This window comes from Peromyscus eremicus, chromosome 18, assembly GCF_949786415.1.
Source record: "Peromyscus eremicus chromosome 18, PerEre_H2_v1, whole genome shotgun sequence".
NCBI lineage: Eukaryota > Metazoa > Chordata > Mammalia > Rodentia > Cricetidae > Peromyscus > Peromyscus eremicus.
The window spans coordinates 22,536,226-22,672,253 of NC_081434.1; the positions used below are offsets into that span (position 1 = coordinate 22,536,226).

At 38.9% G+C, this 136,028-nt stretch overlaps 2 protein-coding genes across 3 annotated transcripts; one reads left to right on the forward strand and one right to left on the reverse strand.

The window, feature by feature from the left end:
• Positions 1-30,460: 30,460 nt before the first annotated feature.
• On the reverse strand, positions 30,461-37,817 carry Ccdc59 (coiled-coil domain containing 59). The gene is made up of 4 exons (XM_059245239.1): positions 37,597-37,817; positions 35,826-36,132; positions 33,013-33,112; positions 30,461-30,845 (listed from the first exon to the last, which is right to left on the reverse strand). Exons 1-4 carry the CDS (start codon positions 37,751-37,753, stop codon positions 30,684-30,686), a joined length of 726 nt encoding a protein of 241 aa, XP_059101222.1. The 5' UTR covers positions 37,754-37,817; the 3' UTR covers positions 30,461-30,683.
• Positions 37,818-37,912: 95 nt separating this feature from the next.
• Mettl25 (methyltransferase like 25) lies at positions 37,913-120,464 on the forward strand. 2 transcript variants are annotated; one of them, XM_059245352.1, is made up of 12 exons: positions 37,913-38,188; positions 46,317-46,481; positions 49,309-49,415; positions 56,346-56,915; positions 59,740-59,887; positions 84,297-84,391; positions 87,073-87,102; positions 90,342-90,415; positions 104,852-104,945; positions 117,969-118,043; positions 118,698-118,769; positions 120,221-120,464. In XM_059245352.1, exons 1-12 carry the CDS (start codon positions 37,951-37,953, stop codon positions 120,311-120,313), a joined length of 1,761 nt encoding a protein of 586 aa, XP_059101335.1. In that variant the 5' UTR covers positions 37,913-37,950; the 3' UTR covers positions 120,314-120,464. The 2 variants fall into 2 exon arrangements, with proteins under 2 accessions (XP_059101335.1, XP_059101334.1); XM_059245351.1 differs by lacking the exons at positions 37,913-38,188; positions 46,317-46,481 and adding an exon at positions 46,954-47,041.
• The last annotated feature ends 15,564 nt before the right edge of the window (positions 120,465-136,028 follow it).

Below are 136,028 nucleotides of genomic sequence, written 5' to 3' on the forward strand. Positions count from 1 at the left end.
GTTTTAGCCTCATCTTACACAGTGATCTGGCAAGTGGTTAGAGTTCTCTTTCTAGAAGATAAGTTCTCATTTTGGCCAGGGCCTTTTCCGCCTCCTACCATGAGATTCTTGTGGGAAATTTCCATTTCTCTGCACTTTATTGTTTCAGTGTCTGATAGAATGAGAATGATGTCTCTGGAAGATCTTCCTTTCTGCAGGACCAGCTCCAAGCCCTGGGAAAAGTAACTAACATACTATGCAAGGTGAACACCTGGACTCAACAATGAGGTCAAGAGAGGAAATTTATAGAGGCTTCCTTGTTTCACTCATGTATGACCTACATAGCCATATTTGAGAGCTCAAAAGTAGGACTAGATTTCCCACAATTCCTGTTGTCATCAACAGTTGTACCGAGCATCCAGTGCAAGATAGGGAAGGGACTTATTTCACCAGCTTAAGTGGGATCTCATAAAAGTAGATTCTTGAGATCACTGGAGTGCTGCTAAAAGGCTTTCTGAGAATTGAACTCAAGTAATTGAAAGACAACCCAACAGATTTCCCTAGAGGTACACCAGATAGACTTGAAACATAAAGGGTTGCTGAATTCCTAGAGGTATCGTCTTTTGAATGAACTTCAAAATGGAAGTGTTCACATTAGTGCTAAAAGGCCTAATACTGGCTAATGTCCACAGCAGGACAGAACAATTAGGAAACTGCTTTCATGTATAGTTCTAAGACTAATAGGAATATTTGGATAGCAAGTTATTTATTAAGTGAATTGATGATTATTAATAAATATAATTTTTAAAAAATATTGTATTGTATGTTATGCTGCAGGGAGATCTCTTGCATGTGTAGCACTCATGTTATGAATTGCTTATAACAATATTCAATCATCACACATAAAATATTAAAAGGGAAACCATTCACTAATTTTTTATTTCTAATCTCTAGCTCTATCATCTTGCCAGAAATATGTAACAGATATAGCCAACAGCCTTGGACAATATATTGAATATTCTTCTATGGTTTTCTTTGCATATAGTAATGTGGTCAACAAAGGTTAAGAAAATGGAGTCAAAAGCCCAGAATTTCTGTGACATATATATTCCCAGTTGTCTCCAATGCTTCACTGAATTAAGTGCCAGTGCAGGGCAGATCCCATCTGGAGGCCACTGTGCTCAGAGGAAGCAGCCAAGATCCTCGGTTAAGCCAAGCCAGAGGGTATTGGTGAAATTATTAAGGCCACTCCACGTAGTTAAAAGGAGATTTATTTGCCGGGCGGTGGTGGCGCACGCCTTTAATCCCAGCACTCGGGAGGCAGAGCCAGGCGGATCTCTGTGAGTTCGAGGCCAGCCTGGGCTACCAAGTGAGTTCCAGGAGAGGCACCAAAGCTACACAGAGAAACCCTGTCTCAAAAAACCAAAAAAAAAAAAAAAAAAAAAAAAAAAAAGGAGATTTATTTAATGGTGTAACTTACAAATTAAAGGATAGGTAGGTCGCGGGGTCTGGGGAAGGTGTATCACAGTCCAGCGGTGTTCTCTGGAGCTCTGCTTGGTCCACCTCCACCGTCCAGGGTCCCGGCACGGAGAGAGCCCCGGCCTATCCAGATCTCGGGTCCCCCAGGCGCATCCCTTGGCCCCGCCTTGTAGGCGTGACAGTTGCTGAAGTCTCAATGGGGGTTGGAACTTCCAGATCAAAGCTGGAATGGCTACCCACTACAAGAGGGGACTCTCTTCAGAGTCACTACAAATCCCCCACCACAACCTTGTCCCTATGCTCACAACTACATACAGGCCCAAGGCTTAAATACGAGCTTTCTAGTTAAGACAAGAAAAGAAACCATAAAGAGGAGAGGGAAAGAGAGAGACAGAGAACACTAAGTGGTGTTAATTGTTAAATTAATGAGGAGAAAAGAAAGTGGAAGAATAAGAAAATGGATGATAGTGGGGACAAGGTTAAGCAGCAGGGAAAAGAGTCCAGTCAAGCGATAATGGTAAGAACTTCCAATGCAATTAATCTGCCTTTGATGAATCACAAAATGCGAAGCACTCCCAAAGTGACAGTCGGAAGACTTCCAGGAGTGCCAGAGTATCTTTGCAAGTTTCTATGTTCTCAGAAAGTTAATTTCCAAACTACCCAAACAAATGGTTATCTCATCTTCTCCAGAAAATTCTTAGAGACAAATAATTCCATGTCTTCATGGTGAACAGATTGGCATAAAAATTGCATGAGAATAAATCTGACATTGTTAGAGATGATTAATCACTGTGTCATTTTCAAGCATATTTTCCAATAAGCCATGTATAAGGGATATTTCTCCTTAATTTTTATCTCTCTTGTTGTAATTAATCTATAGAATATAACATAAAATTAAAATCTATTGCCTTTGTAGAAATTTTGGGAGATAATGGAAATCATATAAAGGAAAACAACTACTTATCCTTCTACAAATATCAATTCTATTATTAGACTTTTAATATTTTGGTGTATTATCCCTATGGAGTAGTGTTCTCCTAAGATATTATTAATTCAAAGTTCTGATAAGAAACAAAATTATCCTGAGTCGGGTAACACTGACCCCCAAAAAACAAATATGGTATGCATTTTCTTAGTATGGATATCAGCTTTTAAGTCTTCAATAAGCATGCTACAATCCATATAACCAACAGAAGTTAGGTATAAAGTAAAGGACTAGAGATGAGAGAAGGAACTTCAAAGATAGAGAACTAGAAATAGAATATAATTATGTAGAGACGGGGGAGACTGGACTGGGAGGATTAAACATAGAGGAGGAGAATTAAAAAGGAAATATATGTAGAGAGACAGCTAACCTTTCAGAGGTCATATGAAAACCTACTGCAGTAGAAGCTACTTAAACTATGTACATATATGAGAGAAATCTAAATAGAATCACTAAAGAACAGGGGAGACAAATATCTAAATAGACCTCTCTTGCCACCAAGTGAAACCTCCAATGCCTGAAATGGCTTACATTTAGTTAAGTTGTTGCCGAAGAGGCCCCATGGAAACTCCCTAACAACCCAGGCTATTGCCAAGGCTATTGATTATGTTCCACAAACTGACAGCAAGGCCCTATTGCTGAAGACAACACTTACATATCTCATTGGACACAAAGAAGTTGAGCTGGTGCCTAACTAAAGACTTCATCCCTATGAACTAGTGTCCATGATACTAGAAGGTACTCTGCAATGCTACCCTCAAAAATAAACACCAACCCAACTATAAACCCTTTGATCTACAATGGTGACTTGTCTGCATGATTGGCTGATGTAATAGTGGCACAAAAGTTGTGGGAGTAACCAACTACTATCTGATTGGATTTAAATCCCACTCCATGATATGGAACCCACTCTTGACACTGCTCAAGTGACCAAGAACCTAAAACTAGATAGGCCATGGAACTGGGGGGAACACCAAATAGTATTGTTCTGCTAAGGAATATAACAATAAAATGACTATAAATGACATTCTGCGATATCCATAGATCAGTGTCTCACTTAGCCAGCACCCAAGAAGCTTCTTCTTGCAGGAGATGGGAAATAATACAGAAACTCACAATAGGACAAAGTGTAAAGAATGAGAGACCTTGGAACACTCAGTCCTAAATGGGATGTCTTCATCAAAACCCTCATATTAAAGTTCAGGGAACATTTACAAAATGAGAGGTAGAAGATTTGTAAGAGTCAGTGGGGGTTGAAGACACCAAAGAAACAAGGCCTTCTGGAGTCATAAGGACTGAAGCACATATGAACTCAATAGAGACCGTGGTAGCAGACATGGGGCCAGCACAGATTCAAGTCAGATGGGGTCCTAGTTCTGAGAGGGGAACTGGACACAAATCTCCATTCCTAACCCAAAAGCTATCTTCAACTGACATCTGCTCACAAAGGAAAAATCAGTTTTCTCCAATGGAATCTCATTGGGTATACAAACCACACCTAAGGGCAGGCCCCAGGCCCAGCAGTAGACAGCCAACACAAAATGAACCCAATGATGCTTTTTGAGATGTTTGGCCTCATAATGCTTTGGTTTGGCATTTTTTAACCTTACTTGTCTTTTGTTTATCTGTTATAGTTTCTGATTTTGTGTTTTTATGGGTTTCATGTGTGCATTTATGCACATCTCTCTGTGTATGCATTTCTCATGCTTTTTCTTTGTGTTTTTTTTCTTTTTCTGTTTGTTTTGTTTTATTTTTGTTTGTTTTTTATTTAACTGTTTGTTTTCTTTTTTCTTTTGTTCTTTTTTTTAATTTTATAATTTAATTTAATTTTACATATCAACCACAGATTCCCCTGTCCTCCCTCCTCCCGCCCCCCTCCCCGCAACCCACCCCCTATTCCCATCTCCTCCAGGGCAAGGACTCCCCTGGGGATTCAAAGAGAGAGGAAGAAGGCATAGAGTTGGATGGATGGGGTGGTGAGGAAGATCTGGGAGGAGATGAGGGAGGAGAAAACACGATAAGAATACACTCTATGAAAAAAATATTTTCAAAAAAAAATTGTTCTATCTGTGTGAATAGATACATATCTATATATACATCCACAAACAAATAAATGTAACTAGAATTGCCTTTTCTTAATTAAGCATCACATCATAAACATTATCTATAAATTTAAATAGTAATAGCATTTTTGTGGATTGAGTGCTCACCCTCTCCCCAACCCCTTTTAAGTTTCTGTATAAAATGTGAATGTAAACTTATTTTGATAAAAAGTCTTTGCATGTGCAATTAAATTTATGATTGCCAAAGGAGATCACAATGAATGATTAAAGTGGCCCCAGATAAATTATGCATCCTTATGCAAGTAAAGAAGGGGATAAGACACAGAAATTTTATCTGAAGATTTTGGGGCTGCACCCAAGACTTCAACTGACTCCTGCTGAGCTTCTGAATGAAAGGACTCTGTCAACCTCCTGCCTTCAGACGGCTGAACTTCAAACCTGTGGGAGAATAAATTTCTGCTAAACCACTCACATTTGAGCAATTACAACAGCCCTAGAAAAGCATATGCAGGTGTTATGGTTTATTTAACCATTTTCAATTGCAATGGAAGAATTCCTTTTGTCCTTTTGCCACTGTGAACAACTGTAGAATGCGGACCCTTAGTATTTAGTGATTCAATATGATTTTGATATAAACAAATAGGCAGTGATTCTTCTGGGTATTTGGGATGATGGAACAAGACAAAGGTTTCAAAACTGTCTTTCTTGAGTTTGCATTCCACTGAAAAGAGACAGAAAATCACTGTCACATGACAAATACATAACTTATAATTATGCTAGAAGATGTGGCATGCTACAAAATAAAGAAAAGAAACAGAATAATAATGAAGGAATTCGGTTTAGAAGGACAGGACTTCGAATTTAAGTGACTTGCTTGGGGATACTATATTGAACAGTTGATGTTTGTTTGAGTGAAGATAGATGACAAAGTGTAGTCAGGCTTTTCTTTCCTGCTGCCAGTTCCCAAATAACCACTCAAAGGCTTAGTATTACTTATAAATGCTGGGTCCAGCTGATAGCTCAGGCTTGTTACTGGCTAACTCTTTTTTTTTCTTTAAAAGGTTTTTCTCCAGTTTAGATAATAACCAAAGTTTCCCCTCCTTCCCTCTTCCCACTTACCTCCACCTTCCCCCACCCCATCTCCATCCACTCCTCAGAGAGGGTAAGGCCTCCCATTGGGAGTCAACAAAGTCTGGCATATCAAGTTGAAGCAGGACCAAGCCCCTCTCCAACTTAACTGTATTCTCAACCATAGGTAGAAATTTGCAAGTACTGCAGGTAAATTTGTTTTCATTAGCAAAGTGAAAAACTAAAATGTTCATATTATGTAAAATATTTTTGAATGGAAGCTTGAAAATCTCATCAATGGTAATAATTTAAGTATATAATCTGGGTGTTTATTTTAAACTTTAAAGTTTTTCAATACCATAAAAATGTATTTGTGTGTGACATTTTAGATTCAGAGTAAATTTTTAAATCGCTCTACATACATTATTGTCCCCTAATTAATTTTATTTATATCATCATTTGTAAAGTATATTCACACATCACAATACTACATATTAAAATATGTATACACAATTATACAGCAGATACTATATCTTGACAAAAAAAAGAGAACTAAATCTAAGACAAAAAATGAAACAGACACAGCAAATTCAGTGGAGTTGGCCCGATAGGACATTAATTTAACACTAGGCCTCCTGACTTAAAGAACACTGATATAACAAAACCAGGTCTATCCGTGTTGTCACATAACAAATAAATGCCCTCTGGGGCTTCTGTAACCTTTGCTTGATTGAATGACTGTCCCTGAGAGGTTCAGTGGAGCATCTCCAACTTCATAGCGGTCTCCATCATTCTAATATTTATAAATAGCAAAAAGCAGCAGGCCACACACAAAAACAACCTGAGAATAACAACGGTTTTCAAAATACCCAGCAGCCCATTTGTAAATTCTCATTAAGTTAACCCCATTTTAGCTTGTCATGTTCACGGTGTTTTCCAGTTTCCTACAGTGTATGTAAATGGACAAATACTTTTAAATTATCCATAGTTGTTATTCACAAAAGACTGTTTATATATCTATTCTCATATTAGAGCACGGTTCATCTTATGAAATGTATGGTAAAAATAATATGTGTTTATTATTCTACAATCATTTGCAATTTTCCCTAGCTTTGATCTTTTAAAAAAATAAGTAGGAGTCACATCTAATATACTCCATGTTATTTTGATTTCATGTTACTTGTGTTGTATGCATAAACTGTTTATGCCCCAAATTGTTCCCTTTCAAAAGATCTTGATCCATCCTTAAATTCAGTAATGTATGGCAGTCATAAAATATTTAGGTAAGTTTTGGTTGTGTAGGAGTAACTTTGATAAACAAAAATACCCAAATGAGTAAATATTTTGAATTCTTTAAATTTATTCCATAAATCAGTTAGATGATACATTTAAAAATTATTTTCAATTCCTCACTATCAAAACAGTTACTTGTCCGCCCTCTGCTGGCTTTATAAGAGTAGTTCAACTTTACAAAGTGTGTATTTGTAGAGTAGTTTAGCATGGAAAAATTAGAAACACTTGCAAACACTTTAAACATCACACAATTACTTAAGCTATAATTAAAATTCAAGTAAAATTAGCCACTCATATATTTTTCAGTTTTAAAGCACAGCTTAGAGTCATGAGATCTGGAAACTGAAAGGGTATCCTTATGAAATCAAATGAATTTGAAGTCTTTAAGCAGGCAGAGGGGAAGAATAAAAGATCCCAAAGAACAGAGCATCCTTTAGTAATTACAAATAATACGAACTGAACAAAAGAGTTGAGCATTTGTTAATAATTTATGATGAGATAATTGTGTATATTTGTAGACGAAACCAGAGACCTCACCTACACACCCTATTCAAAACTAAATTTTAGATGTAAGTTTAAAACTTTAAATATAAAAATCTAAATCAATATAAAGACTAGTAACTGAAGAATTGTGTATCTTTAAATAGGGACTGTCATAAGTGAGAAACTGAGAAAGTCACAGAAGAGACGACAGTCACATTTAATGACAAATATGTTCTTTTTTTTTAAAGAGGAACACTCAGTAAAGGCAGAGGCAATGATTGGAGTCGAAAACTGCAAGAGTTATAGTTCATAAAGGCACAAAATCTCTAGTATGCACTGAGCATCTATAAATTGGTGAGAAAATAAAAATAACTTGTAGCAGGAATCTTAAAAGTTCTTATTAATAAAATCAAACCTGAGGCCAGTTATTGGGGTGAAAGCTGGAAGATCAGAGAAGCAGAACAAGCCACAGTTACCTCACCTTGCCAATTCCTCAGCTGATCCTGTTTCCTCAGACTGGATGCCTCTGAGTCTTCATCCAGAATCTCAGCTGAACTGCTGCTCGAAAGCCTGAAAGCTTAACCAGCCAAATGCTTCTAGTTTCTGGTCTTTACACCTTATATATCTTTCCTTTCTACCATCACTTCCTGGGATTAAAGGCTTACTTTCTGGGATTAAAGGTTTGTGTCACATGCCTGGCTGTTTCCAATGTGGCCTTGAACTCACAGAGATCCAGAGGGATTTCTGCCTCTGGAATGCTAGGATTAAAGATGTGAGTGCCACTATTTTCTAGCCTTTGTATCTAGTGGCTGTTCTGTCTCTGACCCCAGATAAGTTTATTAGGGTACACAATATTTTGGGGAACACAATACCACCACAATAACTCAATGGAAAAAAATAAAGATTTATTTTAAAGAAAATCTTAAAAGATTTCTAAGCTTAGCATGGTGATGTCCATCAGTAGTAACACCAGCACTCAGGAGGCTGAGGTAGAAGCATCACAAGTCCAAGGCTAGCCTGAGCTATTCAGGCTGGCCTTCCTCAAGAGAAATCAGGAATATGGCAAAGGAAGAGAAGAGGCAGAAAGAAAATTCTGAAGTGTCAGTAGGCATGTAAAAGTTTTCTCAGCTTCATTAGTAGTCAAGAAAAAATGAAAATAAAATGTAGTGTATAGTGAAGGCTATAAATCACTGACTGATAGGCCAGTTAGCTCAAGTCCGTGCTGACCAAAAATTGAAACCAGCCGGGCGGTGGTGGCGCACGCCTTTAATCCCAGCACTTGGGAGGCAGAGCCAGGTGGATCTCTGTGAGTTCGAGGCCAGCCTGGGCTACCAAGTGAGTTCCAGGAAAGGCGCAAAGCTACACAGAGAAACCCTGTCTCTGGAAAAAAAAAAAAAAAAAGAAAAATTGAAACCATAACAACAACGTGCCAGCTGCTGCAAGAGTTATATTTTGGCACTAACTATAAATCAAATACACACACACAACTTTTGGTGAAGTCATTCTACTTAGAAGTTATCCAACAAAAATTTCAAAGGGTCAATACCCAAGAATATGCATCTAGCAACATATGATGTGGTATGTTTGGAGTTAACAAAAATTAGAGAAAGTCAAATATCAAAGAAAAAATATGTAATTGAATTTTGATAGAGTCATCCTTTTAGGCAATTATTTAGAAGAAAGCTCTAATTAGATACATGCACACAGATTATAAAGAAGTATATTTTGATCATGATGAATCATTCAGATGATTCATATAGATCGCTAAGGAAGGCATAAGTAATGTGCCATTCATCTATGATTTCTGGTGTGTGTGTGTGTGTAAGAAAAGTGGCAGGAAATGACTAGGACCTCTATATCAACTAACAAGGAGGTATGAATGGGTAGTATAGAAGTAGTTTTCAACTATATTATTTATAAATCTTTCATTCTTTGCCACATTTTAATTTTTTCCAGTTAAAAAGTACTAGTATGTGAGTATCGTAATAGCCTAATAAAGGAAATGAAGCATGCTGAGTCAATAGGAAATACTCATATATTACATCTATCTTAGTTAGGATTTCTGTTGTTGCAACAAAACACCATGACCAAAACGCAAGTTGGGGAGGAAAGGGTTTATCTGGCTCACATTTTCACATTGCTGTTCATCACCAAAGGAATTCAGGACAGGAACTCAACAGGGCAGGAACCTAAACCTAGAGGCAGGAGCTGATGCAGAGGCCATGGAGGTATGCTGCTTACTGGCTTGCTTTCCATGGCTTGCTCAGCCCACTTTCTTAGAGAACCCAGGACCACCAGCCCAAGGATGGCACCACATACCATGGGCTGGGCCTTCCCCCATTGCTCACTAATTAGGAAAATGCCTTACAGCTGGATCTCATGGAGGCCTTTCCTCAATGGAGGCTCCTTTCTCTCTGATGACTAGCTTATATCAAGTTGACATACAAAACCAGCCAATACAACATCTTTGAAGGTGTATGGTACGTTTGTTTGGACTGTTTCTTAATTCCTCTTCTTACCTCCAAGGGAAATAAAATTAATCACCCAGCAACATGAATCCCTAAACTCCAGGTAGGGAAGCATGACAACAGAACTCCTGCACACACCCCTTTGTGAGAGAACTCCCTAGTGGCTTTTGGATTCTACCTTCCAGCCTAGCACATGCTTAGAGCTGTAGGCTTACAAATGGACCAGAATAAGCTCGCTCTCTCTCTCTCTCTCTCTCTCTCTCTCTCTCTCTCTCTCTCTCTCTCTCTCTCTCTCTCTCTCTCCACAGCAATTGACATGAATCCTTACGATTGGTTGTGATCACAGGTGTGGCCAATACTGATGGACTCCCAAAATAGCTTCAAAATTTATTCCAGAAAAAAAAAAAACAGTGCTGTCTTGCTGGGTTTTGTTTGTTTCTTTTTCTCTTCTTTTTTTTTTTCCTTCAGCCTTGGCTCCACACTAGACTCAACTAGGGAACAAACAAAACACCCTGCTTTGGCTGTATGTACTGTTCTATCTTGAAGCTAGAGGTAGGTTCTTCTATGCTACTGTTTTGAGACAGCTCTCCAGGTGATTCCAAAACATCGTGAGGACTGAGAACCATTAACATGCCTTAAACTTGTGCTGGCAAAGTGCCTGGAATCTACTTGGTGCCTCAGCCAGGCAACCTGAGGAGGAAGACCATAATAATACAAGGGAGGAAAGAGAGGGTTTCATGCTGGCGCCGTGTGCTCATGGCTGAATCCCCCCCCCCATTTCACACTATTTTAAAATGATTTTATTGAGTTAGATGTATATGGATCTTCCCATTTAAATATTTAGACCCATGAGTTTCAATAACTTTATATTATTGTGTAAATACTACTATGATCAAGCATGATGGCTAATCATGCTTGTCCACTTGAGTGTATCTGGCATTAACTAAAACACAACTTGATGGACACGCTTTTGAAGGATTTCTTTTTTAAAATCAGATTATCTGAAGCAGGTAGACCCTCCCTGAACCTGGGCAGCCCAGATAAAAATGGCATGGAAGAAGGCAACGTTGCTTTTTGCCTGCTTGCCCTCACTCTCTCTGGTAAGGATGTCTAGCCTGCTGCAGTGGCCTTCCATCACCAATATCAGAACCGATGTCTCCCAGATTCTGAAGTATACTGAAAACCAGTGGCTCTCCAGGATTCCTCTAGGACTTCAACACCAGGTTAGGAAGGCTAAGACAGCTAGCCTCGTGGACTGAACAAGTACTGGATTTTTGTCCTCTTTAGTGTGAGACAACCATTGTTGAACTACCAAGATCATATTCCGTAGCCATCCTAATAAATCCCTTTATGTACAAACATACGTACATTCTGTCAGTTCTTATCCTTTTAGAGAGCCCTGTCAAGGTTCAGAATAATTCATTCACTACCATAACCATTCTCATTGGTGGTGTGGGTGGGTGCTCGGAGTCAATTCTAATGTGTCTATATAGTTCCCACACTTTTTGCAAGCAGTAGAATCAACTGCTCTTTTGTTTCAGACTTTTGTTGTTGTTTATGTGCAATAAACAGCTTTGGAAAAAAGCAGGTTTGTTTACTGTATAGCATAGTGACATCTCTCTGTCTGTGTCTCTCTCTGTCTCTCTATCTCTGAGGTAAGGGAAGGCATATTTACTTAGAGTCCATTAGGATTCAGATTCAGGATGGAAATGTAGCTCAGTAGTAGAGATAATGCCTGGCGTGAGGAAGAAGGACCTGGGTTCAATGCCGCTGCACCAGAACACAAAATTCTAGGACTCTCCAGCCTGGAAGATCTGCTTCATGCACAGCACCAGTGGACCCTTGGTGCAGCCATCACCCCTGGGAATCAGAGGTCAGAGAAGTGGTGCAAAAAAAAAAAAAATGTTAATACTCTGACCACTGCCAACATTTGAAGGAATACCCTTTGTGTCACATTAAATCACATGTCTTCTATCAACATCCATAAGAGTAAAAAAGTGAAATCGCCATCAACAAGTAAAATACAGACTTTTTACAGTCCTTAACAGATGATTCTAATTTCTTCACATCTTTGGCAACCGTTGTTGGTAAGGTACAGTTTGGATTTTCATCATTCTAGGAAGTGTGAGCATTAATTTGTATTTTCATAATGATGAGTGATAATGAACAACTCCTTGTTACCAATCTGGGGGCCTTTGCATCTACCCAGATAGCATTCCTGGGTAGGCAAGGAGGAGCTCCCCCAAGTTCTGACTAGAAGCTAGATTTACAGACCAGAGGTTTACCATTCCAGATCTGGAGAGCTGGGAATCTATCACACCAGACTATAGAAGGCAGAGTTATAGCTGTAGACTCTCAAGTTGGAGACTTACTGCTCTGTACTTTAAACATAGCAGCCACATCCTTGGCTTCTTTTAAAAACCTGTGCTGCAGACAGCAGTAGCAGTAGCAGCCACAATGTGTGGCTGCTAACGTTGCTATTCTCAAACACTGACCTCAAGAGCTTACAGTTTCCTGCTCAAAGTCATGGGGCATAAGGGAAGAGCCTGTCAAAGGATCCACTCTGTGGAGACCTGCACAGCTTTAGGATTTACCTGACTGGGGCAATGGGGAGTGAAGAAACAACCAATAGACATACAGAAAAGCTGGGATTGGGCAGGCTATTGGCTCTGATGGAGACTCACCAAATTAGCCAGGAAAATCAGTGTGTTTATATATAAGACCTAATCTCATTAAGGGGTCTCTGTAGCTGAGCAGTCTCAGACTGCTTTCACCCTAAATAAGGAATACACTTGCCAACCTCCACACTCAGTCCAGGGAAAGGCTTTACCATTCCTCTGAGTCTGACTTGATGGAGGGTCTTTTGAGCTCAGGACAAGAGTGGCAGCATAGCAAAATAAGATAGAAGAATAGGAATGGAAAGTCCCTACCCAATACAGCATCAGGGTTTCATGCTGAAAGTCAACTTTTAGTATACTACAGATTATTAATTTAAAAAAGGCAACAAGAGATAAAGTTGGAGTAACAGACAAGTCGTGAAGGGGCTCTTCTGTTGTAATAACAGGTTAATTTCCCTTTGCTGTACAGAAAAAAGATGAAACAGGGATGTCATAGCCACTTATGTCTCTGTTAGTCTTGTTTTTGCAATGGATACTCAGCTTGAGAAGATGCATTAATACAATATAAGCCAAGAGTTGTGAATTTTAATATGTAGCAAACCAGTGAGAGTACCACAAAGAAAATTAGGAGAAAGTGGCTATAAACATCCAACTGCAATTTAAGCAACCTCATGCTGTGACTTGAGAGAATGCAAATTTTATATTTCCATCTCATTTTAGAAACCAAAAGTGTGTTATGTTAAATCTCAGTTTATATTGTGACCTAGGAATTATACATTTCAACCCAATTTAGGGACTGCATATATTGTTGGATTCTTTTTAAATATGTATACATATTTAATTTGTCTATTTAAAAATTATTAGTTAGGATTTTTGCACATTTTGATTATTATCATCCCTCTCCCAACTCTTACAGCCCCTCTGCCCTTCTCTACACACCCAAATTTGTGTCCTTGTTTTTCTTTTTTTTAACCTGTCAAAAACAATTTGTGCTACCCCAATGTTCTTTTAATAGATGGTCTTCTACTGACGTTTGGTTGACTTACCCAGTGTTACATTCTAAGAGAGAACTGTCCTTCCGGCAGCTAAAAACAGCCAACAGCTCCAAGGTTAGGATTGGGATTTCATGTGTATCTCCCGTCTCGGTGCTGGGATTGGATCAGCTTGGTTTTCCTGGGTCTTGTGAATGCTGTCACAACTGCTGTAAATTCCTATGTCCAGAAGACAGTGTTTCCTTCTAGTCATCCATCACCACTGGCTCTTACGCTGTTTCTGTCCCCTCCACAGTGATCAACAATGACCACTGAGCCTTAGGAAGATGGGGTGCCTTCTATATGTTCTAGCTAGTGCTCAGCATTATGTAACCTCTTATTGTCTGCACCTTAGCTAATGGTGGGTCCCTGTATTGATCATCATCTACTGCAAACAGAAGCTTCTTTGATGAGAGCTGAAAGATGCATTGATGTATGGGTATAACGATAAGTCACTGGGAGTCAGTTCAGTACTATGTCCATTTAACAGAGAGTAGTAGTGTACGTTCACCTCCAGGGCCTATAACCTGACTGGACATTGATTATTGGGCCAAGAATGGTGTCAGGTATAGATTTTATCTTGTGGGTGAGACTTAGCCAATCAGAAGATGGTTGGTTACTTTTAGAAGGAATCTGAGGCCAACAAAGTACAGATGAAACTGTTTTTTAAAAATGTGGAAGGAAACAAAGGAAGAGAAAATATTACCTCTCAGGTACCTTCCAGAATTTCCTTGCAGCTTCCTTTTTCTTCTCCTTCCCTTTCTTCTTTCTTTTATTCTGTGCTGGGAACGGGACACAGGGATAGATGCTGGTAATCTTTGATTTAAAAAAAATATCAAATGTTATATTAGGAAGATTGTAGTGATGTAGTAAGACTTCATACCTACCCCCAAATCATTTTTGTACTTCATGGAAAGGGACAGAACTGGAGATCATCCCATTAAGCAAAATAATCCAGACACATAATTCAACTCACAACATCCATGCTCTCTTTCTTTCCTTCTTCCTTCCTTCCTTCCTTTCTTTCTTTCTTCCCTCTTTTCTTTCTTTCTTTCATGCCTTCACTGTTTTTGATGTTTAGTTTCCCCCAACCCCCACAGGACACAAATTGTCAGTAAACCATGCAAATTCACCCAAGGCACATCTGTCATATAATAGCTAATGTATGCTATGTCCTTGTAAACAAAATGGTTAAAACAAAGAATAACATTTCACAAGGTACGATAAGATGTGTAATGTTATAATAATAACGGATAACATATCAAACACGGTTACTCTTCTAGGAACCTTGTGCAATCCATTTTCTCATTTAAGTTGCTCTGGGGTGTTCATGTTATCCAAGTTCTAGGGTCTCCATCTAAAAAATGTGAAAGCCCCTCTTGCTTTCATTATTTCCCACATGAGCGGAAATCTAACCTGAACTGATTGACACTCTCATCTCTCTCCAACTACTGTAATAACTTACTATAAAACAAGAAGAATTTACAGTCCTTTCCTAAAATCCCAAATGTTCTGGATTCCGAACACCCCACACTTACCCAAAAGATTTAGAAGTAAGTTATGAACCATTTTCTTCTTCATGCCATCAGCAAACAGATGGGGCAGAGATAAAGTAGAAAATTATACAAAATCACACAGCTTGTAAGCAGTTGAAATGTGAACCATTTTCATTAACTCCAGTAAATATTTACTGGAGCTCTAAATGCTTCTCCCATCCTCTGTCCTTTTCCATGACTCTAATATCTTGAGTGTGGGATGATAGATACACTCATTGACTGTCATTAAACTTGTAAAACTGGAGAAAGTTAACCATTCCTAATGTTGCCAGGTAAGAAATAAAAGCTCATCTTCTAGAAAAGAGATCATACTGGTTATCCAGACGGCTCAATGCAGAAATACGAACTTATTCAAGTGTGTGTCTTGTTTGTTCTATTAGGGTGACAAATGCTGCGCCAGCATGGACAGTCCAAAAACCTGCTGTGAATGACTATATAATAATCAGCCTGAGATACAGAATTACAGTGCAAGCAAAGCTTTGCAAGGGCTTAAATATATCTGTCTTGATTGTAATTTCACAGATGCAATTTCTAGAGATATCATCCAGCAGTTTGGGATGGATGGCTGTTAGGAAACTGAGTTTCTGTTTCTAACTCAGAAATGTTGTGTGACCTTGAGTCAGTAACTAAGGATTTTTCCATCATGTATTTTCACTCTTAAAAATCTAAATCATATTTAAAATTCTGTTTTCGTGAATCACAAATGGAGTAAATGGACATGAGTGCAGTTAATTGGGCCATTTGAAGGAAGGCCTACAAGCAGCATTGATTTTTTTTTCAGTGTTTCATCCTGAAAATGGTATGTCCTAGTTTCTCGGGAGCGAATATTTGTCATCTGCAGTATGCCCCCAAGATAGAACACTTAAATTCCTTTTCGGAGACCTTAATAGCTGTTAAAGTGGTAAGTGAGTAATTCCATAATCACACTCCCAAATCGGATGCCATAAGTAGTCAAACTGTAAATCTGCAAGATAATAATCACTCAAGTGCTTATATCCCCATCACACTCCATATAAATCATCAATGATGCCTCAGAACTTCAGTAATTGTTGGGACAGCAAAATACTGCAAACAGATAAATAATTTCAATCAAGAACAATGATCAAATGTCACCTCTTATACTGGATTAATGGTTCCCGATTCATAGAACAGACTATATTCCATGCTGCTAAAAGTTCTGTGTGCACAGAAGGATTTTTGCATGTGACTCATGTGGATGCTCCACTTATTTAGCCACTAATGTAAAATCATTCTTATGAAAGCAAAGAATTTAGATAAGTCTTTTTAGTTATGGGAATAATATATTCCCTGTAAAGAATATACTAATGTCAATCATAATTATTTTTATCACACAATATTTTTAAATTTTTAAAAGAGTCAAGATATTGATTTCTAAATTTATTGTTATATTATGATATTAATAAAGCATGAAAAAAATTTCCTATAACATACTTTAGGGGTAAAATTTAATAGATTCACAGTAGTTTATCCTTTTCTACTTCAAACAGCTTTTGTAAATGTTTGTAACTTAAGATGCCACATTAAGCTGGGTGGTGGTGGCACACGCCTTTAATCCCAGCACTGGGAGGCAGAGCCAGGCGGATCTCTGTGATTTCGAGGCCACCTTGGGCTACAGAGTGAGTTCCAGGACAGGCTCCAAAGCTACACAGAGAAACCCTGTCTCAAAAAAACAAAAAAACAAAACAAAAAAAAAAAAAAAAAAAAAAAAAAAAGATGCCACATTAACACAGACACTAAATTGTAAACTTGTAAACTGATCTGCACTAAAGAAATTCAAACCACATTTGTCAACACACAGGTGTAAAATATAAGGCACATTAAATGCTAATGTTTTAAAAGTGAAATGATATTTCAGTCTGCAAATTGAGAGCATGAAAATGAACCCTCAAAACCTAGCCACAGTAGTAATTAATTTGCACAGAATTTCTGAGCCACTTTTCTAAGAGCGCTAAGAGGGAATGGATCGCATCAAAGACATACACTTGACTTTCCTTCACTGCTTCGAAGCCTACTTAGATGTAAACACCTAAGAAACTCAAGATTTTTAACTGAAGCAGGTCTTCTATTAGTTTCTCTACATCTGATATTGTAATCGTGAACATACTATGTTTCTATAATAAAAGCATCAATACTGGAGGCTCACATGAAAAGGAGTCAGAGGAGAAGTAATGCAATGTGTCACTGTGAGATTATGAAGCATCTACTTCCCACTAGGCAAGCACGACCTGTCCTGTTATTCACTAGCTCTATCTAGATTTATGGGTTACATAACGTAAAGCCGGCTGAAATACTTATGTGGTTCCCATTTTTAGGGTCAGAACATCTATATTCCTTGGTTTGCAGATTATAGTTCTGCAACTTTAATCATGACTTTAGGCTAACTGCTTTGAAGGTGATGCACCCAAGAGGGCAAAACTTTACTAGTTTCTCGCTGCAACTTTTCTTTTACCGTAACAGAGCAGGTTCATCCCTTAGGAATCTCATCAACTCTAGCACAAAGTCACCACTTAAATGTTCAGTCATAAAACTAGATACCAGTTTTCTAATTCTCTAATTACATCATGTTATTGTAAACACAATCATGATTAGAAGTTTTTCTTTAACAAAATAATCCTCTGGCCAAAGGTGATATCTTTTGATATGTGGACTATTGTTTTGCCTTTTATATTGGGTCCTATCCAGTCTTCAAGGTTGATATAAAGTAGGTTTAAAACAATTATAACAACAACAAAACCTAGGACAAATCGTTCATTAGGTGACTTCAGTAAGTTCTAGTTCTACAAACCCAGTACAGAAAGAAGAAAGTATTACAAAAATCAATCCTTAAGAAACTTGCACTACAACCCTTTTGTGTGATTTATATCATTTTAATATTACTGTCCCTGTTGGTGTCTGAGAGCCATGCTGCCAGTGGGGCCAGGCTAAGTGGCCTGTGCTGCCACCTGGGGCCATGGTGACAGGCAAGGGCCATGTCTGAGTCCGTGGCCCTACTGAAGCCAGGGTCTGTGATGATCTCAATGGCTTCAGTTTCCACTGAAGGCTGTGCAGATGCCCGGGGTCTGGGCTGCCACCTGAGACCAGCTTGGTGTCTGAGGGTCAGGCTGCAGCCAGGGCCATACAGATCTGAGTGATTTACTCTGCCACCCAGGGCCATGATGATGTCAGGCCGTGAGCTGCAGCCAAGGGTGATGTCTGGGTCCATGGTCCTTGTTGTGGAATATTTGTTTATACTGCAAAGATGTGTCTCTGCCTAAGGTGCCTTCTGATTGCCTTAATAAAGAGCTAAATGTCCAATAACTAGGCAGGAGGTGTAGGCGGGACTTCTAGGCAGAGAGAGAACTCTGGGAAGAAGAACAGTGGATATCACTTGGAGATTAGGAGCAAGTCAGATACGCAGTACTAAGAAGAGGTAACTGAGCCACATGACAGAACAGAGATTAGAAAAATATGAGTTGATTAAGTTATAGGAGCTAGCTGGGGAAAAGCCTAAGCTAAGGTCACACTTTCATAACTAATAGTAAGTCTCTGGGTCATTATTTTCGAGTTGGTGGTCCAAAGATAGTCCAAAAAGAAAGCTTGCTACAGGCCCTACTGCAGCTAGGGACTGCACTGCTGTCTGTGACTCCAGTTACCAAAGAGGGCCATTTGGATACCTGGGGTCTGATCAGCCACCTGAGACCATATTGGTTGGTTTCTGAGGGCTGTGCTGCCACAGGGGCCATGGTGATGATGAGGCCTGAGCTGCTGCCGAGTGTCATTTCTGGGTCAATGGTCTCTCTGCAGCTGGGATCCGTGTTGATCTCCATGGCCCATGTTACCAGAGAGGACCATAGGAACCATGTCTGTTGAAATCCGAGGGCAATGCTGAGCCAGCACCATCCTTTACTGGCCCTAGGAGAGCAGGTCATGCCTTTTGCTGGCCACTGCAGCAGAAGAGCTGGCCCAACATTTGGGAGAGATGGCCCCACCCCTCACCACTGGTGTGGGAGAGCTGGCCCCCATAGCCTGGACATAGAAGAGCTGTCTCTTAAGGTTGGTCTCAGCAGCTAGATTGACCAAATCAGCTACCACTCAGACCCACATCCAGGGTTTGGAGTTGGCCCACCCCAATATCTACCCCATCTATGACCTGCTGCAGTACATGAAGGAACGTGCCCTGTGGAACCATAACTGTAGGATCTCCACACTCGGGGCAACTTCAGGGTATCTGAGACAAGTCTCAGTAAGAGTCCAGCATTGATGATGTACCAGAAGCCAGAGGCCTTGAACCTGACCAACAGCTTATTACACAATCAGCATTTGCAAGTAAAGTTAAGTAGACAAAACGGTATACCACACAACACACCACAGCTCCCAATGCCACTAAGATGAATAAAGAGCTGTTGGAGAGGCAGGAAGGATTAAGAAGCGAAATGTTTTTTGTTTGTTTGCTTTGTTTTGTTATTAATAATTTTTAAATTTTCTTTTGTTGGGAGACACTCCAGGAGTGAGGGGCAGGAATATGAGCAGGATTGGAGCACATGATGTGAAATTCCCAAAGAATCTATTAAAATAATTAAGGTAAAAAAAGAAAGAAACTTGCACTAGAGACCCTTTGTGTGATTTATATCATTTTAATATTATTGTTATTTCTCAAATGTTGCTGAAATGACACAATTGTGATGACTATTCTTGGTTAATACTTGTACCCATAAAATAAAAAAAAATATTAAAAGCTGTCCATATTCAGAACCAATGACCAGAGTAGTTTTTAGTCACATAAATTTGCTTTCTGCAGAGAACCAATGGAAAGTATCAAACCTGGAGAATTTGGTCATTGGAGAATGAGAGCCACCCTAATGATTGTGTATAAGAGCTGTAATTACAGCCAACTCACAGTATGGAGACAGTCTGTGAAGAGAAGAGGAAGTATGTGGGAGTTCAGCTCCCACCTTTCAAAGGGTCCTTGATAGGAGGAGAGAGGAATGAGGAAATATTAGATAGAAATATAGACACAGATAGAGAGAAAGACAGAGACACAGGATAGCTTCAGGAGAGCCCTGGGTCAATACCCAGTCACCTCGAGGTTTATTCCAAAGGGCTTTTTATACAATGCCAAGGAGCAAGGCAAAATACCTCCCCCTTTCAAGATCAAAGCACAACATACAGCCAAATGTAGATCCTTCAAAATACCTGGTAACCACGTTCATGGCCAAATCATCCCATTATGTAGCCCTGCTGGGTAAAGTGGGTAAAGCAAGCTCAGACTCTCTAACCTTGAGTAAGGTCTCACTAGGGTGCCCCTGTGGGCCTCCACAGAAGTTCCCATATTCCTAGCCATTCTCTCTCTCTCTCTCTCTCTCTCTCTCTCTCTCTCTCTCTCTCTCTCTCTCTCCTTTTCTTTCTCTTCCATTTTTTTTCCATTAGAAAGACACAGGCCAACTGGAACTATGCACTTTGAATATTCCAAGAAGTGAATATGGCCAGATTCCAGTATGCTGAGGGAAAATAATACTCTCATATTCAGACAACATCCCAAAGAATTCATTGTGCTGAATTTTATTAGCTGTATCAGGAACTGGGGATGTCATCAACATCATTGATTGGTTCATTGTTCTTGGGCAGGGTAGGTGCAGGTGGTATTTTATGTAGCCTCAGTTTAAGACTTCATGTGAGTGGAAATCTGCTGGGCTTGGTCCATAATTATATTGTATGGTGATATTTTATTTGTGCTGAAATGTGATTTTATTTGTATGTTAATAAATAAAGTTGCCTGGGGATCAGAGCTAAAAGCAAGCCATTTAGCAGAAGTCTGGCGGTGGTGGCACACACCCTTAATCTGATCACATGGCAAACAGAATCTCTGTGTGGTCAAGGACACAGCCAAACAGTGACCCGAACCTTTAATCCCAGTACCAACCATAGAGACCTGGAGGTCTGTATAGACAGGCAGTGACCTGGAAATCATGTGGTTGGGTTTAGAGCAAATGAGAAGGTAGAACAGAAAGGCAATAAAAAGACAGGTCACACAGGAGAAGGTCTCTTTCTCAGGGGAAGGACGGCAGTGAGTGGGTAAGCTAAAGGCTCTTCACTAGTGCTCTGATCTCTTGGGCTTTTAACTCTGCATTTGGCTCTGTTTCTTATTTAATAAGACCATTTAGAATTTCATCTACAATATTTTATGATGACATGAGTTATATTGTATGATGATGACATGAGTTATATTATATGATGACATGAGTTATATTGTATGATGATATGAATTATATTGTATGATGCTACATGAGTTATATTATATGATGACATGAGTTATATTGTATGATGACATGAGAAGGAACAGAAATGGACTTCTAGCTATGCATGAGATACTTTGAAGTTTATATGTATAGTGAATTGAATTGTGTGTCCCCCAAACATATATTTCATTTCTAACACTAGGGATTTTTAAATAAATTAAAATAAGGTAGTAGTAAACACACATGGTACATAGACATACATGTAGGCAAAATACCCATACACATAAAATAAATCAATCTGAAAGACTTTAAAGGAGATATTAGGATGGACAGTAATACAAAAATTGATGCTTTTAGGAAAGAGGAGATCTGAACTCAGAAATTTGCCAACAGGAAGAAAATCCCATGAAAATTGGAATTATGCTGCCATGAAGCAAGAAACTACCAGAACCTCACAGGACCCTTTGGAAATATTGATATTAGACTTCAGACTTTTGGACTCCACATCTGTGAAACAATATATTTTTCCTGTTCTAAGCCACCTAGTGTATTAGAAAACTAATACAATATGTCTTCTAGAAGACCTTGGGATGAAGATCATGACTAGTTTTAATTTTTTTTTCTTCAGATCTGACTCATGGCTCCTAGGCTTAAAACTGAGTACAGCAAGCACATTGGTCCCTGATGCCATTTAGGCAGGTCTGTTTGTACAAGGAAAATTTATTCCCAGTGCTAGGGAATGGAAGTCTGAGAGTTCTCAATAGGGGACTGTGTGGCTACTAATGTTAATAGAAAAAATTAAACCAGGTAAAAAGTTGTGTTCATGAAAAGTTGGACAGTGTCGTTTCTGGTGTCTCATTTACTCTTTCTTTTGCTCATGACTAGAGTGACATAAAATGTGAGGGGGTGTCTTAGGATTTCTATTGCTGTGAAGAGACACCATGACCACAACTTTTTTTTTTTTTTTTTTTTTTTTAGATTTATTGATTATGTATACAGTGTTCTGTCTGCAGGCCAGAAGAGGGCACCAGATCTCATTACAGATGGTTGTGAGCCACCATGTGGTTGCTAGGAATTGAACTCAGAACCTCAGGAAGAGCAGCCAGTGCTCTTAACTGTTGAGCCATCTCTCCAGCCGATCACAACTCTTATAAGGAAAACATTTAATTGGGGTGGCTCACTTACAGTTTCAGAGGTTCAGTCCATTGTCATCATGGTGGGGAGCATATGGTAGTTTGCAGGCAGATATGGTGCTGGCTACATCTTGATCAGAAGGCAACAGGAAATGAACTGAGACACTGGGTAGTATCCTGAGCATAGGAAGCCTCAAAACCCACCCCCACAGTGACACACTTCCTCCAACAAGGCCATCCTCCTAATAGTGCCACTCCCTATGAGATATGGGGACCAATTACATTAAAACTATCATGGGAGGGGTATTTGCTAACTGGAAAGCTCTAATAGATTCTCTTTAACCGTGTCCATAAAATGATTTCTCTTATCAGGAACATAAAATGATTTCTCTTATCAGGAACATGGCATCTCATAGCATTATAACAACTGTGAGAGGATTAAAATGGAAAGTCATCCATGCAGTCACATGTTTTATCAATGGAAACTACTGTGTACATATAAAGTTCTGGGCAGCATTGTTATCAGTAGTCAAGGGCTAGCCTGGGTGTTTCCAGCTTTCTGACAACTTACAGAAGGACCTGAAACAAGTTGATATGGGTTTGCAAAGTGCAAAGATATTTTGTTCACAACAAAGCAATAGTAAGAAAACACTATCAAGAGCAACAGCAGTTCACCTGAATGAAAATTCTCAAGGGCCCCAAAACTGGGCTTCCTTTTATGGGGCTTGTCTTAGTTAGGGTTACTCTTGCTGTGAGGAAACATCATGACCAAAGAAACTAGGTGAGGAAAGGTTTTAATTCAGCTTATGCTTACATACCACTGTTCACCACTGAAGGAAGTCAGGACAGGAACTCAAACCTGCCAGGAACCTGGAGGCAGGAGCTGATGCAGAGGCCATGGAGGAATACTGCCTACTGGTTTTCTCCTTATGGCTTACTCAGCCGCCTTTCTTGTAGAACCCAGGACCATCAGCCCAGGGATGACACCGCCCACAATGGGCTGGACCCTCCCCTGTCAGTCACTAACTAAGAAAATGCCCTACAGGCTTACCTGCAGCCTGATCTTATGGAGGCATTTTCTCAATTGAGGCTGCTCCTTTGATGACCGTGTAGGGTCAAGAGAAGGAAAAAAAATTATTACAAGTAGTGGCTCTCAAATTTGATGGATTTAAGTTATGTACCACGAAAATACCACCGAGTTTAATCATACACATGCTCAACTGTGTACAGGCTTAAGATGGTAAGAGGGATTATCCCTAAAAGTTCACATGGAGGACACAAGTCCGTCTTATGGCATTTGTACCCACACCAGTTCAGGCCAAATTGGCCTATTCACCTTGGTTTTTAATGTGTTCCCTAACAGGTTTAGTGGTGGTTTGAATAAGAATGCTCCCCATAGGCTTATACATTTGCATGCTTATCCCCCAGCTGATGAGTTTTTAGGGAAAGATTAAGAGGTGTGGCCTTGTTGGAACAGATTCAGTCCTATGTTTCCATAAAGTTGATAGCTGTATGGTTTGCCAAGGAGTATAAGTGCATAGTACATGCAAATGAGATTCTCAGGCTTTCAAGTATATTAGTCAAAGAGGGTGTGTGCATAGCCTTAAGCCAGTAGAGCCCCAGGTTGCTAAGCTATATTTCCTGTGCTATATTTGTGCAAAGCCCGACTGAGATCTTGCAGAAGATGGAACCATGGCACACCCTTACACATTTACCTGGCTTACATTAGTTTTTCACCACCACTAATACAGAACAATTCCTCAGTTCCATACTTTGAAAAATCAAAATAATTTGATCTGACTCAAAATCCTGGCACCCAAAGCCTATCTGTATGGAAGACAGATCCCTGTAGTGGCCAATTGTGTATTCAGAAGTTGAACTTGTCAGTGTTAGTCAAAGAGCCTATTTAAACTGGATGTATTTCCCTTCCGAAGGTTTGGTAGTTTTATATATTGATTTGGAAACAACTCATTAATTTTTAAATGGCAGTGGTAATCACCTTAAAAATAATAACACAAGGGCATTGACTTTGGATTTGGCTCTCCACATGTTCTTTTTAAATTTTCACTTTTAAATTACCTTACAAGTAACAGGTTTCCATGTGACTTCCTAGTTCTCATCTCCAGTCCCACCACCCCCTCCATCTCTCTGTTCCTGCTTTCCATTTCCTCCGTCACCTCAAGTATTATTTCTATCTTCATGAACTTTGAGTTTTTAATAGCTTCTACTAACTATTGATCTTTTCTACTGGTAGTCAAAAAGTATGAAGGAGTCTTAAATCCTTTCAGTTTTCATAATATATCAAAATCACGAGCAGTTCTTACAGCAGATCTATTCTTTCATCTCCTATCTTTTGTTCCAATACAAGTATAAGTCGGCTATTAATTCTGCCACCTGGGAGGATTGGACACAGCAGAACGGAGCTGTCTGGACAACTGCATTTCCAATGAATACAACAAAAGATGATGTTTCCTTTAAGAGTAAAATTCATCTAATCCATACTTGTGAGATCTTACTTGGAAGTCCTAAACTTTTGAGTTATTGCTATACTCATGTGTTTTCATTATAAAGAGGAAATCCAGTTTTGGGAGTGAAATGTGAACAATGTTAAAGAATGATATTTAACAAATAATACAACTCACTCCACATTATAGACAGGCTTTTGGTTTGCAATCCTGCTGCCTCAGCTACTTAAGTAGCTGGGATTGAAGGCCTGGGTCACTAAGTCCTGCTACAAATACCGTATTAACAGAAGCTTCAAACAGCTTAGCTGTAGCCACCATTTGCAAACATGATATTTAAGACTTTTTTACTGAAAGAATATACTGTAAGAGGTGATAGAAAGCTTCTGCTGGGTTATTATGCATAATGTGCCTTCTTCTTTTTCTTAAACAAAAGAAAGAGACACTTGAGTTGGAATTTTCTGTAGAGGAAAATGAAAAAGGAAAAGGCTTCTTCCAAATTTGGGTCTATGGGGAGGCATAGGAAATGCCATCTTAGAAAGTTCTTGAGGGCAGTGACTATTTTTTAAATGGGTGTTATTTATTTTTTGCTTTCATTACCAGTCAGTATTTCTAATATTTTCATCATCTTTTAGAAGTGTAGTGTGTTCTTTACAGGGCAGAAAACATCTACATGTTTACAGTGATCCAAATGATTTCTTCAGCTTTGGACAACATAAAGACATTTTTTATAGATTTTTTTTTTATATCCCTTTTTTAGATCCCTGTTCAGCTAATTTTGAAGAGGTATGTAGAGCTTCTTGTGTCTTAGATTAAGTAAGCATAGCAATGTATCAGCTACACATGATAGGAGCCAGCTCCTCACCTAACGCTCAAATGAAAAAATATTGAAAAAAACAATTTGAATTCTTTTGTTTAAATCATTTGTAATTGAAAGAAACACAAAGGGATTCCTTAAAACTCACTCTTGATATAACCATCTACGCATGCTACTAATTTTCACTTAAAAAAAATGCCAACTACTTTTGTGTACATATTACTGAAGAAAAATTTATTATCTAGTTCTTCACGAAACTGACAGAACACCTCGCCATTGGGAGCTACCACACTGGAGGAATCACAGTTTCATTGCTTACTCCGAGTTCTTAAATATGAGTATCCTTCTTTGATAGGCTACTTACCTGAACATTCAAAAGTATTGCAAACTCTAAGATATGGCCATCATTCTCATAAATATTTACTACTGGGTTTTATTCTGGCTTAAGTGGATATAAGAATGGTGTCAGTGTGATTTTACAGGGCTTATGTAATCAAATACATGTATTCTAGTTATATCAGTAGAATTTGGAAGCCCCATAATAGAATTAACTTGATGTAACAGTCCATCAAGAGAGGGCAGTCTATGCAAGAGAAGCGTTGTAGTTCAGGTTCTAATGTGCTAACATCTGATAAGCACTTACTTTGATAATGCTATTACAAAGTAAGTCACAGTAAGTTAGCTGGAGTTGACATATTGAAACTGGCAAATTTTCAGGACTTTTGGGTTTTTAAGTTGTCAACGTTTATTTAAGGAACACATTGCAGTTGTTATATTGGTCCTGTAAGGGACATGTAGGAATAAAGTAGAGTTAGTTAAGGTACAATAGTGCTGTGGGATGTTCTGTATGTCAAGTGTGTTGCTGATTGGTCAATAAATAAATCACTGATTGGCCAGTGGCCAGGCAGGAAGTATAGGCGGGACAAGGAGGAGAATAAAGCTGGGAAGTGGAAGGCTGAGTCAGAGAGACACTGCCAGCCGCCAAGATGACAAACAGCATGTGAAGATGCCCGTAAGCCACGAGCCATGTGGCAAGGTATAGATTTATAGAAATGGATTAATTTAAGCTGTAAGAACAGTTAGCAAGAAGCCTGCCACGACCATACAGTTTGTAACCAATATAAGTCTCTGTGTTTACTTGGTCGGGTCTGAGCGGCTGTGGGACTGGCAGGTGAGAGAGATTTGTCCTGACTGTGGGCCAGGCAGGAAAACTCTAGCTACACAATAGATACTAAATACATCCACTAAGAACGAGAGGGTCTGCTCTGAAAGCAGAATAACATTCAGGATACGGCCGGGACGCAACTGAATTTCTTGGAAAGGCATTATTGTTCTTCTAATTTGACTTTATAGGCTCCTTTGCCATCTTAGCAGGAAGACATTCTTACAGTGTCTAATAATTTCACAGATATCGAAGCTCCCAAAACATTAAATATTCTTCTAACATGCAATTCAACCATTTTACACCTTCCTATTCACCAATGGAAAATTAAAACACCAACTCATACAAGACTTAGATACAAATGTTTAAAAAGCTTTCTTGTTGTGGCCCAAGACTGAGGGTATCACACATGACAGTTGACAGATGAATGAATGGATAAAGGATATCCATCCAATGAAGTATTCCTGTTTCAGTAGAAACAAACTATTTACAAATGCTGCACTAACACATATGAATTGCCAAGTAATTATTAATTATGCTGACTATAAAAACTACAAAAATAGAGCACAGTATAGTACCCTCATTATAATTTTTTTTTTTTTAATGCAGACTGTTTTGTAGCAAAAAGCTAATCAGGTGCTGCTTTGAATCAGTGTAGGGGCTACCAGGAGGACCCATTACAGAGGGCCAGGAAGACATTTTTGAAGGGGATGCTTATTACTGGGGACAGCAGTGAGGCTTCATGTCATATGTATGTCAAACTCACCAAGTTTTACATTTACATATTTAATAACGCGCCTCAGTGAGACTGGCAGCCCTATGCGTGATTCAATGTTGTTCTTAACAGAAGTTATAGAAATATAACAAAAGTCCCACAAAAAAACGAAAGGAAAATATTTAGGCTTTTCATTTCATCATGGTTTCTCTAATCAGGCTCCCGGAATAAAGTGAGGTCTTCCTATGAAACCATCATGTAGGTTGAAGTTCAAAGACAAGAAAAAAAAAAAAAATTCTAACCTTCTTACTGTTAAAAATTTTAAAAAATCAAAAAATGTGACGTTCTCCCCAGTTGCTCGCTCACATTACACACAGCGAACCGTGTGCCTAATCCTGGGGCAGAGTTCTCAGCAGGTGTAGCCTGGTTGTCTGTTTTAAGAATGAACATGAGTCACGGAGCTCTTCCAAAGTTAAATTAATTCAACACTAAGTCTAGAGTGCTTCTTCATTTTTCAAAATGCCCGACAAATGAATAAAACACCAAAGACAATCACACTTGTCTCCTGCTCACATTTAAAAGGCAGCTATTCTGCACATAACTTAACTCCTACAACCCCATAGTTGCTGTTGCTAAATATAATAATATGTACCAGAACCTCTGAGGAAGAAAGTCATGGATCTACAGAGACAGGCAAGATAGCTGTTGAAGGCTCTAGGCTCTTCACCAGCATGCTGTTCACTGGAAGGCATCTGTCGACAAGGAGTTCAATTTATCTTCGTGCATTCAGCATGGCAGACCGCTTCTCTTCTCTTCTCCAGTGTGTATTTGAGATACTGGTACAACCTTGGAAAGCAAAGCATTTGCGTTGGTACAGCGCCAACGGCTGGGTTTTGATCTTTCCTACTTACAGTGGTCAAATTCTTGCAATGGCCACACAATTCAGTGCCTGGTATGAACAGGTTAAACCTGGAACCTAGAAGAGCTCTGCATTGCATGTAGGCATTTGTCTTGGAAGTTGTAAAAGCAGCAAACACTGATTAATTGATAGTATCCAGCAGATCCAATTATCATCTTTTTCTATCATTAAATCCTTGTTGTAAATAAGATTGTTGTATAGTTTTGGAAGCCTCTGATGAGCCCCTGCTGCTCACGCATGCATATCTAATGTAGGTCAAGGACAAGCCACAGCAGCCTACATCTGAGGCCAAGTACCTCAGCCAGCACCTTTGCTGATATTAGCATACTCGGGAGAGCTTGCCAAGCCTTACCTTGGCCACCATCTGCTGCGGCCATCCAGGACACCAGCTTGGAATGAGCCACACTCTCAAGCATAATTCTACACAGGATAATTTGCCTTTTAAGTTTGGCATAACAACGGAAGTGAGATGCTGTGCTTTAGTTAAAAGCTCTGTGTCAAGCACATTCATGCCACATCTCACTTCTTTTCTGAGGCTCCCCAACCCTCTTTGGAAGACCCAGTATTACACTCCATCTCTGCAGAATTACTTCCGGTAGACTGGGCTACCCCAAATTCGGGTCAGACCCTCATCATCGTACTTTAAGGATTAATGCACAAAGCTGGGGGTGGTGATACACGTCTTTAATCCCAGCACTTGGGAGGCAGAGGCAGGCGGATCTCTGTGAGTTCAAGGACAGGCTGGTCTACACAGTGAGTTCCAAGACATCCAAGGCTATGTAGAAACCTTATCTCAAAAAGACTAAGGTACAAAATGGAGCAATTAAAAGCCTACTGCACTTTTACAAATTAAAACTACGGCCCAATATAAACTTGTATCAACTGCCCAGATCAAACTTCCTTTTAAAAGTTTAAAGTCTGAAGCCAGTCTCTGGTCACCTAAAACTTCGTGTGTACATAGTTATCCCTTTGTGTATACATGGTTATTATATATATATGTTATCATTTCATGTGTACATTGTTATCCTCTTTCATCTTTGTCTTGACAAACTGAACATATATGGCATACTTTTTAATTACTTTGTTTTGCAGCATTGGGACTTTAACCCAGGACCTTGTACATTCTAGGCAAGCAATCTACCCACCACTAAGCTGTAAGCTCAGCCTATAGAACAAATTCTCAACATCCCTTGCTGTGTCTATCCCCCTTATCCTTTCTTACAATTCATGGGAATGGCAGTCAAGAATATGTATGTTCTGGTCTACTATGCTGACATGTGCCTGTAGTACTAGCTCCTTGGGATGCTGAAGACCAAGAATCCAGGAACTGAGGCTGGCTCAGGCAAAATAGCATGAGAACCCATCTCGAGAGAAGATGGTTCAGTTATTAAAATGACTGCTGTGTTGTCCAAGGATATGGACCTGAGTTGGGATTCCCCAAAGGCTAGAATGCTGTTCCTGTAACCCCAGTGCTGGGGAGGCCGGGACAGAAAGACTCCAGGTTAGTGAGAAACTCTATCCCAAACGATGAGGTTGTGAGTGATTGAAGACCTCAACTGCTGGCCTCCACACACACGCCCACACATATGTACATGTGCATATAAACACATATACAAGTGGGGTGGGATGATAGGGAGATTATATGTACTCTAAACCAGCATGTATGTTTTCAAACATAAAAGTTACAACACTGTCCCAAGGCAAAACAAGTCAGCCAATAAGAAGACAATGACATTTTCTCTGTATGGGAGGAACCGTTAGGAATAGAAGGAAAACATTATTCCACTACCAGTAACTATTTTTATATACTTGACTACATTGCAAACTTTTTCCTTGTAATTGCTCCTGCTCCATCTGCCTCTAGCTTTTGCAACCTTGAAGACTTCTTAATGTTCCACCCACAAAATTCTTCTTGTCTCCCTACATAGCCTAGCTGAGGCAGCTAATCCCTTTGGTTCACACGTCACTGAAATGCTTCATGGGAGCTCAGGCCTCCTATTTCAAAACAGTTTATTTCATAAAAATTCCATTGAAGGTTTTTAAAGTTCAGGATAAAGTCATTCTTTGTGGAGAATATATATATAGAATTTTTTCTATTACAAAATTTATCAATCCATTGATGTCAACAAATTTAGTTCACTGTTGGGAGCTCCCCACACATACAAAAGGATGCAACAGTCAGTCAAAATTTAACCTTTAAAGACAAAATGTCTATTTTAACTGTTCTCTTGTATTTTCTGAAGAAGATACTCCATTTGTAAATTCAGGTTTGGCTGGCCCTTTTTAGTCTTTTTGCTCAGTATTTTGAAAGCTTCCATTTTTTTCTTCTTGTAGAGCCTTTGGGCTTCTTCTCTTTCTTGCTTTCTCATTTCAAATTCCTGCAATTATACATATACATAATGTTCATTAGTCACAAACAGAAAACACAGGTCAGAATTGTTTTGAAATTGCTATCACAAAGCAAACCCATTGATATTTGTCTTTTATATTATGTAAAATGTGAATAGTTTCCCAAGATGAAGTAGTATGTCCTCTTTGCTTTCATACCATAACGATAGAAGGAATATCAAAGAATAACAGTCATGGCAGCACTTTATGCATTTGTATGTAAGTAAAAGAAAAGTTTAACAATTTCACTGTTTAAGTCCACTAAAGAATTAGAGGGACCTTCATAGAGGTTAACTAGTTTAATATTCTGTATAACACTAAAAAGTTCATTTTCACAAAACTGTATCGTGTGTGTGTGTGTGTGTGTGTGTGTGTGTGTGTGTGTGTGATTGTGTGTGTGATTTAGCTAAGTTACAGATTTGATCTAGAAAGTGGTGGCCACCTACTTACTATACTAGTGCAGAACACTGTTAGACATCTTGAGTGTCACCACTTCAGGACTATCATGCTCATTTGACTTGCTATGATAGGAACGCAAATCTAAGTACAGAGGACGATAACTCAAAATGATCAATGGCTCTGAAGATCCGTTATCAAACAAGCCCTACAACATTCTCACTAACTTAAACGTAACAGCTGAAAAGAAGCTGTACTGTAGTACGTGTGTTCTTCATGTCCAAGCCGGGGAGCCTCAAAATGATATACTAGACCAACATTAGACTCACACTCACTTGTAATGACAAGCAATTATAGTTAGCAAAGAATCTTACATGCGATTTGTGAAACTGCGGCACACTCCATTCATGTAAAAAATTTCCTAGTTTACTTTGTTGGTCTTACATACAAGGACCAAGCTCAGTGATAAAGAAGTGACTTGCCGGGGACCACTCTGTGGCAGAGACTCAGATTCAAGTGTTCATCAGGTGACATGCTACTACTTAAAATCATTAAACTATTTGGTGTATTTATTTTAATAAGTACATAGAGATCTGAAGCTGGTGTCATTGGCACACGCCTCTAATCCTAGCACTGGGGAGGCAGAAGCAGGTAGATCTCTTAAGTTCTAGGCCAGCCAGTGCTACACAGTGAGACTTGCCTCAAAAAGATCTGAAACTTGTTTGTGAGTTCTGCTGCCTGGCCTGGTTTATCCTTATGGCATTACACTTATTAAACACTCTTACCCTCAATTCTGTGTCTATTTAACTAATTCTTAACAATTTTGATCTCATGGGTAAAGTGTCACTGGCTTTTGGATTAATATTAGAGATCATCTCTGTTATCAGCTGAAGAATAATCATAAGCATTTTAGATACTAAACTCTGAATTTCTTTAACTACTCATATCTAATGTGTACTAATGCAATTTTATCAGTACTGTCTGTCTTTGGGGAAATTTTGATGAAACACTGGTACATTACTTAAGCTTTAGTACAAAACAAACCAAAAAAATCTAAATGCCAAAACCTTAAGAATAACCATTACTGCCGGGTGGCGGCGGCACACGCCTATAATCCCAGCACTCGGGAGGCAGAGGCAGGCGCATCTCTGTGAGTTGGAGGCCAGCCTGGTCTACAGAGCTAGTCCTGGACAGGTTCCAAAGCTACAGAGAAACTCTGTCTTGAAAAACCAAAAAAAAAAAAAAAAAAGAATAACCATTACTACTCTGCACAGATGCAGTTTTTAAGGTCATAGATCAAGGGCCAAAGGAGACGCTTAAGGAAATGTTTAAGCATGGAAGACAGCTACATTTCTGAGTATTTTATTCTAACACTTCCCCTCTGGCTTTTACTGTAATGTAAAATTAAGAAAATAATCAATAGGTCTCACGTCCTCAAATTTACAGCACACAAAATTATTTCAAGGAACTTGTTAAAGGTCTAAGTTCCTAGGTTGTAGTCTGAGAAACATTATCACAGATGCCAGATATTCATATTATTGATGAGCATTTTTTTAATTGAATTTTATCACTGACCTACTAGTATTGTCTGAGCCAATAAAGGACTTAGAATATTGTACAGTTCTCTAAGTCTGCTCCTGAGTAATCCAAAAAATAAGTATTGAAACAGACAATATTATGTGCCCAATACTAAGCAGCATGGCTTGTACATGCTGAAGATAAAGCAAAAATAAACTTAAATAATTAAAAAGTAGAACTTACGAATTTCTTAGCTGCACGCTTTGCTTGTACCCGTTCATACTCTTCTTGTGCCTTTTGGTTTGAAGTTTTCTTCTTCTTTTTCTTTGGAGTAGTATCAGAACTTGCAAGAGAAATTAAGACGTGCAAGTTAATCACTCATAAATGATTTAGACAAAATTATGCAATTATGTCAAACACAGTATTTATATACAAAAACGTCACTAATACAAATTGAAGGAAGCATGGAGAGAAAGAATAACAACAACAAAAAATATGAAAATGCTCAAATAAGATCTTAAAACCAGTTACAGTTACAAATTAAAGCATGGTAAATGGATGTTTTTGGAGAAAGATTGAACTAGGGAAGCACAGTAGGTTTGGTTGGATATTAAAATGTTGTAAACAGATGGGAAATGAATTGAAGGATGTAACAAGTTGTGGTATAAATAAACTGAAATCTGAGCTCTTTGATCACCCTGTCTCTAACCTCTTACCACTAACCATCAATCCTCAGAGATGGATGGTCTTCATTTATAAATCTGCCATCTTGAAGCACTCTTAGATCTTTGAAAGGTAAGTAGTTATGATGTTACTTATTATCTGACATAATAACCTTCCTGTCTTCTGTGCCTCAACTTCTCGTGTCATAACCATAATATATTCAGCAGCTCCCTAGTTAAAATTAAATACATATATTTTCCATTCCTAAAGTCTATGTGCTCTTCAGCTAATCTTGTTTCTTAACTTTTCCTATCAAATTCCTACACAAAGAATAAACTACAGCCACTCAATCCTTAACTCTCTGACGTATGAGTTCTGCTCCACCAGTCCAAACTATTGTTACAAAGACAGTACTGATCTCCTAGCCCAAAATATACACTAGGCGTTTTGCTTTCTTCTATTCTTCACTTCTGTAAATTTCAGTCAGTTTTGGAGTGACAGTCTTCACTTCTAATTCTGTGTGCATGTGAGTGTTCCTGTAGCTTTGGGCATGCATGTATAGACACGTGGAGACTAGGGGGATTGCTCACTACATTGTTTGAGACAAGGTGTCTCAGTGAAGTAGGGGGCTGGCCAATGAGTTCCACCTACTAAAAGCCTACTGAAAACAAAACACAAGGCCTCCAAGACTTTTATGGCCTTTATCCCCAACTATACACTTTGCTGTTATTTGCAATACTATGCTCAATTTTATTATTTTTTAAAATTTTTGGAGACTTATGTACATTCATATAATGTATTTTTGATCAAATCCACCCACTATTTTTCTTCTCCAATTCCTTCCCTATCCTCTACACCACCTTTCCTTCCTCACTTCATGGGCTTCTTTTGTACTTTTATTAAACTCACTGAGTCCACTTACTGCTGCCAGTATGTGCACGTGCATGGGGTGGAGCCATCTACCAGAGCATGGGCAGCCTCTCAGACCTGCATCCACCAAGAAGACTGACTCCCCCGACCACCACCCCCAGCCACCAGTTGCCAAAATCGCCTAATCTGGATATGGGACTTTGTGACCCCCCCCTCCCCAGTCCATGCTGGGATTTTGTCTGGCTTGATCTTGCATATGTTTTGTCCATGTAATCACTGTACCAGCTTTGAAAGGCAAAATTTTAGTTAAAAAAAAAAAAAAAAAGTTATGATCCAAAGTGATGCCTGGCTTCCTTGCTAGTTTACATGCCAATATATTTTTGATTCAATTATGTGCAGACAAAGTTTCATAAGCTAGCTTTTATAAAATCAAAGTGATAGAGAGGAGTTGTTCTGGGACAGGATCTTCTAAAGCAGTGTAAACTGGCCAGAAACTCACCATCTAGTCCAGCTTAGCCTCAAACTGTAACAAACTGTGGTTATGCCTCCTCAGTACAGCTATTACTGGGGATGAGACATCACACATCCAGGAAAACACCCATGTATTCAGCACATTAAAACATTTCTGTTGTTTTATGAGATGGAATCTCACTATGTAGCTCAAGCTACCATTGAATTAACAGCACTCTTCCCACTTCAGCCTTCTGAGACGATGACAGGCATGTAGAACGAGGTCTTGCTTGATTTTTGTTAACTACACCTATTTCCTGTACCCTTTGCAGAAAATGCAAACTAAAATATGATAATAGCAGTTAGCATTCATAAACACCAAATATCATACATTTTAAAAGCTTGATATAAATTAATCCAGCCATCAAAATGTCATGAAATATAATACTTTAAACACATCATTCACACGAAACAACTATCCACTTTGAGGCTGTGCAACATGGTGTGCACAGTGGCTCCTTTTATTCTGTCCTTCCCCTCATAGAGGACACTGGTATACCAACATGTAAAGTCTGGCTCCATAATCTAAAGTGTCAACAACTACACACTTGCATTATTTCTCTAGTATTTCATTATGCTGCCCACACTAGCCTGGAACTTATAATCATTCTGCCTCAGCTTCCCAAACGTTGGCCTTACAGATATATAAGACCACGCCTGGCCTAAAAAAATTTAAAGCACACACACACACACATATATATATATATAATATATATATATAATATATATATATTATATATATATAAAATTGGGTTTAATTATTGTCCAAGCTGTTCTTGAGAGGCAGTAATTCAAAACTCAAATCTCTTGATTCTCATTTCATATTCTTGTGAACTATGTTCAACTAGCCTACTTCAGTCATTTTACACTAAAAATAGAAACTGTGAAAATATGATAATATGACTTCGAAATGTGTTAAGAAAACTTCCAATTCTTACACAAGTTGCTCTATATCCTCTATAAAACACTATTTACATTTGAAGTAAGGAATTTCAAAAGAAGAAAGCACATACTTTACTGTATACAGCTGTTCTGGCTGAGGCTGGCGATCACTAGATGGAACTTCAGACAACATCTGCTCAGGGTTGCACTCTTCTTCAGGCAGGGGCTGGTCAACTTGATCTTCAGATGGAGGTGGGCCAACCTTTCTCTGCTGTTTCCTGAGCCTTTCTTCTTCAGCTAAATAGAGGTGCTTCAGATGGTCTGGGTAATGATCAGTGAACTGGGATTCCTGTGACACTGGCGCCTTCTTTACCTTCCATAGCAATTTCTTGTAATTTTGCTGGGTCTTCAGTTTCCTCCGAAATGCAAAACCTTGTCCTAGCATTAAAGGATTTCGGTCACAATTACTTTCACAGAAAGTGAAAAATAAAGCTACTAGAAATGAAGGGTTTTTTTTTTTTTTTAAACATTATATTCAAATGATATAATCACTTGGTTTTGCTTTAAAGATTAGGTTAGTCAACACATTTAATGATGTACTGAGGAGCAAGTTGGCTGGCCCTTTGCCTGAATATAAGGCTAACAATTGTCAAACACCACCACCACCAAAAAAAAAAAAAAAAAAAAAAAAACTTCAAAGTAAAATTAAAGAGTAAACTAAACTCTACTGCTCAACTTGAATTTGTAATCATATTCACCAATTTAAATTTCCTTAATTCTTCTAAAATATCACCTGGGGGTCTTCAGTAAATACTTAAAAATAGGATGGAGGAATCTTACTTTTCCATTAGAGAAACTTACTAATCATTTATTTTCCAAAATAAAACACAAAACCACAAAAGGGGATAATGTACAACTTCCTGAACACCGTCAATTATTATTAGATGGAACAAAACACTTAACCATTTGAAGTGCAATGAGAGGCCTTACAAAACAAGGAATCTAAGGAAGAGAGCAGGATGAGACTGGAGAGCTACTGTGGTGTTTCTAATTATCAAGGCTTTGGGCCAGTGTTTTTTCAACCCCATGTTTCTCTCTGTCCTTTGCTGTAATACAGATGCCAATCTGCATATAGTGAAAGGAAAAGTCAGTAGTCATCTTGAGAGATGCTTCCCCTCCCCTCCTCCAAAGGTATTCGCTGACCAGCAGTTTTAGAAGTGACCAGAAGTTGAACTTATAAGGCTGGGACAATAAATCTATGTATCCTGGACTTGACAAAACAAGATATGGGAAGTAATGGGTTCAATTGACCTCAGAGGAGAGTAGGACTGGAACAATAAATCTGAATGTATATATCCTGGGTTCAACAAAAGCAGGACATAGGGAGTAAAAATTTATGTCTCTGAAGATACCCTGAATCCTGTTAGCCATCAGTAACCACATGCATATAGTTCAGCCAGTAACTTCAAAGAACAGCCTCACCCTTCGCCCCCTCCAAGCTACATGTCAACCTTTCCTATATAAACCCCTTCAAGTGAGTGCTCCGCGGTTCTCCTCTACCCGCTGTGTTGGATGTTGGATACGGACCAAAAACCTGTTTGCTTGCATCAGATATTGGCTCTGCGGTGGTCTTGTGACCTGGGCACAACAATAGTACATACACAAATGGACCCCTAGACGCTCCGTGCTTCCGGTTAGAGGCACTGGCTGCGAGAAATGACTTCTAAGTTGACAGCACTGTCCCGTTCTCCCATGCAAAGGATCGAGACGCTAATGGGTCCGGCGGCCTTAGGAGTGACTTCCCAGATCTCAAGAAAGACCCGGTCTACGTCCTGAAGCCTTTTTCCAAGCTGAGAAACTTCACGCACCCCGGGGCTCCTCCACTGCCGTCTGCTTACATACCCTCGCGAACGCTCCCCCGGAAGGCTTGCTGGGGGCTAGGCCGCCAGGTCCTGCGTTTCCCGCTCTGGTTCTTGAATCCGCCCTGTGGCGTCCCGTCCCCACGCGATGCAAATCCTCCTCCGCTCCGCCACCTCGCAGCCGGCCTCGCCGGCGCCATCCTGCGCTACCTGCGTCGGCAGGACTACGGGGGTCGCCGACATTCTACGTCACCAGGCGGAAGCAATCCACCGGCCAACTCACTCAGCGCGCGCTCGGAGCTCGACTGCTTCAGCCTGACGGCCGCTCCCGGCAGAGGGAGCGAGCGGTGCCGCGCGGCCATGTGGGCGCCACCTGCAGCCCCGGAGGGCGAGCGTCATGGCGGCGGCTCGCTCTCTCCCCGGGACCCCGGACCTGCCCACGCTGCACGCCAAGCTGCAGGGCCTGCTGCGCTTCCTGAGGGGCGCCCTGCCCATTTCGAGCGCGCACACGGTGGACTTCTACACCGAGTCGCTCTGGCAGGAGCTGGTCGACTTGAACCCCGACGGCGTGCTGGCGGCGCTGAGGGAGGCGGCGGCGGCGGCGGAGGAGGCCGGGCCGCGGGAGGAGGGATCAGGTGACCAGTGGGGCGGGGCGAGGCGGGAGGGGCGGGGCTAGGTGGGGCGGGGCTAGGCGAGCGGGGCGGGGCGGACGGACGCCGCGGCTGCCGCTGCGCCCCCTGGTGGAACTCCGCGGAAGTGGCAGGGACTTGCGTGGCTTCCCTGGGAGATGAATGGAGGGATCGGAATAGCCAGTGTGTGTGTTTGTGTGTGTGTGTGTGTGTAGAGGGATCTGAATAGCCTGTGTGTGTGTGTGTGTGTGTGTGTGTGTGTGTGTGTGTGTGTGTGTGCTGAATGGAGGGATCTGAATAGCCTGGTGTGTGTGTGTGTGTGTAGAGGGATCTGAATAGCCTGTGTGTGTGTGTGTGTGTGTGTGTGTGTGTGTGAATGGAGGGAATCTGAATAGCCTCTGTGTGTGTGTGTGTGTGTATGTGTGTGTGTGAATGGAGGGATCTGAATAGCCTGTGTGTGTGTGTGTGTGTGTGTGTGTGTGTGTGTGAATGGAGGGATCTGAATAGCCTGTGTGTTTGTGTGTGTGTGTGTGTGTGTGTGTGTGTGTGTGTATGTATGTGTGCACTTGCCTGTCCTCGTGTGGGAGGCCAGAGGTCCGCTCCTGGCATTATTTCTCAGGAGCTGTACACCTTGTGTTTTGAGTCCGGGAATGACCGATTCATCTGGGCTGGTTGGCTAGGGAGCTGCGGGAATCTACCTGAAGGATTCTGCAACCCCCAGCGTGGGAATTACAAGGTGTCTCCCATCATGCCTGGGTTTTTATGTGAATACTCAGGCCCCCACGCTTGAAAGGCAAGCATTTTACCTTCCAGCCCCTGTTTTCTCTTCATCTTTACATTATATTGCAAATTGGATTCTTTCATTTCCGATTTGCATATTTGCAGCTTAAGTTCATTCCCCCAGGGAACCACAGGTTCAAGTAGAAGATTCATACTCTCAATATTGCGTCATCTGACTCCACAGTGTGAGCTCTTCGTGTCCATATTTAAATCTATTGATTTTAGCAAGAATTACTGAGTCAGTTTTTTAACAGAATCATTTTTTAGTACTCCTAATGCGTTCCTTCCTTATCTTTTTTTATTGTCTGTTCCCACAAGCAGCCATGTCTTTAGAACAATGCCTGGTCAGTGAAAGATGGTTAATAGGTATTTAGGCGGATCTCTGTGAGTTCGAGGCCATCCTGGACTACCAAGTGAGTCCCAGGAAAGGAGCAAAGCTACACAGAGAAACCCTGTCTCGAAAAACCAAAAAAAAAAAAAAAAAAAAAAATGTAACCGAGCACGTCAGTAATACCTCGTGTTTGCTTTCTTAGGCTAGGAATGGATGCTTGTGTGTGTGTGTGTGTGTGTGTGTGTGTGTGTGTGTGTGTGTGTGAAACCTGACAGCCAATTAATTATATATCTGTGTAACAACAACAACAGAGACCAGACTGGATTATTGACCTTTGAAATGTCTCTGGACCTGATAACTTTTTCAATATAAAATACCCAATTTTTCAAATGCTCAGCTGGTTTATAACCTGATTTATTGGAAGTGTTACTTGGGATTTTCTCATCAAGCTCTTACTAAACTTGTAGGGAAATCCAGGAGTAGAACAAGTTCAACAGATTTTACATCCCAATAGAGGCGATCACAGACATCAGTAATTGTATAAGACAACAACAGCAACAACAACAATAATAATAATGAAGTATTCCTTCCAACTGGAACTTTATTCTAGTGTCTTCTCCTTTAAAACAGTTTCAGAGTTAAATTTGTTATATATAAATGCTCTACGCATTGAGCATTGCTGAGAGGACACTTCATATATTTGTATATGTATGAGATATGACACTTTTGAGATACAGCTTTTTTTTTTTTTACAAATCAAGTTGTTTTCGTGTCTCAGATAAGTTCTCAACATTATTAATCTTTTACACACATTAAATCTATTAACACAGAAAGGAAGTTTTTGTTACTGTTTTGACGATTTTGTACATGGATGTAATGTATTTTAATCCTAGTCTCCCGTCATCACTTTGTTTCAGCCCCTCCCTCTCCTGCTTAACTCCTTCCTTTCTTCTTCCTAATTAGCCTCCTCTCTACTTTAATGTCTTTGTGTGTGTGTGTGTGTGTGTGTGTGTGTGTGTGTGATGTGTGGTGTGTGTGTGTGATGTGTGGTGTGTGTGTGTGGTGTATGTGGTGTGCGGTGTGTGTGTCCCACTGAGTTTAGAGTTGCTTGTATGGTGTGAGTGTCGCCTTATTTACTAGAGCATGAACAGCTTGCCACTGGCTGTATCACTGAGGAAAATGTGTCCTCCTCTCCTGGCGCCCATTAACTGGCAATTGCTCCTTGGGAGCCTTTTATTCTTACAACATAAAAACATGTATGTATCTCAGTTGTTATATCGCTTTCCAGTTAATCTCTCAAATTCTATAAAATAAAATTCTTATTCTTTGCCCCAACACTCAACCTGTTCCTCACTGAAAAAAATTTTTTGCACATGTTTACATGCTTGTGTGGTATGTGTGTATGTATGTTTTTGTGAGGGATGCACATGCATGTATGTGTACATGTGTGTTTAGACCTGAGATTGAAGTCCAGTGTCTTTCCTGATTGGTCTCCACATTATACAGTGAGACAGGATCTCATGTTGACCCCAGAACTTTCCATTTTGGCTATTCTGGCTAGCCAGCTTCTCCAAGGATTCCCTGTCTCTCCGTCCTACAAGCTGGAATTATAGGGAGTGTGCTGGTTAAGTTTTTTGTCTCTCCCTCCTACAAGCTGGAATTATAGGGAGTGTGCTGGTTAAGTTTGGTCAACTAGATACGAACTAGAATTACTTGAGAAGAGGAAACCTTAATTGAGAAGGTGCTCCCATCAGACTGGCCTGTAGGCAAGAGTGTGGGGGTGTTTTCTTTATTTAAGAATTGATGTGGGAGGGCCCAGTCCACTGTGGGAGTGCTGCCCTTGGGCAGGTAGTCTTGAGTTGTATAAAAAGGAGGCTGAGAGAGCCATGGAGAGCAAGCCAGTGAGCTGTGTTTCTTCTCCCAGTCTTGGCTTTAGTTTTTGCCCCCAGGGTCATGCCCTGCTAGAGTCCCTGCCTTGTTTTCCCTCAGTGTTGGACTGTAACTGGGACATGTAAGCCTGATAAATCCTTTCTTCCCCAGGTTGCTCTTGATTGTGATCTTTATCACGGCAGTAGAAAGTTCCAGGACAGGAGGCTGCTGGACTTTGGCCTTCACATCAGTTTTGGGCAGTGGTTCTCAACCTGTGGGTTACAACTCTTTGGAGAGTCAAATGGCCGTTTCACAGGGGTCGCCTAAGACCATCGGAAAATACAGATGTTTACATTACAATTCATAACAGTAGCAAAATTACAGTTATGAAGTAGCAGAGAAAATAATCTTATGGTTGGGGGTCACCACAGCGTGAGAAATTGTATTAAAGGGTCGCAGCATTAGGAAGGTCAGGAACCACTGGTTTGGGGGATCCTAACTTTGTTCTTTATGATGATTATGTAAATTATGTGGCAAGCATTTTACCCACTGAACTTCCCCCCCCCCCCCCCCCCCCCCCCGGTTTTTATACTATATTGTGTTTCTTGAGGGTTTTTATGGCATTTCAGTGGGAACTAATGCAGTCTTCCATGACTACTATTTCACATAGTATTAAGCACCCCGGAATTACTTTCCTTTTTATCTGTTTTTTTAATTTAGCAAATGTGTTTCTATATTTGTCTCATTGTATAGTTTTTATTTACCAACAAATTAAACTATGTAAAGAGTCTTAATATTATGGTTAATTTTTCTAGTTTTACATTTAATTTAATTTTCATAAATAATGTAGTTCAACGTGAAAACACTTTTGAAATGATTGACTATAATTAGGCATTCATTATGATGTTAATATTGGTATGGTAAGGACTGCATGTCAGTCTTTGTTAATATGCATTATTTCATTCAAAAATATTGTTTGCCTATTCAGTAACACATTTTTTCATTTTATATGCAACTGTAAATTAAGCTAGAGTTGCTTAGGCAAAAAAAAAAAAAAATCCTGCCACATAATTGGATCATATAATTGATTTGTTTTAAAATCAACAATATGTATTGTGTTTGTTCTCTTGGTTCACTACAGTATGACAGACAGATGCAAAGTTCATAGAATTTAACACAACCCATCTTTAGTTTTCAAAGTTTAGTAAGACAGAATTAACTTTTGGCTATTAAATAATTAACAATGATAAAACCCAACAGTCAACTATTGCAAAAAACAAAACCTTAAAAAGCTTATTAAATTTGAATTAAATAAAAATTAATTTTCTTTTTAGAAAAACACACTCAACTCATCCAATACTTGGAGAACATTGTGCTTTTTATCCAGAAGGAACATACCATGAGGCTTTGTGATAGTTTTGGAGTTAATGGGTTTTGAGCCATTTTAGTGATGGGGAGGCCTTCCAAATGAAAGACATTTTACATCAGGATGGATGACTACTTGGACATAAGAACTGAAGGCACACAGTATATGAAAGCTACGACAAAGATTTTCAACTTTAGCAGTGAATGGAAATGCTGTTTATTAACACAGGAAGTAGAAAAAGGGAAAGATGTATCAGGAATAAGGATGTTTGTAGAAATAAACACAAAATATTTTTATATCCTTGTGAAGATAATTATCAGGAAGGTACTGCTGTCAATATTTTCCTGAAATTCTGGTCCATTGGCTGTGTGATTAACTATTTCCCCAACCCCTGTAACACAGTTATGTCCATAATGTCAGTAGGTATTTGTATCTTATATTGTATCCTGTATGATCTAAATCACTCTTGTCTCTTACCCTAAGATTTTAAGGATTCGGGCTGAAATGAGGTTTTATGCTTCCCTAACAGGCTCAGTGGTGCTATTGAAGTCCTTGTAGTGGCCTCAGTGATTACAACCACTACGGAGTCTTAGGAGAATTCTGTAGTTGATGATGCTACAATAGTAAGTGCTTTGAAGTATGCTGTCGTTCATGCATGCATGCATCCATCATCATCCATCCATTCATGCTGTGTGCAAAGTACTTTTGTTTTACAGCTGAACAAGGGACAGTAGAATTACTTTGTTTCTAGACGTAGATACCACAGAAAATCTTACACAAATATTTTACTTTCTTTTCAGAGATATTATTTTGATTTCAATTTCTGGAACCAAGATCACTTCTAGCAGAAAGGCAGATGTTAAGAGGAGTAATGAAGTGGTTATAAAGAGAAGCAAGTGTATAATATCTTAACTTACCACTATAGATTGATCTCTGCCAGAGAAGTTGCCAAAAGTTTCCTGATTTTGATAGTCAGGTCCATCAAAGCCTACTGTTATTTTCCTGGCTGTGGCATGCTCACGGAATGTGAGGCTTAAGAGCAGAGTGTAAAGTCAGACGGCCACAGTTTATTTGCCCTGAACTTAGCGTGTGCACTTTTGAGTCAGTTACAGTGTGGTCAAGTCTTAGGTATTCCCTCTGCAAATGAGACGAGAGCAACAGTTAACGTGCTCACGTAACAGGTGAAGTGTCTAGCATCATGCCTGGCCTGTAGTAGTAATCGTGCAGTGCCTGTTAGCAGTGGGGCAGTGAGTTATCGTGAAGCCTGATGGAGCTCATCTTCCTTAGGGTTTTTATAGGACATTCAGGTACAATAACAGGTAAGTAGCTTGGAAGTTTTACTTGTCGATTATGAATATACATTCATTGACTTTATTTCTAGTTTTAAAACTTTGTGCATTCTTTCTTGAAGATTCTTGGCCTGTGTTTATTTGGCTCTTTTGTTTTCCTGTGTACACTGCTATCTGGTAGAAAAATTTAGAGGGATCCTGGTATCATGTTTATCGAGAATAACCTCTCCTGCTTCTTTCCCATCTTATTTCGTGTTTTGTTATGATTTTTAAATCTTGTATTTATTGCTGTGTGTATGATATATGATTTGTTAGTGTGGATGCGTATGTCGTATACTTTGGTGGGTCTCTGGAGGTCAGCGAACGGCTGCCAGGAGTCGGTTCTCGCCTTCCACTGTGCAGATAGACTCCGGTGGTCAGAATGTGCAGCAAGCACTTTTATGAGCCAGCTCATCCGCTCTCCAGTTTACCTGTTTCACATGGGTCTAGTAGCCTCTCTTGCAAGACACTGCCCTGTGACAGTGATGGAGGTCACACAGACAAGACCAGTGAAGCGGACACTGGAGAAAGATCAGGAACGTCCAGTAGAGGGAGGTGTAGGCAAAACAATCAAGCCACAGGATGTGCAGGTGGAACAGGGAGCAGATTTTTAAAAACGCAGCTTTCCCTGTGGGGAGGATATTTGCACCCAACTAGAAAGTAACTGAAACTCACCGGCACTGTGGCCTCTGTGCTTCTGGCTGCCAATCACAGACTTACACAGACGCAGGGCCCTGTGAGGACCTGGACATGGGCAATGCCCCACGGCCTTCTCACTTGCTGGATCACAGAAGGAAGTAAAGACAAGATCATTGGCCCTTCTCACTTTCTGTGAATCTCTAAAAGCAACAAACTATGGCTGTTACAGACAATCTCTCAGAAAACAAACGAACAAACAAAAAAACCACCTCAGCTGGATTTCTGTGATCAAAAAACAATTAGTTGTGGAACTCTGGACTGAATAATCTGGTTTTAACTCTAAAGAAATAAACTATGAGATTGAATCAAAATATGTAATCCTTTAAAAATTGACTATGATTGAAAATGTGGTGTCATTTTAATTTAGGCCTCCAATACCCAAAATTTCTGGGGTGCTTGTAATTAAAAAAGCAAATGAATAGCATTTAGTTCAGTTCAAAATGGAATATTTTCAAGACTTTGCAGTAGGATAGCAAAGTTGATTCAGACACTTACTTTTCCAACAGCAACATCACATTTCTTTCTGTTGGCAACATTGCCCACTAACTGACGAATGTAATGGGCCCTCTGCTCACTGCGGCTTAATGCTTTCATTCTATCACACTCTAAGAAACTGCTCCCCTGGAACCTTCGGATGTTGAGACTGCTCTTAAACCTGAAAGTCTCACTTAATAGTTGACTGAGTTTTCCCCCCCTGCATCATGTCTAAATATTTTGATGTCGATTTTATTACTTTTGGCTGCATCAGGAATATCAGCTTGTAAAATTTCCTAAAATCTTTGTTAAATAAATTCACCCATGGTAACCTTGTGGTTTTATTTTCTGTTTAATTGATTCAAAAGTTGAAGTCACACACCTCTGCTATTTTTATGTTTAATAAAAAATTTAGCACACATTATACCACCAACTTAGGAGATACTAATTTTAAAAAGATATGAGTGGAAGCATATAGTTTTATTTAGAATTTGAAGAGATTCATCAGTTACGTTGTTTTCAAGTTTTGTCAGAGAGCAGCAGTTTTCTTTGTGTTTAAGTTGATATTTTAAAATGTAATTGTGAGGTCAGCTATGCTGGACAGGATGTCACGGAATATATATTAAGATGTTTGTTTGGCTTTGGTAGACTCAAAGTTGTTCCCTAGATTGTATGCTTCCCCGAAGTGAATGCTTTGCATACTTTAACAACTGGATTTGTTGGTTTTGTGAGCTTGGTTTTGTTTTGTTACACGTTGATTTAGTTTTTTAAAATACCCTTTAGTGGATGGGCTCACTTGGACTGCTTTATCCATTGAGGTTTTATGAACCACTGTGGACAAATTGGAATGAAAAACCTTAGAAATAGATCGATGTCCCTTAACAATGGCATAGAAGAGTAAGACTGCAATACTGTCCAACAGGAGTAGGAGTAAGAGGGTCCAAAGACTAGCACCTTGAGCTGCACAGGTGTCGGTCAGAAAAGACAGCTCATAAGTTCAATACCTACATCACTCTTCAGACCGAAAACTGCTGCTCTTGTTGCTCCTGGGAAACAAAGACCAAATTTTCATTTGATCTTTAAAAACATCATTGGCGAAAACGCTAAAACCAGGTTTTTCAATAATTTAAATAACAAATACTAAGGAGCTATTAGTGATATTGCCAGATCTAAAGTTAAAATCTTGTCAGTTGCTGTAAAATCGTCATGGTTCATTTGCTGTTTTAAAACCTCAAACAGCTTAGATATTAACTACTGCTCATCTTCCGTTTCTGTCCAATGTTTCAGGTTTCATTGATCTCCCCCAAGTATTTTGTGAAACGTCTCAGAAGCTGATGAGCGCGGAAGCCTTTGCTCTGGCCGCCAAGCACTACTCTGTGCAAAGCTTGGGGCTGTGTACTCCTTTTGAGCAGCTGCTTACCGCCCTTCGAGTAAACAAAGAGCAGAGACCTGGTATGTGTGATTGTGATGTATACTTACGCGTTTTAGGTTCTTAAAAGCAGTACATGGCTCGTGTGTATGTCTATTCATTAATAATGTGTGAGTTTGTTGCTGGATATTCCAAGCTCTGAGAAGTTAGCTCCTATTGAGAAGAACAGGTTCTCTTATCCCGTATTAAGAGCACATACAGGTCTCTCTGTTTTTCCCTACGTTAGTTCCTGGGTGTCTTTAGTTTCAAACAGTTAGTTTTAAACTCTCAAACGTCAATGGATTGTGCTACTACAGATGTCCAAACCCTTGCATTAGTTTTTATTGCAGTTAGATGATGATCTCTGCGGCTAGTTCTTTTGGGGGGAACGTGGATGGTGACTGCTGGGAAAATGGGGGAGGCATAAGTATCAGAAAGTGGGGACAGCCAGAATTAAAACTCAATTGGCAAGATAGATGGAAACTCGTATCCACAGTTCCGTTAAATGCCAGTAGACACGGCAGTTAGACCACAGCGATGAGGAGGCTGTGGTTTTAAAAGCCAACTGTTCCATGCTGAGGAACCAGCTTTGGTAGTCCAGCCAGTGGGTTCAATAATAATTACATTAATGCTAGAATAGGGAATACATGACTTAATTTAGTGTTTACCAAGGTCTTCACTGTCTTATCTCATTTGACCTTCATTATTTCACCAACTCTTTATTTCTTCTTCTTCTTCTTCTTCTTCTTCTTCTTCTTCTTCTTCTTCTTCTTCTTCTTCTTTCTTTCTTTCTTTCTTTCTTTTGAAAGCTCTAAACTTACAGAACCATTGCTTGAATACTACAGTGAATCTTGGATGCTTTTGATCTAAAATTGCCATGTTAAAAATCCTACCTATTTGCTGTAAGCACCCCCATAAACATACTATTTACAAATCTGGATCCTTTGACCATCAGTCACAGATACCATAATTACCTGCAATTATTTTATCATATATCCGTAAGAACCAGGATGTATTCCCACTCATCCTGTGTTATGTCTGTTCATTCAAGACTTTTAACTTGCCTTTAGTAACATTATCTCATAAGCAGGCTGGATCCAAATTAGTTCTAATGTTGCAGAAATTACTTATAGCTTCTTTTTTCTTAAAAAAAATTTTAGATTTATATTATGTGTATGAGTGTTTTGCTCTCCTGCATGTTTGTGCACAAGTGTGTGCCTGGTGCACACACAGGTCAGAAGAGGGCCTCTGGAACTAGTTTTGAACAGTTGAGAACTACCATGTGAGTGTCAGACAGTCGCAGAATTTTTTCTTTTCTCTTCTTTTGTCTTGTTTCTCCCGACACTGATGAGTTGATGCATGCAGGAAGGTTTGATTGATTATTTCCCCATTAATAAGTCCAGCTTTGCACTTTTAACTGGGATGCTAATTAAAGGACTTCGTTTTCCTGCTCCTCGTTAAGAGGCACATGTAATTTTGTCCTATTACTAGTGCATAGTGTTGGTTGTCGAAAGTGGATCCTCGGAAGCCCTTCATTGTAAAGGGAGCTTATTCCCCTTCTAGTCCAATTTTTATTATGATTGTTGTTTCCTTTATCTCTAAGTATTTTAATGAAAATTACTTTATTATGTTCCTTTTGGAGCAAAACAAAGGATTTGGGGGCTTTGTGGCTCTGGGTAAGGACATTCTGGCTGTAGTTGAGTTCATCAGCAACATTGCTATTGGCATCGTAGCCACAACACTAAGTACTTCATCCCAGCTGTTTCTCACTGGCCACAACTGAGTGAACTGGCCTTCCCTCTGCCCTCCAAAACTTGAGGACTGTATGTTGGGTATCAGAGTGAGCAAGAGTAGCATGTACAAACGTGAAACCGTCCCCAAGATCTGGATGGGTGTTGTCTTATGCTAGTAAAAGAAAGTTGACTTGGAATTGTAGGGCTACTAGCTAGTGCCAGCTGTGCATGGAGGGAATAGACTCCCATCCTGGAGTGTGTCAGTTTGTTTTCTGGGCTGGGATCTGTCAGCAGAATACCGTTGTATAACAACCACGTACTCCTGGGAAGACCTTATTAGCAAGGTTTTTACACTTCTCCATTGAAGAGGAAAGAGGTTCAGCCTACTAGCAGGCATGCCACATGTGATCACCGCCATGACATACTAGGTTTGTTTATTTCTAGCCCAGCCCTAAATTTCAACTTGCCACCACCCAATTCCTGCATGTCTGATTATGTTGAATACTTTGTTGTATGTGCTTTATATTCCACAAAATAGTGTGTGTATGCTAACATGCTGTGTTGTAGAATGTTCTCTGTTTCTATACACTGTATAGTAAAAAATAGCTACACGTGACTGTTAAGCTCTTCAGATGTGCTACTATAGTTTGGAAGTGTGATTTGCATTTTGGCTTTGGTAATTTTAAGTGTAAGTGTAAATAGTTGTGTGGTTAGTGACCACTGTTTTGGATAATGCAGGTAGGAAAATAGCTCATTTGTTCTTGTATTGGGCAGTGTTTTTCTTAAGACTGTATAGGAGTTGGTTTTATTTTCATATGTGTGTATTAGAAATGTCTATTTCTACTTTCTTGCTTATCTTTTTACTCTGCTAAAGCTGTTCTTTGAAACAGTTTTTTTGTAGTACAGTTTTTTCATTTATAGTTAACTACTTGTTATAAGAAGAATGATTTTAATTATCTGTGGATATTTTTACTTTATCCAGTCTGAATCATACCCATTAAACTAGTAGAAACCACACAGATATCACAGTAGAATTTATGCCATTTTTACATTAATTTAAAAGGCTGTGAATATCAGGTAACAACTCATTAAAATTCTCTTTAGTAGCAGTATTTTAATTTTCTTTATTTTCATTCAGGTGAAAATGTGAAGGCAATTAAGTTTATGAATACAAAAAAATCTCATGAAGTTCAGGCAATGTCAGAGCTAATCTGCAGTATTGCTGATTACTATGGTTTAAAGCAGGTAAGAGTATTTCCTTGTAAGTATTTCTTATTTTTGGTATCACTCAGATTTCATTTTCTACTTTTACCTTTTATTGGACTGTTGTTCTCCACCCCATCTCCTCTTTTTGACTTTCCTTTCAGTGTTTATTTCACTTGCCAAAGAGATCCCATGCAGCACTCAATTCTTCTTTAAAGATCTGCCACTAAGCTATACCAAGCTAGAATAAGGTAAAGGCTATTTACTGTAGTATTGTCCTTCATAACTATGCATTTGCATTTATATGAAATACTTTGTAAACCAGTGTTGTGGTTAGAATGTGAGGCACCACCAGTAGGCTCATGTATCTGAACACTTGGTCCTGAGTTGGTAATGCTGTCTGTGGAGGTTATGAAGTCTTTAGGAGGTGGAGCCTCCTGGAGGAACTGTGTCACTGGGAATGAGTTGGAGGTTTGTAGCCTGGCCCCTTTCCTTCTGTCCCTCTTACTGTGCTTCCTATGTATGAATGAAATGTGAGCACTGCTTCCTGTGTATGAATGAAATGTGAGCACTCTGCTTCCTGTGTAGAATGAAATGTGAGCACTCTGCTTTCTGTGTATGAATGAAATGTGAGCACTCTGCTTCCTGTGTATAAATGAAATGTGAGCACTCTGCTTTCTGTGTATGAATGAAATGTGAGCATTCTGCTTCCTGTGTATGAATAAAATGTGAGCACTCTGCTTTCTGTGTATGAATGAAATATGAGCATTCTGCTTTCTGTGTATGAATGAAATGTGAGCACTCTGCTTCCTGTGTATGAATAAAATGTGAGCACTCTGCTGTCTGTGTATGAATGAAATGTGAGCATTCTGCTTCCTGTGTATGAATGAAATGTGAGCACTCTGCTTCCTGTGTATGAGTGAAATGTGAGCACTCTGCTTCCTGTGTATGAATGAAATGTGAGCACTCTGCTTTCTGTGTATGAATGAAATGTGAGCACTCTGCTTTCTGTGTATGAGTGAAATGTGAGCATTCTGCTTTCTGCGTATGAGTGAAATGTGAGCACTCTGCTGTCTGTGTATGAATGAAATGTGAGCACTCTGCTTCCTGGGTGCCAGGAAGCCTGCCCTCACACTCCTGCTGCCATACCTTCCTGCTGTGATGGAGTTTATACTCTCTGGAAGGATAAGCCAAAATAAAGTCATTGTTCCCAAAGTTGCTTTTTGTCAGACTAGTTTATCACAGCAATGGAAAGGTAACTAATACAGGAATTGTATCAGGAGTGGGGTCTTTGCTGTGCTAACACTGACTCTATAGCTTTTATGCCTTTGGACTGTTTTGTGGAAGGCTTTGGGATGGAAAAGCCATTGAGTACTGTAAAAGAGCTTAGTAAACTATTGTAATGGAGCCAGGCGGTGGTGGTGTATGCCTTTAAGCCCAGCACTTAGGAAGCAAAGGCAGGCAGATCTCTGTGAGTTCAAGGCCAGCCTGATCTACAGAGTGAGTTCTAGGAGAGGTTCAAAAGCTGAACAGAGAATCCTGTCTCAAAAAACCAAAACAATGATGATGATGATGATGATGATGATAATAATAATAATAATAATAATAATAAACAATTGTAATGGGAGCTTGGAAAGCAGTAATGCTGAGAGAAGGGCAGAAAGTAGACTTCCAGTGTTGTGCCCAGATCACAGGGACCCCCAAAAGACCACCACGGAGACCAAAATACCGCATGTAAAAGCAAAGAGCCTTTATTTTCTTCAAGCTCCGGGCTTGGTCTCTCTGTCTATCTGACACGGGGGTGAGAGCAGAGAGCCCTGAGCCCAGGCAGGGTGGGGTTTTTATCATAGCAGAGGTTGGGGTGAGGGGATTTCCATGGTTTAGGACCCTGATTGTCTGACAATTGTCTAGGGCTATCTGTAAAACAAAAATAGGTGTGTGCAGACTCAGGGACATCTGGCCACCTTATCTAATGGTTGGAATGTTTGGGATGTTAGGTACTTCCCCATCCCTGGGTGGATCCCTGGGTGTTGTTAGCTTAAGGCTTTTCCTGGATCTAGGTGTTACCTGCCAGTAAGCCTGTCACAGAAGCTATGTCTAGAACCCTAACTAAGTCTGTCATGGCAGCTGTGTGGTCAAGCTGTTTTGGGGCCCCTCCACACCAGCTCATGAGGTTTTATACAGAATCTTAGACTCTATCCTGCATTAGGCTAGGGGTCATCCATGTGATACTTTGCAGAAAATGTGGCTGCATTCTGCCCACTTAGGATAATTTGCTTAAGGCTGAGTTGAAAAGTTATGAACTAATTGGTTTTGGGCACAAAAAAAATTTCAAGACAGCATAACATTGAGTTTGTGCCACTGTTAATTACTGAATTACTATTATGGCAGCCTACAGTGAAAGAGAGGCTGTAATTGTTAAAGAAAATGGAGCCATTAAAAAGAAGCTTTCTGCTCTATAGTAGACTAGTAGGGAAGGTAGTATATTAGTGTTCTCTAGGGTAATAGAACATATAGAATGAATCTCTCTCTCTCTCTATATATATATAGATATATATCTATATATATATCTATATATATATATCTATATATATCTATATATAGATATCTATATATATAGATATCTATATATATAGAGAGAAGGGGATTTATTAGAATGACTTACAGACTCTTGTCCAACTAATCTAACAGTGGCTGCCTATGAATGGAAGATCCATGAATGAAATAGTTGTTTAGTCCACAAGGCTGGATGTCTCAGCTGGTCATCAGCATATGCTGGAATCCCAAAGAAGTAGACTCTAGTGCCAGTGAAGGAATGGACTTGCTTGTGAGGTGACAACAGGTAGGCAAAGAGCAAAAGCTTCCTCTTCCCTGTCCTCATTTAGGCTTCCAGAAGAAGGCATGGCTCAGACACATCATGATCTCTGGATGTGTCTTCCCACCCCGAAGATCCAATTAGAAGTGGATTTTCCCACTTCAAATTAAACAAAATCCCCTTACAGGTGTGCCCCCTCCATGTTTGGGTTTTAGTTAATTATGAATGTGGTCATTGACAAAGGAGTAGTCATCACAGGTACCTAGAGGGCAAGACTCCATCTAGGATCAAGCTTGTGAAAAAAAGAGTCCAAGGGGTTTCCTGTTCCTGGAAAGCAAACACCTAGGAAAGCCGCCATCTTTGGCATACAGAAGCCATTGAAACTGTGGTCCAGATGGGGCAGCCTCCATCTTGAGCCTTGAACACTTAAACTGACAGTGTTGTCCATATTGTATTAGTTTTGGAGACACAAAAGATGCAAGATTGAGATGGTCCTGTTTCCTTCCATGATTTCAGAGAGCCACTGAGATCTGGCAACATGTGGCAGAGTCAAAGGCCCCATGAGGAAATCTAAAAAGGCCACTGGAAAGGTGAAGTCTAGGTTACCGTGAACAACCTGAGATGCTGGAATGTCAGAACTGTGGCGAATCTGCCAAAGAAGGGCTGCACACAGGTCTCGGAGTCAGTCTAAGAGAGAGATGTACTTTGCAGGCAGCAAAGTTGGAGGGGTGGAGCTATGCATAGCCCTTTGAGAAACTGAATAGGTCCTCAGCTAGGGGTGGAGGCTTGTTAGCCCCTCTCTACTCCATTCAGCTATGTATTTTAAATACATGGAGGCTGGCAAGATGATTGAGCAGATAAAGCTGCTTACCTCCAAGCCTGACGATCTGAGTTCAATTCCTTGGGTGGAAAAGGGTGGGAGACATCCTGTGTCCTACATTGTTCTGTGTCATGCACACTCATGAGCACACACACATATACACATATATACACACATATACACACACATACATATAGACTTACATATACACACACACTTACACATAAATAATTAAATAAAAACAACAAAAATTTTAAAATATATCATCTAAATTTAAATTGTATTTTTTGAATAGCAAAAGTTTTATTTTTAATGAAATATATTTTAACTGTTTTGTTGTTCATACTTTTGTGTGTTCTATATATGAAGTCTTGGCCTATCTCTAGATCACAAAGGTTTTTTTTAACGTTTTCTTCCAAAGTGTATTATTTTTATTATTATATTTAGACCTGTGATCCACTTTTAATCTTTTAATTAATATTTGTTTCCTATGTGAGAGGCACAGTTCATCCCCCACCTCCCCATTTAGCCATCTAGTTACCACAGTATATTATTTATTGAAAAGATTATTTTATACTTGGGCAGTCTGTCTAAAATCTGTTGAGGATTTAAGTATAGGTCTATTTCATGACTCTTTCCCCCTGATTTATGTCTGTTCTTACATTACTAATAAAGTGTGTAGATCACTGTTTTATGTTAATTCCTTTTTTGCATGTGTATTTGTGTGTGATGTATCACCACGTGTGTTTACATATGTGTGTGTGCTTGTGGCGGCCCAAAGCTGACATCAGGTAGATATTTTTGATCACACTCCACTTTATTTATGGAAGCATTGTCTCTTGTTGAACTCAGACCTTGCCAACAAGATTGGCAAGTCAGATTGCTGGAGGAATCCTGTGTCTGCTTCCTGCTGCCTTGATTACTGACGGCTTTCCTGCCTGCTCCATTTCTGTGTGTATTCTGGGAATCCAAATTTGAGTCCTTGTGCTTGCAGGACAAGCTCTTTATCCATGGAGCCCTTGTCCTAGCCCATTATGTTAATATGGAGCCCTCGTCCCAGCCCATTATGTTAATATGGAGCCCTTGTCCCAGCCCATTATGTTAATATGGAGCCCTTGTCCCAGACCATTATGTTAATATGGAGCCCTTGTCCCAGACCATTATGTTAATTTTTGAACTAGTGATATCTTAACTTTATTCTTTCTGGAAATTGTTTTTGTTATTCTTAGGTGGTTTGCATTCCCATATAAATTGTAATATATGATTTTTAGTGTTTTTAGAAAGCCTTCTTGTTTCAACTAGGATTGTGTTGACCTCTGTGAATTTAAAGAGAAGACTTGCTATCTTAGTATTGAGATTGTTAGTTCATGACACAAGCTATCTCTCTGTTTTAACCTTTCAGGTTTTTAGGTGACATTTTATAGTCCTCAGTATATGGGTTTCTGGCCTTTGTTAAACTCATGACTAGGTACTTTTATGTTGTCTTGTGGCACCACCACATGGACCAGAAGTCACGCCAGCCGGTGCCTCCGCAGTTGCCTCCTGAGCCTCTCTGTGAGCACTCACATCAGTCTCCTGCCACTGGCGGGGACTCTGGAAAGCAGGCTCAGCAACTTCACAGAGCTAGGGCAGGAAAAAAAAAAATGAACCAGACACCAATGAAGACAAGTAGCCTGAGTGATCCAACCTCTCAGAAAGCCTCTGTTTTGGTTTCCTCAAAATTCTACAACCAGAACAATGCTGCTGGCTGAGATGGCCTAGCCTCACAGACTACTCCAACCAGAACTTCATATAAGCCCTCCATTTTTCCATCCACACTGAGACTAGACAGCAGCTAGTTCTCCCAAGACGAGACCATTATCCCAGTTTTCTCAGGGTCCCTAAAAGATGCTATCACCGCCCCCCCAAACAACAGGAAGCAGTCCAGAGAACGCAATACCCACATTCCCAAGAGGTGGAGTATATGGTTTTTGGTCCTTCAATGAGTTATGGATGTTTGTCATTGTTTAGGGGGGTTGGTTACAAGTTGTTAGTCGTCATAAGAGAGGAAACTAAGCAAGGGAGGTTGGATTCAGGGATCTTGTTCTGCAAAGAAAAAGGGGGATATAGGATTGATAGGATAAAAGGGTAGATTATTGGATTACTTTTAAACTAAAAAAGCAACTACTAGTCTTGAAATTTTTACGTTGGTATCGATTTTTGTATATTGATACAAATTTAAGGGTTTTCTTTTTATACTGTATATATGTTTCTACTCTTGTTTTAAGGTATTTTTGTATATTGATACAAATTTAAGGTTCTTATTTATACTGTATATATGTTTCTACTCTTTAAAATATTGTACCAATGTAGCTCATTTAACAATGTAATGTAAATTTCTAGTCCTTGAAAGTTATTATTACAAACTATTTAGGATAATTAAGATATACAGGTTAGTAGTTAGTCATCTAACAATCACATTTGTGGCCATGTTAAGTATACGTTTAAGGTCAAACAGATATCTGTTTTAGATAGATAGATGGTCTTCAGACACTTCAGAGACCTACAGAATATGGCATTTTAATGTTTTAATAACATAAGGCTTTCATGACAATGAGACACATCTGCTCCTGCCAGAACCAATCTACTTTTAAAAAGGATTATGGGCATTGAAGAACCTCCATATAGAGTTTGCTTTCACTGTGGCAAGGTTAGTCACTGGACAAGAAACTGCCCTTGCCTCGACTGCTGACAGTATGCTGTCCAAATTGGACAAACAGGACACTGCTGAACTTTGCCAAGGCAAAGTAGGACAGTCTTTCAGAATTTCCTGCTTCATAGAAAAGTCTGTCAGATATTCTAGACCTGTAGGTCAAAATTGGATGTCCCAGTATTGCAGAGGAACCTCGAGTGGCTGTCCAGGCAGCAGGCCGTCTGTCATTTTTATAGTTTTGGAAGTTGTTTGCTCTGCACTTCCTGTTTACTCAGGTAATATTATATCTTCCTCAGGTCTCTGATAGAGCTGAAGATAGGATAATTATAGTTACAGTTTTCCTTGTTACCAAATTCAGAAAGAAACTCATAAAAGAAATGTAAAACGCATAAGGTTGAGAGACATAAGAGCTTAAGTTGTTTAAGAAAATGTTTTTTGGTCTAAAAAGATATTTTTAGGATGATAATACAAGTTATGATAAAAAATGGTTTAGGTATAAAACTTTAGACTCATATCTGAGATAGGATAGATTATATAAATGATATATTATGTTTGCTTATTCATCTTAATAAAATATCTGGAATGTTTCTACTACCATTTAACTAACTAAAAAATCCTGAATTCATTCTTTTTTGTTTTCCTCAGATAATTGACGTGGGTTCTGGTAAAGGCTACCTAAGCTCCTTTTTGTCCTTAAAGTATGGTTTAAACGTTTATGGCATCGATTCCTCAAATACTAACACTCATGGAGCTAAGGAAAGAAACAGGAAGTTGAAGAAACACTGGAACCTGTATCATGCTCAGACAAGAGGAGATGCCCATGGACCGGCATTAAAAATGCCGGAAGAAAAGGAAGTGCAAAAGAAAGTAAAGTGTAAGGGAGATTTTGAGAGTGCCCTGAAGAACACTCTTTTGACTCAAGACTTGTCTGCCGATGTTTTGCCAGAGTTTTCAAAGTCGGCAGGTTCGGTCATCAGGCAACGGCAAGGAAATCTCCATGCTCAGCCACTCGAAACTGCCTTGTCTCTCATGGACATTTTGCCTGTTGATGCCTTCGAACCTACTTTATCCCAGGTGCACAACACCGAGATGTCGGAAGTGAGGAAACAGAGAAGAAAGGTGACGTCAAAACCTAGTGACTCAAGTATATATTCACCACTGACTTCTTTTATCACTGCTGATTCAGAATTGCATGACATTGTTAAAGATCTGGAGGTGAGTCTACTTTTGAATCCTCTAGTTTGAAAGAATGCTATCAATATGGAATACAATTTGAAGAGCTTGTTGTTGTACTTAGGTGATATTATCTGACACTTCAATTCTGAAGATCCAGAATAAAATCCTAAGCTGGCTTTCTTTGTACCCACAACTGTCAAAATTTAATAAGCACATACTATATAATACAAAATCCTCTACTCATTTCGCTTCTACATAGACGAGCTAGCACAAATGCTAGTCAGTAAGCCAAATTATCATATCCACAGTTTAGAGACTGTTAAAATTCTAGTCCAAGAAAAGCCTCAGGGTTTTCACAACTTTTATTGTTTTTTTTTTTTTTTTTTTTTGGTTTTTCGAGACAGGGTTTCTCTGTGTAGCTTTGCGCCTTTTCCTGGAACTCACTCTGTAGCCCAGGCTGGCCTCGAACTCACAGAGATCCACCTGGCTCTGCCTCCCGAGTGCTGGGATTAAAGGCGTGCGCCACCACTGCCTGGCCTTTTATTGTTTTGAATTGACACTTATAGTAATATTAGATGTTCATGAAGTACAACAGGTTTTCATGCATGCACACTTGATCAGGTGAGGGCAGTGAGAACAGATAAAGAGGTAATTAGCATAAACTTATTGACAGACATGCAGTCTCCTAGAGCAAGAATAGCCTATGAGAATTCTTTAAGGCTGTAATGTTTTCTAAGTTGTCAAGTTATATAATTGAAAGACAGTACATCTTAAGTACACTATTATATGTTAAAGCAGTATTTTCTAGAAGCTTCTACAGATTATGTAGCCTAACTTTTTTATAAGACAATGTATCTTTTGAAGTTAATATTATTCTTTTTTTTAATTTTTAAAAATCTTCCTAAAAGTTATGGCTAAACAAAGTGCCAGAAATCTTTATACATTCAAGTCTTTGTTTTATATGGTCTTTGCAAAGAGAAGTTTCCCCCACAACAGAGATTTTTTATTAAGATTTTATTGTTATTTCTAAATTATGTGCATATGTATGAGTCTCTATGTGGATGTTAGTGCAGCAACTACATAAGCCAGAAGAGAGGGAAATGCCATGGATCTAGAGGTATAGGCGAGTGGGTAAGGCTCCCAACCTGCATGCTGAGAACCGAACTTGGGTTCTATGCAAGTGTAGTACATGCTCTTAACCAGTGAGCATCTCTCCAAAGCCCCCTTCCTGCCAGATACATATAAAAGGTACCAGTTAAAGGAATATTAGTCCTCATGAATTTAAAAGGAGTAATTAGGCTATCCCATTAAAATTCAAAATTTAAGTATATTTTATCACTTCAATTTTCCAAAATAGTCTTGGAATTATATTACTAGATCCGTACAACCTGAGCATAGTGGCACACCTCTGTAGACAGCATAAAGACCGAAGTAGGAGGATCCTGAATTCAAGGACAGCCTGGATTAGGTAGGAAGACATTATAAGGAGTCTGTAACAAACCGAAAAGTTAAATAAATTTGCAAAATCATGAACTAGACTCTGTTTCTCAAGTTTATGTTCTTAGTGATATTGATATATTTCATTTGTATAATTGCATTTATTGGTAATTACCTAGTTCTTTGATAACTCTTAAACAGTATCATCAGTATTTTTGTTTGTTTTCTTTCCTTTTCTTTTCTTTTCTTTTGAGACAGAGTCTTGCTATGTAAGCCTGGCTAGCCTATAATTCATTATGTAGCCCAGGATAGCCTCAAACTCATGACAATTCTCTTGCCTCAGCCTCCTGAGTACTGGGACTATAGCCTTGTTACCACCATGCCTTTAAAACTAATTCTAATTGGTACTATAAAAATTGAGCTGTTGGCTGAATAATTTTTTACATAGCATTTAGGGAATATGATGACTTTTTTTGTGTGTTGTTGTGAAGAAAATGTGAGAATTTGCTATGAGTATATTTATATCATAAATATAATAATAATGTGACCCATGGAATGTCTGTCTTTAAGTATATCTTCTTAAAACCTCAGATAATGCAACTTTCCTAAAAGGCTTTAGTTCCAAATTACAAAAGTGTATGGACACAAATTGACTTCATGAAAGGTCCCATTTGCTCCTCTTTAATTCATTTTATGATTCATGTTAAACAAAGCAATAAGAAATTCAACTATGGTATGATGTTTAGATTGACAAAATTCTATGCTTGTATGCATTTGTACCAATTTCATGTAAGCACATTTAAATTAGGATTTGAGTAATTGGAAAAAGCATTTCATAAGACAATTTTTATATAAAATTCATGTTTGAAAATTGAGAGCAAAAATACATGTCTTGATTTTTATTAAATTTGGTCAACGAATAAACTAAACATATTGGCATTATGCTAGAAATGACAATTTGTACTCTTTTATGTTTCTTATAACCAGGCTTTAGAAGGTAGGCAGCCTGAATAAGTTCAATCAATAAAAGAATTTGCCTAGGATAGTCATAGTATCATATAAACATCTCAACTCTCAGGTTTATGAAGTAGTTGCATTGTTCATCCAACCTTAACCTTTAATGTGCAGTATCGAGCTGTTGAGCAAATGTTAGCTGTAAAAGAAATGAGAAAAAATACAAACGAAGAAATTAAAAAACAAAACAAAAAAAAATAGTAGCTGTAGTGAAAGTATGGCCATTTTGCCTAAAAGGAATAATTATTTATTTTGCATATAAAATGATTTGTAATACTTTTTATGTAGAATTGATCACTTAAAAGTTCACATGTTTGAAAAGACACTTAAAACTTCACATGTATAGTTTTAAACTCTTCTTTTAGTTGCCTTTTTTTTTTGATGTTGTTGTTGTTTTGCTTTGTCTCTAAAGGACTGTTTGGTGGTGGGTCTTCATACTTGTGGTGACCTTGCACCAAACACTCTACGGATATTTGCATCCAAGTCTGAAGTCAAGGGAGTTTGCAGTGTGGGTTGTTGCTACCATCTTTTATCTGAAGAATTTGAAGACCAGCATAAAGGTAGTAAGCATTCTGTGTGTCATAATTCTTACTCATTTCAATTATTGTAGCTATTTTCTATTTCTCTTTTGGTCATTATTGTAACTTGATTGATTTGTCTTGTTTTGTTTTTGAGAAAGCAGCTCACTGTGTAGTAGTCTTAGATGTCCTGGGGCTCACTATAAAGACCAGGCTGGCATGAACTCAGAGATCTGTCTGCTTCTGCCCTCTGAGTGCTTGGATTAGAGGCTTATACCACCATGCCCAGCCATTATTGTGACTTGAATTAGCATTTAAGATAACATCAAATTTTCTTGCAAATTTCACATTAATAATATTAAGGGAATTAGATACAATATCACTTTTATAGTTTATTATCATTTCTTTGACCATAGAATGGACTTACCGAACACTAAAAATTTTGCAAATACTTGTAATTTCACTAATAAATGATGTATATTTTGTAGGAGTCATATTTATAAATACTTCTAAGTTTTGCTTTGATTGCTGTTGTTTTCATCATAAGAACAAAAATTTATTCTCATTTCCAAGGTTTTCTCCATTTCTGAATAATAAATATTTCTTTCTTAAAAAAGAAAAATCAGCATACTTAGATTTCTATGAATTTAGAAAGCTTTAGTACTGTTGTTTTTATTAATAAAATAGTAATATTTAGTCTGTGCTCTCTGGACGCTGCCTGAAGAGAATAATGAAAAATGTGTTGGCAGTTTCTAATACAGCATTTGCTTGGTGCATTTTATATGATAAATCTCTCTATAAGATATAGCTTCAAAACTGCTGTTTCAAATTTGTTTTGATAGTTTTTACACTATTAATAGTAGTAGTTCTCTCATATATTAGGTAGTATTGTAATCTAAGTTTGAATAGGAAATTGTGGTGGTTTGAAAAAGAATGATCCCCATAGGCTCATAAACTCGAATGCTTGGTCATTAGGAGTGGCACTACTTGGCGGGAATTAGGAGGTGGGGTCTTGTTACAGTAGGTATGGCCTTGTTGGAGGAAGTGTGTCACTGGGGGTGGGCTTTGAGGTTTTAAGTGCTCAAGCCAGGCCCAGTGTCTCTGATGTAGAACTCTCAGCTGTCTCTCCTGCACCACCTCTGCCTGCATTCTGCACTGCTTTCTGCCATGCTGATAATGGACTAAACCTCTGAAACTGTAAGCCAGCCCCAGTTAAATGTTTTCCTCTTTAAGAGTTGCCGCAGTCATGGTGTCTCTTCACAGCCATAGAACACTGGACAGACATGTTAGAGAGGTACTGGAAGAGCCTGAGGGAATTGAACAACTGGTATACCCATGCACTTATTGACTCTCCTTTGTTTCCCTCATGTCTTAGTTACTTTTATATTGACGTGACAAAACACTATGACCAGGGCAACTTAAAAGAGTTCAATTTGAGGCTAGCTCACAGTTCCATAGCGTTAGACTCCATGACCATGCCAGGGAGCATGGCGGTAGGCAGACAGTATGAGGCTAGAGCAACAGCTGAGACATATGGACAACATATGTTAGACATATGGACAACAAGCACCAGGCAGAGAGAGAGAGCTACCTGGGAATGGTGTGGGCTTTTCAAGTCTCAAAGCGCACCTCCAGGGACAAACTTCCTCCAACAAGGTTATACATCCTAACCATTCCCAAATAGTTCTACCAACAGGGAACCAAGCATTCAAATATATGAGCCTATAGGGGCCATTCTGATTCAAACCACCACATTCCACTTCCTGACTTCTATAGGCTTGTGGCTATGTCATAATGCAAAATGCATCTAGTTCATCTTCAAAGGTCCCTGTAGTCTTTCATAATCTCTAAAGTTTAAAAGTCAAAGTCTCTTCTAAAACTTCTAATTAAGGAAATCTCTTAATTGTAACTCCCTGTAAAATCAACAACCAGATTGCATACTCCCAACATACATTGGCACAGAATGTAGTTTACCATTTCAAAAGTTAGAAGATAGGACCAAAGCAAGCCTGAAATTCAGCAGGACAAACTCCCAAGTCTTCTCTAATGTCAAAGGGTTTAGATGGCTCCACCCTTCCAGCTTTGCTGACTGTAACATCTTTCTCTCTCTGGCTGGTTCCACTCCCTGTGTATAACTTTTCCTGGCAGACATCTATGGCTCTGGCAGTTGCAACACTTTGGGGTCTCCAGTGCAATCCAAGCTTCACTTTTACAACTTCATGCAAGTTTCTTCAGGCCTCCATGCAGAAACTCCCCAACCTCATGCTTGGTTTCAGTGGCTTTCTATAACTATGAAGTAAAATTCCACAACCCCCTTGCTCCTGTGTCCTCCATGACTCTAAATCCAAACCCATGTGGCTGATGCTTAGTCCAGATTGCTCTCAACACCTCTGTCTTCCAGGCCCTTACTAGGATGTCCCAGTAAGCCCAGGATGTAGCACTTTCTTAATCCTGAGTTCCAAAGTCCTCCAAAAAAATAGCATAGTCAGCCTATCACAGCATTATCCCATTTCCTGGTTCCAACTTCTGTCCCAGCTACTTTTTTTATTGGTTGCTAAGATACCATGACCAAGGCAACTTACAGAAGAGTTTATTATTGGGGGCTTATAGTTTGAGAGGGGGAGTCTATAACTATCATGGCAAGGGATATGGCAGCAAATAGACAGGCCTAACATTGAAGGTTTAGCTGAGAGCTCGCATCTTGAGACAACAACCCTGAGGAAGTGAAAGCTAACTGGAAATTGCATGGGCTTTTGAAACTTCAAAGCCCACCCCCAGTAACACACTTCTTCCAATAATACCACAACAACCCAAAGAGTTCCACCAACTGGGGACCTAGCATTCAAATACATGAGTCTATAGGGACCATTCTCACTCAAACCACCAGACTTCCCAGAGAAACATTTGGTAATGAGCCATTAGAGAATGTACGTGACTTCTTGTGTGCAGAATTAACCGTATCAACTTAAACATATTGCTAAGAATGAATAATGTGTTGAGTTGAAGAGAGTGTATCAAAGAAGTCATCAAGTACGGGGCAAAGCACACTTTTCTGTCAGAGAAGCTGCATTTTATACAAGTGAGAAGGAAGGTGTCTTAGTTACTGTTTCATTGCTGTGAAAAGACACCATGGCCATGGCAACTACTATGAAAGAAAGCATTTAATTGGGACTGGCTTACAGTTTCAGAGGTTTAGTCCATTATCAGCATGGTGGGGAACTTGGTAGCACACAGGCTTACATGGTAACCAAGAGTTCTACATGAGGATATGAAGGTAGCAGTAAGAGAGAGCCACTGGGCCTGGCTTGGCTGGGGCTTTTTAAACCTCAAAGCTCACCCCCAGTGACACACTTCCTCTAACAAGGCCACACCTCCTAATCCTTTCAAATAGGGCCACTCCCTGGTGACTAACCATTCAAATACATGAGCCTCTGTGGGCCATTATTCAAACCACCAACTGTTTTCAAGGTGCTGGACTTGACACTTTAGGTACAATAAAGGAAGAACTCGGGGAGTAGCTCATAAACATTAATACCCGAGGAAAGGGCTAAGACACTCAAAGAGGTGACAAACAGTTCAGTTCAGCAAATATTCATGGAATGTCACCTGTTTCCAGTCTGTTTTCAGTGGTGATAATACAAAATATGTGAGATGCCATCTTTGCCTTTGAAGAACTTCTTCAAAAAAAATAAATAAACTTAATTCTAGGAACCTTCCTAATAACTTTAAAAGTTGTAAAACTAATTTAGACTAGGAAGTGGGAGAACAGAAAAAAATTAAATACAGAGTCCCCATGCACATTATTTTTTCCTCAAAGTCTTTCTGGAATAAAAATGCACATAGTTATATACACCTTTTGTGTTATTATATTTTAACAAAGAACCATATAAACTGTTTGCTGTGGAATGTCTTTCTGTATGCTGTGAATACCTTCTGGCTACAACTGTTCTGTTACCTTACATTTCTTTATATACTTTGATGGCCTTTCTATATCTGTATAGAGAATATTCTCTTAGTCTTCTTTTGATGATTCCAAAATATTTATGTACCATGTTTATATGGTCCTAGAATGTTTGTTTAAAATCATGGTTGTTCTAATGGACAAAAATTTATAGATGGTGGTTGTGGTGGTCTGAAAGAAAATGGTCCCCAAAGGGAGTGGCACTACTAGGAGGTGTAGCCTAGGTAGAATGGGTGTGGTGTTGTTGGAGGAAGTGTGTCAATGTGGAGGCGGGCATTGAGGTCTCAGAAATGCTTAAGCCTTGCCCAATGAGACAGTTCACTTCCTGTTGCCTGCAGGATCATGATGTAGGAATCTCAGCTCCTTCTCCAGCACCATGTCTGCTTACATGCTGTAGTGTCCCACCATGATGATAATGGACTAAACCTCTGAAAATGTAAGCCACCCCATTAGAAGTTTTCCTTTGTAAGAAGAGTTGCTGTGGTCATGGTGTGTCTTCACAGCAATAGAAACCCTAAGACAAGAGGTCCATTTTACTGTGTGGAAAACACCAAATATGACATCAGTGTTCAACTCTGGTTTCTTCTAACTTGAGTTTCAGTGTAGTACTGTAAATGCTCTGTAGTGTTATGAATATAGTATATATCATATATCATAGTTACGAAACAGAATTATAACTGTAGCACAGTAGCATATCCATCTCAGTCTAAGGGGTGAAAGGCATGTTCCAGTACAGCTGTGTGCAGTGCATTTTGACAGATAGTAGAGTTCAATCAGGTAAGGAGATAGGAGGCTGCAGTAGAACAAGGTGGTGAGTGTAAAGTCAGACCTACGGTTTCACCTTCATGGTCATTGTTTCTCTTCATAGTTGTCGTCTGTCCTGCCCTGTTCTTACCCATACTGTCTTTGTAAGCAGTAACTGTCCTAATGTCCATTTCATTGCGTTTGTGAGGCGCAATTTTCATAGTAAGTGAGTCCTCTTTCATATTGCCATTTACTTTATAGGCTTTTTTCTAAAGGATTTCTTGGTTCACCTGATTTGTTTGTTTAGTTAGTATGTTGTTATTCATAAACTAATCTTTGAATATTTTGAGTACATTCACTGAAAAAAAAATCACTGCTTGTTTACATTCTACAAATGGAAACCTCTGTTAACAGATTCTCAAGCACCAGTCTTAGACCCTGCCTAGAAGGAGGCTGCTTTGTCCTCTCCACCTACAGGGGAAGTTACCATTGTTCAATGGGTTCACTGGGCATTTGGGGTCCTAAGATAGACAAAAAGAATTGTGAAAATTTGTCCTCAAAGACCAACAGCCACAGGCCCTCATTTTCTCTCGCTGTGGGCTTTATTAATTCGTGGGAAGACCTTCCTGTGAAGAATATCTTATCTACAGAGAATCTTTGGTATTACCAAACAGATTGTAATGAGCTTTGGTCGGGTAAAATCAAATACTTGTATCTTAGTGTTACCTGTTTTTCTCATGTGTACCTGAGATGAACAAAGAGTTGGGAGTGCTGCTTGTCAGGAGAGCAGAGTATAAAGTGGAGGACAGCAGTCTGACTGATGTTTGAAATGGGTCGAGATATATACAGCATGGGTAACTACAAGGGTCTGGACCTCAGAAAAACAGTCGCACAGCCAAGAAAAAGGAGAAAGTGTACAAAAGCAAGTAGTAAGCAGAATAATTAGTTTTGCCTGGACTGTTCTCTGTCTTCTGTACAAGACCAGGTAGATTTGGAAGCCAGGTAGGCACCTTCACCTTTTGCCATATTGCACTTTCATTTTCTTATCATATCCTCACTGTAGTAAAAGAGAAATGATAAAGCCATTCCTGCAGTTTTGCTTCTTAACTCTGATTGCATGGCTGAATCAAATTTGTCACTGCAGGATGCTGGAGAACTGCCTGTGACCATCGGAATTATAGCCTCTAGGAATAGAACTTGATGATATGTAAGTTTAAGAAGCTCCATAAGTACTTCTGATGAATACCATTTTGAAAACAAGGAATTTATTATGATTATTTTTAAGACATAGAATTTGAGAAAATGGTTTGTAGAAATACATTTAAGAAAATACACATAATATTTATTTTAACTTCTCCTGTGCATAGACTGAGGTGGACTACATATCCAAATGCCCTTTGCAGATCAGAACCAAAGGTTGAGCTATAAGACCGCAGCAAGACTTATCAAAGTCAACATACAGAAAGCTAGACTCATTGTTCTTAACAAAGCCCTCAGAACAGGCCTCTAGTTTTCTAGCAGATGCAGGTTCAAGAACAGAGGAAATTGGGTTGTAAATCTGGAGTCATGGGTTAGAAACTGGACAGATTGATGGAAGAAAGCCTGAAACCAACCAGCAAGGAGTATCAGTGATAGTTAATCTTGATTGTCAAGCCAGTGAGATTTAGACTCACCTTGGAGACAAATCCCTGGGTGCAACTGTATGAGATTGTCTAGATTAAATGATGAGATAAATGGGAAGATTCACCCTAAATGTGGATGGTACCATTTCATGCGTTGGGACTTTTGACTGGATAAAAAAGGAAAAAGCAAGCAAGCACAAGCATTCATTTCTTTCTGCTTCCTGGCTATGGATGCAATGGGTCAAGTGCCTTAAGACCCTGCTGCCAGGATTCCTGTGCTGTGGTGGATGGTACCCTTGAAACGTGAGCCAATATAAGCAGCTTGTCCTGAGGAGACAAGCAACTGAGAGAGTAGCCAAGGTAATTAATAGTATCACTAGAATGTTGTTGATAGCTTACCTTTCTTTATTGGTAAGCACATAGGTGTGTGTGTGTGTGTGTGTGTGTGTGTGTGTGTGTGTGAGAGAGAGAGAGAGAGAGAGAGAGAGAGAGAGAGAGAGAGAGAGAGAGAGAGAGAGAGCATATGTGTATGTAGTAAGGAACCAATGGAATATAAATGTAGCCTTACTTTCCATATGTAATAGATACAGTATGGTCTTGGTATTCTTTTTAAATTGTTTTAGTTTTGTTGTTGTTGTTGTTTAATGTATATGAGTGTTTTACTTCCATGAATGTATGTGCACCATTTGCCTGCAGTGGTCAGAAGAGGGCATCAGATCCCCTGTGACTGGAGTTCCAGATAGTTCTGAGCTACCATGTGGGTGCTGGGAACCAAACCTGAGTCCTCTATGCAAGAGCAACAAGGTTCTTAACAACTGAACTAGCTCTCTAGCCCCGGCACTAGAGTTCTCTACAAAATTAGAAATACATCACTGTATAGTTTAGTAATTATATTAAAACTATTGACTTTGCAGGGCAAAGGTTTGTGTGGACAAGGTTAGCATAATTCCTGTCCTATCTCAAGCTCTAGGTTCCATAGAGTTCTGTCCTGAAATGGACCAATGTTATGTGTCCCTTGCCTCATATCTTAGACACTTACCCCTTTGTCCTCACTTTGTTTCAAAAGCTGTTTTTGAGTTGTGGTATAAATTTGAGTTGTTAATGCTCTTACACAGTTAGTAGACAATTCTGGTATGTACATTGCAACTTTTTATAATTATATTTACTATGTAAACAATATGTGTCTTGAGTGAATATATTTACCCAGTAACACTGTGGTAGACCATAGAGGTGGTCTGTCATGAATGTGAGTTTTCAAAAGAAAAAAAAAATGTTCTGTAAATTATTATAATACTAAATTTATACTTATACCATATGTTTTAAAAAGTGCTTTTATATATTTTACATTATGAACCAGTAGCCTCCAAGTGAACATTAAGTACCAGAAACAGTTTTATTGCAGTGCATTATAAAATACTTATTTTCCAAAGCTTAACTGTTAACTAATGTTTTACTATTTTGTCTTGATTTTGAGTATTACCATAATTAAACTGAAGTAGTCATATTATTTCTTCTCCTAGAAGGAGTAAGTAGTTTTGCTTTGTTTTGTTTTAAACATTTCAGTGCAACCTGATTTTTTTTTTCTTTACAAGTGGAAATGGAATGTGTTGACATACACCTGGACTGATCCAGATCTGTGCATCTCTCCTTGATAAGAGAACCTTAATCATGTCCAGGTATCATTGAACAGGGACATTGAGTCCTTGTGTAACCTTAGGACCAAGTGAATCTCATTGATTCTAAATTATGGAGATCCAGCTGAGTTAGGAGTAGAGAGGAGACATAATTAATAGTGATGAAGCATGAGAGCACAGCTCCTAGGCAGAGTTTCTAGCTGTTTTTTTGTTTTGTTTTGTTTTTGTTGTACTTATTTTTTTTTTAATTTATTATGAGTGTAGGGGGGTGGCGAGAGGATGCCGTGGCTTGTGTGCGGATGTCAGAGAATGAGTTGGTGGATTCCGTTCTGATTTTCTGCCTTCACATGGGTTCTGAGGATTGTACTCCGGCTGTCAGGCTTCAGCAGCCATCATGTTTACCTGCTAAGCCATCTCACGGGCCCTCTTGTTGCTCTTAAAGCTGTCTAAAGCACAGGATATGCTGTGGTTGGTTTTTGTCTCGTATATTTGTTTGTTCAGCATAACTTAAAGGCTTGCATCTGCCTACTGTCCCATTAAAATGTCTCGTTAGACATTATCAGTGCTCTGAATGTGCATCATAGATCAGTCTGAGGGATGAAAGGTAACTTCTTTATTCTTGGTTTATGTGGCAATTTCAGTGATAGAGAAAGGGTTGGTATGCTGGAGAGTCTAATAGCTTCAGAGCCCTTCCCTGGCCTTACCAGGAACAACCCTGGCCATAGATCACAGAACTAACTGATCTCTGCCTGGTCCAGTCCTTCCCCGCCTGCTCCTGGCCTGCCTCTAGAAAGTCTGCTGCAGTCACTGTCAGTCAAACAGCCTCACGTGGGTGCTTGCCCTAAGTCCTTAATGGGTCACAAGGTTCCTCACTACCATAATCCTCACTTTGGTTGTTAGTCTATCTGGTTATTTGGTTGTGTATTTACTAGGCAGTGAAGTGTTGGAGACAATTTTGGGAGCATCTTTCACACTGACACTTACATTTCGTACCAAACAAGAATTCCCAAAGATGAATAAAAGCTAGATATTTAGTCTGATTCACTGTTTGGGGTTTTAAGAATTGAGTTCATTGCTTTCAAGTTAGAGCTGCTTCATCTAAACCATCAACCTTCCTAATGCTGTGACCCTTTCATACAGTTCCTTGTGTTGTGGGGACCCCCAGCCATAAAATTATTTCATTTCTGCTTCATAACTATAATTTTGCTACTGTTATGAATCATAATTTAAATATCTGATATGTGACCCCAAGGATATCAGGACCCACAGGTTGAGAACCACCAATCTAAAAAGATCTGAAGGTTGAATAACAGTGTGCTTGCTGAGCCTGTTTGAAAATCTAACATAGCTGTATAAAAACAAATTTTTCTTGTGTTCTGTTCTTCATGATATTTAATGTGTGGTATTAATAGGACTATTTTCTTAGTAAAAGTAATAGCAGTAAATTAGCCCCATCATTGTAGCAATTTTAATTGCTATCTTATCAATATAGCCCTGACGGTACATCTTGTCTTATGTAAAATGTGCTTTAGTAAATGAACATAGTTGATTGCAGTTAGCTTTTTAGCTGGAAATTCAAAAGATGTTGAGATGTATTGTCTTCCAATTTTTGTATGTATATAGCAGATGGCTCATCTACTGAGATGAGATTAACATGATTTTAATTGGTATATCCAGGGGTTTTGTTGTATTGTTGTTTTGAAATAGGGTCTCACTGTATAGTCCTGCCTGGGGTGAAACTCACTGGCTGACCTCAAACACAGAAATCTGCCTGCCTCTGTCTCCCAAGTGCTGGGTTTAAAGGCACATACTTCCACACTCCCAGCTGGTATATCCGCTTTTAATTTCTCCTCTTTTTTTTCTTTTGTGTCTGATTTGGTTTTGTTGTTCTGTTCTGTTACCATTTGTGTGGGTCACCTGAGCTCTAAGAGAAAAGGTTGAGAAGGCTCAGGATGACCCGTGACTGTTAAACAGACATTTGACTCCTGAAGAGGCACATCTTTGGAGCAAAGCCTTATCTTCAGTATTTAACACACACCATGACATGTGATACATAGCAAGCATTCAGTGTAGGACCATGCTTACTGCCATTATGAAGATGGATTGATTAATCCTCCGAAACTGTAAGCAAACTCCCAAGTCAATGCTTTTGTTTCTAAGAGTTGCTTTGGTCATGGTGTCTTCTTCACAGCAATAGAACAGTGACTAAGACAAACCAACACGGGAAATAAAACAATAAATTTCAAACAACTGACTCAATATGAAACTAAAGATATTTGATAAGAGAGATCCTGAGGAGAAATAACCATGTTGACCAAACTTACCTCATACTTGACATTAAATCACTGGTTCTGATTCTTTTCTGCTCATAAATTAGTTTCTCTTTTCACCATTCTTTGAGAAGGAAGAGAAGGGTCCAGATAGTCTGGTAACTCCAAAGCTTTTATTCCTCTCCCAAGCTGTGGTTTTTAACCAGCAAAGCATGCGATGTAAAACATTTGTGAATGTAAATTATGTTTTTTCTTTAATAAGAATGGTAACAAAGATCACCTAAACAAATATATTTTAGAGTCATGATACATGTAATCCCTGATAGAGCATACATATATATGAATCCAGGGCTCTACTCATGCTGATTTTATGTGTGTGTGTGTGTGTGTGTGTGTGTGTGTGTGTGTGTAGCCACCACCACCACACACAAAAGAAATATTACTACCTACTTTGTTTTAAAATAATAGAAATGTAAAAGGAATGATTCAATTTCACAAAAGGAATTTTTTTTTTTGGTTAACATTTGTTTTTTATTCAATCCTTAATCGAATAGGTTGACATCATGTAGGTTGACATTTTTATTCTACTGTGCATTCTCAAATTTGTAAAATGCTGATGACAATTCACCAGATTGATTTTATAATATATCAATGAGTTGTGGCTAGTTGTGTGTTGGTAAATGGTTGCCCTTACTAAAAGCTATTTTATATTATATATATATATTTTTTTTTTCCCTGATTTTTCTGTGGTATAAATCTACCTGAATTGGTCTATTTTAGGCTACCAGCTTGATGTCTCTAATGTTGACTTGAGATACACAAAGTTAGCAATCTCTGCAGCCATGAAGAACCAGCTCTTCACAATATAGTTGTGCCCAGTGTTGTGCAAAGCATTGTTATGTGCATGATGTTTGTGTAAGTCACTGCTTTCTTGTTGAAGCAACTAAGTCACCTCATCTGTGCTGAGCATTCCAACTTCTGATGTCTATGACTGCAGTTTCCCTTCTGAACCTTAGATTTTTCCAAATTGTAACTTCTATGGTGAAGAAAAAGTATTTTAATTAGCTGATCTAACCAGCTGGCTCTGGCCCATCAGCTAGTTCCCAAATAAGCACACAGAGACTTAATATGAATATGAATACTCAGCTGATAGCCTAGGCTTGTTTTTTAGCTAGCTCTTTCTAATAACTTAATTTAACCCATTTCTATTAATCTGTGTGCTACCTGAGGCTCGTACGTACATCCCATCTTGCTCACTCTGCATCTCATGGCAAACTGAGCGCTCTCCCATAACCATCTCTGCTAGGTATGAGGTGTATCCACATAAAGTTAGCTAAATAAACTTACAACATGTTAGGATTTGTTGTAGGTAAGAAAAGACAGTGGTAACATAGTGCCAGGTGCTCTAGTATCTCAGTGGAACTGGTGTGTAAGGGTATTAAACACACTTACACCCCAACTTCATTCTTCCTTTTTTCTCCTATTGCTGTGATAAATACCTGCCTGGTAAAGACATTTTAAGGGAGAAAGGGCTTATTTGGCTTATGGTTGTGGAGGAATACAGTCCATCGTACAGCAGTCAGGGGAGGCTTGGCAGCAGGAGCAGGAAGCTGACTGGCTGGTCACACTGCATTCACACTTGGGACACTTGGGAAATAGGGAGTGAACAGCAAGTGAGGCCAGGCTTGAAAGCCTCAAGTTCCACCCAAGTGGCCCACTTCCTCTCTCAAGGCCCTACTTCCAAAGGTTTCATGGTGTTCTGAAACAATGCTACGAGCTTGGGGACAAGTGTTCAAACACGTGAGCCTGCATGGACCATTACCCATTCCAACCCTCTGCACAGTGTGGTATTGGAGCTAGGTAACGATTTGTGTTAGAAGCATCGAGGTGGCAGAAACACTGGTCAGCAGAGAGAGGGTGACTTCCTGTTCTACTGTGTTGTGCCCTTGAATAAATTAGTTCGCCTTTGTACTCTCCTGTAAATTAGTGAAAGACGAGGAAATTAACTTGGATGATCTCTTGTGGCGGAAATGATATTGGTATTTGATTTGAATACAGCTTTCCAAAGCAGCTTTGTTATTTAAACTTAACTTAGCTTATTTTTATCTACCATTTTGATTTAGTTTTGTCTCAATTTTCATAATTATATTGGCTTTACATAACCAGATATTCTGATTTCATACTGTAATTCTTCATTGGCTGATTCCGTGACATTTAAAAATACCAGTGGTAGAGTGCCCATACGTTTTCAGTTTCTCAAAGTCTTTATGTCTGATTTCTAAAAGTCAGTCCAGCCATAGTTCACAGCAAATGCATACTTAAGCTTTCATTCCCTTAATCAGCAGTATTAAGTTTAATAGTTGACCAATTCAAAACTGTCAGGACCTGTCTTAGGTTGGAAAAATTATCAGGGCTGATCATTCTTGGTATTGTTCTTTGAAAGCTGAAGTGGGTAGATAAATTATATTGCCAACTTGAGGGCCACTTACCTAGATCGCTTTTCTTACATAGCACATTCTTTTCTTTTCAAAGCTGGACCTATGTCACAGAAAACCTTCCGGAAGTTTGCATGGGGTGAGTGCAGATATTTGTAGATTTGACATTCTCTCTGCTGCTCCTTCACACTGACAGCTGTACCTGATCTCAGTCAGCTGTGTGTTTTCTAGAACGTTGGCACTGGTTTATTTTCTGCCCTGGGGCATCTTTTAGCTGTCTGGCACTTTTTAAAAATGGATCTTTAATAGTGTCCTTCCTTCTTCAGTCTGTACCTCATTATTTTCTCTAATTACTAGAAAGTGTTTTTGAAGCTTATGTAGCTTGGGTTTATTGAGCACAAAAAAATCCATCTTATGTTTGTTCATGGGACATAAGAGAAGCCAAGAATATTAACGAGTAAATCTAAAACAAAAATTAATATATCAATTCAGAATTAGTAAAGAAAGGCCTGGGAGATAGATGGTTTAGTTGGTAAAGTGCTTGTCTCACAAGCATAAGGACATGAGTTTGATCCCAGTGTGCACATGCCTTGGGTGGTGGTAGGCACCTGTAATCTAACGTGGGAGGCAAAGGCACCAGGATTCCTCTGGCTCACTGGCCAGCTCCTAGCCTGGTCAGTGAGCCCTAGGTCTCCGGGAGGGATCCTGTCTCAAAAAGAATGCAAAGTAACAGCCTCCTGAGGAACACCGAACTTGATCTCTGACCTCCAAATGTGTATGCCTGGACATACATATGCACCTATACACACACAGGCACCCACAGCACACAGAAGTAGTAGTAAAGAGAAATGATTTCAGCTATGAACATAAACAAATATTAAAGTTAATAGAGTTGGCTAATAGCCCTTAACAAAAATGAGTTTACAGTAAATTGCATTTATGTGCAGATCTGGTTACCTTAGAGAAAATGTTCTTGAAATGTATTTGCTAAAAATACCTTTCATTTGCCCCCCACCCCTACCCTGATGTAATCATACATTAGTTGTCTAAATTTCCTCCTTTTTTTTTTTGTCTAAAACAACAGAAATTAAGAATATAGCCTGATCTTTAACATTAGTATAAAGGTTATTTGAAAGTTCTACTTATATATTAATATAGTTTGTTTGTTGTTTGTTTTTTTAATCAAAACCAGATTCTTGTAGCAGAGAGAACCCCAGTCATACACAGTGATCTACCCCATTGGGGAGCTGTTGTTACAGGGTATACTAGAATAACACTGTTTCCCCTTAGTACCTGAGCCTTGCCAATTTGTATGAATGAAAATATGAAGTGGTAGTGTCTGGACTGGAATCCATCACAGACACTTTTAATCTGGACAGAACTCTAAGTGTACATACTTTCTCATTGGTTCCTCCTCACACAGGGAGGGAAGTTTGATCCACTCATTCTACCTGTTTAAATTTCAGTTCCTCACCAAAGCTCCATCATAGACATCCAGAAATATGCACATCATATAGCACAACCAAGACAATTTCTAGAGAGAGAAGTCAGAAACAATAAGATATTCTTTTTCTGTTATCCTGATGGTAAAGTGACCACTTGGCCATTGAAGTTATCTCCTTTAAAAGATTCTTCGAAGCAAAAGCATATTTTTGGAATCTGTGTCTTAGGGAATCAAAGTCAGGAAGGACCAGAGATGCTTAATTCACACTTACGGAATGAACCCATAACATTGAGTATGTGACCATTGTGCTTAAGTTCCTTGTCTAGTAAGCCCTTTCCAACTTCAATCATTGTTAGCATTTGCGTTGAAGTGACTTTTTAAGATACCACATTTTTATTCTCGTTTTCACAAGATAGTAGTTTTTTTAAAAGTTACTTTTTAATTATGTATTTTTTCATCTTACTGTAAGGTTATAAAAAGTTTATTATTACATTTTATTATATTCTTTATTATGCTATAGCGTATAGGTATGATTCATCCTGTGGTTTAATTATGACTTTCCTTTTAGTTTTAACACATTTGAGAAAGCAGTAACTTATTATTTTAGAAATCTCACCAGGCTCATATTAAATTTATTTTTAGGTAATGTTCTCAGTGTCATTTGACACAGACTTATTTATAAGCTGAAATGATTTAATGCAGGTGGAAAAATTAAAGAACCTTAAAAATTATTGTGGTGATATTGTGTCCCCCAATATATTGTGCACCCCATTAAACTTATCTGGGGGTCAGCTAACAGAACAGCCACTATATTAAACATAGGTTTAGGCAGTGGTAGCACACACCTTTAATCCTAGCATTCCAGAGGCAGAGATCCATCTGGATCTCTGTGAGTTCAAATCCACACTGGAAACAGCCAGGCATGGTGACACACACCTTTAATCCCAGGAAGTGATGGCAGGAAGCAGAAAGGTATATAAGGCATGAGGATCAGGAACTAGAGCCTTTTTAAGCTTTTAGCTTTTAGCAGCAGTACAGCTGAGATCCATTTGGATGAGGACTCAGAGGCTTCCAGTTTGAGGAAACAAGATCAGCTGAGGAATTGGCAAGGTGAGGTTGGCTGTGGTGTATTCTGTTTCTCTGATCTTTCAGCGTTCACCCTAATACCTGGCTCTGTGTTCGTTTTTATTAATAAGACCATTTAAGATTCGTGTTACAAATTATCATATACTTGTAGGATTCTGACGTTAATTTAAAAACTAAAAATCCCAAGGGAGATTTATAAATGTGTAGTTCAGAGATGCCATGTTTATTTGTGAATGTGTTAGTTCATATGCAATTCATGATCAAATACATTGTTTACATGTATAAAATTTATAAACAGTAAATAAATGTATTTTTTAATTAAAATAAAATTCAAGAAAACAAAATTATTTAAATTAAAAATGAATAAATAGACAAACCTCAAAACTCTGAGTAGGAGAGTTTTAGAGTATGGTTATGACATTGCTAACAATAGTGACTTGATGGTATCATGAGTATATGTACCAATAACCACATGTCAGGTTGTATATGTTAAAATATATACAAGTTTTATATGTCATTCATACCTCAATAAAAATATTATCAAGAAAAAATATTGGAAAAATATGTATCAGATATACATAATTCAGTGAAATGAAAAAATATTTACTAGTTCAGGTTCTGGGATGTAGAGAGCACTCAATAAATTTCTTTGATTATATTTGTTTTGCATATATGTTTGTATATGCATAAATATATAAAAATAGAACTTGTTGAATCCATTTTTGTTGTTTGTGTGTATATGGTTACAGAAAAGAATAAGGTCACATAAACTATTTAGGTATTGTACATTTAGTAATATGCCCCAAAGTTACGTTCATTCAAAATCTTAGCATGTGAACCTGTCAGAAATTGGGTCTTTGTTTAATGAGTGCCCCAGATCCAGTGACTGGTGTCCTTCAGGCGATATCAACAACACAATGGAAAAATGCATAGGAGGAAGTCTGTCATACAAGCCAAAGCCAGAATGTTGTGATATCAACAACACAATGGAAAAATGCATAGGAGGAAGTCTGTCATACAAGCCAAAGCCAGAATGTTGTAGACACAAACTAAGGCATGACAAAGGTTTCCAGCAGTCAATAGAAACTTGACAGGACAATGTTTTACACTATGTGGCTTGGGAGAACTTATTGACACCTAGCAGACTGATGTATAGATAAGAAGACCTTAGGAAAGATCCTAAACAGATCGGGGGTTTCTTACCCACTTCATACAAAGTACTTATAGAATAAGTTTGGACTATTTGCCTGACATTGTGCTCATGAAGGTACATGTGCAAATAAGCTACTCAGCTACCCAACAAATGGTTTACTGCCTATTACACACCACGTAATACTTCACATTTGTGTAAAAACTATAAGCATTTGAGTTCATAAGTCTTTGTTCACATAAAATATCCAACAGGTGTAGAAAGTATTAAGACTGAGCTGTGGGAACATGTAGCATGAGATAGGCAACAATTAGCCAGCAAGGTGATATGAAGAGAATTAAACCCACAAATGAGAGACAGTGGTATCGTAGAAGCCAGACAAGACTGCTTTAAGGAAAGATTATTAAGACCTCCTAAAATTTCATAGTGAGAAATCAATCATTGAATTTAGGACACATCCACAATATGATTTCCTATTAGCTAATTAATTTGCAAAGACCCACTGTTGGGCCTGGGGAAATGTATGGTGATTAAGAGCACTTGCTTCTCTTATAGAGAAACCAAGTTGGGTTCCCATTACCATCTCAGGCCACTTTCAGTAACCTGTAATATCAGCTCTAGGGCCTCTAGCTCCTCTTCTGGCATCCTTCGGCACCTGCAAATATCTGTATGCATTCGGAATACAGATAGGCGCACGTGTGCGCACACGCGCACGCACACAGACACACACACACACACACACACACACACACACACACATAAATAAAAATTCAAATAATTCTTGGGAAAGAAAGACTCAGTTTCCATTGAATTTATCTCATATATTCCAGTGTTGAAGAAAACAAAATGTGTTGAAGTGGCCTAGCTAGGTGTGTGTTTCCCTGAGATAATATTACCCCTAAGATAAAGGATAAATAAGACTAAAAGAAAGTAAACAGTGGTATTAGTCATGTGTCATGTGTCAAGTCAAGAGCTAATGAAGATGACTAAATAAAAATCTATGTATTTGAAATTTGGAGAGTAAAGAAATAATAGGAAATGATTCTAAACTTCCAGCTTGTTTAATTAAGTGGGCAGGGATACTGTTAACACAGGGAAAAAGAACTAGTAGAATCCCTGAAGACATCCCTAAATGACAAAAGCCTCCAAATAATAGTAGTGAGAACTGATAGTGTGAAAGAGACGGAAGGGCTTTGTCTGCTGGGAATTATTATTTAAAGATAACCTGGAGGTGACAAGGACAACAGGAGTCACCGACAAGGATGACAGATGTCCAACTTGACCAGAGTAGAATGGGATACAAGAATATAGTTAACAGGAACAGGAACTCTGGCTGTCATTCAAGATCTGAGAGGCCTCGTTCTTCACACATTCTGAGTGAATCAGATAAATGACCTCGAAAGATAATACCTAACTTTTACATGGAAGACCTTGACTGAGATTTTCAATTATTTCCATGTACTGTGTTCAAAGAGCTGAGCTGTGGGCACACTAGGATCTCACCTACAAAGGAAACCGAGGCAGCTTCAGACAACTTCCCAATGATGCCCTGTCTATTAGTAGGTTCGGGTTCGTAGAGAGCCAGTCAGCGGTGACAGTCCTGTAAGTTGCCTTAGGAACTTAAAGTTTGTATTGTAGGTGCTTTAGGTAGGGATTCAGGGAAGCAGGCCATGCATTAAGACTGTACTTCCCTCCTTCACACTTTGTGTTTGTGTGTGGGTGTGTGTGTGTGAGGTCGCGTGCGTGCGTGCTGTTTAATTTTAATTGTTCACACATTCATATGAGAAGGATGTTTCAACTTAGAATTAGAAGGATGTTTCACTTACCTATATCAGATTGGCCTGTAGGCATGTCTTAAAGGAAGGGATTGGCTTGGTTATTAATATACCCAGCCCATTGTGCCATTGTGAGTAGTACCCTTGCCTGCCTTGTGGTCCTGGACTATGTAAGAGTAGAGAGTAGAAGAGAGTAGAGGGGTAGTTGAGTACTGAGCTCACAGGCATCATGGGTATATTCTTTCTTCTCTCGTCTGTGGATGTGATGTGACTATCTGCTTGAGTTGCTGCATTGACCTCTGTCAGTGATGGACTGTAACATGGAAGTGTAAGCTAGAGAAACCATCTCTTTCCCTAAGTTCCTTTTTTAAAATTTTTTAATTGATTTTACATACCAATCACAGATCTCCCTCTCATCCCTCCTCCCGCTCCCTCCCCCACTTTCTCCCTCATCCCTCACCCCCTCCTCCAACAGGGTAAGTTTAAATTCCCTTTGATCATGGTGTTTTATCACAGCAACAGAAATAAATGTAGTCCACGTGGTATAAGATGAGACTGTCTTGCAAGTAGATTGAGTTACCTCTGATTGTGATAGTACTAACTTTATAAGAAAGAATCCACCCTTCTTCCCCCTCATTGCCAGCATGAGTACAAGTTAGGGAACATGTGAGAAGTATGCCCATTCTTTCCCAGCCTCTGTTTTTCCAGTGATAGGTTGGTATGCTGGATGTATGACTGCTCTGTTACTGCTTCTCATGCTGAATCATCTACAAACTAGGGGGATTTTGGGTGTGCCTCCCAAGCATACCTCCCTTTATTACCAGAACTTACTTGGGAATCCCAGAATTCTTATTTCCTCAAGAAAAGTCCCTTTGATGTACCACAAGACTCTCTGCTTTACTACTGTCTGTTTTAGGCATAATCCCATCACACCTTTTAACCCATCCCAGACCTTAATAACTCATCTTTAGTGGCTCGCACCTTTAATCCCAGCATTTAGGAGGCTGAAGCAGGTGAAACTCTCTGAGTTCAATGGCAGTCTGGACTATATAGTGAATTCCAGAACAGCCAGAGCCACACAGTGAAACCCTGTCTCAAACACTCCCCGCCCCTCGCCACACACACACACACACACACACACACACACACACACACACACCAAACAAAAAACCCAAGACCACCAATTCACTGTTTGTTTTCAGGTCTCTACTGAGTAAATATATGCACTTTATTTTAATCATATATTCTCCTTCTCCCCAATTGCAAAGTCCTATACTACAGTCTTACACTGTCTCAAATTTAGACAGTAGCAGAACTGTTAATATATGTAACATCTGCTCTAATGGCTTTTATTTCTTATAGAATGACAATTTCTTATAGAATGTCCTTTCCCCTAAGGAAACACACTTCCTCCAGCAGTGGGTTTCTCTGTTTCCGATCTCTGGTGTGGGATAATTACGTCCTTACAATTCATTGCTAATTCCAAGATTGTATCTGTGCCCTAAAGCTGTGAAGGAAACCAATCCTGAGACTTCATATTTTCAGCTGCAATAATTTGTTACTTCTCAGAGTTCCTGTAGTTCCGAGATTCCGAAATAAGTTGGCCATAAGTTTTTTACTATTAATTTTTTTTCCTGGTAATGATAGACCCTGCCAATATAAAAATGTATTTTTCCAGAAATTCTGTATTTCTTTCAATCTAGTATTAAGTAATATTTTTCAGTCTAAATTTTCTTTCTCACCATAAGAGGGTCTATTTACCTATTTGCAGGCAGTTAAACATACTTTTTTTTTCTTCTTGCAGAGTGAGATGCATTGCAGTGCAGTTATGCTTTTCATTATAAGTCCATTGTTTGGGGGTTGGAGTACGTTTTTTCAGTCTTCATGTATTTTTTCCATTTTATTGAAAATACCTTTGCATATAATATATCCTGATTACAGTGTCCCTCCCTCTACTCCTCCCAGTTCCTCCTCCCTCCCCTTCCATCCAGGTCCACCCCCTTTCTATCTCTCATTAGAAAACAAACCGGCTCCTAAGGGAAAATAATATAATAAGATAAAACACAAACTAACACACTGGAATAGGGGGAAAAAAAACAGAAGGAAAAAAGCCTAACAAAAGGCATGAGAAACAGATATAGAAGCAGAGAACCACTCCTTAACACCCTTAGAAATCCCATAAAAAATAAAACACAGTAAATTATAAGCCATACTCTACACATAAAGGATGTATACACACACACACACACACACACACACACACACACACACACACACATATAATTTTAAAAAGGAAAAGCCCTTACATACCATTATGAGACAAGGAACTTCCCAACTATGCCTTTTGAGTTTTTCTGTTGTTTTCTGTTGACCACCTACTGATAAACATGCAGCCTACCCTTAAGAGTTGTTTCCCCAGTGAGACTCCCTTGGAGAAAACTCAGTTTTCATTTGCAAGTGCTTATCAATTGGAGATTGGGGTGGACGCATGTGTCCGCTTCTCTTTTCAGCTCTAGATCCCCATCTGGTGCAGACCCGTATAAGTCCTGTGCATGTTGCCTCAGTCTGAGTTCTTCTGTACATCTGTCTTGTTGATTTAGAAGGCCTTGTTTTCTTGGTGTCCTCCAGCCCCTTTAGCTCTTACATACTTTCTGCTTCCACTTCCTTGGGGTTCCCTGACCCCTGAGGGGAGGGATTTGATGGGGCTGAGTGTTCCAAGGTCTCTAATCTGTCACTCAGCAGAATGTCTGTCTGTGGGTCTTCACATTTGTTCCCATCTGATGCAGGAGGAAGCTTCTCTGGTGATGTCTGAGCAAGGAACTGATCTTTGAGTATAGCAAGTCATTATGAGTCATTTTATTGCTTCTTTTTATTTTATCTATTTTTATTTTTATTATTTCAGAACAGTAGTGTTTGGTCTTACCCTAAGTCCCTGAGCTGTCTCAGTCTTCTGTTCTTGGTCACCCAAGCAGTGTCACGTATGGGTTCGATCTCATGGAGTGGGCCTTAAGTCAAATCAGATGTTGGTTGTGACTCCCACAGGCTTTGTGCCACCATTGCCCTAGCATATCTTGTAGGCAGGCAGGACATCACTGTAGATCAGAGGGATTGTGACTAGGTTGGTGTTTGTATTTCTCCTTCGGTAACATGCAGAGTAGCTTCCCCTGGGCATGGGGGCAGAGAGTGAGGACCCAATAGGTAGTCTGCCAGGGATGAGACTGGGGGATTGGCTATGGAGGAGAGGAGAAGGAGGGAAAATCTGAAGCCCCCTGCCTGCTTTGATGGTCTGTTTATTTCCTGGCAGGCCTGGCTGCCAGGTTACCAGGGAATGCCTGCTGAAGGTAGAGGCTGGAGTAAAGTGATGAGTGAAGGGAAGGAAGTTTAGAGAGGAAGGAAGTGGAGGTGTGATCCACTAGAGAGGGGGGTGGGAGCTGCTACAGAACTGGGGGTAAGACCGGGAGGAAAAAAGAGAGGGGTGGAGGGCTGCAGTTAGCCTACCTGCTTCCTATGGGGATTTTAGGGTTGTTTATTTTTGTTTTGAGGGTGTCTTCTGTTATTTCATGTAAGTGGAATTTGTGTTGTGTTGTGTTCTTGAGTAAATAAATTGACTTTCATACTGTTTTTCAGTGGGACAAGCTTGTTTGCCTACAGGTATTTGGTTGGCATATTAAAGAGGTTGGGAAATTGCTGTTCAGTTACAATTTTTGAGTTGTTAAGAAGATATTCAGCTGTTTGGGACCCATATCTCTTTGGAAGCATGGGGGGGTTTATTTGTGGTTTTTCATTGAATCATCCTTGATACTGTTGTTTCTCACGTTGTGCAGGATATTGGAAACAGGCTTCCCCAGAGCTACCCAAAGCTGCGGAAGTCCTAGTTCCTCATGCAAAGTAGTATAACATCTTCATGCAACCTTCATGGAAGATTGAATGGATACCTCCTAAATGTAGATGTTATAGAAGGAGTTGTTGTGCCTTTTTCTTTAGGGAATAATGACATGAAAAAGTGTACAGTGTACACCACTGTAGATCAGAGGGATTCATCTGCCCATGTTCATTCAGTACAGACTGAGTTTTAAAACTATGCTGCTCTTCAGTTGACATGGAATGTAGGAAACAGGCCTGACCATATTCTCATGGCTTACTTTCTCATTTGATTTAATTCTCTATTCAAATGTAACATCCTTAGAAAGATTTCTCTAATGATTAGGGGAGAACTATTTAATTACTGTCCTTTTGGTGCTTTGTGGGTGCTCTTAAGGTATTGCTTCCTTTATCCCATGGGGTTTGCTTCTTAATAAGGTCAGGTTGATTAAATACAGATTTAACTTGTTCTAAGAGGCTGAGAAGAAGTGGAGGAAAAATAATAGATTCAGCATCAGAGTGACAGTGGCTTAAACAAGATCTAGGGCCATTTCTGTTTCAGTCCACGGGTTACAAATGGAGTTGGTATGGAGTTAACCACTCCAAACAGCTTCAGAGACTCTTAAGTCTTCCATTCTATTTTCTGTGCTCTGCCCCTCGTTTTTTCCATTGCTGTAGTTGGTCTACCACAGTTATCCCATTCGGCTAGAGAAAGACTGGAGGGGCGGGGGGGGGGGGGGCGATGATACATCCACCACAGTAGCCTAAGAATTCGCATCTGTTGCTTCTGCATTTAGCCAACTGTATGTAGAATAGCTGGTCTGTAGCTAGCTATTCTAGTGACTCCGTGGGAGACTGGCAATTTCAGTTCAGTCTCAACACTTAAACCCTCTGAGTACAAAGAACAAGGAGAGGGTGGAATTAGCTTTTATTGGTGACTGCTTGGTTGTAACCACGTTAAATAAAATAGCATACCTGCTCTTCAGTACTTCACTCTTGGCGGTAATATCTGGCTGTCTAGGGGAATTCTTCCGTTAAGCAAGAATGATGTCTGAGTTAAGTCATAAAACCTTCAGTGAGACGCAAACCACTCTTTTAGGTAATCTTGAAAATAGAAGTGGCCCAGGGACCCTGCAGTCTGCGTAGGCTTCAATGCTACATGAATCCTGTGTAATTGCAAGTGAGATAGATTGTGAATGAGGATTGGATGTCAGCTTGATTGATAACTGAAAGCATGGACTCTGGAGTCAGACTGCCCATGTGAGATTGTGTAAATCAGTATGTTTCTTAACCTGGTTATGCCCAGTTTCCCTATCTGAAACCTAGGAATAATAGTATACTTAGTTCATAGAACTGCTACAAAGACTAAACCCAATCAGTACAGGTAAAGCACTTAGTGTATTATTCCACAGTATTGAATACCATATAATACTAGAATTATGAGTACTCAATTCTGAAGGTAGGGAACGAGTTGGACTTTGGGTCTGGCTTTTGGTGGGGTATATTATAAATTTTAATATAATACTTCAGTGATCTATGCTCTGCGTAAAATTTAAACTATCTCTTTTAATCAAAAGTTACTCAATCCTTCATAGTACAGACATTTCTTAGTAGAATATGCCTCAGTTGCATTTTTCTTTTAAGGATTTTTTTCAAGTTTGTATGTTTTTCTTAATCCAACAACAATGTGTGTTTATCTTAATTTTCAATTATTTGTCACAATTTTAATAACGTTGATATCTGTTTCTGAGACCACAATTTAAAATATAAGTGGTTTCTTTGCCTTCCCAAGAGCATACTGGATTTAGTATTTCCATGTAAGGTGTTTGAGACCTAGCAAGTTGTGTAAGTCTGAATTAGTTGACAGTAGAAATGTTGATTTTTGTTGTCGTTATTTGAATCATAAATGCAGTTGAGCCAAATGGGTTTGTAGCAGAAAAACATCACAGCTTCTGAAAACAATGGAAAAAAAAAAGAGTCTATACAGCTGTTGCATTCCATAAAAGTGACCACAGCGGCAAGAAAGATGATGCCTCACTATTGCTGGGAATGAATTTGTTCTTTCTTTAATAAGTGGCCAGCTGTTGTATTTTTATTTCATTTTAGAAAGTTAGGTCAGCAATAAATGTCCAGTATGTTATTAGTTGTCTCCTATGGTTACACTAAACAGGAAGACTGTTGAATTTTAAGTTGCTTTTGCTAAATCTTATATAAATAGTTTTTGGCAAATTGGCTAATATCAGGTCTGGAGCTTCAACACAAGATAGCTGTTTCTGCACAAATACAGCTGATAACATTAACAAGCTGTCAGTTAGCAAACTGGAACGCACTATTCAGCATCTTGTCACCACCTCATTTTCCCGACTGTTTGACTTCCTCAATGACCTATCTGCTCTCTCAATAGATTATTTATTGTAACTGGAAGAGGAAGAATTTTATTTAACTAATCCTTATTTTTCCCATCTGCAGAATATGCTCAAGAAATCTGGGGCTTTCCAATGTGCCGCTATCTGAAAGAGGAGAGATGGTGTTGCGGCCGTAATGCAAGAATGTCAGCGTGCTTGGTACGGCTGTGTTTTCTAGAAAACATGAGAACTTTATCCAGATGTTATGCAACTCATTGTTTTTTAGCCAGGTTGTGTTAAATGCCAAATTTTAACAAAGCACAACCATTAATGTTTTTGAACAATGTGATTTCTGAAAAAAAAGATAAAGATATTCAGCCACCCATTTTATATGCAGCATCACAGAAAAGTTTGCATGTAGTTGTTTTATTTATAATATGAAATGTTTCAACTACCAGGTCTTAAACACAGACTCAGTTCAGTACTTTATGCATAGTTTGGTAGTATCTTTGTATATTTGCAAAAGTCATTTCACCTTCTAACTTTCTTATAAAATAGGAAACTATTAAACTATGCGTAATATGAAGTAGCTCATCAAAAACTATTTTGTTTGATTTTACTGGTGTTCCCAAATGTAGACTACTTTAGCCCTTGGCATTCTTTGTTCATGATACTGTGTTAGCTTACAAAAGAACAAGCTAAATATTACAGGTGAGTAATTATCATCAGAAAGCTTAACTGTTGTAGTTAGTCTGGAAGAATGAATCTAGAAAACTAAATTATAGAACCAAGACCATAATTAATATTGTATGATGTACTTAAATATTCTGAGCACTGTGCTCTTACCACGTACACTTAAAAAGAAAACGATAATGGAGATGTGAAATTGCTTACCTGTATGAATCATTTCACTATATATATGCAGTCATCACAACATGTTGGTTTACTTAAACAGTAACTTTTTAAAAATAAAATATAGTGCATTGGACAATTTGTTTAATAGTCCAGTCATTAGATAAATGGATTAATTCAAAGCCCATTGTTTCTAAGTTACCAGTCTACTATTATATGTTTGTAAGTAACTTCAGAGGTTTTGTATCCTAGGAATAGCTTAGAAATCTATTCTCAAATAATCATTTTCTTATGTAGCACACTTAATGTGCTTCTGGAAATTTCCCCTCATCCTTCATTTTATGTGTAAATGGAACATGCTCAGAATATTGTTAGGGTCAGAATCATTCCTTAGAATGTCATGATCGTGGAATCATACAAGCCAGGCTTATACCCTAAAGGCAAGAAATTGAAACAGACTTTTTTAGGGAAGTTAACTTGATGTACATTTGTTCTGTAATACTCACTGAAGCACATTTTCATACAATGAGCACCCTCAAACCTCACCCCATCTGTGGGGCATTAGGAAAAAAGATATTAATAAAAGGTCAAAGAACATGTCATGATCAGTTGCTAACTAGCTGCTCAATTTCAGGTAAGCTACTGATCAGGCCAATGATACATATGTAAAAACTGCATTGAAACAAGATAGTCTGTACATTACATTTTAGTTCAAAAAGTATTTATTTCAACTATAGCTAAAAAAAACTATTTATGGAAACCTAGAAACCTGAAGCAAAACACAGAGATTTAAAATTTGAATAGCAAGCTTATGAAGATCAATTATACTTTTTCTACCTTATGTTTGGAATGTTTTCTAATAAAAATTTAATAACAGAAATTTAGTTAAATACTTAATATCCAATAAATGTGGAAATGTATGTCTAAGAAATGAAGAGTTTTGTAAAGGCCTATTCCATACATAAATTATATAGTAAATATCATATGTTCAATATGATTATTAGAAATGTTAGGAAATACTATATAAAATGTCTGCGTTCTTAAGTGTAAGTGTAAAATCAATACCATAAATTGTAAAAGTGTGTCAGAGTGTTCTATTAGTTATATCTGTGTCGCTGTGACTATAGTACCTAACAGTGTAACACTGTAGGAAAGCTTTATGCTGGCTCACAGTCTTGAGGATCTAAATTCATTGTGGCAGGGAGGCAGGGTGAGGCAGCCCCACTCATGGCAGTGAGGGCATAGTGTTCACACCACTGCACGTCAGGAAGCAAGAGCGATCATGACACCACTAGTAACCAGTTCCCACCAGCTAGACTGTCTCTTAAATGTTCTACGGCCTCCCAAAATAGTGCCAGTACCAAACAAGCATTCAGAACACATGGGGACACTGTACGCTTTAACAAGTTCCATTTCTTCTGATGCTGGATCCGATGAGAATGTGCTTTGAATTCATGTAACATAAAGATTATATTTTCTCCCTAAAATTCTCTTCCACCTACAGCCTGTTCATGTTTGCTTGCTGAAAGATAAAATGAAGAGATCAGGAGGTAGCTTACTGATAGATCACCTGCATAATTAAGTACAAGAACCTGGGTTTAATTCCCAACAGTGAAGTAAAACTAAAAAGATGAAATTACATGTCCCATAAATCATTAAATGTTTATAAGTTTACAAACACATCTATGTCTGTATCATACATAAGAGCAGTTTTGGATTTGATTGTCTGGCCACACTGAACATGAGTCAGACTCTGCCATTTTTAATTCTGTGGCTTTCTAATTCCTCCTACAATTCAGAGTGTATAATCAGACTATGATTGTGTTTGTGTGTATGACACTTTTCCATTATAAATTACTCCTAATTTATATAAGCATATTAGCTCACATGCTTTAATAATATTGATACTTTTAACTATGTAAGCTTACATGTTATCACTTAATTAATCTTTTTGATTGTCACTATTGCAAATTCTTCTAGAGTAGATTTATAAATCTCCTAAGATTAAATATGTCAGCAATTTTTGTCTTGTTTCTTTCTCCTTTAAGGCATTGGAACGGGTTGCAGTTGGCCAAGGGGTAAGTGAGAGTTTAATGTAGCTAAGATAGTTTTTCTCTCAAGCCCTCCTCAGACTTGACCTGCTGTTGAACTTGAAACCTGATGGATTTTAATAAATATCACCTCTGCTTGTCACCGCTGCACATTCAAGTGTATACATGCTCTGTGTGTTTAAAGTAAAGTCAACTTATGGAACGATATATTGAGCTTTGAGAAACTTTCCACATTATGCTCTTATACTAACCTCTCATTTCTTCATATTGTATTAACAATCTGTAAATATTTCTACCAAACACTGTGGCTGACCATCAGGCTTTTATGGGGTTAGCTCAAACAAAAAAAAATGATGTAACGTGCAATGTATTATTGAAGTGTAATCTAAAACATGTTTCATTTGGTTATTTGATAACTTTTTCAATTTAATAAGTTGAAATAGCTAAACAGGCTTACAAGTATAAATAGAAGTTTGATATGTCCTAAATATCCATTAACTGTATTATCGTCTGTGTATTCATGAAACTTATGAATTTTAAAAAAACATTTTTGAACATTATCATAAAATTATTCTGTTGAACCTAAATTTTGAAAAATCTATTGTTTCTTTTTGAAGGAACATTAGTGTTAATTGTATTTTAGAAATAATAGTTGCAATAACAAGTATGACTTGCTCTAGACCGGTAACTTTGATGGGTCCTTTGGTGGTGGTGGTAGTTGCTTTTTCTCCTGTCTGTTAATTTTGCTTGCCTAAGATGTGTCATGGTGAATAAAGTGAGGGACACAGGTAAAACGTTTCAAATGAATACTAAGTGCTCAGTCAATGTCAGCTGTCATCACCAGTAATAATGGTTATCTTGAAAATAATAGTTCAGTCTAATGTAGAGCTTTCCAAACTTCCTGTCAATTGTGGTAATAAATACCCAGGACTGTGAGTTATGGGTCATGATTGTGCAGGAGGCAACTGGAAGATAACAAACTCTGGGACTGCAATCTCTCCTCCCACCAGACATCCTTGACTTCTACAGTACACGCTACCTTAGTGTTTCCCTGGGGCCCTGGGAAAGCGAGGAACCTCTATCACGTTGGTGTCGACTCGTGTGATTGTTTTTTGTTTTCCAAGATTTTGCTCATGCGTCCATTCAGTCTGAGGAGTTGGATATTATTTTAACCTTACATAAGAACATGATATGCAGCAGAAGTTTAATGATACAGTCTGGCTCCCTAAATTAGTTACAGAATCATGACTTGTAGCTTGTGCCCTCTGCCGTAGTCCTGTGCATCGAATGAGTAATGCATGCATCAGGGTATACACTCTGTTTTTTCCTGGTTTGAAAATGCACTAAAAGTTAGGTGGCTTTATCACTTGTGAAGGAAGGAAAGTCAATTCTGAGCCATACCCAGTGTACTCCCATAATAGTCAGGCACAGGCTGCTTGGGAAAGGATGGGTGTCTTCTCCTTCCCTCTCTCCCTCCCCTCTGCATTCACCAGGATGGATCAGCTTAGTCATTCCAAGAATGAACATTTCTCTTTCTCTTAGGAAGCAATTGTAAAGCTTTTATTTGCTCACGGTAACTTGGGAATGATAATTGATTTTGTCCCATGTTTTGTAGGTGGCAGGTTTTCTGCCTTAAAACAAAGACAAGGTTTTATTTAGTGTTTGACTATTGCTGAATTCAAATATACTTACTCTGGTTAAAAATAGACAAAAAATAAAGTTGGGAAGATAACTCAATTTATAAAGTGCTTGCCTTGCATGCCAGATAACCTGAATTCAGACCCCATGTTAAAAAGCAGGTATGGCAGCCTGCATTTGTAATCCCAGCCCTGGCAAGGCAGAAACAGCCCTTGGCACTTGCCAACTAGCCCATCCTGTCTACTTGGTGAAGTCTAAACCAGCAAGGGACCCTGTTGCGACAAGAAAGGTAGACATGGGCCATTTCTGTGGAAAAACACCCGAGCTTGTCCTCTGCACATGTGCACACACATCCACACAAGAACAAACACGCATCCAAAGAAAATGAATGAAAATTACAATTTGTCACTTCAAAGAAGAACAGAATTTGAAAAGACTAAGTCAGTAAAATACTCACCCCACTGAAACCTATCCTTAGAACTTGACCAGGCATTGGGCAGTTAATTTCATCTTCTTTGACTTCTCCAAAGCATCCATTATCGTTGGCCTTCCTTAATCTTGGCTCATATTTTTCTCTTTTGAAAATAGTAATTTTGCCGGGCGGTGGTGGCGCACGCCTTTAATCCCAGCACTCAGGAGGCAGAGCCAGGCGGATCTCTGTGAGTTCAAGGCCAGCCTGGACTACCAAGTGAGTTCCAGGAAAGGCGCAAAGCTACACAGAGAAACCTTGTCTTGAAAAACCAAAAAAAAAAAAAGAAAAGAAAATAGTAATTTTGCATGAATGCTGGCTTGTTGCTAGCATTATTTTTTCTTTACTCCTGTACTGTCAGTATCAAGAACTCTCTTGAGGTAAATTTTGGTGGCTTTTATAGTTTTTTATGCTCAGTTCCCAGTACCCATATTAGACAGCTCACAACCTCCTGTAAATCTTAGCTCCAGGGTTTTCAACACCTCTGGGCCTCTGTGGGCACCTGTACACATGCCTGAATGCAGACACACACATACGCATATAATTTAAAAAATAAAATAAAACTTGAAAAAAAAAAAGTTAGAACATTCATGAGGCACCTCTCTGTTTTTCTCCTACAAGCAGTGTTTCCTGTTTCCTTTGTCCTTTTTCTCTCTACTCTTCAACGCTGTGGCGCTGTGATCTTTCATGCCTTGGACATGGTTTTTAAAACATTTCACACAGGCACTGTCCGTCACAGTGTGAATCCTAGGTTTTACACATCACTTAGGAAATGGCCTCATCATGTTCTTTTCACACATGTCCTTCCTGACTCTGCTGGACTTCAGAGATCATGTGGGTGGACTTGAAAGTTTATTTCTACCCTTTTAGCTGATGAGTAATCCATTTGGGGCAATAGCTTAATTTTTATTGATTATGACCTTTCCCCATTTCCTGCAAATCCTTTTATGGTTTCTTGTTTTGTTTCAGAATTACTTTCTCAGTGAGTTAGTCTCAGGGTAATCCTTTAATTTACAGTAGAAAAACTATAAAAATCCTACTATTTGTTTAACAGCAAAGTCAGATTTGTAACATTTACAAGTTCCCAAGTCTAGTGTTAATTTTGTTCCTGGGTTTTATTTATTTATTATTCTTATACATATATCTGCATTTTTTTCAGCTGCCTACTGAATCACTCTTCTATCGTGCGGTTCTGCAGAATATTATTAAAGATTATTACGGCATCACCAAATGGTATGAGAATTTTACTTTGTAATTATGCTGGGGCCCAGAGATAGATAGTTTTCCTAGGACATGAAATATTTTCAGTTCAATACCAAGTAACCAAACAATAAGTAAACAAATAACTATGTTATAGTGTTAGATAACTGAATTTTTACTATTTGGGTAAATTTATGAAGGCTAAATTATAATAAGTTTTTGTTCATGTAATTCTTGAAAATAACTTTTCTTTTGAGAGAGAGAATGTGGAGTTTATTAATAATTACTCAAGGATAATTAGTGTGGCCCAGAATTGGCCCAAGCAAAGAGGAACAGGGACGTCCCTAACTTCTGCACATTTTATCATCTGTGCCAGTGGAATAAGAGTGCAGATAATGTGACCGTGAATGTAAAGCACGTGGTACATTGTCTGGCAGTCAGTTGGAAGTGAGTAAATGGTGGTCCCTCCATTAGTAAGATCACCTTCCTGATACGTCACTTGTTCTATTAGTATTAAAGGGATTGGCTAATCCTTCCAGTGAGGCTTTGTAACTAAAGCAGAGATTCCCATCTCCCTTGATTCTGACACACACTGATACTCAGATATTGCAGGAGGGTCCATCAGAAGCCCTAGAAATCTGTGCTTCTACTGAGCTCAAACTGGGTCTCCAAATAAGACTTTTGAATCTAAGTACTCAGGTTTACAAGCCTCTACTGTGTAGATTTTCAATTGGACAAGACATCTTGTGACATGTTTTTGAACTTAGGGAATAGCAGAGCAGAAATATCCAATGAGGAAAACTGGGGGCTGAAGGTTAGAGGGCATATTTTCTCAGTGTTAGGAAGAGTATGCAATAAATTGTGAACGTATGCAACCCTCCTTCCCCCAACTCTTCCCAGATCTATCTTCCTTCCCTCCACAGCCAATATTTTGCCTTTTTATTCCCCCCAATAAGGTTTTAATTTGTGCTGCCCACATAGTCTTGGAGGTTTGCCCTTCCAGTGGAGTGTATTTGACTTCTCAGACAGGGACTACACCAACTAACCCTTCCTTTCCCAGCCCTTCACCAGTGCTGAGAGCTCCTCGGTTAGTGGAACTTCGTGCTCATCACCCCTTTGCATACTAGAACTTGGTCTGGTTTGGGCATGCGTGGTCTTGTGCATGCTGTCACAACTGCCCTGAGTTCATATGTGCCACTGCCCCGCTATGTCCAGAAGACACTGTTGTCTTGGCATCATCTGCCTCCTCTGGCTCTTACACTCTTTCTACCCCTGATCAGCATGGTACGGTCCTGTCAGGTAAGGCTGGATAGAAAACTGACACTTAATGTGGGGATTTAACAAGGCAACTCCACGTAGTTTATCTAGTAGTTAAAAGGAGGTTTATTTTGGGGTAACTTACAGCCAGTAGAGGGGTTGGTTACAGGATCTGGAAGAGGTGAGGTGCAGTCCAGCGTGGTTCTCTGGAGAACTCTGACTTGGTCTGCAATCTAGCATCCAGGATCTGAGGAGCCCTGAGAGGGCCAGCATGTACAGATCTGGGGTCTTAAGGGCTCCTGTCTCAGCCACGCCCTAGGGGCAGGTCCTAGGTAGGCGTGGCAGTTACCGGCTGCCTCAGTGGGGTGCTGTTTCAAGGTCAAAGCTGGAACAGCTACCCACTACAGGCATTCTAATGTTTCATGTTAAGAAGTACCCTATCACTAACAGAACCCACATGGGAAGCTTGCCTTCCTCTCTACCAAGCTACCCAGCACTGATCAGTTGCACCCCTGTTCTCCCACCAAAGGCAGTATAATAACCAGAATTTACACTATTTCTCAACAGTTATTAGATACTCCAACATCAGTGCAGATCACTTGGGATTGTGGCAGTAGCAAGGACGAACTCCAGCAGGCATCTAAAGTATCCAGAGAGAGTGACTCTACGGATGTTTACAGCACTTTATTCCTAGATACAAACTGAAGAAAACAGACAGATGTCCATCAGTAGATACGTAATTAAAGCAATCTGTGAGCGTTCCTATCAGAGACTACTACTTGGCAATAAGACAGAATGGAATATTGTTATATACAACAACCTGGCTGAGTCTCCGGAGACTTAGATTGGTGAATGTAATTATAAATTATAAAAGGATTCTTTTCTTACATGTCCTTGGGGATGGAAGTATGGCTCAGTGGAAGAGCATTTTTCTAGGATACACAAGGCCCTGGGTTCATTCTCAGCACCACAACAGGACAGAATGCGGTGAACAACAGGGTGGAGACACGCCAGTATGTTCTTGTGATGACAGCGTTATAGACGCTTCAAGATTTTACTGGTTTCTGGAGAAAGAGGGAAAGTGGGATGAGAAGGGTTGGGTGTGGTTGTAAGACCGAAAAACAAGTGATCCTTAAGGGAAGTACTGTCTTCCTGTTAGAATCAGTTTCCACTCTACCGTCTGGAGAGTTGGTGGGAAGCTACATGAAGGGTATACTAACCCCTGTTCTTTCTTAGACTTTGTGTGATCTTACACCTTACTGTAAAACATTTAATAAAAGCCATGGAGCCGGGCGGTGGTGGCGCACGCCTTTAATCCCAGCACTCGGGAGGCAGAGCCAGGCGGATCTCTGTGAGTTCGAGGCCAGCCTGAGCTACCAAGTGAGTTCCAGGAAAAGGCACAAAGCTACACAGAGAAACCCTGTCTCGAAAAACCAAAAAAAAAAAAAAAAAAAAAAAAAAAAAAAGCCATGGAAAACAGAACATACATGGCACACATAAAAATTTTAGAATTAAGTTATAAAGTAACAGTAAGTGACCAAAATTAAGAAAAAAATGGATAGTTTTAAGATTCTTAGAATTAAAGAAGCTAGAAGTATAGGTCAGCAGTGCAGCCCTTGCCTAGCATAACTTGGTACATGGTTTTGCTCTCCAGGACAAAAAGAGAAAGAAAGAAAGAGAGAGAGAGAGAGAGAGAGAGAGAGAGAGAGAGAGAGAGAGAGAGAGAGAGAGAGAGAGAGAGAGAGAGAGAGAGAAAGAAAGAAAGAAAGAAAGAAAGAAAGAAAGAAAGAAAGGAGAGAGGGAGGGAAGAAGGAAAGAAGGAAAGAGAAAAGAAGGACAAGAAAGACAGACAGGGGTAGGAGGCGAGGAGGGAGAAGAAGGCGCAGCACCCCAGGCAGCAGCAGTCTGCTGGGTAAGAAGATGGTGTCTGGAAAGAAACACCAGTAAACAAAAAGATGAAGAGCGCCAGGGAAAGACTAGAGGTGTGTAGAAAGTAGTGAAGAGGTTTTGTTGCTATTGATAAGAAAAGACAGAGAACAAGGTGATAGAAATATTGAACGGGATTGTTCGGTCTTGAATAAAAAAGATAGGAGTTACTAGATTCAGAAAGTGTACAAATCTCAAGACACATTTTAAAAAACAACTTATAGACACATAATGAGAAGAACTGTGGGAATAAACACGGGACTAAGAGAAGGAACGAAGAGGTCTTCAAAGGGACTATGGTCGGGCTAGACTGCTGAGGGCGGACGGGAAGGTGTGGCTGCTGAAGCCTGAGGACCTGGGCTCCATCCCATGGACCACAGGGTCACTCAAGCCATACACACATACATATGTGTATAAATAAATGTAATGGGAATTTAAAGAACTGCTATTAAGTAGGAAAAAAATCAGAAGTCAAATCATGTTCAAAGTGCTGGAAGAAATATTGGCTACAGCATAAGATATTTAAAAGCTTGGATGAAATAAAGATATTTTCATATAAAAATAGCAAATATGCATCCTGCTTAAAAGAAGTGCTAAATGATTAAAATGGCTGTGATTTTCTGTAGTGGTCCCCATCTGTTGTAAGAGAAGCAATTGTAAAACTATGGTCAACTGAGGAAAGTAGGGGGCAGGAAAGGTGCTATTCCCCAGGGAAGAGCACACCGATCGGTCATCCAGTGCCAAACTGTCAGCCTTGAGAACATACATACAAGTAACGTTACCTGGCCTGAACAAGTTACATTTAGGAATATATATGTGTATACATATATACACATGCGTACAGTAACAATGAAAAGAAAAGGCCATGACTTTGAAGGAGAGAGGGAAGGAGTATATATGGGAGGGTTTGTAGAAAGGGAAGGGAAAGGAGAAATGATATAATTAAATTATAATCTCAAAAAAAATAATGTAGGGTAAATTATTGTAATGGCCAGAAGGTCCTCAGGAAAAACTTCCAAGCAAATTTTATTATAGCTAAAATACCATGGTATCTGATATTTTTCTTCTTTCTCTTTTTAAATAAAATATATGGAGCAGAAAAAAATCTAAAATCTATAAATTATTAAATATAAGATCTTAGGATGGTAGTCAGATTTTCAGAAATATGTTTTTTTTATCCAGACATCATTAAAAAGCATATTTGTTACATACCTCCAGAATTTTAAGTAAAAATCAGCCATATCTAGACCTGTGTATGATTGAACACACCACCCAGCTAAAATCAGGAGCTTGAGGCAAGAGGACCAAAAGTTTAAGGCCATCCTAGACCATATAGGGAGATTCTGTCCAAAAGTCCAAAAGAGAGAACGAGAAGTAGTATGTCAAATAATGAACCTAACAAAGGTAATTTAAGACACTCATATAAAAATGCTGAAGAACTCTTAAAGATTTATGTATTAAACTAAAATGTAATCTCTCAAAATGATGACTTGATTGAAATCTATATATAAGGTTTTGGAGTACAAAAGACAGAAAAGTGCTATCACTTAATTCTTTGATATTTTGTTTAGTTTTCTTTGTTGGCTCAGTTAAGTTGTCCTCAGGTGAAAAACCTGTCATACAGTACCTGCAACATTATTCCGTAAGTTTCTCTGATTGCTTCTACCGTCTAATTAGAAGTCACAGTTTTTTGTGGACTTAACCATAACATTATATTCTGTTATAGTTTTGATTTAGTATTCAATACACTTAAAAGTCAATAATTTGAAGAACTGTTTTATTTCATAAATCGTCCTTATATGGAAATCTCCTAAGGGAATTAAGCACCAAAGAAGGAATTTCACAGGGTAAGAATCTCTTAAAACACTTAAAGAGGGGAAGCTCAGTGCACATAGTTTGTTTGTGTTTTTTGCTGTGTTGGGGGTGAACCCAAGCAGGCTGGGCAAACGTTTTACAACTGAACTGCATCATTACTGCCTTATCCATTTGATTCTATTCTGTGATGAGAACCACATATCCAACTACACAAGAAACAGATACTTTTTTTCTGTGGTTACCAAGTTTAATCTTCTTTTTTCTTTTTTAATCTGACCAAATAGTAAACTGAAAACTCAGATCTTTTAAACATTCTCACAAAATTACAGCAGATGTTTTCATCTGTAATGTATAGTCAAGTTAAAATTAAAAGCATGATTTATATTAATCTGAATGGAAATTTAACGATTTTACAAAGTAGGTCTCTATGTTTGAAGTCTTCAATGTGTATTAGCATGTGAAAGATACAAGATCATGGCTCATTTATGATGTTGGAGAAACTGAGCTTCTGTATATGTCTTTTCTTTTCATGTTTGTTTTTATTTATTTAGTGTAAATCTGCTTCATCATGTCCTGAACTTCTATACAGCTGGAGAGGGCTGTGTATAGCCACTATGCTCTTACGTTGTAGTTTTGGAAAAGCATGTGGGTGGTGTTGGATTACGTTGAGTAGAATTTTAATTAGACCTAGTGTATTCTCTTATTAAAAGATGGAGTACAGTTCCTCTTTAGCATGCTCACCATGCTTTATTCTCACAGAGGGCCATCTTTTAATCTGCCCTTTATTTCCGATAATTTTTCTTTCAGACAATCATTGCATTTTTCTAACTTGTTGAAAATGTTTGATGATTCTTCACCTTTATATACCCACACTAAAAGATATTGTCACATTCAAGACCACGTCTAATCTCTTACAAATATCCTTTCCTCTAAGATCATTCTCGGCTCTCTGAGCAGCTACCCATGCACCCTGGCTGCAGCAGATTCTTGCTTTCCTGTGTAACTGTTTTTGTGTCTCCTATGCTTTCTGGATCTTTTATCTAACTGGTCTGTGCTCTTCCCCGTGACTGCCCCTTCCCGCCAGAGCCTGGAGCAGATGAAAGCCTCAGTGCCCTTTACACTCCACACGAGTTTGCTTTGCTCCTCACTTCTTCTCTCCTCCGTTGTACTTTAGCTGTGGTCAATGGCTTTCATGACATTCACAGTAAAATGGTGTTTCCTTCTACTCCTCAACCATTTTATGAATTCCTTAATGGCCACACCCTGTTCAATGAAAAGTCCTCTTCGCACCACTCTTTTCCCTGGTTGATTATCTCCCAACTCGATTGTGGTCTTATATGTTTCCTTTCCTACCCCCACCCACCCCCCCAAAAAAAAATAAAACATTCAGTACTGCTATTATTTTTCTATTCCCCTTTAATATATTCTGCTCTCTTGACTTACCCCACTTGAGCAAACCACCCTTTTCAGGAACCTTAATGTCCCCGTGTTACTAAATACCACAGTCTTCTCCAGCCTTATCTTTCTTTCCCTGCCATCTGTGTTGCCCATAGTGCCCCTAGCTGACTGTTCTGTGTTGGAGCATACTTCTTCCCGTTCTAGTGAAACACTTAATGTTCCTTGAAAATTTCTGCCGGAACACTTCTGGCTTGGTATCTGATATCGCCTGGCTGGAACTCCCCCCCCCACAGACACTCCCCTGGCTCTCTCGCCCTTCCTTCAGTCCTTCCCTCAGGGCTATCCTTTGCAGAATATCTCCCAGTCACCCTCACTCGCTCCTCACTACCTGTTTGGCTTCCTCTCTCCAGTTTCTCACTGTGGTATTCCCTGTGGCACTGCCATTGTTGATCATCTCATAACTCCTACCATCCTTTCTCTTGGTTTTCTTCAGTACAACTGGTAGGACCTGATAACCTGCCCCAACAGTCATCTTTTTAATAACTTTCTTTTTATTTATTCTTTGTGTCTTTCACATCACACATCTTGATCTCATTCATGTCCCCTTCGTATCCACACTCTGCCTTTGCAATCCTCCCCCACAAAAAAATACAGTAAAATTTAAGAGGAAAAAGGAAGAAAGAATAAGTCTTGTCATGGAAGCTGTAGTGTGACTCAGTGAGGAAACCCTGTTGTCCATGTGTCTTTACTTGCAAGTTCATTGCAAAGAGTCATTGGTCTGGTTTGACGTCTCTGGTTTCTGCCACACTATCGAAGCTGGGCCCTCACTGGGACTCCTCCTGGATATACTATTGTTGCTCTGTGTCCTGGAGATCATGCAGCTTTAGCAGGACCAACCCCTTCATGTCCTCCAGCAGATCATGCATGGGATGGATATTGGGGTGGGCTAACCCATAACCTTTCACTAAACCTCAAGTTCTTGACTTGCCTAGGCTGGTTGGCCATGGTGCTGCAGTGATTGCCTATCTCCACCTCTCTAGCTTTCCAGGGTGGGGTTAAAGGCACAAGCCGCTATGCTTAGGTTGTTACCTCACATCTAGGGATCCGAACCCAGGTCCTTATTCTTGAATACCAGGTACTTTGCCAACTGAGCCGTCTACACAGTCCCTTGAACACTTGTGGTTTTACAGCATGGGTGTTTTTAACAATTACTACACTTACGTTTTTGTTTGTTTGAGTTAGTGTTTGAGGGACACTCTGAGTGTGCCGTGGCACCTGTGTGAAGGTCAGAGGACAGCTGTGGGAACCAGGTCTTTTCTTCCACCACATGGGTCCTGGGACTAAATCATGTCATGAGAGTTATCCAGGAAGATGGCAGTATTATAAATGATGACAATAAAAGTGGAGAGTGCAGATTAGTTACAACAAACTCTCACAAAATGACTGACATTACTGAAAAACAATATACACCCATATTCTATGTGTGTATGTCCTTATTCCACCCTTTATTTTCGGTAATTTAAGTCTTGAAGGTCTTGGGCCTACCTCATTTTCTCAGGTTAGCCAACAGTTCAGTATTTATCCTTAAAACTGTAGATGCTTCCAAATGCTGGTGGATAAAAATCCTTTTCTTGCAACTATAAATGAGTGAGTCATATTCTGCATCAGAAGTTCTCATAACTCCTTTTCCTTATATGTGACAAGATAGTTATCCTATGAGGACATCGCTATAGAAAGGTATTATGGAATACACCTACATTCAGTTTATCTACAACTCAGAGGTGACCATTCTGCATTTGCAGCTTATTAATATAAAACATGAGGTCATCCCTGCTCTGCTGGAGGGAGTATTGTCCAGAAGTTCCTATCTGAAGTGGCAAAGCCAAATGTCAGGCAGCCTACTAAATCTCTCCATACTGTTTTTCTTCTTGGGGTTAGTAATTAGACCTAGCCACATGGAGTTGTTTGAGGGTTAAATGCATTAACAAAGAGTGTGTTCTTTACTTTGCACTTTCCATTCTGTATTTATTTATTCTCACCATGTACTAATTTATATTTGTTTGTATAGTTAGGCTTGCCTTTGTCTTTATCTGAGTACAATAAGTAGATCTGCTTAGTGATGTATTTCCCCATTACTGTGTAACAAGATTTGTTCTGGTACATTTTTTGATTAATGATTGAATCCACTATTGGGATCCTACCATATATTCCTTCTGTGCTTGGTACTAGCAATATGGTCATGAGCAAAGCAGAACCTTTTCTTTAGCTACTTAGAGTAGTGATTGCAGACATAAATTTAAATGTCATGTCTTTGTCAATAGTTGTGAATATGCACATAAAGTGAATGCTTATCTGCGATACGGTACTGTATAACTTTTATAATGAGCTCAAAAAAGCAGAAAAGAAAGAAACGGGGAAGGGAGGAGAGAGAGAGGGAAGGAGGGAGGGAGGGAGAAAGGGAGGGAGAAAAGGAAGGAAGGTAGGGAAGGAAGGAGGGAGGGAGGGAAGGAGGGAGAAAACTCTTCCCCTTTGGAAAAGCCCACTAGCTTAAAAAAGGAAAGACATGATAGTCAGAAAATTAAGAATATATGAAAGAAATGTTTTGTGTCAGGAGTCCAATTTCACCTGGAGTGCCAGAGAAGGGATCCTAAAGGAAGCAGTGTTTGAGGAGGATCTGAAGGGAGTTCGTGCTTCCAAGGACAAGGCTTGAAAATGGAATGAATGTTGTTCCAAGACTAGTGTTTATAGTTAAAAGAAAGTGTGCTCAAGAAAGCTGTTAAAACGCCAGTGTTGCTGAGGAGACAGTGTCATAACACAATGTTGGAGAGCTCAGTGAGAACCCCAGAACAGGCTTCTTCACTCAAAGAAGGGTTCGCATCTTACTCTCAAGATTCAAGATTCATGAGACACTCTTCAAGAATTTAAAAAGCAAGAGTGACCCGGCCAGTCACCTTTCTTTTTCTATTTGGCTTATAGTTTCTTCCTGTTATTGCTACAGATAAATAAAAGATTTCAAATGTCTTATGCAACAAATTATTATATAATATACTAAAAGTAGAATTGAGAATAACTATGCTGTGAGATTTTGGAACAATAAAGTATATGCTAAAAAGGAAAAGGAAGGCATGATCAGATCAAAATTGAAAATGTTTCTCTTATTTTTTTTACATCCCAAAATATAAAATCCAGGAATCAAACCAGTACGCCTGTACTTATATCCTGACTTTAACCTGCAGTGGCATCTAATTCTGGTTCTTCTGGTGTTACTTAACCAACTCCTAGCTGAGGAACTGTTAGCAGTTGATAGCTACTAGCAGAGAGTTTTCTCTTAGATGCCAGCCCTGGAAAGGTGACCTCATGCCCAAGGAAGCCCACATATCCACATATGTGGGAAGCACAAATGGAACTCAGTGAGTGAAAAAAAGGACGCAAGTTGGTTGGGTGGGGAGGATGGATGGATCTGGGAGGAATTGGGGGAAGGATGAATATGATCAAGATGTATAGAATTATCAAAGAGAAAAATAAAAATTTTAAAAGAATAACTAACAGACATAAAAAAATATTGAATATAAAAATGCTAATAAAATTTTTAAAAAAAGGTTAAAAAAATCCAACAACTTAGTAGATGGCTTAGTGGATAAAATGCTTCCTGCATAAACTTCAGGACCTGAGTTCGGATCTCATGCACCCAAATAAAACCACACCTATAATAAAAACTACCACAGGCCCAGAGCAGAGCGGCAAAGCAAGAGAGTCCTGAAGCTTGCTGGTCAGCCAGTCCAGCCAAAATGGTGAGCTCCAGGTCAGTGAGAGACCCTGTCTGAAAAAATAACGTGGAGAAGGAAGGAGATATAGAGACCCAAAATCACCCTATGGCTTACAACACATATACACAAACATATAAATGCACACGTGCATACATACTTACATGAAAAACATAACACACACACACACACACACACACACACAAATCCAATCTATAAATTTAGGAATTTTTTTGTTTGTTTGTTTGTTTTAATGGAGCCAGAGAGATAGCTCACGTGGTAAAGGTGCTTGCTCCTAACCCTGGTGACCTGGGTTCAATCCCTGGGCCCCACATTAGGTAGAATAAGAGTACACAGGCTCTTGCAAGCTGTCCACAGTCCTCCACATAGGCACCATGGCACTCCCATGCTCATACCCACAAATTAAACATAGTTTGTTTGTTTTTTTTTTAAGATAGTATGCTTAGAAGTAGCTAATATCATGTCTCTTATTCTAAGCACCGTACATGTATTATCCATGGTAATTGTCCTAGTGTCTCCACAGAGTAGGTTTTATTGAAATCATTATGATGCTAGTAGTTGGTAGAACTCTTCTAACTGAAAGCGACACTTTTACCCTGTAGAGACAGAGTGGGTTCTATTGAAATCATTATGACACTAGTAGATGGTAGAACTATTCTAACTGAAAGCGACATTTTTATCTATGGTGTTTACTTTCTCTGGTGAGGGACTCCATAAGGTAACAGTGAGTAGGAGAGAATCAACAGAATCCTTGCGTCAAGGGAAAAACCTTAATGGCTTTTCCCTTTGAGGGTGGGGAGACTACCCTGCAAGTGTTCTTAAGGTGAAAATCATGAAATGACATTAAGTGGAATCTTTTGTGACTAGCTCATCGGTTCGTTGTTCTGTGATGTCTAAGTACTTGTCTATCATATCAATGTCTGTTATGCTTAGGATGTATAACTATTTATAGAAACTGAGAATGACACATAGCCCTGTAAAAGCTTTTTTTCCCCTGCTTCCTCAAAGTACACCTATGCTAATGCCTTTTCATTCAAGACAGTGGGAAAATAACAAATTGGATGCAAAGATAAAAAGGACGAGCTGTAGAAATTCAGAATAAGCAGATGGTTTAACTGTTTTACCAAAAAGAATATGTTCACATGAGCTTTGCCACATGAATGACTAGTACAACCAGGAAGAGTAAGGAACCTCCTCACCTGTTTAGAAGTGATTACGTGAGTAGATAAAACAAGGCAAACGTGTGGCGGACAATCTAAATCAGTAAGCAAACACTTAAGGAGAGAAAACTAAAGTCTAGAATATAATGAATGGTGTGTGAGAAGGCGGGAAAATGCTGTCATAAATGTGGGTCCTGGTTGTATAACTTAAGAATTCTCTATTTTTTAATAGAATAGTTATTCACAACTTTGAGGGCAGAGAAGTGACAAAATGGTTCTAAACATGTTACTTCTAAAAGCATATACAAACAGAAATGAAGAAAGATTTCAAGGCTAGGGGTAGAACATTGGCAGTATGATGGAGGAAAGAGGAATAAGGGGACAGAAAGGGTCAAATGGGGTGGGAGATGAGAGAGCGTGGGAGAGAACGGAATATGGGGATGGATTACTGACACTAAAGACCTTTGAAAATGCCTTATAGAAACCTACTGGGGAAGCTTTCTTAAGTACTTACATATACATATACATATACATATACATATACATATACATATACATACTTACAAGGGATTTAATGGTGGTGTTACCCTGTACTGGGACAGTCCCTCTCCCAGAGACCATAGTCCTTTAAATTAAAAGACCAGTATCAGATGTGGGTTGCCTCTCTGAGTTATTAGGCAAGGAGGCACCATAGACACACCCCTGACAAAATAAAGAACTTACATGCTATTGCCATTGATTTTGGTTACCTTCCAGACCTTGATAGTAAAATCCTTTTTTTTGAAGACACCATATACTTGAACCATAGGATATGAAAATTATCAAGCCGATAATCACCTGAAGGGTCTATCCTTGCTGACTAATTTTCATGGTTCTGGAAGGTTCTATGCAATGCTAATGGCAAAGAAAAGCCATCAAAAGTCTTATTCATCTATGAACACTGGAAGCTATGATAACAGCTGTCCTGGTTTAAAAAAAAATGTTCATTGATATAATAGTGGCACAGATGTTATGGGACTAACCAAAAACCTTCTGGCTGAATTTAAAGTCAACATCACAAGATGGAATGCATGCCTAGGATTGTTAACTGTTCCAAAATTCCATAACTGTCTAGGTCATGGGCCCTAGGGAGCAACCTAGTGTTGTTTGTTTTTGCTTTTTTGGGGGGGCCCACCACCCACCTCTTAAATCACACAGGGAGGCTTATTATCACTTATAAATTCCCGACCTTAGCTTAGCTTGTTTCTAGCCAGCTTTCCTTAACTTTAAATTATCTTGTCTATCTTGCCTCTGGGCTTTTATCTTTCTCTATTCCTGTATACTTTTCTTTGTTTCTTACTCCATGGCTTGCTGTGTAGCTGGGGGGCCCTGATGTCCCCCTCCTTCACTGGCTACTTCTTCCTCTTCTCCCAGATTTCTCCTTCTATATATTCTGTCTGCCTGCCAGCCCCACCTATCCTTTCTCCTGACTCACCATTGGCTGTTCAGTTCTTTATTAGACCATCAGGTGTTTTAGACAGGCACAGTAACACAGCTTCACTGAGTTAAACAAATGCAACATGAACAAAAGTAACACACCTTAGGATAATATTCCCCAACAACCTAATATTATTCTGCTAACTAGTAGCAATATGGTGCCCCCTATATTCTTATCTTTATACTCATAGATTAGGACATCTCTCAGCCTGCATCAGAGAAGATGCTTTTGGCAGTGGTATTTAATATGGAGGTCCACAACTGACCAGCCTGCAGAGAATAAGAGACTAAGAGGCTCACACACTGGGGTGCTTAGCTCTAAATGAGACATCTGCATCATACCTCCTCTCCCTAAGGCTCAGGAATCATTTCAGAAGAGAAAGGGAAAACATTGTAAAAAGCCATGGGTAGTGGACTTCTGTAGTAAAGCCAGATTTGCCGGACATCAGAGGGCCATTGAACACATAAATCTGTGACTTGCATGCATAATACATCAAGCTAGCCAAATTACTTTACATGAATGAGGGAGATGGGGGGTCATGGAATCTCACTCCTAGCTCAAGAGTTATTAGCAATTGATGGAAACTGGGGAGAGAGAGCCAGTTTTTAATAAGACCCCTGAGAGGCTACCCGTGTTTCAGTAGATGGTCCTGTACCCATGCACATACACACACAGCACTTAAGTGGACTTTATGGGTTTACTAAAAACAGCACATGGAGCAGGGAGGAAAAGGCAATGGGGAGGGTGATTAAAGGGGTAAGGGGAGGAATTAGGAAGAAATGAGGGTGGATTTGACCCAAGTATCTATGTGCATAGAGGCAGCTGTAAAATTCTCAAACAGTAATAAGAGAAAGACTTGAGAAAACAGTTGGAATCACAATTATATGACATAGTAAATAGAACTGAGGCTGCTGTCTTGAAGTGTAGCTGAAGGGATCTAAGATCCATTGCAAAGGTAGAAGGATAGAATATAATAATCTAATCATGGGTCTAATGTTCCGTCAAGGGTAAATGAGGCTTCATTTATCACTTTTGATAGCATGTAGGTACTGATGATTTTTTTATGCCTCTGATTTCTATATTATGCTTAGTTGCAGCCCAAATCGAGAGATGTGACAGTCTAGCATAGAATTATTTAAATTGAAAACTATTTCATGATACTTTGTTTAAAATACAATGTAGATCTGCAAGGCATAAATGGTAGTCAGACCCCAGTTGGCTGTTAATGCTTGGGAGTTCTCTTTGGATAGCAGCTGAAGTATTGCCCCTGTTAGAACATGTTGCAATAAAATGTGCAGGGTAATGTCATGCCAATAAAAGTAGAATGTGTTTTGAGCACAGTGGAAATTTCGAGGACCTATTCCTTGTTAAACTTGAGATTTTTAATAGTATAAATTTGAAATGTCTCTTACATAGTATTGTGTTCAGAATATTGTCTTCCACTGCTGTGTTTTCCAAGAATTCTCCAAAGCAGATCCTGATCATAATGTCACTTAACAAATGTCACAAAAGTATTGCTTCATTTTTATCACATCTGGATTTTGTGCCATATATATATGAAAGATATTTTAAAATATTCCATGTTGAAATTTAAAACCATCTATACTTTCCGTTGGAAAAAATTAAAAAGAGATTCACTTTTGTTTTGCAGTGATCGGCACGTTGGTAAAATTTATTCCAAATGTTCTTCCTTTCTGGATTATGTCAGAATGTCTCTAAAGAAGCTTGGATTAGATGAGTCCAAGGTCAGTGTATGATTACCATTTATTTTCACAAAATACAAGAATTCTTGGTAGGCTAGTGGATTGAGGCAATACAACATCATTTGCTTTCTACTTTTCTCCCTCCTATAAAAACTCTAAATTATATCAAAATTAAACCTCTATTACCTTTTTTGCAATTCACCTTTCCTGACAAATGTATAGAAAGTTTATTATTGTGTATCACCAAAGCAACTCTTTCTTTAGGTTTTTTTTTTTAAGTTAAAGGAATGTTTAATTTCACTAAATATAATGGAGTTAAAAAGCAGAACATTGAACACTGTAAATGGAAATTAGAATTGAACAAAGAAGAAATGATTAATTTTAAAATCATTTACTTGTAATTTTATGGCTAATTATAACATAAAATATTAAATTTAGAATGCCTCTAAGTGTAAGCATTCTGTTAAGTTGGAACATCACAGTAGCTATGAGCTAACATTGTTGATAATGTTATTGAAAGTAAATAGTAAGCTAGTTGACTCAGAAAAAAACTCAATGTAATTCAAATTATACATCATCTAAAAAAATTAAATTGCACTACTGTTACTTGGCATATTAAATTGATTGTAAATTAGAAAATTAGTCTCTTTTCTGGTTTCTGTGATAAAACGTCCTAACAGAAGCTTTAGGTAAAAAGGTTAATTTTTAGCTCACAACTCCAGGTTACATCCTTCCATAATAAGAAAATCATAATTTTGCTTGAAATCGGAGGTAGGAGCTTGAAGAAGTTGGTCATATCATATCCATGATCAAGGACAGAGAGCAATGAATACATCAGCTCAGTTTCTCCACTGTTATGTAGTTCAGTATCCCCTGCCTATGGAATGGTGCTACCCACAGTGAGTGTATCTTTCCACCCCAGTTTTTTAATATAGTCAATATAATCCCAAAGACATGCCCAAGGACCAATGTGGTGTAAATAGTCCTATATCAAGACTCTTCCTACGTGATTTTAGATTATGTCACTGATAATTAAAACTAACCATCACAATATGAAATTATTCTTTTGAAAGAGGAAACTTACACAGACATATTGTACCTAAGTTAAAATGTATGATTGTCTACCGTACCATTGTCATTTTGGTCTTGTTTATTTATTTCTTAAAGCAACTAGACTAGTAGACATTTTGTTGCTGTATCCCCTATCAAATGGTTATGAAATCTGTACGACTTAGGAATAAACAAATGAGAAGATACATGAAAAACTTACCCCACGTTTATATGTAATTGCTGACTGCATGACACTACTACTTACTGCTAATCTCTACTGCTGTATTATTAGTAAATAACATAATTGATAGAATTCTCATAAATAGTTTTACATAATAAAGTGAAGCTACTTTTGTGTGAATGATTGAACATGTTCACTATGACTTACTTAAACTGAAAACATACTGTCCTTTTCCAAAAATGAAACAGAAAAACATCCAGAAGAATTCATGTTTATCCTCCTTTCTGACTTTGTCTTCTCAAGTTTATTATTATTAATAGTAACCACAGTAAAAGTTCTTTCCTACATCTGTTAATATTTCATTATTAGAATATTAATTATGGTTAACATTTACTAAACACTGGCTTGTGATTGATTCTATGCTGAGGATGTCACAGTGCCTTGTTTACTCTTCACAAGACATTTGCAGTAGACTGCTGAAATCATAAGGCAAACCACCAACTCACTCAGACTGGAGGGAGGCAGGAGACTACACATAGGAGCAAACTCCAAATATAAGTTTGGTAGGAAACAAGAACCACGGTGAGAAATCCTGGTAGCTTATCAGAGGTTCAGTGTGGACAGTTGTGAGGAGGAAGCACTAGAGGTGTCCAGACAGTTTTAAGAGGTGCCACGCTTTTGTGAGCTTTGCCTCTGACTATAACCTAGTTCTGATGAACATTAGAGAAAAACCCCCTCATTCTTGCAGCAAGGGAATGAAAGAACAACCATTTTAAAGTAAGTCAGGGCATTCTGTTCTTACTGAGACTGGCTTCTAGAGAGACCATGTTTAATCAGAACCCGACTGCTGGAGTTTTATCCACACCTAACTGAAGAGGGAAGGGAAAGCAAGTATCCAACATTAGCCAATTCTGTCAATCCTGCCCCACCCAAGAGGGCGTGAAAATACCAAGAAGTGCTGGTGAAGTTCATAGTCAAGAAACAGATTCATTGACAGACTGAGATCCAAGTGTAAGAGTACAAAACACTTCTTACCACCACACTACTAATGGCATAGTTTATAAAAATTCATAACAGTACTTTTTATACGGTACATAACTTTTGAATACCAAAAATTTATAAGGCATACTAAAGATGATAAACACAGTTTGAAGAGATGGAACTCATCACAACCACATTGAGCGATGAAAAGGACAGTGGAAATGTTAATCTGCAATTGCAAATAGGGTAATATGCCAAAGGTTTGAATTAATAATCTGGACAGCAGACAGGAGCAGATGGACGGTTGAAGCGGAGAGATCTTGGACAGTCTAAGATAAAATTTTAAGAAGATTTTAGAAGTCGTTCAAAATACTGTACCCAGGCAGAAAGATTATGAAAGCCAGAGGTGGTGGATGCCTCCAAGGAAACAGAGTCTTGCAGACACAACAGGACTGATGCACGTATGAACTCACACAGACTGTGACAGCATCTGCAAGACCTGCACAGGTTCAGTGTAGAAAAGTCCCAGCACTGGGAAGGAGAAGTGGCACCGTCCTGCCTCTAACCAAGAAGCTATTTGCAATTAATACCTGCTGGGAAAGGGAACAGCTCTCCAGTGGGGTGTCAGCCACACTCTGCAGCAGGCAGCAGGCAGCAGGCAGCAGGCTTCGGAGTAGCTAGCCAACACAGAGCAGACTCCGTGGTGTGTGTGTGTCTGTCTGTGTTGGTAGATGTTTTGTTTCATTTTGGTATTTTTTTTTTGTCTTACTAGTTTATTTGTTTTGATTTTCATTTTTTATTTTGTTTCTATTTCTGGAGAGAAAAAGAGAAAGAACACAAAGTGTTTGGTGGTAGCAAAGTGGGGAGGATCTGGAAGGAATTGGAGGAAGCAGAAAACAGGATCAAAATATGTCGTATGGACAAAAAAGAAGTATTCCTGAATAAATGCGTGAGTGAAAGAAGAAAAACTACTGTAAGGAAAAGGAGTACATTTTTGTGACTTTCTAGTAGACCGGACACAGCAGAGGAAAGAACCTCTGAGATTGAGGATAGGGGAGTAGCAAATTCATAAAACTGCAAAACAGAAAACAAAGGCCAAAAATAAAGGAAGGAAGGAAGGAAGGAAGGAAGGAAGGAAGGAAGGAAGGAAGGAAGGAAGGAGGCCAAGGACTGGAAATGGTAGATGTAGTACAAATACATATTGTACTCTTATCAGATTGAGGACATGAAGGAACAGGGGAAATAATTGAATTGCTAACGATGGAAGTGTCTCCTGTTGGCTAGTCACCAAACCACAGATCCAGAAAACAGAGGCCACTAACCAACCACAGATTCAGAAAATAGACCACCAAGCAAGACAAGTAACAAAAATTGCATTAAAACAGATATTTTTAATCAACAGAAAAGTCACAGCTAAAGAAAAAGAAATGGGAAGAAGATAACGATGCTCTTATCGTTTATCTATGGATGAGCAAAGATGAGAATTACTTCTAAATTCATCTCAGAAACCACACGAACAGTAAGAGTAAAGGAAATATTTTAAATGTTGAGAGAAGGGAGCGTTGACATACTTTAGGCTATGAAATGATTATTGAGAAAATGAAACATTTTTCAAACTAATAAAACTTGAAGGAAGTTACAGACTCCAAGTGGAATCTACTCAGGTACATGAGCTGGGTTCAGCATTCCAGTACCATTGCATGTAGTCCAGTCCAGTAACAGAATATAAAAGAACAATCACATGGTCATATGTGTAGATATTTTTTTGTAGAATCATTTGTACAGTGATAGAAAATAGCTCCAAAAAGTCTATTTACAACACTACATTTAATGTGAAAAACACAAAGTTTTCTTGGTGAGATGAGAAACAAGACAAGATTTTTTTTTCCTCCATGCTTTTCAACATCATATTATAATACTGTCTAGTGCATTAAGAGAAGAAAGGGAAGTAAATGGTATCCTGATTAGGAAGAAAGAAAACTGTCCTTGTTCAAGATGCCATGATCATCTTCATTTAAAAAAAAAAATCCAATGAAATAATGAGCAATAAAGATAATAAAATTAAGTAAGGTAGGATATAAAGACAATGCACAGAAAATCATTTTCCTCAAAACCAACAATGGACAAGTTAAATTTGAAATTAAGATACAGCAGCATTTATATGAGCACACTACCCCAAAGTGAAATATATAGATTTTCTAATAGAATACAATCAAAATGTCTTTAAGATAAGAACCAAAACTGAGAAATAAAGAGGAGAGATAGTCTATGAAGGAGGATTTACTATTCTCAAAATGTCAGCACTTCCCAACTTGGATCTGTTTCAGTATAATCTGAGTCAATATTTCAGGAAGTTATTTCATGGATGTTGACAAACTGTTCTTAAGTCATATAGATAGAAAGGCAAAAGAATCAGAAAAGCTAACAATATTAAATGAAATCAAAGCTAAAGGATTGTTACTGGGTGGCTTTAAGATTTATTATAAAGACAAGTTGATATTTGCAGACTAATAGACAAATGGATCAAGGAACAGAATTGAGAGCCCAGAAATGGGCCCACACAGATGTAGCCAGGTGTTGTGCAGCAAACTGATACAGGCAGTACAGTAGAGCAAAGAGCCTCCTTTCTTACCAGGAGGTGTTCAGACAATAGGACACACACAAGTAGAAAAGTGAATCTAGGAACAAATTACATCGTTCCCAAACTCAAAGTGAATCTCATATGTAAATGTAAAATACAAGTCTATGACATCTCTGGAAGATAGCAAGAGAGTCTATTTTGATATAATGGTGATTTTTCGTCAAAAGTCAAAATTCATGAAAGTTACCTAAACCCATAAAAGGTGTACTACTTAGAGTGGGTCCTAAAGTAAAGTACAGCCCTGGGCAACAATGCCGTATAGATGTAGGTTCATCACTTATAGCAAATACATCGTCCTTGTGGTGACCCTTGTAATGAGAGCATCTGCTTGCGGGCAGCATGGTACATTACAGGTGTTCTCAACTTCCCTAAAGGAAAAAGTTTAAGAAAATATTCATGGTAGATGCTTCCATTAGCCACAACTAATTTAATAAGAATCTCAGGAAAAGACTAGTATCACTGAATAAAAAGACCGTCTTAAGTGATTTCTTACTTTCTATTAGCTAATAAGGTTGCTAATGATGGCCCATTGATTTTCTATTACAATCACTTGATCGATTTTGTTTTGTTTTTTTAACTGTAAAGCATTTTTTTTGGTGGGGCTTTTGTTTTGTTTTTTGGTTTTTGGTTTTTTTTGTTTGTTTGTTTGTTTTTGGTTTTTCTAGACAGAGTTTCTCTGTGTAATAGTACTGGCTGTCCTGGAAATCACTTTGTACACCAGGCTGACTTTGAACTCACTGAAATCTTCCTGCTTCTACCTCCCAAGTTAAAGGTGTGCCACCCGGCTCCTGTAAAGTGATTTGAGGGAAAACAAAAGTATACAAACAAAAGTATATGTTGGAATACCTTAGAAAAAAGAAAAGAGGACCAACAAATATCTCAGGGAATAAAATAATAGTGTACTGGGGAAAAGCAGGAGATTGATAAGAGAGATTTGATGGTGGGGCGTTGTCTGGATTTTAAACAAGAGATTTAAAAAATAGTGTCTTTTAGGCCAGGGTGTTTGGAAGCAGGGAAAGTGATGGAACCAGATACATTTCTGGTATTATACCAATGTCTCATTTTACCTGCTCACCATGAAATAGAAGTATTAGAATTAAAATTTTCACTACAGCACAATAGATATTTGTGTATAACTTTGTTTCAAAAAAATTCACATAAAATTCTAAGTGCTGTGTAAAACTTTAATTTTTAAATATACCAAAAGACTGAAAAGAAGTTTGATTAAATCCTTAATTGTTTATTAATGATATTCCTGTGGAAGTGAATGGGTGGTGAATGTATTGATGTGCACTTAACAGTTTAGGCAAGTGAACTACCTAGATAGTATCTTAAACTCTGCTTAAGTTCAAGTCACAGGAAATCATATTAAACATGAAAGGAAACTAAAGACTCCCAAACACCTCTTGCAAAGGAAACCAAGACTGCATATGCTGGATTCCCATTGGCTCTCACACAGTGTGAGGAGTTTCTCCAGAAGTCTGTATTCAGTTGTGAAAGTCAGCAGTGGACCTTGCTCTGAGAGCCTTTTTCAAACTCAGCACCATTGGGATTTGGATCATAATATGTATCGAGAAACTGCTCTATGTATCCAGCAGTATCTCTGGGCTCTGTCCACTAGATGTCAGCAGTAGCACGATGATTAAAATTTTGGCCATTGCCAAAATTGATCCCTGTTAAGAACCATTGATTTTGAGCATTTTTTTTTCCTTTATGATTTCATCTGCAGCCACCTAACAGTCTCATTATGTGTCTATGTTTTAAACTACCATTTCCAACAATGAGTATGGGAAAGGAAAGGGTACTATATAGTAATTATAGTATACTGTTTTTATGCTTGAAGACTTCTTATTCAAAATGATCCCTATTTTGATCTTTCATTTTGAATAGTTGTAATCACTTTGGAGTAATGTTCATTGACCCCCTTCATAAAGTGTAGACTATTTTAAGAACATAGTTACCATTCTTCAGGAAAGCTAAGCTTACATATGTACCTCTTTAGACTGTGTTTGGCTTTTGTTTTCTTTGTGAGGTATCATGCCTCTTTCCTATTATCATTCTCTTGATACACACTACTGTGTCCTTTGGTTTTATGTGTGAGTCTTTACCATTAAGCTGTGCCTTTTAAAACAAACAACTGGATCTTCTGGTTTGATCCAGTAAACTAGTCTACATGTTTTAATTGGAGTATTGAGACTATTAACATCTATCAAGGTTATTGGTAAGATATTTGCTGACTTCTGATACTGCATTTCTAGTTGGTTGTGATACTGTTTTGTTTTTCTTCCTCCCTTCATCTTAGAGGTCTGTTGGTTACTGAATTGGAAATGTTTGATTCTATTCTAGCTCTCATTAGATAAAAAGGTGTGTGTGTGTGTGTGTGTGTGTGTGTGTGTGTGTGTGTGTGTGTGTTTATATGTGCATTGCACTTAAGTGCCTGTGGAGGCCAGAAAAAGATTTTGGATACCCTGGATCTAAATTACAGGCAGTTGAGTTACCCAGCATAGGTGCTGGGAGCTAAAATCTAGTTCTTTGCAAGAACAGTGAGTGTTCTTAACCACTGAGTCGCTCTAGCCCTGTAATTCTCATGTCTTAATATGTTCCTCATGAGATGTATTCTTCCATGTGCTCTTGTGTTGTGACTTTCTTCCTCCTGTGTGTGTGGAATTTATTTAAGTATCTTCTGTGATGCTTGTTTAGTGCTGGTGAATTGCTTTCACTTGTGCTTATCTTGGAAAATATTTTCCGTCAATTTCAAGCAATATTTGCTAGATAAAATGTAATCCACTTCGACAGTTATTTGCTTTCATGACCGGAAATATATCATTCCATGTGTTTCTGGTTTTTAAGCTTGTTTAAGTCTTACTTGTTATTAGTGTGTGGGTGTATATGATGGGGAGGGTACATTCCTTGGTGCACATGTGGAGAGCAGAGAACAGCTTTGTAGAGTCAGGTCTCTCCTTCGACATTTATGTGGGTTCCAGGGATGAAACTCAGGTCACCAGTCAGCACCTTTACCCAATGAGCCGCTTCATTTAGTTTCTGGTAAGAGGTAGAATGTTATTCTGGTATGTTTGACCTAGTAATTAGCGAGATTTTCTCTTGCTGCTTTGTTTCTTTTTTCCTAGCCTTAACATTTTAAAAATGGTATGTCACAGAGAGGTTCTTTTCTGGCTATGTCTACTTGGGGTTCTAAATTGCTCTTGTACTTATCCATCCCTATCTTTCCCTACATTTGGAAATTCTTCTGTTATAATTGCATTAAGTGAACAGGTTTTCTATTTCCCTCAGTTGCTCAGCTAATTCTACATTGGTCAGTGTATCTCAGCAGCTTTGGTCTGACTATCTAGTGATGAGAAGTAAGTCAGTTACCAAGTCATCTGATCAGGTGTGAGCAACCCCGGAACTGTCATGAACTCATCTGCTCTTCCCTCTGAGTTGCATTATGGCCCACCCTTGCTACTCTGTAGTCCTTTTTATAGATCATAAACAAACAAAACAGAATAAATTGATTAAAAGAAATATAAATCTCTCTTAAAAAATAATTTATGTAGGTATTTGTTGCTGTTGCGGTAATGAAACACCATGGCCAAGTATAGAAAGAAATGTTCATTTGGCTTATGACTCCAGATTCTTCCTTGCAGGAATTTGTGTCTGCAAAAGGCATGGTGACAGGAACAGTTGAGAGCTCATTTCTTGAACCTCAAGCAGGAAGTCCAGACAGCAAACTGGGAATGGCATGTGACTTTGAGATCTCAAAGCCTATCCCCATGATAAGCATCCTCCAGCAAGGTTGCAGCTACTAAGCCTACCAGATAGTTCCATCAATTAAGGACAAAGTGTTCAAACATCTGAGTCCATGGGGGACACTCTCACTAAAACCACCACCATATTCTATACTCAGAGGCAGGCAATATAACTGTCAACCAATAGATGTGGACAGTACATGGTAACTTTTCTTTAAAGAATAGGATTTGGAAACAGGGGCCAAAAGAGGAACTCTCCAGTCAGGAAACCTGTCAGACAGTCTCTGCCAGACAGTCAAGGTCAACACCAACAGTGACAAGTTATGTGAAGAGTGTAGACCCTTGATATGAGGGCATGTGAATAGTACTGTATTCCTATATTCTTCCTCTTACAAGACATAACCCTTTTTGATTTTTGAGGAAAACATCTAAAACATACTAGAACATTCTGTAAAATATATGACCATTATTTCTCAAAACTGTTGAGGTCATCAAAAACAAGTCTGAGAAAGTGTCAAAGCTGATACAGGTAAATGTTATGTGACATCTTGTATTTGATTCTGAAACGGAAAGAGTACATTATGTAAAAGCCAAGAAAATCTGAGTATAGTATGGGCTTTAATTAATAATGCATCAACATTAGTTTATTAACTAAAACAAATATACCACTGTGTAAGATGGAGAGATAGGAGGTGGGGAGAATCTGGGAGGAGTTGGGGGTAGGGGAAAAGTATGATCAGAGTAAATTGTCTGAATTTTTTCAAAGATATAATGCTTTGTGGAAATTATCTATAGTGTTATCAAAACCCTACTGAACCATGATTGTTTAAAAAAAAAAATGAGAGCTGGAGAGCTGACTCAGTGCTTAGAAGCACTGGCTGATCTTGTGGAGGACCAGGACTTGGTTCGAAGTATGTACATAGGGTGGCTTCAGTTCCATGGGATCTGTCACCCTCTTGTGGCCTCTGAACATCTGCACACACACAGAGTGCACGTACATATACTCAGGCCAACATGCATGCATGCATATAGAATGAAAATCAATCAATCAAAATATTTTTTAAAAAAGCATAAGAAAATATTTATAAATTTCTGCTCATGCAAATATTGTGCTGAAGTATTTTATTGTGTTAAATATTAACGATGATAAAATAATGAATGTGATTTTTAGGTGAAGGTTGAGATGTAAGTTAAGCAATCTTAATCTATTTATTTTGGAGGCTTTGATGTATTTTATTTTAAATACCTAATAAAGGCAGAGGAGGCCTGGGTACATATGTACAATGATACATACATATCATTCTAGGTTCAGGCACAAGTGGATTCCAGGGCCACAGACTTGATCACCAATTTCTATGCAAGACTCTAAAGCCCTTCTAATTTTACTTTTCCTAGATTCTTACTCAGCTACCTCTCTCTAGGCCTTCATTTTCCACTTCCATTAGATATATTTTTAAATTTGTTTTCTTTTATTGAAAATAGATTTCTTCCTCATACGATATATCCTGATTATAGTTTCCCCTCCCTCTACACCTTCCAGTTCCTCCCTACTTTTCCTCCCCTCCAAATCCACTCCCTTTCTGTCTCTCATTAAAGAACAGGTCTCTAAGAGATAACAACCAAATATGACAAATAATATATAATAAGATAAAGCAAAAACAATTGTATCCCAATTGCAGTTAAGTGGATTTCTAAAGGCAAGATCTAGGTCATTGAGGAAGAAGTATTCTAATTTAAAACAGCTAACTCCATAGTCCATATTTTGTCATACTTATGTAACATATTAACAAGCTTTGTTCACATAAGGATGTTTGTTGGGCATGTTTCCAAAGCTGGCAGTTATCAAGCAAACAGGCTGCAAAGGAATCAAGAGGAAATTCATGCTTGCCAACAGATAAATTCATTTCTAAAGCAGACTAGATATTAAGGTTTGAAATAAAGGCAGAAGAAATTTTCTTAAATTATGTCAGTGAACAGTTAACAGATGCTTCCCTCCAAATCTTCACTCTTGAAATTCTTCCAGACAGGATGACTATGGTCAGGTGCACACAATCCACTGGGCAGTAACACATCTACTACCTGATATATAAACCTTGTTAAGAGCCAGACTAGTTCAATAAGTTACAAGAAGGGTAGGAGATTGAATAAAGTGCCTGAGATGATCATCTGTTCACTATCTCCACTCCACTTTTTCTTTAGAGCTGACCATTTCTTTGACTGTAACCCATAATTCTCATAGACAACTCAACTCGAAGTAGGGGCTGTTTCTAGAATGTGGGGATTGGACAGCAGGAAACAATAGAATTATTTTCAGTGCTTTGGTCTGCCATTCAGTGTACATTCAGTGTTCAGTGGCAACAAGGACAGGAACAGCACAGGTCACTTTTCAAGTCATTTTCTAATACATCAACAACCATTACTTCCCATTTTTTCTCTAAATAATGTACTCATACTGTACTGAATCCTCACACTCAGGAGGCACGTTGTAGGCCATGTACAAGTCTACCTTCAGCAGCTGAGTGATTAGTGTATCAATTGTTTGCATTTCTCAGCTTTTTAATGTCAGTTATATTATCAGAATAACAATATAAGTCATACATAATTGATGAAGCTGCATAATCAATAAAATGAATGCAAAGAAAATTGTTTTTATAAGGTAAACATCTTTGGGAAGTGCTATTTTAAGGGGGGGCAGGTCACCAGATAAAAGTGCTGTCAAAATACATATCAGAACCAGGCACAATGGTGTACCCTAGAATCCAAGCACTTGGGAGGCCCAGGAAGGAGGGCTACAAATCTAAGACCAGACTGGGCTACACATCAAGACATTATCTCATGAAACAAAAATCAGCTAACCAAATAAATATAATACGTATGTGATAGTTTCAATGAGAACAGCCCCCATAGGCTCATATATGAATGCTTGATCTCTAGTTGGTGAAACTGTTTGGGACGGACTAGGAGATGTAGCTCTACTGGAGGAGGCATGTCACTGAAGGTTGGGCTTTGAGGTTTCAAAAACCCATGCTATTTCCAGTTAGCTTTCTGGCTTTTCCACGTGGCTGTTTCATAATGTGAGCTCTCAGCGACTGCTCCGGAGCAATGCCTGCCTGCCTGTTGCCGTGTTCTCCACTGTGGTAGCCATGGACTCACCCTCTGAAACTGTGAGCCTCCAATAAACCCTTTCTTCTATACGATGTCTTGATCATGGTATCTCATGACAGCAATAGAAAAGTCACTAAGACAACATGTCAAAGCAAGGGAAAGAGAATAAAGAGTAAAAACAATAGAAAAGGTGTCCGATTTTCTCATACATGTCTAAATGAATTTTTTCTAATTATTCTATTGCACCGAATTTCTAAATTTTGGAGGGGGCAGAGAACCCCATTTATTAGTTAAGACAACCTCAGGCTGGACACAGACACATGGTAAAAAGTAGACTGTCTTTTAAAACTTCAAAGATAATTTTTTCCAAGCCCCACAATCATTTCCATAATATTTACAAAATAAAAGGCCCACATTAAGACATTGAAGAGTAAAGTATGTAATGGATGAATTTCTAAATTTTAAAAGTACAAAAGCGTGTAATGGCAGTCAGAGGCAGCAGAAGGCCCCATCTCACAAACGTGTGTCAGAATGAGAGCCATAGCTTATGTTCTGAGATCAGCAGCTGAAGGGCAGTGTGAATTCATAATCTCTATCATGTTGATTTCTAGAAGTATGGGTTTTCTGTGTGACTCTGTATTCTCCACGTTGCTTTCTCTTGGTGCCCGTTGAGAAGAACCAGTGGATGTTGTTGTTGTTGATGATGATGATGCTCAGGAGACATAATGTTGGAGAACTGTGTTCTGTTGCTTTGTGGGGCCCTGTGACCCGGGGCATGTCTTTTCCCCTTCCTGTGTCACTCCGCCCTAGTCATTGTCCTTTACGATACACCAAATTTAAGATTTAAAATGCCCTTTAACAGTGGCCAAAGAAGTGTGTGTCTTTGTTTCTTTCTCTGTTTGCTTACTTGAGATATTCTGGAGAGAAAAGATGAGAAAACCATGTTTATTCTCTTATTAAAAAATAAGACTGTTGCTTTGTTTCAGCCAAGTTAGGCACTAAAGATTATGCATTACAAGTACGTTTGATACAAAAAGACAATATAAAGAAGACAAGTTACACCTTCAGATGGTGAAATTATTGTTTTGCAAACATAGCAATAAGTGAAATATTTTACTACTATGTACTGAATTTGGAAGAACTTGAGACAGTGTTATTTATGAAATGGTGAATAACATCAGTTCACAAGATTTGAATGACAGAATTTTGTTATATTCACTTGCTTAAAGACAGTTCTTCAGACATTAAAGTTACCTTAAATTAATATGGTACTTATTTGACTTTAGGTTATATTATAGGGACCTTTTTAATTATTTAACTGTTACATTGATAAGTTTATTGTTTCTGTTTTTTTTTCAAAGGTCTCTGAAGAAATTATAATGGATTACTATGAGAAATATAAACCTAGAATGAACGAGCTGGAGGCATTTAATATGGTAAGTCATGTACATACACACACACACACACACACACACACACACACACACGTATGTATTATACTGGATATGTTGCTAGACTAGAATAGTACCCTATTAAATATTATGGGGCAGTCAATCTGTGTTGTTGCTGTTGTTTGTGTATGTGAGAAAGACACACACACACACACACACACACACACACACACACACACACATACACAGAGCGCGCGAGCGAGCAAACTATTTGGGATGATTTCCTATTTCAGAACTATATTAGGTGTTAGGAGTGTCATAAAAAGAGCACATGGTAGATTTCTCTTAAAGTGCATCATAAATGCACAGAGCAATGCTTCAGAGTCCTTTGAACACATGTTGATATCCAGAGCAGTTATTTCACAAGCTTTCCTTTTAATGAATCGCATTCTCGGGACTCCTTTAAAAGCTTTCCATCAGATGATTGCTTCCTGGATTCCACCTCGTGTCTCTTAGAGGGCATTCTTTTCCTATTACGAGTAAAAAAAAGCTTTTGATCTGGAGGATTCATTTTCAGAAGATGTACAATAGGTATCGGGTATCTGACATATGCGTTGTTTTGTAGATACACTTTCTGAAACATAAATGTTGAAGCAAATAAACTATTAAAGTATACCACCTTTGTTTGTTTCCTTGCAGTTGAAAGTCGTTCTGGCTCCTTGCATAGAAACCCTGATTCTTCTTGATCGACTGTGTTACCTGAAGGAACAGGTAAATTATGTTGTTTTACAGTGCATAACAAATATCGTTATTAGGTGAAATAAAATAAGTAAAATTACAGAGCTGGGATAAAGTTATTTCACACAAATTAGTAAGATAATAATTCTTATACTCTTATTTTTAATATTCATTTTATTTCTTGCTCAATATGTAAACATATGTACAGCAGATGTCTCCAAAGAATTTCTGTAATAAATGATGTTTTATCAACTTATGTGATAAGTAATATTCATAGACAGTGAATAGACGCAACCATGTATGATTTTAGAGCCAAAATTAATTATGGCCAGTCATCGAAGATCCTGTGCACACATTTCACTTTGTTAGACCTGATCTTTTAATGTGCTTTGGATGTTCATGTCCTGTGATGTAGCAATGTCTTTCTCATCAGTGAGGGGTAGTTCTTCTCTCCCCCAACCTTACTGTTTCGTCTGTGATGTGTGGTCTGCTGAGCTCCGGTCAATAAATTGTTTTGAGCTGTTTCATCCCCTTCACAGAGTCAACTTGTTGTCCACTATAAATCCTTTATTTTTAACAACTTTATTTGGTCATCTAGTGCCTTTTCTTTTCAAAAGGCTTCTTTAAACAAATGAATTTTAATAAATTCCTTTATTTTAATTAGTAGTTTTAAAGATTAGGGCAATTCTTAGGGACTTAAATAATATACTTTCCTTAGCCACGATTTAATTCCAAATCCCTACAAAGCCTTGATCCTCAAGTTGGGAGGTGATACACCAACTAACTATTTGAATAAATACTCATTTCCCTTCACAAAAAAATTCAATTGACCTAGATAAACAATTAAATAAAATAGCATGCAACAAGATGAATAGGTGCAAATGAAATTATACAAGCATATGATTATTCATTTTGAATATTGAAATGTCTTATGAAAGTAATCATATTTGTTAAAAATCTAAGATGTATAATATAAAAAAGAAAAGTAAGAGGAATATAATCCCAGCTTTCAGACGTCACTATTAAATACTAAGTACATTTTATAATGACATCACACATGATTGTAGATTGTGCATGTTCGTGTGTGCATATTATTTTTACTTTAAAACTATAATAAAGTTTAAAGTATTTAGTATGTAATTTTCACACTTGATTGTAGATTGTATCATTTTCTCCCTCTCTGTACAAGGTGAATAACGTTTCATCATAAAATTGCTTGTTTAAATACAGTGTTAATTGGCTTTGTTCAGCTTTTCTATATTGAAACAAAGAATACTTTGGCAGTCAATCTCTACAGATGTAAGTTATGTTTCCACATAACTTCTTGAAACCAGAATTGTAATTTTCATTCAATAGAAAATTATAGCTTTTGGTTTCTACCAACATTTTCTATTACAATTTGTAGTCCAGTTGGTTTATGTAGTCTGACTCATCTTTCATTTGCTCAAAAGAAGGAGTACATGTAAATTCTTCTCCATTTTCAGGAAGATGTAGCGTGGTCCGCTCTTGTGAAGTTGTTTGACCCTGTCCAGTCTCCCAGGTGCTATGCTCTCATTGCCCTGAAGAAGCAGCGGTGACCGCAGCGGAAGCAGGTGGCTAGTCAGCTCTTTTGGGGACTTACCTCGAAGATTACTTTTCTAAACATTTATATTTTAAATAATTGCTATATTTTAAGTAATAAAATAATGGCTAACAATGTAAGATCATAATCAGTTTTTCCATTCTCAAAGCACACATTAATAAAATAAGAACTTACGAAAATACTATGGCCAACATTCCTGAGTGTGTCAGTAGCAGATTGTAATCTGACTTTAATTCTTGTTTAATACTTGGGACCCTTAGCATTTACCACACATCACATTTTGACCTTTATTTGCTTAAAAGGAAATGATAAGTCCAAATGTCGATGTTGCTAAATGCTGGTTATTCTATGTATTTTTCAGAACATTTTGGAATAGTTTCCACATTGCCATAATGGGGAGATATACATTTAAAAAAAAACTCACAAGCAGGTCAGTTATAAAATATGCCTAATATAGAGCATATTTTACACTGTTTTAACATGAAGTACATTTGATGATATTCTATTTCCTTAAGGAAATGTGCATCTTATGAGTAAGTATTCATTTCACGGATTCTTGAGGCTATTTATCCTACTAAAAAGAAGTGATGGGGTGGAGCTTAGGAGAATTAAATTGTGCTCTATAAAAAGCCACCCTGAGTGAAGCCAGACAAATGGGAGAGGCCTCCCTGCCAAGTGTAGAACAAGCCTCTTTCTTTAGCAAAACACAAAGTTTCTCGTGCACACTAGAGAGCTGGACAGCTGGGATAAGGCTTTCTCGATGCTCAGCTGGAGAGCCCTCTTAGAGTCTCTAGAGAAGATAAGTAACTGCTTTTGTAAATGTCTGAGCTTTTCCCTAGATGAGAAGGATTTTATTTCTTCGGGGTTTCGTGTGGAGTTTCCAGCTGATACAAATGATCAGGAACTGTACACAGCTAGTACTTTCCTAGTGAGCTACTTTAAACTACCTTTTGATAAGAATTCAAATGTCTAACCCTTTACAATAGCCACAAATAATATAAAATAGCTTGGGGTAACTCTAGCTAAAAGCAAGTGAAAGACCTGTATGATAAGAACTTTAAGTCTCTGAAGAAAGACATCAGAAAATGGAAAGATTTCCCATGCTCATGGATAGGTAGAATTAACATAGTAAAAATGGCAATCTTCCTGGGCTACAGAGTGAGTTTCAGGAAAGGCGCAAAGCTACACAGAGAAACCCTCTCTTGAAGGAAAAAAAAATGGCAATCTTACCAAAAGCAATCTACAGATTCAATGAAATCACCATAAAAATCCCAACACAATTCTTCACAGACTTGGAAAGAACAATACTTAACTTTATATGGAAAAACAAAAAACCTAGGATAGCTAAAAGAATCCTATGCAATGGTCAAGAGACAGCCCGAACTGACCTACTCTGGTGATAGGATGGCCAAACACCCTAATTGTCATGCTAGAAACCTCATCCAATGACTGAGGGAACCGGATGCAGAGAGCCACAGCCAGGTCCCAGGTGGAGCTTCAGGAGTCCAATTGGTGAGAAAGAGGAGGATTTGTATGAGCGAGAATTGTTGAGACCAAGATTGGATAAAGCACAGGGACAAATAGCCAAACGAATGGAAACACATGAGCTATGAACCAATAGCTGAGGAGCCCCCAACTGGATCAGGCCCTCTGGATAAGTGAGACAGTTGATTAGCGTGATCTGTTTGGGAGGCATCCAGGCAGTGAGACTGGACCTGTGCTCAGTGCATGAGCTGGCTGTTTGAAACCTGGGGCCTATGCAGGATCGCTTGGCTCGGCCTGGGAGGAGGGGACTGGACCTACCTGGACTGAGTCTACCAGGTTGATCTCAGTCTGCAGGGAAGGCTTTGCCCTGGAGGAGATGGGAATGGGGAGCAGGCTGGTCAATAAGACAAAACAACAGCCTACAGAATGGGAAAAGATCTTCACCAACCCCACATCTGACAGAGGGCTGATCTCCAAAATATATAAAGAACTCAAAAAGCTAGACTTCAAAATAATGAACAATCCAGTTTAAAAAAATGGGCTACAGAGCTTAACAGAGAATTCTCAACAGAAGAATCTCAAATGGCTGAAAGACATTTAAGGAATTGCTCAACATCCTTAGTCATCAGGGAAATGCAAATCAAAACAACTCTGAGATACCACCTTACACCTGTCAGAAGGGCTAAGATCAAAAACACTGATGACAGCTTATGTTGGAGAGGATGTGGAGCAAGGGGAACACTCCTCCACTGTTGGTGGGAATGCAAATTTGTACAGCCTCTCTGGAAATCAGTATGGCGATTTCTCAGAAAATTGGGAATAAATCTTCCTCAAGACCCAGCTATACCACTCTTGAGCATATACCCAAGGAATACTCAATCTTACCACAAGGACACATGCTCAACTATGTTCACAGCAGCATTATTTGTAATAGCAAGAACCTGGAAACAACCTAGATGCCCCTCAACTGAAGAATGGATAAAGAAAATGTGGCACATATACACAAGGGAGTACTACTCAGCAGTAAATATATATATATATATATATATATATATATATATATATATATATCATGAAATTTGCAGGCAAATGGATGGAACTAGAAAATATCATCTTGAGTGAGGTAACCCAGACTCAGAAGGACAAACATAGTATGTACTCACTCATAAGTAGATACTAGATGTGAAGGAAGGGATAGCCAGACTGCAACCTACAGCTCCAGAGAGGCTAGATAATAGAGAAAGACCCTAGGAGGGACACATGGAGGATCCTGTGAAGGAGAAGTGGATGAGATCTACATGAGTGGACTGGGTGTAGGGGGGTGGCAGAGGGCAAGGAGTAGGGGATGAGAACATATGGAAATGGGAGGATCAAACTGGAACAGGGACAGAGTGGGAGGGCAGGGAGGAAGATACCATGATAGATGAGGACATCATGGGAATAGGAAGAGGCAAGGTGCTGGGGAGGCTCTCAGGAATCCATAAGAATGACCCCACCTTGGTCTGCTGGCAGTGGTCCAGAGGGTGCCTGGACTGGTCTACTCTGGTGACCGGTCTAGCGAATAACCTAGCTGTCATCATAGAGCCTTGGTCCAGTGACTGATGGAGGCAGATCCATGGCCAGGCACCAGGCTGAGCTCTGGGAATCCAATTGATGAGAGAGAGGAGGGATTCTGCAGGTGGAGGACGTCGAGATTATGATGGGAAGACATGCAGAGATGACTGTCCACACTAGTGGAAGCCCATGAACTGTGGACTGGTGGCTATGGATCCCCCATGGGACTAGACTAGGCCCTCTGGATACGGAAGACGGTTGTTTGGCTCAAACTGTTTGGGGGGCACCTAGGCACGGGGATTGGGATCTGTACCTGGTGTATGAGCAGGCTTCCGGGAATCCAGTGCCTGTGGTGTGACGCCTTGTGCAGCCTTGGTGCAGTGGGAAGGGGCTTGGACCTGCCTAGGCTCGGTGTGCCTGGCTCTGCTGACTCCCCATGGGAGACCTTGATTTGGGGGATGTGGGGATGTGGGGTGGCTTGGGAGAGAGGACTGGGGGTGGGAGGAGGGAGGAGGGGGGATTTGTGGGTGGTATGTGGAGTGAGTAGAAAATATTTTAATAAAAATGAAAAAAAAAGAATTCAAATGTCTGTAAGTAGTAAGTCACTTTTGAGGAATCCCTGTACTAGTCAATGATTATCAGTATTTTGTCAATCTTACTTCACCTTTATGAATGTACACATACACATACCTCCACCAGAACTTCCCCTGCTAAAGAATTGTGACAGCTTGGGATTTGTCATATTTAACTTGTTATATATTTCTAAAACCTAGGAATCTTTCTACAATATTTGAAGGTGTTCTCATTCACATGTCTTTGATTTGTTAGAATGCCTTTATATCAGTTCAGTAGAAACTTGATTAAGTTTGGGTTATTGTTGACAGGTTTGAGATTTTTGTTTTTGTTACATCTGGTTTATTTACTTCAAGGGATGGGAGTTGGTTAGTGCAGGTGTGCCACTGCAGGGTGTGGAGGTCAGAGGACAGCTTGTGGGAGTCAACTCTGCCCCTCCACCATGTGAATTCCAAGAATCAAACTGAGGTCATTAGTGGATAGTGCATGCCCCTACCCTCAGCATCATCTCACTGGCCTTGTCTATTGGTTTGCTTGCTTTTGCTTTCTTAATAATGGTTAGTGCCATGTGATGACTAATACATCACACCTTCTGTGGCTGTCTCCATGTTGGTGCTAATAGGATTGATGAGCTCCTTATAGCTGTGAGCCTAATGAAGTAGTACTAACTTCCTCCTTCAGCCTTCCTCTTAGTGGGGTGGTTGTATCATATGGTCATCCCTGAAAACATACATACAAGTGACATGGAGGCCGAATAGGTTATATTTAGGAATATATGTATATACATATATGCATGCAATAACAATTAACAACAACAAAAGAAGCCATGATTTTGATGGAGAGTGGAGGGGTATATCAGAGAGTTTGGGGAACAGAAAGGGAAGAAATGCTTTAATTATATTCTCAAAAATAAAAATAACTAATAAAGAAAGATGGAAATATGCACACAGCGAATTTATTCAAATTGATTGGCTGAGAACACTCCTGGTTTTAATTAAAGAGCTTATTTCATTAGTTGTGCTAAAGTGCGTTTTTGCTTCAACACACTGTCCTTTTATTTCCTCATAGTGTTTGCAATACGTAGCTATTTCAGAAGGAACAGAAAATCTAGTTAGCCTTTTTTCTTTCCTTTTGTAATTTTACTTCTATAAAAATTTGACAGCCTTCTTTGGCAACTGAATATTCATTTAACATTCATTTCTCCTTATGACACAAAGACCTCATGTGAAAAACACTTTGCATAAAAACATAAAGTGCAACTATTTCCTTAGCATTTAAAGTTTACAGTAACTCACCTACATTTTAAGATATTAGCAGAACTTGTATCTGTCAGTTTGGACATCCAGTAACATGAGAGAATGTACATGATCCTATCGTATTGAGAGAACATTCGTGATATTGCAGCTTTACATACACAAATCCACACTACAGTGGTTGTAGATGCCCACCTCATAAAAACTGTCCTTTCAGAGTTAGTTTACAGTTCATTGAAGAGCATAGTGCATTGCTATGAACACCCTTCTCATAATCACCTTCTGGGGATCTAAAACAAAAGCCTTAACATCTCCAGGCTTATCTGTAACATGTAGCCTCATTTCATACTCACCTTGCAAATATTTAGTGAATGATTACATATATCAGTGATAGACTTCTCTAGGTTATTTTTCAGTGAATAGACAAGACTTTGAAAGAGACTCAAAAATTTTACCAATTGAGTGCCTTAAATTCTGGATACTTGAGACCTGACATGTTCCATGTTATGTTTTCTCAGATTTTTGGATTATTGGTATATACATCTGCAATATCTTATGGATAGGACCCAGGTATAAACCTAAAATTCATTTGTGATTTGTGTGCATTTTTACACAGCCTGGGATTAATTTTTCTCAATTTTTAATAATTTTGTGCATAGCACCCCTATTTGGTATGGAATTTTCTATGTATGACATGTATGACATTTCTATGCATGACAGAAAATACTTTGAATTTTGGATCATTTCAGTTTTAGGCTTTTCAGGTTAGGAATGCTTAACCAGAAATACCATAGTTTAGAGTCACATGATTTCAACCATGGAAGTCAAAGTGATTTAAATTGGGTAAGTAGCTCTACTCTTCAGTGTACCTCAAGTTTCTCATCCATTAATTTTTTTCCCTCATAATGTTGGTATGATTTGTCCCATCCAAAAAAAAAAAAAATCATGTGAGAAATTTCAACCCCATGTAAGCAAATGGAGTCTTTGGAAAGTATTTGGGTCCCGAACATGCCACTGTAATAAATGAGCTTATGCGGGTCTGTTCACTATTTGTACTTCTGATCCTCACCATGGCAAACACACTGAAAAGACCCTTACCAGCATCCAAGACCACAGTGGACTGTCCAGCTTCCTCAACTGTAGAAGAATGACTTTGTATTGGATATGAATAACCCAGTCTCAGGTATATTTATAGCAACATAAAACAGGATGTTAGGAGAATTGTCCTAATACGTGTTACTGAACTCCAAAACAGCCATCCCAAAAATGAGATTAAGCTTATTAGAACTCATTGCAGCAACAGAAATGGCCAGCCTGACAGTCTTGTTAGTGTTGCAGAGGGGCAAAATCAGGAGGATATTTTTCCTATCTGAATGTCTGAGCTCCACTGTGAAGATGAGACCAGGCTTTGCAAAGGTCTGGACATCATTGTCCAAGATAAATAGATAGAGCACTGTAAGGGTCTTGAAGAGAGCCTTGATAAGTAAGCTTGCTTGATAAGTGAGCTCTTCACCGAGGTAAGAAGATTGCTTTTCTGAGATAAGTTAAGGTATAGGAATTTCCTGAAACAAGCACTGAGGTTATGTATTGCTTTACAGCCTTATCTTTCCCAGGCACAGTTTTCCTGTAACAAACAAATAAATCATGGGGACACAGGTGGTCGCGTTTCTTAGACCCAAGAGCTCTATCCCTCCGATGCAGGTGGTGCAGTTCCAAATGGAAAGCACTTATTTCCTGGCCCTGACTGCATGGTATTTAATCCGCGTATTAGTTAAGTGTCCTAGAGGGACAGACACGGGAACTTACTCATGTTTATAGCACTGATTTAATGGGGGGAAAGTGGGTTCTAAATTCTAGTCAAACAACTTGCAAATCAAATTATCTACCTTTAAAGGTGAAATATTATCAGATGAAAAGCAAAGTTTTTTAATAGCATTTTTGCTTGCTGAGATAATTCATTGTCTTTAATTAATAATCATTTTGGGGGGGAGGTCTAGGGAATTAAACTCAGGACCTTTAAGTGTACTATACCAGGTGCTGTACCATTGAGCTATATCCCCCAGGTTAATATTCATTTTGTGTTAATTTCTGTCCTTTATGTTCTGTATTTTCTGTCTTAGTATTTATCTTATAGGCATAGAGACTTAGCACAAAAAAGTTATTTTCATATTGTATGTATGGATAGATTGTTCTTTGATATGTAGTTCTAGCCCGAGCACAGGTACAGGTGGTCGTGCTGGTGGTGGTGGTGTGGTACTGGTGGTGGTGGTGCTGGTGGTGGTGGTGTGCTGGTGGTGCTGGTGGTGGTAGTGCTGGTACTGATGGTGCTGTTGCTGGTGGTGGTACTTATGGTGCTGGTGCTGCTGCTGCTGCTGCTGCTGCTGCTGGTGGTGGTGCTGGTGCTGGTGGTGTGATGGTGTGGTAGTGTGATAGTGTGGTGCTGGTGGTGGTGATGTACTAATACCCTTTTAAGCTTGCATGTTAACCCAGCATCTCTTTCAGGAGGCATAAAGTTTCATATCTTCCTAAATGGCTGTGAGTTTAAGTTGCTTATTCTTAGGATTTTCTTTTTCTCAAATTTTTGTTATTCTCTATTCCTTTGAGCTTCTCTTCGGAATATAAGAAAATAAATTTTATAAATTCTTCCCAAATTTAGCTCATTGCTATAAAATCATGAGAATATTGTTGCTCCAAATTATTTTACAAATATATATGGCCAAGAGATGTGCTGTCAGGGGAAACACACGATGTCTAGTCTAAAAGTTCCCTACTGCTGATCCTGTCTTTGGTGTTATGGAAGATTGGAATAGGTTATGGGTGAGATGCCTCGGATATGTCCAAGTATGACACTAAAAAGAAACTCTGCCAGCAGTCTACCATGCTGTCATATTGGGTTATATCACCCAAAAGTTACTAGGAAACTTTCACCAGAAACAAGCCCAAGGCCTAAAGCACAGCCTGCTCACAGTGACAGTTTGCCAGAAAAATGTATCTTCTGCTTTGATCACTTCCTAAATGTGTTATAGAAAGTAGTGTTCGGTGCTATCACAGTACCAGCAAATGACCTTTGTTTAGACATTGCCAGAACATTATATATATTAACTCTGATCCTCTTGAAGGTTCATAAAGTAGGCCTGTCATTATGCCTGTATATAGATGAGAACTGGTAGAGATAAATCTCAAATATACCATTCTGGGCTTACATTCATCTTATAAACAATTTTGCAAATAAACGTCTGCCCGACAACAAAAGTAACGACATGGACAGGCTAAACGTTTAAAGTGTGGAAGACAAACAGACTCATGCAGCTTCCATTAATAATCATTAGTAATCAATAAACAACATCAATTCTGAAGCACAGTCTGATGCTCTTGGTTGTTGCTGTTCTTCATATTTAGTGTTTTAACTATGGTATGCCGTGGGGAGTTTCTCTTCTGGTCTTGTCTATTTGTGATGCTCTGTATGTTCATATGTTCTTTTCTTAGCTGAAGGAAGCTTTCCTATATGATCTTGGGTGAAGATCTGCTCTTGTACCATTGATCTGGGATTCTTCTCCCTTACCTATGCCTATAATTCACAGATTTGCTCTGCTTATGGTGTTCCAACGTTCCTGCGTATCATAGGAAACTATGGATTTTTTTTCATGTTCTTTGCTTGTGTTATCTAATTCCTCTACTTTGTCTTTGAGACCTAGTATTCTGTTTTGTAGTATAAAAAAAGAAATACTCTGCAAGAGATGACCGGCCACACTAGTGGAAGCCCATGAACTGTAGAGTAGTGGCTGTGGAGCCCCCATGGGACTGGACTAGGCCCTTTGGATATGGAAGACGGTTGTTTGGCTCTGTTTGGGGGGCACCCATGCAAGGGGATTGGGATCTGTCCCTGGTGCATGGGCAGGCTTTTGGGAGCCCAGTGCCTGAGGTGTGACACCTTGCACAGCCTTGGTACAGTGGGGAGGGGCTTGGACCTGCCTAGGCTCAGTATGCCTGGCTCTGCTGACTCCCCATGGGAGACCTTGATTTGGGGGATGTGGGGATGTGGGGTGGCTTGGGAGGGAGGGCTGGGGAGTGGGTGGAAGGAGGAGGGGGAATTTGTGGGTGGTATGTAGAGTGAGTAGAAAATTTCTTAATGAAGAAAAAGAAATACTCTGCAAATGAGAAGACTAGTAATTAATAAACAATATCCCCATAAATTGTTAACACATCCAAATATTAGTTATTAAGCAACTAAGAAAATTGATACAACTTTGGCAAAACTAATGTTAAAATGAAACTCAAATAGAGTATCAGGAATGAAAAATAAAGTGTTGTTGTAGATCCTACATGAATCAGAAAAAAAATATTAGGAATAATTTTTACATATGAAATTTAAACATTGTATAATTTTTGGAAGTGTTTCTTAAGAACAGACTACTTCAAGAAAAGCAAACCATTAATTAGCACATAGCCATTTAATTGAAGCTGCAATCCTTTACTGAATCTCCACTCGTCAATAAAAGTACTGTGTAAATGTTGCATAATTTTTAACCATAGTTTGTCTATTGGCTAGGGAGGAATCTAATATTGCTGCTTAGCTGAATTGGCATAGCATCAAATTACCTTCTAAATTTCTGTTTATTCACACAGACAAAAACAATTCTTAGCCTTAATCAGAGAAGCTTCTTGCAGTGGATAGAGGTGAATGCAGAGACCCATAGCCACAAAGGATGCCAAGAATAAAAGATAATTAAGTGCCCAGCCCAAACAAGACATTTATACCACCCCTGAAGGATCAATGAACGTGGCTGAAAGGGGAGAAAAAAGAATATAAGATCCAGAAGATAAGGAGAAGGACTGAAGAATGCTAAGTTCTTAGTACAACATGGTCATGCCAATGATGATGCCATCCATGCTGTTCCTACTGACGCTGGACCCATACAGGTTGGCCTCTCCTAATACTCAGCTGTAGATGGAGAAGGGACTCACAAGACCCTGCCACTTAATCCCGTCTGTCGTCAACTAGAGAGAGGTAGAGAAATAGAATCCAGTTTTGGACCTTCTCAGGAGTCCACCAAGCTCTGATGGTAGTTCTGAACCCAGGGTCACACAAATGGCCCTACCCCTTTATGGGATCTGAAACAAAACTAAAGTGAGGAGTATTAGTAAAAGAAATTACTTTTAGTGAAATCACTATTAGAGAAAGAAATTAGGAAGGAAAGGGGGGCTGTCAAGACTGAGAGGAAATAAAAGAGGTTGGGGAAGACCGGAATTCATTATAAACGTCTATGAAATTGCCCAAGAACAAAACTTATTTAATGGGAAAGACTAAGCTTGACACTAAAGATTGTGAAAAAGATCTGAAATCTGTGATATTTCCTAATCTTCAAGAGTTAGTAATCTAATCATTGAAACACATGCAATAAGTACACAAGAGAGTAAAGACAATGGCCCAGTCATTAGATAATAACCTTGCATTGTCAAGTGGAAAACATGCTTTATAAGCAGGTAATACTTTACCATGAACAATACTCTAAAATATTTCAGTTTACCTTATTCTGACGGCTAAGTACTCTCCCTGGGTTGTTTTAAAATGTGCTCCATAGCATAGCTTGTTTTTATGAGGACTTTTAATAAATAATATGCTATATGAACTACTACTCCTCTAGCTAGCCAATGACAAAAGTCCTCAAGCCCCCACAGTTTGGTTGGACTTGGCCGGTGAAGCTACTGTCTGCATGTACAGGAATGTATTAATTGATGCATTTATCTCAGTGGGTCCCCTCATTAAATGTGCAGATGTTCTGTCAGTGGAAGAACTTTGTCAAAGTTTTTAGTATTTTTACTAGAATTTTCCAGTGGTCCAATCCAGCATAAGAGTATTAACAGATTTCAGCACAGAATAAAGTACAATGGATTTAAATCTCATGGGAGGAAACGCCTTTAACTTGTAATGAGGCAATTAGGGTTGAACATGCTAACTTTTAAAAAAGCAGAGAAGGCTGCAAATTCAAGCCTTAATTTTACCACATTGCTTTTCATTTGGCTAGCATGGGATTCTCTGTACCCAGTCCATTTTACTGAACTAAAAGTGCTCATGCTGCCCTCTCCAGAAAAAGCTTTAGACTTGTTTATTTGTTTGTTTTGTTTTGTTTTTCAAGACAGGGTTTTTCCCTGTAGTTTTGGTGCCTGTCCTGGATCTTGCTCTGTAGAACAGGCTGGCCTCGAACTCACAGAAATCCACCTGGCTCTGCCTCCTGAGTGCTGGGATTAAAGGCGTGCGGCACCGCCACTCCACTAGTAATGCTGTTACACTTAGAAAGATTTGATTATTTCTTGCTGTCCACTCCTTTTCCATGTGATTTCTTACTGTTCTAGAGCTTTCAGTGTGCTGTTAAGTTGCTACTAAGATCTCTCTCTCTCTCTCTCTCTCTCTCTCTCTCTCTCTCTCTCTCTCTCTCTCTCTCTCTCTCTCTCTCTCTAGTCACTTAGTACTATGAACTTGCCTCTTAGAACAGCCTTCATTGTGTTCCTTAAGTTTGAATATTGCTTAAATTTGGCTTTATCATAGAATGTCATACTTTCTCCATGTATGTTGGTTGAAAATTTTGATGGTTTTAGTAAGTCTGGGCTGGCATCTGTGGTCTGTTAGAGTCTGCAGCACATCTCTCCTGGCCCTTCTGGGTTTTACATTCTCCATTGAGAAGTCAGGGATAATTCTAATAGGTTTGTCTTTATATGCTACTTCGTCATTCTCCCTTGCAGCTTTTAGTATACTTTCTTTATTGTATGTATTTAGTGTTATGATTATTATGTGCTGAGTGGACTTTCTTTTCTTGTCCAATCTATTTAGTGTTCTGTTTTCTTCTTGTACCTTTATAGGCATCTCTTTTTTTAAGTTGGGGAAATTTTCTTCTATAATTTTATTGAAAATACTTTCCTTGCCTTTGAGCTGGGATTCTTCTTCCTCTATTCTTATTATTTTTAAGTTTGATCTTTTCATGATGTCCCAGATTTCGTAGGCATTTTGTGTCAGGAGTATTTTTTAGATATAACATTTTCTTTGACCAATGTATCCATTTTTTCTATCGTATCTTCAGACCTGAGATTCTCTCTTCCATCTCTTGTATTCTGTTGGTGAAGCTTGCCTCTGTAGTTATTGTTTGCATTCCTAATGTTTGTATTCCCAGAATTCTCTCAGTTTTGTTTTCCTTTATTGCTTCTCTTTACATTTTCAGATCTTGAACAATTGTATTCACTTCCTTATACTTTTTTTGTTTGTTTGTTTTTGGGTTTTTTTTTGTTTTTTTTTGGGGGGGGGTTTTGTGTGTGTGTGTGTGTGTGTGTGTGTGTGTGTGTGTGTGTGTGTGTTTTCCTGGATTTCTTTAAGTGATTTATTCATTTCCTGTTTAAGGACTTCTACCATATTCATAAAGGCTGTTTTAAGGTCTTTTTCTTGTGTTCAGCTATGTTGGGAATACTCAGGGCCTGCTATGGTAGGGTTGCTGGGCTCTATTGGAGACATAATGTCCTGGCTGGTATTGATTGTATCTTTACACTGGTGTCTTGGCATCTGGACTGGGAACGTTATAGTTTTAAGTGCTGATATCTGGGTTTGTCTTTGTTGGATGGGTGTTTCGTTCCTTGGTTTCTCTTTCCTCTCTGGATTTTAGGAGAGTGTGGGCTGCCTAGTAAAAAGTTTTCTATGGACCTGATAGGTGTGACCACTTGGGTTTTCAGGTGAAATGTGTTTCTGGGTATTGGAAGCTGACACTTAGGAATGGGGATGGGCTAGGGGCCTGAAAGTAGTTCACAGGAAGGAGGAACACAGAGTATTCCACCAGGATCTGCTTGTTTAGTCTTTTTGGAATGGGGGTAGAGAGGAAAGAGGGCACCCCCAGAAGGTCTGCTATAGAGCTGGAGATGAGACTGGGGACTGGATCTGGAGGAACAGAAGAGAGGACAGGAGCAGCCTTGGGGTTGGCAGGGAGTGCCTGCTGGAGCTGAGGACTGGGATCTAGTGATGAGTGGCGGGAGAGAGGTTGGAAGAGATGGTCCATGGGATCTCCAGGAGATGGGGAGTTGGGGGTGGTAGCGGGGATGAAGGGAGGCTGTACCTAGTATTTTATTGCAGAGCTAGGCATGAGCCTGGCCTGGATTTGAAGGAGAGGAGGGAGTAGTGAAAATCTTTAGTTAGCAGACCTGTTTCCCTGGCTTGCACAGCTGGTGAGCTCCCAGGGGCATGCCTGCTGGGAATGGAGTCTTGGATGATGGGGTGAGTTGGGGAAAGGAAGGTTTGAGGGGACTCTCTTCCTGATCTGTTGGTCAGAGAGGAAATGGAGAGTGCAGCAGGTGTTCTGGGGATGAGACTTGGGGGGCTGTATCTGGAGGAACAGAAGCAGAGGTGTGAGTCTGCCTTGGTCTACCTGCTTCCCTGGTAGGGGTGGCCTTAGGGTTAGCAGAGACTGCCTGCTGGGGTTGGGGGCTGGAAGAAAAGCCATGAGTGGGAGGACGGAGGTTATGAGTGGAAGATCTGTGGGCTCCATGGGAGATGGGGGCAGGGAGGGTGAGAAGGGAAGGTTGCAGCAAATGTTCTGTCGTAGAGGATGAGACTGGGGCATTGGGTCTAAAGCAGTGGTTCTCAGCCTTCCTAATGCTGTGACCTTTTACAACAGTTCTTCATCCTGTGGTGACCCCTGACCCGTGAAATTATTTCACTGCTACTTCATAGTTGTAATGTTGCTACTCTTATAAATCTTCATGTAAATATCTGATATGCAGGGTGTCTGATATGCGACCCCCAACGGGGTCTTGACCACAGGTTGGGAACTGCTGGTCTAGGGGAACACAAGGGAGAGGTGAAGAGCTGCAGTTAGCCTAATCGCTTCCCTGATGGAGTAGCTTGTGTGTTAGTAAGGAGTGCCTGCTGGAGTTGGGGGCTGGAGTAAAGATATGTGGTCACCCTACCTGGCTCTCTGGCAAGAGGTAGAGGAAGAGATTTAAAAGCATAGAAAGATCCATGCTCCATTCTATTCTGTTTACCTCAGGAAGACAGAACTCAAAATTAGAGGTGAATTAGGACCGTTTGCCCTATATAATGTTGAACGAATTCTTAAAAAAAACAAGGCAGGCCTCCAACGAAGTCTTGTCTGCATTCACATGATTGACTGGTACTACAATTAAAAAGTCCAAGAAGCTGTTTGCTGAGAGCAGGTTAGACTACGCTAGAGGATTTTATTGTCAGTTTATTTTTGAGATAGAACTGGCCTCAAACTTGCTATGTTGCTGAGGATGACTTTGAACTCCTGATCCTCTTGCCTCAGCCTCCTGAGTGCTGGGATGACTGGCTCACCACCACAACTAGCCTGAAGAATAAATTTTAATATTTTGAAGTTCAAGTTGTATGTATATATATTTTTTTTTCAGGGCCAGAATTTTGAATAGGGAACTAAAAACTCTTACAAGACATTTTTGGATAATTTTGGCTCTCACTAATAGCAAATGCTGTATATCTTGCAGAAAAAACAGATTTGAGATTCCTTTTCTTAAATATGCTTCGTTTTGTAGATGTCTACCGCAGCACTGACTTTTATTAACAGGATTACTTGTCCTTTGTTTGGGTTTGAATACATTGGTTGTAAGTGTTTGGCAAAGAAAATTGGTCGTCTTACTAGATTAGCTCTGACTTTAAAGGTGATGAAACAAGATGAATCAATCAAATCTCCTTGGCTTTTTTTTTTAAATTATAAAAATGAAAACTCATTCTTATGGAACTGTGTTCAGTTAAGTAAGCGAAGTAGCGACATGAAGTTGAGGAGTCACAGAAACCTCATGGCATGACAACGTGCTCACTTAGTGTGTGCCCTAATGGTAAGATCCTAACTTCCCTGCAAAGTGCTCTTGTGAATGGCAGATGAAAAGGTCATTGGAACCAAATCTAGGAGACAGGGAGTCAGCTCTCTACAGCCTTTCAAAGATCACGTGACAGACACTGACCTCCAGCAGAACGTTTCCCCTCTGTGAGCTGGACGCTGTGACGGGTGCTACTGCACTTATCTCAATCTGTCTGATTTTTACAGTGTGTACTCAGGAGATGGACTCTTAATATCAAAGAACTAGTTTCCATCCTGCAAGGATGCAAGAATAGTTTAGAATGTTCCAGCAATTCCCTCGTCACTCTGAGGATTTCATTATCCTGAAAGTATGATTTGAATATCCAACATCTATCTGCATGTGGACTTCTTTTTGTTCTTTCACTTTTTTTTAATTCCCTCAATGTCTAAACCTTGCTGGGCCAAGTACCTAAAGAATATAGTTTTCCAAAACAGGGAGACAAAGTCATAGAAATGTGTTTTCCATAGAAATTTGTTAATATAAGGAATAGACTTTAAGTCTTTCAGTTCAGTGTTCATGAACGTAAAAATATGATTCAGGGATCTAAATCCCATTGATCCCAAATACAGCATTTGATTTTACTACAGTGAGTAGCATATTCCATGTTTAGCTTTTATTAACTCGAAAGTATGTAGGTTATTATTAGAACTTTACAATTCAAAGATAAAAGTTTTAGCCTGAGGCTGCTTTTGAATGAATTGAATACTAACAACAGTGTTCATTGTAACTTACTTTGGAAGATTATGGAAAGGAAGAAATTTCCCATCCAAATTAGTAACATTTCATTTTAAATGAATTCTTAAAATGATTACTAAAAATAAACCTAAGAGTATTGGGAATTATTAAAACTAAATGCTTTGATGCTTTACAGATAAATTCAAGGGCCATCAAAGAATATGAGAGGCTTTCTGAAGAGATCCATTTGTAAATGAAATTTGAAAAGTCCACGGCAGATTTTTAAACAGAAGTCACTAT

What these genes read in the sequence shown, in the direction of transcription:
- Mettl25 (XM_059245352.1), top strand. Translation starts at nt 37,951, where the DNA reads ATGGCGGCGGCTCGCTCTCTCCCCGGGACCCCGGACCTGCCCACGCTG. An exon ending in ACATTGTTAAAGATCTGGAG is followed by an intron (nt 56,916 to 59,739) that starts GTGAGTCTACTT and finishes TTGTCTCTAAAG; the next exon opens with GACTGTTTGGTGGTGGGTCT. An exon ending in TATTACGGCATCACCAAATG is followed by an intron (nt 90,416 to 104,851) that starts GTATGAGAATTT and finishes TTTGTTTTGCAG; the next exon opens with TGATCGGCACGTTGGTAAAA.
- Ccdc59 (XM_059245239.1), bottom strand. Translation starts at nt 37,753, where the DNA reads ATGGCGCCGGCGAGGCCGGCTGCGAGGTGGCGGAGCGGAGGAGGATTT. An exon ending in GAACAGCTGTATACAGTAAA is followed by an intron (nt 33,113 to 35,825) that starts GTATGTGCTTTC and finishes TTCTCTTGCAAG; the next exon opens with TTCTGATACTACTCCAAAGA. An exon ending in AGCGTGCAGCTAAGAAATTC is followed by an intron (nt 30,846 to 33,012) that starts GTAAGTTCTACT and finishes GTATAATTGCAG; the next exon opens with GAATTTGAAATGAGAAAGCA.